General features: G+C 44.3%; 5 protein-coding genes and 1 long non-coding RNA gene across 17 annotated transcripts; 3 read left to right on the top strand and 3 right to left on the bottom strand.

Annotated features, from left to right (window-relative positions):
• The first annotated feature begins 32,737 nt into the window (after window positions 1-32,737).
• On the top strand, window positions 32,738-36,893 carry LOC119023013 (transmembrane and death domain protein 1-like). Of its 4 annotated transcripts, none has more exons than XM_037104593.1 (5): window positions 32,738-32,884; window positions 33,199-33,390; window positions 34,923-35,042; window positions 35,900-36,043; window positions 36,580-36,893. In XM_037104593.1, the coding sequence occupies exons 1-5, from the start codon at window positions 32,824-32,826 to the stop codon at window positions 36,714-36,716; spliced, it is 654 nt and encodes a 217-aa protein (XP_036960488.1). In that variant the 5' UTR covers window positions 32,738-32,823; the 3' UTR covers window positions 36,717-36,893. The 4 variants fall into 4 exon arrangements, with proteins under 4 accessions (XP_036960488.1, XP_036960487.1, XP_036960490.1 ...); XM_037104592.1 differs by having other exon boundaries at window positions 36,541-36,893; XM_037104595.1 differs by lacking the exon at window positions 36,580-36,893 and adding an exon at window positions 35,166-35,259 and having other exon boundaries at window positions 35,900-36,038.
• Window positions 36,894-46,796: 9,903 nt separating this feature from the next.
• LOC119023383 (solute carrier family 26 member 9-like) lies at window positions 46,797-56,693 on the bottom strand. Of its 5 annotated transcripts, none has more exons than XM_037105271.1 (22): window positions 56,539-56,693; window positions 55,946-56,085; window positions 54,576-54,702; window positions 54,190-54,329; window positions 53,911-54,021; window positions 53,567-53,742; window positions 53,320-53,484; window positions 53,078-53,230; window positions 52,907-52,989; window positions 52,676-52,823; window positions 52,478-52,591; window positions 52,045-52,122; window positions 51,860-51,955; window positions 51,661-51,767; window positions 51,477-51,546; window positions 51,305-51,397; window positions 51,084-51,224; window positions 50,713-50,964; window positions 49,758-49,812; window positions 48,671-48,807; window positions 47,105-47,158; window positions 46,797-46,989 (listed from the first exon to the last, which is right to left on the bottom strand). In XM_037105271.1, the coding sequence occupies exons 3-22, from the start codon at window positions 54,698-54,700 to the stop codon at window positions 46,978-46,980; spliced, it is 2,310 nt and encodes a 769-aa protein (XP_036961166.1). In that variant the 5' UTR covers window positions 54,701-54,702; window positions 55,946-56,085; window positions 56,539-56,693; the 3' UTR covers window positions 46,797-46,977. The 5 variants fall into 5 exon arrangements, with proteins under 5 accessions (XP_036961166.1, XP_036961169.1, XP_036961168.1 ...); XM_037105274.1 differs by having other exon boundaries at window positions 54,576-54,665; XM_037105273.1 differs by lacking the exon at window positions 56,539-56,693 and adding an exon at window positions 56,471-56,485.
• Window positions 56,694-56,789: 96 nt separating this feature from the next.
• Window positions 56,790-60,375, bottom strand: slc48a1a (solute carrier family 48 member 1a). The gene is made up of 3 exons (XM_037105276.1): window positions 59,930-60,375; window positions 58,287-58,454; window positions 56,790-58,124 (listed from the first exon to the last, which is right to left on the bottom strand). Exons 1-3 carry the CDS (start codon window positions 60,057-60,059, stop codon window positions 57,988-57,990), a joined length of 435 nt encoding a protein of 144 aa, XP_036961171.1. The 5' UTR covers window positions 60,060-60,375; the 3' UTR covers window positions 56,790-57,987.
• Window positions 60,376-62,049: 1,674 nt separating this feature from the next.
• rapgef3 (Rap guanine nucleotide exchange factor (GEF) 3) lies at window positions 62,050-87,175 on the top strand. 3 transcript variants are annotated; one of them, XM_037103703.1, is made up of 29 exons: window positions 62,084-62,179; window positions 62,656-62,696; window positions 65,816-65,900; window positions 72,539-72,583; window positions 77,698-77,804; window positions 77,897-78,018; window positions 78,879-79,056; window positions 79,171-79,255; window positions 79,676-79,736; window positions 80,145-80,221; window positions 80,312-80,458; window positions 80,542-80,648; window positions 81,899-81,987; window positions 82,083-82,161; window positions 82,403-82,553; window positions 82,640-82,719; window positions 82,805-82,835; window positions 82,945-83,020; window positions 83,676-83,813; window positions 83,927-84,024; window positions 84,115-84,240; window positions 84,603-84,784; window positions 85,209-85,299; window positions 85,396-85,446; window positions 85,545-85,632; window positions 85,715-85,779; window positions 85,883-85,937; window positions 86,039-86,110; window positions 86,995-87,175. In XM_037103703.1, the coding sequence occupies exons 3-29, from the start codon at window positions 65,838-65,840 to the stop codon at window positions 87,111-87,113; spliced, it is 2,583 nt and encodes an 860-aa protein (XP_036959598.1). In that variant the 5' UTR covers window positions 62,084-62,179; window positions 62,656-62,696; window positions 65,816-65,837; the 3' UTR covers window positions 87,114-87,175. The 3 variants fall into 3 exon arrangements, with proteins under 3 accessions (XP_036959597.1, XP_036959598.1, XP_036959596.1); XM_037103702.1 differs by lacking the exon at window positions 62,656-62,696 and having other exon boundaries at window positions 62,050-62,179; XM_037103701.1 differs by lacking the exons at window positions 62,084-62,179; window positions 62,656-62,696; window positions 65,816-65,900 and adding an exon at window positions 67,166-67,602.
• An 817-nt stretch (window positions 87,176-87,992) lies between these two features.
• Window positions 87,993-127,463, bottom strand: itga5 (integrin, alpha 5 (fibronectin receptor, alpha polypeptide)). Its single transcript, XM_037103700.1, has 30 exons — window positions 127,020-127,463; window positions 116,258-116,388; window positions 111,493-111,593; window positions 110,198-110,321; window positions 109,982-110,043; window positions 109,829-109,874; window positions 109,624-109,749; window positions 109,483-109,527; window positions 108,691-108,734; window positions 108,418-108,474; window positions 107,732-107,784; window positions 107,369-107,577; window positions 106,683-106,874; window positions 106,547-106,592; window positions 106,115-106,228; window positions 104,663-104,718; window positions 104,088-104,245; window positions 103,685-103,822; window positions 101,221-101,288; window positions 99,724-99,874; window positions 99,507-99,599; window positions 97,835-97,914; window positions 97,640-97,720; window positions 97,418-97,523; window positions 96,903-97,061; window positions 96,191-96,298; window positions 92,561-92,674; window positions 91,823-91,924; window positions 91,602-91,724; window positions 87,993-91,038 (listed from the first exon to the last, which is right to left on the bottom strand). Exons 1-30 carry the CDS (start codon window positions 127,226-127,228, stop codon window positions 90,955-90,957), a joined length of 3,180 nt encoding a protein of 1,059 aa, XP_036959595.1. The 5' UTR covers window positions 127,229-127,463; the 3' UTR covers window positions 87,993-90,954.
• On the top strand, window positions 101,695-129,926 carry LOC119022622. 3 transcript variants are annotated; one of them, XR_005076025.1, is made up of 4 exons: window positions 101,695-101,994; window positions 106,705-106,973; window positions 107,341-107,567; window positions 129,328-129,926. It is a non-coding gene; the product is annotated as an uncharacterized LOC119022622 (long non-coding RNA). The 3 variants fall into 3 exon arrangements; XR_005076024.1 differs by having other exon boundaries at window positions 106,668-106,973; XR_005076023.1 differs by having other exon boundaries at window positions 101,934-101,994; window positions 106,671-106,973.
• Window positions 129,927-142,856: the final 12,930 nt, after the last annotated feature.

The following is a 142,856-nucleotide window of genomic DNA, read 5'->3' as shown; positions in this document are numbered from 1 at the left end:
CAGATGGTCTAATAACCTGTTTTGGTCCCCACAGAGCTGAACTGTGGTGCCCTGATTAATCACAGTGAAGTTATGGAAATCTATTCAACAAATAAATATGTCTGAGTTTGTATAATGACCTTATCACTGTTGTAAATTATAATGTTTTTGCACTGATGCTGATGACTCCTGAGGTGATTCTTGATAAACTGAACGTCAGCAGTGACGTTATGTGAGAGCAGCGTCGGTTCGATTCTGAACGAGCGACTGTGAGGGAATATTTGTTCAGGTAAAAATATTAGGTACATCATAATTTAACTCCTTCCACACATTATCCTCAAGTTAGCGCTTGCATCTGTAGATTTAGTTGCACTGTTGGAATAATAATGTTTGAATCACTTTTAATGTCTGTGGAAGAACAAATGTTAACACAGAACTGAGTATAAATATTAACAAACATACAGACTCCAATCCCAGGAGGGTTTGTTTTTTTTGTTGTTTTTTTTTCCTTCAGCTGCCTTCAGAGGTTTTAGTGTTATTACAGCGTTTAAATTCTCAGACATTTGCTTTAAGCTTCAACAGAACAACCATCGGACCGGATTCACGCGTGCAGGAGGATGAATTTCTGAACACAGCAAAATTTCCATGAGATGATTTTATTTGTTATCCAATAAAACTCATTTGATAAGTGATAATTGAAAATGTTGTTTGTCTGCTGAAGGATCAGATGAGATTGAGATATCATCCGTTTCTGGTTAGTTAGTAAAATCTTTGCTTTAATGTATTGTTTACGCTGCAGCCAGGCCCGAGGACCGCTCCTCCACTCAAGCACAATATCTTTTATGAGTAGCGAGACAGAAGCACATCCCTCACTGTGATCTTAATTAACTTCTACTCTCCTGTGAGGACACCAGCTGAATAAATCTCAAGGACAATAGACGGGATTAATTCATTTATTTACCAAGCAAGTGCAGCTCATCAAACTCTGATACGGGCACGTCTCCTTCATGCAAATGGGCTCTTTACTGGAACGCCGCCTCTCTGCGCGACGTGACGCCATGATCCCTCTTTGACCTTATGTTTGTTTAAAAAAGAAAAAAGGACTAATCAACCTGAGTGAGTGAGTGTGGAGGGGATTGTTTGACGCCTGATGCTAAAACTAAATTAGCAACGCAGATATGGAGGGAAAAAAAAAAAATATTATATTCATGTGAATGCACTTAAAAACATCTTTTCTTTAATATTAAGTATTATCTGCACTGAAAGGGTGTTATATTTTATACATAGACCATGCTTTTCTCGTTTTTCCAAGGCCAGAATATTAACAAAAGTAAAAGAAAAAATGTCTTCACTTTCCTTCTGCTGCCTCCGCAGCCTTGCCGCTACCCCCAGCATACAGTATATGTATATACTACTGTGTTGTAATCAAACAACCATTTAAAAATGCTTATCAAGGACAACCACAAAGTTTTATGTCAACAAATAGCTCAGGATATATGAATATGCTAATAAGCCAATCCAAGGATTTGCTGTGGCTATGATTACATACCCCAGGGGTGTAAACCAAATAAAGAGTTTAGAAAAAAAGAAAAAAAAAAATGTCAGCCTCCTCAGTAATTTAATACTCCCCCAATCTGTTCTACCCTCGCTGTAAGCTCCAGCAGAAGTAGAGTCGCTGCTGCTCTGTGTGGAGCAAACATCAGAGAGATGTGTTATTTTCCTCTACATAGGAAATAGACATGGGCATGATGGAAATTGCCTCCTTCACAGACCCCTGTGAAGAGCATTTTCATATTTCCATGCCTTCATCGCTGCCTTTGAAAGCCGTGAAGGGAGGGGTACGGATCCTGCGTGGCACGCAGCGTTTGATGCGTTCGCCACTGTGTGTTAAAATGGATCAATGGAACAAGACAAGAAAGCTGTTGGCAGAGCCGCGACGTACCCCAGGGTGAGGTGACAGTTGGGTAGGCCAATGGGACAGGAGGTGGGTGGGGGTTAACAGCAAGAGCGAGTCTGTGGTGGTGGTCCTTTCTTTATCTCCTCCCTCTCTCCCCACCCCCACGTCCTCTTTGATATCTGTTAACCGAAATGGACTTGGGGACGTTTGCTCATTGATGGGTCCTTTTTTTTTTTTTTTTTTTTATTTCCACTTTGCTCTAAAGAAAGATACGAGAAGTTGCCCCACAGCAATGGATTAGCTTTGATTGTGTGACAGAAGTTATCAGTGCCCACAGCTGTCTCAGGGCCGTCCTATAGGGCCCAGACTGTATATATACATACATACAGGAACTGAAGATGCATTACATGGAATACTAATGTTATCAGCACTGTAGTCGCTGTTTGTGCATGAGAATAAAAAAAAATAAAATAAAAAAAAATCACACAAGACGGATAAACCGAGGTGTGAAATTTTTGCTGCGGTGTGATATTTGCCTTTTTTGGTTGTTTTTTTTTTTAAAGGGTTAATGCAAATAATCGTCTGCACGAAATGACTGTGAAACAGCACTGAATGCCAAAACAACAAACAACAGTAGGTGACAAAATCATCAGACGACAACAAAAAAAAAAAGCACTCGTTACTGGCCAGCTGACCGTGCTGTCTCAGTCCGGAGACAGAGGAGGAGGTGGGTGGATGGGTGGGTGGAGGTAGGCGGAGGAGGGGTCGGGGCGTATGGACAGCGACACGGAGCCCAGAATAAGTCTCAGAGGGTGCGAATGTGATTTAGAGATGGTGTGCACTGTTTACACGGCCTGCCTGGAGGGATGGCGCTTGTGTTTGGCGGGAGAACATTGTTAGCATGGGAGGCACGTCGCTCCGACCCGCTTCCCCTCTTCTGTGTTTCACTCTCCCTCTTCCTCCAGCTGCTCAGGGGCATGCGATGGTCTGGGCAAGATTAATGCATCTTCAACGGCATGCCGTGAAATCAAATTAGTGTACTCTGATCCAGAGACGTGGAGGGCTTAGGCCAGGGCTGCGGCGGGGACAATTCCTAAATAACCTACAGCCTTTTTTTTTTTCTTTTCGTTGCCCTGTGAACGCTACGGTCTTATTCAAATAGGTGATGTGCATTTTTTGTTTTCGACTTTAGTTGTTTTTTTTTTAAATGTCAGGGTGTGTTGTTCATTTACAGATTCATCCACAGAATTATCACAACCTGTTGTGGCTTCTGTGTGTGTGTGTGTGTGTGTGTTTTGTTTTTGTTTTTCTTAACCAAGCAGATCTTCTAACAACAGCAACGGGTCATTAAATAACATCAGGAGAGAAATGTGGGAAAACAAAGCCACTCAAGGCAATGTCACTTTGCATTATCTCAGGCCAGGCCCACATGTTATTGCAGGTTTCCATCAAATCCAGTCAAGGATGAACACCTGTCCGGACACAACACGCTGTTAAAATTGGATTTGCTGGGGGAAATAAGGGGATTATTACCACTCCACTGTTCTGTTGCTGTACGCTGCTTTTTGTCACTCTCGTATTTGATCATGTAATCAGGCGAGGAAAGATGGAGTCATTCACAGAGCTCACAGAGTAATAACCTGAAGATGTTACCTGTGGAAGTCCGTCCTTGGATATGGAAATTCCCAATTATCCCGTGCGAGCTGCCGAACCGAGCAAGGTCAAGTTGTCTGACCTTTGACCTGTTTCGCTCTGCTCGCACTGGCTCATCTGTATTGATCATCGCCGTGCTGCGTAGCTCCTGCTTACAGATGTATCCAACATTATTAGCCTTGTGATTAGTATTGCGTGACCTGTACTCTCCCGCTGAGAAAGAGGTGAAGTGATGAGATCATTTAGCACGTTAAGATTTATTCACGTGGCGCTCGGTGGAAATTTAATCATCCCCTGCTCCTCTTAGGGAGGAGAAGAAACGTATGAGGGAGATGCGTTTGTAAGACGGTTGACGGTGTACAGTGAATCATCGTACAGTATGAACTTCTGACCCGCAGAACGAGATCGGATTATGCCTAATTGATTTTACAGCTAGGAGGATAATCAAGACAAGATAAGCAATAATGACTATTGACATCCTGATAAAGTTAACAACTAGTCAATATGGAGGAGCTTTATGTTTAAACAATGAGCAGCAGCTGATGTATGATTCATTCAGATGTAATCGTATAATTCAATGAAGAGATATCCAAGCCTGAGACGTATGACTGTCGCTGCGTGACAACTTCTCGCCGTGTTATGATTAATTCAAAAACTGTGTTGAAAGTCTTCTTGGTTTCAAATCCTCGAGGATAAACTAAGACAGTTTTTCTGCAGCTCTTCTGGTATTTTAAAAGATTTTCACCCAACTGTAAAACAGCAGGGATTACAGGGAGAGATTTAGAAATGTTTCACACTGATTAGTGGTGGGAAAGAAATTCTCACGGCTCTAAATTACTCTATTACAAACCTGCATTGAGATTTAAATATGCAAAAACAGATTTTGTCCACTTCAGATACAAGTACAGGTACAAAACAGACATAATTTGACCTTTTATGTTGTTGTGGCACACTTGTTAGCAAAAACTTGAGCCCAGCCTCACGCCAAAGTGTGCAGTGGACCAGCTGATCCACCAGAGGACAGCATGCCAGGGAGACAGTTTGGCACAGAAACTACATGCAGGTGCATGTATGAAGGTGAAGTAGCAGCAGGTGGCAATTAAGATGAAAACAATGCACGGCCAGGGGTGTGCATGTTTGGGGCCATTTTTTTTTTTTAAACAAAGAGGATACCTTGATTTTTTTTTTTCTTAGTTCAGTGTGATACCTGGTTTAACAGTTGCCTGTTTGTTTATTTTACAGACACAGAACAAGCCTTCATGGAGTCGTGTTTTCGTCCACCTGATCGATTTCTGCTCTGTTTTTGGTTTCCACCCACTATTGGGAAACATACGTTCCATCACTGTTGCTCCATCCTTCAGGAGGAACATTTGAAGGCCAATTATGTCACAACGCCGCGCAAAGGCTGTCCCAATTTGAAGGCTCCTCCAGATGCAGCCCACAAATGCGTCTTTCTTTTCTCTCTTTTTGGAGGATGCACCGCTACGATCCTCCATGGCCTCACATATCCCAAGATTCTTTGCGCGCCCGATAAAGAAGAAAGAAAGAGAGGAAATGGCGACATCACGTGGCGTAGATTGTCACTTTCACGGGCCTGGGCGGCAGAAATCGTGACGTAAGGGTAAAACATCTGGTGACGCAACCAGGAAATGCTCCAAAGGCTCGACCGTCACATTTAACAACAGCTGATGAGGTTAACAAGGTCTCTGAAGACTGCTAAGGCTGAGTCCTTCAGAGGATGCAGACCCTGAACTGAGACACAGCAACTGTCATGACTCACCGGGAAGAACTGAGCCATCATTATTATCAACACCTGTGCAGTTGAAGGTTCGTACATGTGTGTCAAAAAGCACTGTCTCAAGGACAGAACTAAACGTTTACATGTGAATTAGTCAAATTAAGTGATTCATCTACAGTTCCTGAGTTAACGTGCTTTCTCAACAACCTGTGTATTTAACACATTTTGTCTGCAAACAACCCAAATTTGCTTTATTGTTTCAATTTCATCCAATTTTGCGAAGGTGGGGGATGTCACCATACACAGGGGGGGACAGACTTAAAGTGCCACTTGGTGACAATTACAAAGTGCATGTGAATTGTTTTATTAGCTGCAGCTGCACAGGCTGGTGGAGATGGCGGTGATCAGTCTTAACCAAGGCAGGTGCGATAGGCCGCGCAGCATGCCTAACAAAGACAGATTGGGACCTGCAGGGCACATCGCTATAACCAGCAGATCCTCTCACACACACACACACACACACACACACACACACTCCAGCTTAAAGCTCTGAAATGTGACTGTGCATGGATCACCGCCGACAGGACAGAGATACCACACACATAAAACACGAGTCCAAACGCGAGGCAATAGATATCTGCAAATGTTTCAGAGGGATCGCACGGGACAGACACAAGGTTGAATACAGAAAGTTACTCTGACGGTGAAGTGAATTATCAACTAGTTTAACTGTTAGCAGAAACTTATTTCTTAACTCTCAGTATTTCTTTACATTCTCAGATTACATGTGTTTGTCCTAGAAGCTGCGCTGGCACCTTTAAAGTCTAGAAATTTAGGGAGCTCGGATCGAATGGCGAAAAGGAATCAAAGCCGAGCCTTATTTACAAAACATTTGTCAATCCCTCCTTCAATACCCTTCACTCGAGGTGAGCTCCAGTTTAACATTCGGAGCATGTGCGCTCGGACCAGCCTTTGGACAACTGCACACATCCCTCGCATGAGCTTCTCTTTACCCTATTGACTGAGGATGAGCCTGTCACTGGATCCGGATTAAAGTCTTAAGACTATCTATAAAAAGGGGGTCGGGCAATGAGGGGGGACTTGTCAAAGATTTGTTTGCTGTCAGGGGCTTGTTAGTGCCAGGAGAAGGTACGGCTGCAGAATAGCAAAAGCCTCGATTTTTTTCTTCCCGCTCCAAAGTCACTTCAAGATCAAACCTCTCTCTTGCCACAGTAATAATGAAAATCAGGCTCTTAATTAATCATTAGCATCCTGTCATTATATTAACAAGTCAGGAACCTGGTGCCACCAGAGACTCTGTATCAAATCTATAAAACCCATGAGCTCTAATTTAGCCGTCCCCCAGATGCTCGGCAGCCTGCTCTTATGCAATGCGCGATTTTTCAACAGAGAACATTTCAGAAATCATGAACCCGAGTCTGAATGCACAAACGTTGTTGTGTGTACCTCCTGCTGATAAGATGGACTCCCTGTTTGTCTCATAACTCAAGCTTGTTTGGGGTTTAGTGAGCTGAGCTACGTGAGGCAACTATTATGAAAGTCTGGTCAGACCCAAGGATGCCCAGAAGTCATAGCATCTATTTGCCAGTCATTCCCCTCTTTATATAAAGGTCTAATCTCCTTTAAAAGCAATTAGAAATTACATCTCTTCTGTTTGCACTGATAAGAGATCAAACGTTACCTGCGTCTCTGTGTAAACAAAATGCTAATGGAAGGGCCACCCGAATGGATGCGCGGCAGGCTAAGCACGCCTCTGGAACCCACATGCAGATTTACCTGCCCGTCGACCTGTTCCCTAATTATTATTCATGTTTACAAACTTTCATCTCTTGGGATGGGCTGCAGAACCAGCTGCATACGAGATGAGCAAACAGAGGCTGCAGCGGCACACAGGAGTGGACATGAATTTATTCATGGTGAAAAGAGCCCATCCTGCCCAGCGTCTCCCCTCTGCCTCCCCAGAGAGCAGACATTTATGAAGACATTCCCTCAAAATCATTATAACGGCATTACCATTCCAAGCAGCCTCTACCTGCGTCATCGTTGCATTTGTTGCGCTGCCAACCCTCCACCCGGCCAACCGCGCCGCACGCCTCACCGCCACCGCCCCGATCTCCTATATATCCTACGGATGTAACCAAGCAAGGTGAGGGAGAGTGCAGCGTCTGCATTTCCTCTGGGACGTGTGGAGAGGCGCTTAGCGGAAGCACGTTTTACACCTGCTCTTCACAGTCAGAGTGCCTCCATCCACCACCCGGCATCGGGGGAGCAGACGGCTGACTTGCAGCTCTGGCACAGCAATCTGTAGGGGGGAAAGGATGAATTGTTAAAAAGGAAGAGGGGAAAAGAACTGTACAGTCCCAGTAGACCGTGCTCTCTGTCTCACACACACACACACACACACACACACACACACACACACACACACATCAGGTACACAGTGAGAGGTGCAAAGATAAATGATGCATAGACACACATTCACAGAAACTGTAGAAAAGTATGAGGCTTCTTTAAAAGTGTAATTTGTATGAAATGGCTTCCTGGATTTCGAAAGTTGCTCCCAAACTATACTGAACTTGCTACTTAGTGTTGAAGTTTCTGTGTTTGGCTGCAGCCACCAGCTGCTAATGCTGTTAGCCAGTGAGCTAAGTAGCAACAGACCATATTCACATGATGAGAGACTGCTCGTTGACCTGGGGTGTTTAGGAGGCGGCAGACTGGCACTGACAGGTGACAGTTTGAGGACAGGGGATAAAGTATGGAGGTGATTTACAGCAGTTGTGATCAGGACTATAACTTTAAGGACAAGAAGACGGAGAGAGTCGAGTGTGAATGAAATGTGTTCTTCGATGAGTTAACGAGGCAATAAAGCTCATCTTAACAGAGAAAACTTAATTTAGACAGTGCACAATTGTATTTTTCTTCTTAGTTAAGAAAATTAGTGTAAAAATAGTCATTTGTTGCCATTTTGTGATGGCAAACTTTATTCTACATCACCTGACTTCCTCCTTTGCTCCCCTCATGATTAAAATTGCCACCAGACTTCGCAAACTTTCAATAAATATAAACATCTGTCATAATCACCTTCGTATACAAACAACCTACACAGCCGAAATCTGCTTTGGCATCTCCTGGCTGACACAAAGGAGGTTATCGGACTACTGAGTGGTGATACAAGACGGGACGGGCCGGGGCTAGCTGGTTAGCAGGCTGATTTATCTGTAACACAGCGATGTCTTTGACACAAAGTCAACACTGCTGATAATGTGACGTTCCAAAGCCTGGTCCCATCTCTCAAATTGCCCCTTTAACCACTTTCTTGTTGACATTAAAAATCAAACATTTGAGGTTTTCTGAAGTTTTTGTACACCACATTTTTTTGCTCCGATTGTTTTCATGTTGCTTTAACGCATCTTTAAAGATGCCTATTCTCCTCTGCTTTTGTTTGGTACACTTCAGGTGTCCCTGAATCAGTTCAGCCCCATGAACATGTAGACAATGTCGGTGGCTTCATAACTGATGACAGCCGTATGTGCTGTCAGCTTTGTGTCAGTCAGCTCTATCAAAACAAGGAGCTCGGTCCGCAATTACGGCTCGCTGTCACCGTTTGATGAGGCATTAAGACAACAGAGCGAGTTGTCAGATTCGAGCTCACGCTGCTCGGATATTGTCTACATGACATGAAATACATGACGCCCGCTTTTGCTCTCCTCCATAAAGCGCCACACATCTTGCTATAAACAAATGATAAAAAGGCGAGGACATTTTGTGCTGCAAATTAATCAACAACTGTGTCGCAGCATATTAAACAGAGGCTGTTGCTATACTGTGTGATCCTGCTATTCAGATGTTGTGAGGTGGTCTCCCACACCAAGGCAAATGGCTTTTGTTTGTATTAGCTATTAAAAGAGAGTAATTCCCATTAGCTAAATGGGTGATTAATGCACTAATGAATCATTAGAGGAGATCATTCCGGGTTAGAGAATGCCATCTCATGAAGTAATTGAGCTCAATTAAGCCAATCTCTGTAGGGCTCGCCTTGTTCTGCCTGCGTCTGACCGCTGTCTGCGCTCTGACCTCCAGACAGCAGCTGAAGTTGTCCGGTCCGGGCAGCACCAGAGGGCCAGCGTGAGCAGATAAAAACCTCCAAAGAAAGACGGAGAGAGAGGAGGGTAAAGAAGGGAAGGAAGGGGGGAGTGAACATCTCCAAAATAATCCGATGCTCCCAAAACAAATTGGCACTCGTCTCCAGTCTAAGTGCTGCGAGGATGTACCGCGGGGGAAAAGAATCAATTCCACCTGACCTTCCAACTTAATCACCGCTCGCTCCTCCACTGCTCTGTTTAGACCTCCAGCACTGTGAGCTGATGCGGAGGGCGAGGCCCGCGGTGGGCCACGAGTCACCGGAGAGAGCTACAGTAAGCACTTGATGTTCACATTTCCACTCAATTTTAAAACTTTTAATTAGTAACTGAAAAAAAACATGTCGATTGGTACAATATTTTAATAATGGACGGCTTTAATAAAGTATATTTTGCATTTCCCAAAGTGCATTCATTTATTATAAACTGATTTTATTCGAATTAAGCTGCTTTGTTTGTATGCATGTAAACATTTGAACAAATATTACTTGTCTCCTTTATTTTATGAGGTAATTTTTAATCATTAATGCATGCACCATTATAAAAACATGTACATTTTAAGGACATTTCTGGAACCTCGCAGCGCACCAGTGTTGCAGTATCCTCCCGAACAACTGGAGTAGAGAACAAAAACATAATATGGCTCCATACAGCTCATCGGTCCAAGTCTCCAGAAACCTAAGATCCAAATATTGATTTGGAGAGATGGAAAGTTAAAAACATTAGCCTGAAGTGGGCGCACAAACTTGCGCAACCTCTTGATGGTGTAAATAACATTTTTGATTTCATGTCTATTCCTATTAAAACCCAAACCCAAGCAATAATTTCTGTGGACTATATTTATATATTGCACTGCTAATTGTTCCTGAAAACATAATGCAAATCAAAAAATAAATAATATCGCAGAAACCAAATATGACTGTGTGCTCGATCCCATTTAAAGATGGTGCCACGACCCAAACTGTTTCTCACTGCTGCTAGATTTGTGACCCACAAGAAGAAACGCCTCAAGGATTCGATGACCTTCAGGTGCATCCCCAAAACCCCCCCAAACCCATACTGAAACTGAAACAACCACAGAATCAAGATCAGGACACAACATAGAGTTTTTTCTAATTATGGACCCTGATGCTCTCCCTGCTGACTCTGCCAATGCTTTTCCTCTCTCTGACAAAACTCACATTTTCATTTAAATACTCATAAGAAGTGATGTACTTCAACCTAGACCAAAACAAATCATTCTAAAGTGTATAATAAGTTTCCGTTTTGCATTTTGCATATTCATTTATTGTAATTTCTCCTCTCCGTCTGTAGTCTGGTCGCCACGTGTACTTATAGAGCTAATTCTACCTGTGCCGAAGCCTCTCCAGGTGCCCTTCATTGAAGGATAGGAGGGAAAATAGCTTCTCTCTTCCGCTTGCTGATAAGCACACCCAGGCGCAGGCAGGCCTCCAGAGACCACACTGCTTTTCCCCACAACACACGAGCGGCAGCCTGCCCTGCAGAAGGTCAACGAGAGAGAAATCTGCCTCCGCCTGCCTGGGGACCGGGATGTAGAGGAGACTCAATGACCTGACACTGCAGACCAGTGGGCTGCGCGAGTCCATCGAGGCACAGGGGTAAATTATGTATGATCTGGTTTGCAGACAGCAAATTTATCTTTGTTTAGCTTCCTACACCGGAGAACACACGCTGTATGATGGAAGGAATGTGGACTTGTTAAGTCAAACATATGGCAAAAGAAATTGAAGAAGTGCCGCAGATTGCCTCAGGAGTTCGCGGGGACTATGGCTCCCCACTACATTTCACAGGTCAATATTTGCTAGATGTATTGGCTTCAGTAAATACGGCAGTCCACACACACACACACACATTCCAGCAGAGTCTGGGAATATAGTTCTCAAACCAGCTGTACAGTATGAAATTTGTTGTGTCCCAGTAATGACACAACACAAAGCCAGGCAGGTGGTAATAAAAGATTCTCCTTCAGCGGAGAGACCTCATCCCCTCACTCTCCCTCACCCTTAATTTATTCCCCGAGGTGCTATGAGTGATTTTGTCTTTTCTCTCCCTTATATTAAACATCGCACACTATTAGCTCTCAATAATCATTTGCTGCAGCACCAGGACACAATGATTTCCCATGACACATAAAACTGCAATAACGTCAACTCGGTTTCAGAAATAATATCGCCGGCGTTCTTTTTTGTGTGCGTGTGTGTCTCCCTCGGCTGGAGAAAATACCTCCGCATGGCTCGCCCCGCGCTCATATGGAGAAAAGAGATTGCGGAAACCATTTGTAACTTTCAGAAGTTACAAAAAAAAATATCTAGTTTCTGCACATTTCCACTGAACATTCATATCAGAGCTCCAGAAGCAAAAGAAACATTCAGGAGGGGAAACAGACTCGGCGCTGAAAGAGAGCGATAGTGAAATAGTCTCATCTACTGCTTATGAAGAAAGACAGAACATGAACATACCAGAGGATTCATACTTTTCTCTAATCCTAAATAATTACTACAAACATCCTCTGATTCTATACAGGAACCTTCTGAACTGTAGTGCAGAGTGCAATAAAATCTATAACAGATTATATTTCATACTGTGATACTGACTGTGTTTGTGTTTATTCGAGACATTTTCCTCTGAATTGAAAGACAAAAAGGTTTCCTTTCTCCTCTGTTTGATGAAAATAATGAGATTCCTCCATTAAATCTTTGGTTGTGAAATCACAGGCTGGATCCTGCCGCACTCAGTGTTCGTGTCAAGTGTGTATTAGAGGGAGCTAAAGAGCAAAATTAAATTAGATGTCAGAAAAAAGGAAGAAATAGTTGGAACCTTTTAAAAAAAAAAAAAAAAAAGCAGGGTGGGCTGCTCACTTCACATCTCTCCAGGCGCACAGTGTGAACGCACCGTGAATTTCTATGGTAATCAGACGGAAGTTCAAGTGAGGCCTCAGACAGTCGAGGTAAGAAAAGGTCCGACAGAGTTTTACTCACATTAAATCAGAGTGGAAAGAGCAATTCACACAGAAGTTCAGGTTGACAACAAGCTGTTATCGCAGTGGCCCGTCCAGTGATGGAAAGTTACTCAAGGACTGCAGTTAAGGACAATAACTGAGGTACACACTTCTTACTGTCTACATCTGCTCCACTATGACATCTTTAGTTACCTGATATTTTTAAGATTTCATGACGAGACAGAGCCTCAAGAGCTCCAGCATCTCAGAGCAAAACACTTGTGCACATCTGCTCAGAGAACTCAGATCAAACTGTAATATTAACTGTTATTAGACATGTAACTGTAATATTAAGCATTGCTAATCAAATATGAATCATGATTCTGATTGCGAATGCGACTGCATTGTCTATTTCTTGCTTCAAAACCATATTTCAGTATACTGGAATATAGAGCTGTAATATAAGGGAGCTGTAAGTCTTTACAATGAGGTGCACAAATATGCATAGTTACTAAGGAAACAAGTGAGGAATGAATCAGTAATGACCTGATAATTAATGAGTAGTTAATGAGCAATTCATGAATAATTGTGATTCAAGGGCTTTATGGCAGATGAGTTGCTAGAAAACACACTAGTGTATGAATTATTAGGTAATTATTAGTTCATAAATATCTGTGAATCGACATTTTGAGTCATAAAGCAATGATGACTCGTTAATTACTAATTAATCATTAGTTACTCTTCCCTCCTCGCTTCTCTTTCTGTTCTGGTTGGAGCCCGTTTGTTTTGTTCTTTAGTTTCTTGACAACAGCCTTCATTTCTCAAAACAAAGAATACACTAATGAGTTTCAGGGGAAAGTTCTTCTCTGGGACAATTATCAAACCCACAAAAGCTGATGCTCCAAAATTTAAAAAATGTAAAAGAAAAACTCAGCTAGCCCAAGTGAGGCCAATTTACAACAGTTTTTTCAGCTGTGTTGACATAATTGCACAAGGATTTTTCTCAGGATCAATAAGCTTTTTAACTTGATAAATTTGGATTAGCCAACACAGTTTGCCTCTGGACCACAGGAGGGATGTTTTGCTGAAACTCCTATGTAGATATTTTTTCAACATTTACAACATTAAAACTGTCTAGACTGTTTTCTGATTAACAATTTTGCTTTTTCAGACATGAGGACATTTTTTTTCTGAGTGCTACAAACACAGGCAGGGAATCTGAAAGCACACTGACCATTTTGTGTATTTAAGCTTTTGCCCCCCCTCACACTTCCCTCTCTGCTTCAGTAGATGGCGCACAAGTGCATTTTCAGTCTCTGAGTTGGTCAGGCAAACCTGACATTTGATGATTTGTGTAGGTCTGCTGCTGGGATTGTTTTTGTCCTTTTGTCGCTCACTTTGTCTGACTTTCCAGTGGAAAACATCGGCTAACTCCAGGATGACTCTTGACTGAGTATTTTTCCTATTAAAGGACACTGCGGTCATGTTTGCCTAATTCAGAAATCTCTATCAGCATCGAGGCAGATAATGGTCAAGCGTTGCCGGTGTTAAAGCTTAACTACCCCGGCAAAATGAGGTTTCAAATTGTACATCATTATCAGGGGCTCGGATCCCATTACCTCCGCCGAGATGTGTTGCACTGATGCATTTTGATGGTACTCCCACATAATAGAGAGAGTCAAGAAGCCTCAAAACTGTTATCTACGCTCGAGGCAGGCAAACTGTATTACCTTTCCATTTCAAAGAAAATCTCACAACTGGATCAGGTTTCAGAGGCAGGCAGGTCCAGTGACTTAACCAGAGCTGATCACAGAGGACGAGGAGCTTTACAAAGCTGCGGGTCACGTTGCCCTGTGTCAGCATCGCTGAAAAAAATAAAAAAAATAAAAGGCATCCTCCACTCTGTCACATTCCTGCAGTAACCTCAGTAGGATACTTCAGCGTGTGAGGAATGAAGCTGGAGGAGGACGTGAAAGCAAAACAGTCAGTTGTGAGTCAGCCTGAAGCTTTGCTTTGAGCTTCTTTTTTTTTTTTTTTGGATAAAAACCCACCGCCTGAAAACTTATTTTTTCCTCCTTCACAGCCGCGTGAAGTAAATCTGTCACTTTAGCTCAGAAATACAGAAATCAGAGACTTGAAGGAACCAATCAGCAAGACAGCAGATGATGTCATGTGGTGAAGTTTCAGAGGAAATTATGAGAATTTCTCATCTTAATCTGTATTTATGCACATGGATCTACTATCACCACTACAATCCCTGATCCGTCAGTGTTTGTGCTAATATACAACAATCAGAACTCCTTTATTAGTCCTGCAAACGGGGACATTTGTGCATCACAGCAGCCAAAGGACAGTTATATTAAAAAAACAAATAAATAAACATCATAATAAAAAGTTAAGACATAGAAATAGACTCCTATAAACATAATGTGTATTCACTGAGTAGAAAGTCAACTTTTTTTTTTTTTTTTTTTTAATGTCTTGTGTGTTTTTGTGTCCGAGCATGCACAGACACTTGAGACATGCTGCGTATATTCTGCAGATAGTCACGAAGCGGAGACATGCTCCATCCTGTCAGCATTCCACAGTCCTGCAGAAACACTCCTGGAAAATTCCTGCCGGGGAGATGACAGAAGACGACGGAGGTGGGGTGTAGATGGAGAATTTAAAAGCACAGCAGAGAAGGATAAAATGTATCCTTGACATGTTTCACTAAGTGTAGGATAAATATTTCATGGTGGGTCCGACTAGCTCTGGCTTTATTCTACGAAATCTGTGAAGTGTTGATCCGCCGCAGGTCACAGTAAGGTTCAGAAACCTCGAGTCTGAAGGCGTCTCCACACAGCAGATGTCCAAATGTCAAGAATCTCAAGCGCATCTCTGAGTTGACCACATAAATTCCCATTAATTCTGTGCACCGCAACAATTGAATACTAAAAGGCCACGGGATGAATATTTATCACAGATTAGATAGCAGCGCTTTCAATCAAAGCCCGAACCCAAACACTATTCTTATCCACATGTAAAGTAGGTAAGTATTTATTCTGTCTCGGCGTTCTTCAGCAGGATAAATAGGCGCTTGCGGAGCCATACATCTGCCAGCCGTGTTGCCCTCTCCTCATCCAGAGAGCTTGGCCTATGAAGAAGAATCAGCATTCGATGTTGATACATAATTTAGTTTCCCCCGGCCGCGTTATCCAACCTTTGCTACCAAATAAATATGTAAAGCCGACGTCTCTGGCTCCTATTTTCCAAAAGTCAGAAAATCATTCTGATCCTCATGTTCTATTCAGATAAGCAGAGGCTGGGAAATAACCAGTGCCAGATTACAAACTCTAGATTTAGTGCCAGTGTCTTTCTTGAGATAGAGTCATGCAGGAATCGTCTCTGGGCGAAATATCCACCTGTGTTTCTCCTTCAGGACAGGTGTCGATGATGCAAACATCGACTATATGTTTTGGATGATTTGATATCCTGACAGAAGTCTTTCTGATAAATTTCCAAATTGTATTTCCAGCGGTTTTCTTTCAGAGTTGGATGATATCCACATCATATCCATAAAAAAACAAACAATCACAGAATTTAAATCACTTGCACGCTCGTAGCAAATGTTAACGTCAACGTTAGAATAAATGTCTGCAACGTACATTCCTGCAAACCACAGATAAGTTGAAACTTTTCATTTGTTTACATTCCAACTTTGTTAATGCTCAAATAATATTATATAAAATATGTTGTTACAACACTGTGATTTTGTTAATATTGAAACGCAGTCAGTCCACCATCATCTCCTCCACCTTCTCATGTGAAATGTGTAATGTGAACGTAATATCTCCCCTCTTACTACACCAAACATTCCCAGTATGAACATCATGAATGAAAACCTTCCGTCACACGTCCACAACAATTCACACCTCCTCCCCCGATGGGAACCAAACATTACACCTGTTGGTCGAGGGAACCGAACACATTATTATCACCCGATCGGTTCTCATAAGATTGGATCTATAAATAAAGCTTCTCCAGCCCGCGAGTCAATCTGTGGTAGTACAACATTCAATAAGTGACAGAGTGTCAAAGAGGTGTTTGGTCACATGTCAGCTGAGATGAGGAGGAGAAACTTGGGGAAGTGTCGGGAGAAGAAAACACCTGGAATGGTCCATTGATCATTTATCACAGCAGGCACTTTGAGGTAAAAGCACCGGTGTTACTAATTATATTATCGATGGCTCTGTTCAGTTCAGGTGCCTCAGAAACCAAAGCAGCTTAAAAGCCGTCATTTATATCATTATTTACACTTGTGCTCCTCCTGCTGTGAAAAAAGCCTATTGATCGGCAGCTTGAGGGCATTCACGACCCTATTGGCTGAAGATGATATGGAAAACACGGCTTATTCAGACATCAGGCAAACACGTGGCAACATTAGCATCAATCTGGAGTCAAACTGGTGACTGTAATTGTATATTTATTCAAATTTTAGATCTGTTTTGGGAGCCTAATATGTCAGCCTCCTTTTTGAAGCTGTAAACAACCACGGTATGACATGAGCAGTAAGAGTGAACCAAAACACTGAAGCCCAAGGAGCTAAAACGCTCAAAAACAAAATTTCAATATGATGCATAAAGTGAAAATCCTTTGTGGGTTTGTCACGATATAAAAGGTATTTGATATAAAAAAAAACATTGACTATAGCAGCAGTAGTGGGCAAACATGTAAATGGACGCTAGCCTTGGCTTGGTGTGTTGTTTTGTGAGATCATCGTGGCCCATAATGCCTTTCTGCCGTGTGGTGGGAGAAATAAACCCGGTCTCAACTGAGGGAGGCTCCTCGTGAAGAAGATCTTGTACAGAGATGACAGCAGCTTCCCACACACACACCATCCTCAGCTCTGCCTCTGCCGCAGCTCCGCTCGTCATGAAAAAAAAAAAAAAAAAGATGGCAGCTCAGCACCCGAAGAACTGTGAAATCAACATCAAGTGCCACAAATACAACAAGTTCATTCGAAAGTGCACGCCAAGACTATCAGACACTGCAGCGCAAACACAAACTCACACACTCGAAGCAATGTGACTTAATTAGGCTCCAGAGTCAAGAAGTTAGATCTGAATTATTTTTGTGTTTACCATCATGACGATTGGAGAGATTCAATGATGGGTTGTTTTAATTATATATAATGATAATGCGCGTATCAAAAGACTTTTAATAGACTGGAAACATACATGTGATTAACCAGAAATGTAAAATTCTTCACCCCATACAAGTATTTGGTATTAACATTAAAAGAAGTATAGGCATTGTTCTAAATTACTTCACATCTAAAGTTGTCTAATTTCAACAAATTGAGGTGAAAATCAAATAAAACTGAATAGAGAGCAGAGACGAAAACTTACAAACGCTCTTAAGAAACAAAACGTTCCAACTCGTCCGAGGTATTTACGGAGCACAACAGCCGACGTCCGCGGGGCATCAGTGTGTTTTCCTCTGAGGATCATCTCCTCTTAACTGGCTCGCCGCTAAACACTTGTTGTCGCCACTAATGTGCTCTCTCTGGCTCAGCTTGGATAATCCTTTAACTCTATATAGAACTGAAATGTGGAGACTTTGAGGGAAAAACGGCTCCATAAGAGCTCCTTTTTCCCTGACAGTCGCCTTGACATCCTTAAAAGCTTTGCAGGTCCGCCAACAATCCCTTCAGAGATCATGAGCTTCAGAGTGATGCTTGATGCGTCGTTACAAGTTTGAAGCTGCTGCTGACCTTTCGCCCGAGCATCTCTCTCTCTCTCTCTCTCTCTCTCGGGTTGTTATCAGTGTTTTTTTGTTGTTTTTTTTTCCCCTGGACTATGTGAAGTCACTTTCACTGTGACTGACCACTCACCAAATCTCGCCACCCTGAACAGCGATTGTCAAGTAATAGCAATTATAACGAGGCGCAGCCGGCCTGTCAAAGCTTTGGGTTTCTCCACATGCCACACTGTGAGTGCAACGGAGAGTCTTTTTCTCAGACATCAGAAAACCAAAAGAAGAGTGAAAGAGTGAGAAACGGATCAAACTTCACATTTATCTCAGTAGTAACCTTGCAGTTCTTCCCCACTCAGTCTGGAACATATTGTGCTGTGGAGCAAAAGACGCTAGTGTTTGAAAGTCTAAACACTCTGTCCTGCTCTTTATTCCATTTACACTTAATCTTTTCTCATCCAAGTGTTTAAATGATTATATTAGCTCTCTAACACAAGAGTCGAGCTGCAGTACACTGTATTTCTGTGTCGTCAACTGCTGTCTTTTTTTTCTTGGGACACGTAGCCTCAGTCTTTAAGGATTATATCAGCGTTGCCATCAAAACCCTTAGTGTTCATAAGATAAATAGCCGGAAAGGTTGTTTGACTTGTGCATTTTTGTTTGCTTGTTTGTTTTAAAATGTATCCTCTTGGAAACAGTTTAATTCTAGTCCAGCTAAAGCTTCTAAAATCAATTGTCCGTTGACCTTAAAAAAAATCCAAAAAATTAGAAGCTTATCGTCTTTTGAGTGGTACATCTGCAATTATTGTCATTTTTAAACTCCAGTGAGCATATTCACACGGCAGCCATGTCGCACTCAGGGTGGTAAGATCAAATGTTGTATCAACACTCGCTGTTTTTCCCAATTTGCAAGTCGTTGGAAAAGCAGAGAACGTGACAAATTGTTATCGTTTCACCACTTCCTGATTGATTTACAGCCGAGAAGACGATGAATAGCGACAATACAGACACATCGAGCCATTAAAACAGCATGTTTTATCACTTCCAGAAGCAAACAGTTAGCACTCAATAGCTTCCCAGTAAAAAGAATTATTATTGTTTGATTGTGTTACATGATTACCAGTCCTCCTCAGGATTGAAAAGAAAGAAATGCCAGTGATCTGTCAGACTCTCGACTTTGAAAACCACCATTCGAGCTTCTTGACCACCTGATCAGCTCAGGTAGGCTAACTTAAGACACCAACAAAAGGCACAAATTACCCTCAGTCAAGTCATAATCGTTCACCATTCACTCATCTAATTGGCTTTTATTTATCATATTTTTAAGAAAAGTATGGGTTTAAATCAAAACATTTTGAACGCACACTGTTGTTGATGTGGATCATTACAAATCCAGCTCATTATTATTCTCCTCGCAGTACTACAAGACTCATTAAGCTATATTTTTTCTTTCCCTTTTTCACACCTTTGCCTATATAATGACAAAAAACACTTTCTCACAAGATATTTTTCCCGCTGCTTTATGAGGAAGCTTTAAATACCCTCAGGTGAGATCGTGCTGTGTGCTTGAGAACAGTCTGGCATTATTTACCGTCTCCGCTTCTGTTCTGTCGAGGCAACTTAAAACAAAAAAAAGAAGAAGAAGAATTGTTGTTTTCTGCGGCTTCACAGTCACACCTCCTACACATTTCACAGAATCTGTGCGCTTTGATTCAATTAAGAAATGAATGGCTACCATCAACAGTACAGCATCATTATTTCTCATGAACACACGCGAGTACTGAAGTAATTCTCCACATCAAAACCTGGCAGCATGTTGAGAGGAGCTGACATTTCATCAGCGTTGTAGAAATAGTTTTGATCACAGACGGGTGATTGCCAGCTAGTGTGGCGTAGAAATAAGCTTCCCCACTGACTGGACGCGCACGACAGAAACTGTTTATTTTTACCTTTTACAGTCAGGATGCTTGGCGTTACGTAGAGTTCACACTACAGACCTGTAGCTCTGATTTTCCCCCCACGCGCGGGAGACAAGAAACACCAGAACGGAAGCAAATCAGCTTTTGCTCGGTGCTCGATCGCCGCGTGTGAACTGTTCAAAGATGCGGTCTGAGAGCTCCCTTGAGTTCCCTGATGCCTTGCAGATACCAAAAAGAATATCAAAAACGGCTAAATATTTGGTTATGTCGGGGGGGGAACACGCCGCGCTACAGCCGGGTAAAGCTGACACCGGGTTTGGGAAGGGGAGGAGTTCTGTGGCGGTTCTGGCAGGAAAGTGCCGACAAACCAGCCCCCATGAAATCACACAGGAATATAAAGTAAAGTTTATATATTTATGCGGAATGTCAACAGTCTCTGATACTTATTTAACCACCTCCCCAAAAAAAGTCCCCAATGAAATGAAATAGGGAAAGAACTGATGTAATAAATGAAAACTGAGGTGTGTAGAGGGGATTGGATATGAAGGGGTTCAGTTATATTGAAAGGTAAGAAATGTGTTTGCACAAATAGGAAGAGCTCTGATGCAGGTGGGAGAGTTAAATGGTGAGTTTTGATGCTCACAGTTGTCCTTAATTAAAAAGAAAAGGGGCGGTAAGGAAGTTTCTGCCTGACAGTCTTTGTGGATGAGGTTTGCAGCGTGTCAGAGACAGAATCAGAACCAGCTCAGACTGACCCGGGTGTCGTTCCCCACCTCTTCTTAAGCCTTCTCAGGATTTGGCTGGACAAGTTGCTCTCGCTCATTAATTAGGAGCCGGCCTCCACACAGGTGATCTGTATCCACTGCGATCAGTCCAGAGGGATCTGGACATTCAGCTGAAATAAAAAAAAAAAGAAATCTAGCAACACCACACAATGGGACTGCTACACTCCTGTAGGGGAGACAGAAGTGCAGAGAAAGAAAAGTTCTGCAGAATTCGCCCACAACTCACTGTTTTTGAGACCAAACCATTAAATGTAACAAAAACTATGTCTGTACTGTATGACTGAGGTCCGGCACAAATGTTGCTGGTACGATGCAGCGGTCATGTTGTTTTGTGAACAGTTATATGTCATTTGAAGATCTACTGGCCATCCACCGAAGTCTCTTTTGCATACATTTTTTGTGCTTTAGAGGACATACAGCCTCTCGGTGAAAGGTCTTGTGCTGTTGCTGATCGGATGACGATGACTTCAAGATTCCTGATTACAACACAGAAAGTTGTGTAGTGTGAAGAGCGCAGCGGTCTGAAGACTTAAAAAGTTATACAGCGTGACTGAAGCGGTCATTAGTGAGGACTGGCCGGGGGATTTTGCTGCCTCTGGACACATTCAGGCTTGTGTTTTTGACTTCTTCCTCCTGTCAGCAAGCATTATTATATAGCTCATTTACAGCTGGTGCTTTGCTGAGAGACCAGTTTTTTCTATCTTTTTTGAGATGGATCCTCACTGAGAACAGACCACCGACTTATTCTTCGGTGTAGTTTGTTGCCTTCCCTGCAGAATGTGACCCAGCGACCTTTACAACAGGGACAATACAGTGCAGTGTGTGCCCGGTCACACCTCGCTCACTTTGTCTTCTGCCTGTTTTTTTGTCTTTTGGATTAACTTTTGACTGCAGAGGCTACAGAATCTAAATTGGCTCTCTGTGACCCCTTTCAGTCCCCTCGGACAGCGTATTGACTTTTTTTTTTTTACGTCAAGGTAACTAAACCCTGTGCTCTGAGGGTTAGCAGGAAAACAGTGGGGGGAAAAAAAATCAATTCATCTGTGAATCTGTGTATTTGAAAAACAAGGAGTCAAGGAAATGCACCTCGGATAACCTTTGCTTTATTATATGACTTGGGAATTCAGATCTGGAGTCGCATCTGAATAGAGGCGCGGAGCTGCACATGAATGTCAGATATAAGTTATTTCCGTATCCTTCAGCCATCACAGTTCAGCTCCATAGACAAGGTAATCACACAAACACACAGACAGGAGGCTGAATCCTCCCCTTCCCGATCAAGATTAGACCTTTTTAAAGAAACAACATGAAATCTGACCCAGGCACTCTGTGTCTGTTCTGTTGTGTGGCCAGGTTAACTAATGGACTGGCTAATCAAAGGGTGTCGGTCACGTCTGTCTCACCTTTGTCAATAGACGAGCGTTGACCTCTCGACTACGCCAACACGGACCCAGAAGCCCCCCATACGCTCTCTTTCAAAACAAACCAGGAACTAATCAGCACCTGCAGCCAGCTGGAATGTCCCCAGTTTCAATAGAAGTGAAGGCTTAGTGAAAAAGCAGACAGGTATTCCTGAACGGAAGACAAGCCCAGACTCATTCACTGACGAGGCTGAGGTGCACCATTATAAAAACACGGGGAGTGTTTTTGTATTTGTTGCCTCGCTGAGAGAGCAGAGCGCCTGGCAGAGGAAAAAAAACGCTGCAAATCCTGCAAAATGTGACGACTAATGCGGCCAAACACGACGAAACAATGCCCCTGATTATGACTTCATGTGTTTACTCTCCATGGCAACAGAGGTGATGTGTTTTTCTCTCGACGGTTTCGGACGTAAGAAAAGAACTAATCCGGTTTCTCTGCGGCGGCGTCGTCAAGAGACTGGTGGGCCGACGAGCCGTTCACGCACCAGTGATATTCAGATAAGGCGCGATGTTGCAGCAAAATGGAGCGTTTTCAGTGATTCCCGCTGCGCTGCCGTCCCCTCCACTGTTATTACCGCACGTTCCATTACACCATGTCAGCGAGAGAAGTACATAAACACAGGGTACTGCCGGACCCCCTGTCTCACACATGAATGGGAGAATTATCCAGTTCCCTCCTGCTGCAGTACGTTCATTTTGGGGAAGCAGCTTTTGACAAGAAACCATTTTTTCAAATCATTTTGAGGTGTTTTATTTATTTATCTATTTATTTATTTATTTTTTGACGTGCAAGTCACTCAAAGAGAGCACCTGGCCTTCATCTTAAAATTGTGTTTAAGGAAAAGAAGTTTAACCCGACTGTCAGATCAATGTGTGAACATGTTTGGTGGTGACAAGAGGACAAACTGAGACATCGCCAATGTGTTTCTGCGATCTCTAGTCTTGTTTGTGAAGGCCAAAACCTGGTATATGTAGCCAAAACAAGATGTTTTCCTAACACTAACCAAGAGTTGTGTGTGTGTCTTAACCTAACCGAGGCATAAGCACAGCGTCATTATATCTGTGTTTGGCAGAAACATACATTTATTCTGGTGATTGGGTTGCACCAAATGAATCCTTATGTTGCTCCATATGTGCTGGATGTCTAATTAAGCAACTGTTTGCTCGCTCACTATAACTCTACCTCTTACAAGATGATGTTGTATTAAATCAGCCTCCAAGTGTCCAAAAAAAAAAATCTATACTACAAAAGTATTCTAGTAGTAATTTACGATGACTGAAGCGTTAGCATTTTAATGTTTCATGCGGTTGATGTGAAGCTAATCATTTTGGTTGGTATCTAAAATGTTGATCTTCAAAGTGATTTTAATAGAGTCAAGTTGGCGTAAAATCGCCCAGAGTAGTAGTTTCTACTGTAGTGACTGAAGGAGAACCGGCTGTGGACGGTCGAGCGCTGATGTCGTAAAGACTTGTGGGTCGGATATGTTTCGTTTTGTTGCTTTCTGTACATGTCCTGAGTGTTGTTGTTGTGTCCCGTTGTGTTCTGAGGATGTGTGATGGTGAATTGGCATAGACACAGATTTTGCAGTGTGCCACCATGATCAAGTATGACAGGGCAGGTGGTGACGTTCATCAAATGTTTGTGTCTAAGGGGAGATAATAAAACTGTGGTTCTGAAACATTGCTGTGTCAGTAACACAGGATCTGTGCTGACGTTAAAGATTTGTCTAGTGAGACTTTCTTCCCAACAAGCTAGCAACAATACTTACTTTTCACTACCTTTCTTCTCTAGTATAGCTCGGAAATAGTTCTATCTCCATATGTAAAATACAATCTACTACAGTTAGAGAGTCAATCAGTGATGGATCTGACCAGATGCATGTTGAAATCACGCCTTCATTTACAGGAACGACGTTACTGAGGGACAAACTGAAAACAAACAACTTTTCAAGAATTCTCTGAGTTCACTGAAACTACCTGAAACTGTTAACTTCCAAATCTCCATCCAGTGACGTTTCATCAGTTCTAATAAACATTTTAAAAGCGATTTAAGAAAAACAAACTGTTGGACATTCAAAAATTGCAAAATTGGCTGCTGCCAATACTTCTACAAATTGCTGAATTTGATTACGATTAACACACTTTCTTTATTATTTTGCTGTTTTTACAGAGACGGTGATTCTCAATAAGACCTAATCGCATTCCACCATATTTGTCCGGAGCGCACACAAATCACATTCGCGCAGGGGGGGCCGCCGTTATTTTCCACGGTGGGAGAGACGGCCCATTTGTATTCTGGGGCGTGACGGCTTCAAATCTGCATCCAAATGGGGAATGAAATATTTATGCTGCAAAATGATGGCGCTCTTCATTGTCAAATTGCTCGAACATAAAAGTGCATTAGAAAGGTAGGCGCATTCCTGCCTGGGCAAGTCTGAACATAATCAGCCAATGAGGCGTCGGCGAGAGAGAGAGAGAGAGAAGGAGGGAGGGAGGGAGAAAGAGATGTGGGGAGTATCAAGGCAGGGAGACAACCTCTGGGCGGCCTCGGGCTAAATCGCCTGCAGACGAGGCCGACACCCAGGAATCTCTCACAGAATCATTCAAATTGCAGTAAACGTCAAAAGCCTCTGAAGCAAACACCCTCATTTAAACATGAAAAGAGCTTTTGTTTAATTATTTAAAAAAAAAAAGAGGGGGGATTATTATAAACACTTATTCTTGTACTGAAGCGCGGGAGCAGAAGACGGAGAACATAAATGTGAAGCGAACGACGGCAACGAAACGATGAAGTGTGCTCATCGCGCCGCACGTTTTCATGCCACACACATGAATAAAGAATAAGCCTCCGTGTCACAGCTGCGGTGTGTTGATTTAACGTTAACGTGCGTCATTAGCCAACAAATTTCTGAATTAGCGTTGTCGCCCAACATGCCGCAATTTGCATCTTAATGCAGGATGCAAATTCGATGGTACACTCCCACATCAGACAGCAGCTCTGCCATTCATCTTGAAGACGACAAGTTGATTAGAATTATGAGTTTAATTTGTAAAAGTTATACAATAGACGGCCCAGGTGAGAGCTTAAGATTGCGATCCAAAACCTAATTTATTTCAGATATTATAATCATTAACGAACTTAACAATTTTCAGGGTGGGAACCACAGAAAAATATGAATTAGATTACTTTTATTTAATCTTGATAATGTGATAATGCATGTCCATGTGCATAATTAAGGACTAGTATAACATTCTTATTTTAAATTTGTTATCCTGTTTGTGACGCTCTTTTTATCTGTAATCTAATTACAGATAAACGTTCTTTAATGATACCAGAATACAGTTTCCTCTATTTGTATCCTGATCATATAATCTCCTTTACATGTATTCTGTTACTCCCCAGGCAGACAGACAGCTAGTCAGGTCATTTCATAGATCCAGTAAAGAAAGTATCGAGCACTAACATCAGTCACAGAAGAATATTTCACAACACCGACTGGATAACAGGAAAAAAACACAAAAAAAACAATCTTGAATTAATGGAGGGAAAGTAAACAAATGGGATTGTGAGTCTCTGCAGCTCATAAATGCACAAATGCAACAAGTGTGTGAGTCTAACTTATTAAAATACTAAATATGTATTGAGAACTTTTTCCATCTGTTGTCTTCAGGACGTTGCAGCTTAGAAGGGTGACCATAGTGTGTTATACTTAAAGGGATACCCCGGCGTAAATTTAATCCATGGTCTAACACACCGACTGACATCGAGTAAGACCCCCCACCTCAAGTTGTCCGACCGCTAGCTTATGTAGTTTTAGCAACCTCAGAAAAGAACGCATGATAACAACACACTGCAGTCGACGCCTCCAACCAAGAAACCGCCATCAAAAAGCCACAAATAATGCTCAGAACAGCACCAAAGTTCAGCAACAGTACAAACAGGGTCCCAGCATATAGTTCGAGGCATCAAACATCTGCTAGCTTTGCCAGATTTCTACTGAGAAGTGAACACAACTCACCACTCTCCTGCAGCAGCTAGCTCGCTGTGGGGAAGCCCTGACGAGTCGATTACCGAGTGCAGTAGAGTTCCACAGCTCAAGGATGAAAATGTATGTTTATTACTCCATGGAAATGCAATCAAAGCTCATATGTGTCTTGCCTTCCAGTTTATAACAATTATCGAGAGCTGACAGGGAAAAGAACGGAATTGAGCATTTCTAACTGGTAATCGACTCGTCAGGGCTTCCCCACAGCGAGCTAGCTGCTGCAGGAGAGTGGTGAGCTGTGTTGTGTTGTGTTGTGTGTAGCTAGCAGATGTTTGATGCCTCGAACTATGAGCTGGGACCCTGTTTGTACTGTTGCTGAAGTTTGGTGCTGTTCTGAGCATTATTTGTGGCTTTTTGATGGCGGTTTCTTGCTGGAGTCATAGACTGCAGTGTGTTGTTATCATGCGGACTTTTCTGAGGTTGCTAACACTACGTAAGCTAGCAGTCGGACAACTTGATCTCTCGAGGGGGGGTCTTACTCGGTGTCACAGTGTGTTAGACCATGGATTAAACTTACACTGGAATATCCCTTTAACTCAGTGGTCTCTAACTGATCCAGTAAAAAGCCGCTGTGGCTGCAGGTTTTCACTCCAACCGAGCAAAAACACACCTGATCCAACAAATCAACTGTGTAAAGACAATGCCGTTGATTGAATAAGTCGAGTCAGGTGTGTTCTTGCTTGCTTGAAGCGGCTCTTCACTGGTTCAGTTTGAGGCCACTGCTTTAAGTAGACAGTCTGAACTCATGTCTGCAGTGCATCGGCCCTGTGGCGCACTCTCCATTTACAAAAAGAATAAACAACTTTTTGGCAGCAGCGTGGCTTCTTTTTAATGATGTTTACATGCAGGCAGTATTGATAAAACACCTTTTATTAATAAAAAAGTATGTGTTATAACTCAAGACTGACTTGTGCCACATCTTAAATTCTCTTCAGTAACACTCTCCCTTTATTAGACGAGTATTTCCAACAAACGCTGCCCGTCTTTAACTCCATCCTCCACGTAACCCCAAATTAATTTGTTGCACGTTTATTTCGACATCTTGTTCACCACAGTTATAAATATTATCACAGTGTCAGCTGTAAGGAGGATTAAACTAATGACACGTTGCCACACTGACATGCGTGTGCCCTGACGGAGGCTTTCTACGAATGCGAGCTGTGTGTTGAAGTTCACATTCCTCGCAGTGACGTGTTGCAACAGAGCCTTCGCTCGGCGTGCCGCTTGCCTTCAGGCGCTGGAGAGCTGAAATCCAGCACCTCCTCATTCAGCAAACCTCTCCGTCTGAGGGGTCAGCGCTCTGCCCAAAGCATCTCCGAGTGACTGAGCTTCCTAACTGGCAACCTTGCTCGTTCATTCCAGCAACAGATGAAGGTGGTCAACACGTTAATATCCAGGTTTGTCTCCCTCTGGGACGGGGACAGCAAGTTTTAGTCTGAACCCTGTGAGCAGCCCACGCTTTTAAACTGTTGGAGTCCCAGAAACCCTGATGGAATATTAAACGCACAAAACACATTAAACAGAAACGAGGTGGGACGAGATGTGTTGTGAAGCACAGTCATGAACCAGCAGCACTGAAATCCACTCAGCAGAGCTTGTTAAAGAGGCAAACACACTTTGTGGACTGCTTGTTGTCACCCGCTGTTTGCTTGATGCTTACGTTTTTTGGGTTTTGTTTTTTTTTGCAATATTGTTTTAGCAATATCAATGAAAAAGATATTGTAAACAAGGTGCCTTTTTGTGGATAGCGGTTGCTGTTTATCACTCGGCCGTTTCATCTCATCTGAGGCAGCTTCCCCCCCCCAAAAAAAAAAACATCACACAACCTTTTTGTCAGAGACTTCAAGGAGATGTCAGTGGATGTTTGATGCAGACTGATACGTGCTGCCAGCATGGTAATAATCTCAGCTGTGAAATAAGCCTTATTACGTGGTTATTTGCATACACGTTTAAAACAAAGCGGCGCTGTGGGTCCAGACAGTTCGCAGTGCGAGGCGACATGGCCAGTGGAGCTAAGACAAATCCTCCTGCAGAGTCCCTTTTTTTTCCGTGTGGTTAGTAAGCCGGACGCGGAGCTGCCTTCGAGTGTCTTTAGAGGCTCGTTTTTCAGCCTGTCACCTTCCAGAGGTCCAAAAGATTACCCCGAAACAAGTCACACTGTCCACAGCTATCTGGCCCACACAGAAACACAGAAGTAAAGCAGCGTCTGTCTCTGGAGAACAACAGCTCATAACTCATAGATATTGGTGTCCTTGTCAATAAAATCACATATAAAGAAGATTGGGGCTCAAATGAATGTGCTCTCGGGAGAAATATCTTGTCAGGTGAGGGCTGGTGCAGCTCTCTACCTCTGGAATGTGTCTGCGCTGTCCCTCCTCACTACACCCACCCCCCAACCCTGCCATTGTGAGGGGGAAGGAATGCTTTTCAAAAAGTCGCTCCTTTCACGGGTGAAGGATGTCGGGTGTCGCCCCATTTTTCATCTCAGGCTGAAAGGAGGAGACTTGCAGCGAGAGAGAGAGAGAGAGAGAGAGCAGAGCTGCAAACTTTCTTGCTAAGAAAAATGCATGGATGTGTTTGGGATTTTTCCTTTCAGCATAAATCAAGGTACAGAATCCGGTTGAACAGACGGCAGCTCAATCAACTGCACTGTTACCGTGAGTTACTTTGATAATGTCACACAACGTCCATTGTAGTGATTTGAGATGCTTAAGAGGCAGAATGTGCTATTAAACAATCCACAATATGCACAGTCGTCCTTGTCACAGTTAGCAAATTATCATCGGAATATTTTTTTTCCTTATGAAAATGTCTTTGAAAGGGCTTCAGAGAAGCTCTGGCCCCGATGAAGAATGTGCTTTTTACCCCAGAGACCAAAAAAAAAAATGAGCAAATTACAGCAAAGACTCATCAAATAATGAACAGGAGGCCCTTATTAAGATGAATATTACATGAAACTCTCTTATTATTTCATTTGTGAGTTTATGGCTTCCTCAGAGTGTTTCGAACGGCTTTGAAGAGAAGAAGAAGATGTTGTGTCTGTTAATAAGAGACTAAAGACACTGGCTGGTTTTTACTAAAGCTGTTGTGGGTTCGCGGCAGTTCGGGGAATACTACCTTTACTTTGATTCCAGTTTATTATTTCTTTCTCTTAGTTCTTGGCAGTAAAAAGAAAGAAAAAAAAGAGACACTGACGCCACATGGCAGGGTGTGGCCCGCTTTTTTGCGGGGGGGGAAAGGGGGCTGAAAAATGGGGTGGTCCTCCTTCAGGGCCAGCTCGCATCTCATTGGATGACAAGGTGCTCTAAAAAAACACTATTACCTGAATCAGGTAGAGAAAAAAGTCAGAGGGAAGACAGATAGCAGGCTGTCAGCTGTCCCCTCAGCGCCTTCTGAAGACTGCTTTGAGCGTTTTTTTTGCAGTTTTGATTTGCGCCGAGTCACCGGCGGGGAACTAGAGGGAGGAAATAAGGTGAGTAACACATTTTTAAGCGAGGTAAGGCGTTCATTTCTGCACAGAAAGTCTTCTTCAGAGAATAACATTCATCCAGAGCTACGACTGTGACTAATATTTGCGTTATAAATGTACTTGTAACCAATTTATGAAGAGGGTAAGATCAGCAGGAGGAGCGTTTGTACTGAGATTTCAGCAGGACCAACTGAGATGTGTGGGCGTAGGAGGGCGGCAGCTGTTTGGGAAAACTGTGGTCTGAGTGCATATAAGTTGGGAAAAGCACGATTATCAAAGAGCTTCAGGTGTGGGGAGCGAGCTGGTGTGTTGTGTCGCCCCCCCCCCCCAGGAGCGTGACTCTGAGGCGGACAGATAACGGCAGGCTGGCTGCGTCTGTCTGGTGGCAGCGGCGGACCGAGCAGGGCTGTGGTGGAGTTGCATCACTGATGACTAAACAGCCATTCAGCTCAGGCCTGTGATAACGTGCCAGAGCCCAGGATTTCAACAGCAGCGCCTGAAAGCCCGGAGCCACAGAGCAGGGGCAGGCCCGGTCTCGCTCAGGCTCGGGCTCAAACTTAAACTCAAGGAAAAAAAAAAAGAAAAGGGAGAGGCCAACATTCATCGCCTCCCCCTCAACCTCGAAGGCTTTCTCATAAATCACAGAGTCCCAATCGCCTGCTCCGCACCAGGTGCCGGGGGTTGGCCTCCATCCTGAAGCTTAACATTGAAAGTAGAGCTTAAACGCTCAGAGTTAGGGACTCAGTGTTCCTGCAATAAACACACTTATTGCAGTGCATCATTTATTTTTTTTTTAGGTGGAGGAAAAACTGCAGTCGTTCCCATTTTGTGTCTTACATTTCAGACTCTTTTCCTGCAAGAATATTCCATGTGTTCTATCCTTCATTCCACCGGAGTCTGTACGTGTATTTAACCAGATTTCAGTGGTGTGAAGTGTAAGAGACATGGGGATACGGCTTCCACACACAGTCAGAAAGCCAGGAGGCGAAAAAAGTGAAAAGCAGTGACTCAGTTCGTTGCCTTGATACATACGATACTTTCTGTATTTTTTCCATGCAATATAAAGAACTAAATATGTTATGTACTTTCATCAGTAACAAACTGTACTGAGCAGCTCAGCGCTATGAATAAATAATCTGACCTTGTGCCTGGTGTTTCTGTTTTGTTTTTTTTTTGTTTTTTTTTCTCTCTCTCTCCAAGTGCAGCGTCTCAAATCATTACAGGGCCATTATACCACCCACACCTAACTTTCTGTGGTTCTCAGCCCCAGAGCAGGTTTTTTTTTTTTTTTTTTTTTTTTAATTAGCCAACGCCGAGAATTTGAAAGTCAGCCCACACAAACAACCTTTACTGTTTGGCAAATGAAGCTTATTAACAATTTAAAACATGCCCTCGCTGAAGCCCACACAATAATGTCATTAAACATGTTTCTCCCTGCTGCAGAGATGCATCTCAACTACTCCCCGCACATTCCTCTCCAGTCGTGCACATCAAAGGCAAACATAATATCTGTTGCTGTTTCACTTCTCCATACATCAGTATCATTTTTTACACCCCCAGCACACACACACGGTGCGTTGCCCTCTTTGTAAAGCCAGCGATGCAGATTCAACATGTAGGATCGGCTTTGCGGTGTTTGTAAAAAAAAAAAGCTAACTGCAGGGTGTTTCAGTCAGACCTGGTCTGGGTGAAGCTTTAAACTTCAATGGAATTTTAAATAAGTGTTTGCACCTGGAGGTTTGTGAGCTTCACTGCTGGGGTCTGTTGTGTTTGTGTCTCCTGACAATCAGTCTCCTCTGGAGACCGTTTGAAATGTGAAATAATAACAACAATGATGATATTACCGCGGAGAAAAGCAACACATTTCTGGCCCGTGGTTATGCATGTGGCTACGCTCATACAAATATAAATTCACCCTGTGAGTCTCAAAGGCGTGAGTTCCCCTCCAGTGGTAGCTGAGTGTGTTTGAGTTACCCAACAGTGTCGGGCTGTTAAGTGTCTGTTTGTCTCTCTGACAACACAACAGTCAGCAGAGGCATCAGATAGGAGACGACGTGACGGCTGAAGATGCTGAATGACTGTTGTGTTGTCTGGTTAACCACAGATGGAAGGTAACGTAAGTACTGCAGTTAGGTACAAGTATGAGGTACTTGTGCTTTACCAGAGTATTTCCATTTTCTGCTACTTGACCCTTCCATTCCATTACATTCTGTAGGCAAATATTGTACATTTACTCCACTACTTCCATCTGATTACTTTAAGTTTCCAGACTACAAGCTGCATCAGAGCCAAAGTAGCACAATTAAAAAAATTCATTTATTTTATCTGCAATGCTGGAAAAGCTGCAGTACATCCAGAGTATAAAGTATATGTATACATGTAAATAAATAAAAATACTATAAATAAATAAATAAGTTAATTTATTGCCAAAAAAAAAATACTTTTGCTGAAACACATTTCAGATAAAAGACTTTTACTCAAGTACAAATCATACTGTTAATATCTTAACATGATATTTTTACTTTTTTTTAGGCACTTTTTACAACAATACCTGCATCATAAGTGTTTTCCCTAAAACAACCACCACACACATTGATTTAATAATATATAATATATATAAACATGCAACACTTTTCACATCACTACATTATTAATTCTTCATAATGTGATGCCAAGTTTGTGTTGTTTAAGCCATTTGCCAAATAAAAATTCCAGATGTGTTGCTGTTGTTTCTCCCGTACAATAAAACAATGTATACAGATTAAATGAGCAGATTGAATATTGAAGGTCCGGAACAGGAAATTTAATTTTGGTGTTACGTTCCGACATGTATTCAGATGCTTTTTCTATCTCTTACAAAATGTTTAATGCATCCGTAAGCACACTGTCAGTGGCACGAATATGTTGTTGCCTGGTGATTGGCTGTTCCAAAAGAAAATACAAAGAATGCTACGTAGCGTTTACGCTTGAAACAAATTCTGGAGCGTTTGTCAGTTTTTGAAAACACATTTCAAAGCTTGCTAGCAGCATTCTTTGAGTCTGCACTACTTCAGCCAACATGATATTCTGTCCCGTCTTCGTCTTTCTGCTTCTGAGTTCAGCACTCGGGGAGGACACAGGTGAGAGCGAATGTTCCCACAGTTACATCAGCAGCCAGCATGTCGTGAGAAAAAAAAAAAAAAAACTCTCAGTGAGACCAAATCTGCTGATTGTTCTGTTCTCTGTTGTGAAATGTTGATTATTCAGTTTCTATTCTCTGCAGCTGAGGAGGTTAATGTGACAGTTTGACACCACGCAAGCAGTTCTTGCTAATTGAGAGCACAGGCGTGCTGCTGTCTGCGTGTCAGCATCGTGCTTCGTTAACTAGAATTTACAGTGTACCGTCTGGTCATGCCTTCATCACTTATCGGATGGTGCGTGTTCTGGCTATTAGTGGCAGAAGACATCGGTGCCCATCAGCTGGAGCGTTTAGTGGAGCTGCTGACGTCAAAGGAGTGCAGAGACCTTCTGTTCGCCCTCTCTCACCCAGAGGACAACATCTTCCAACACCTCCAGCGCCTCTCGCCGGAGAGAAATCGACTGGATCTCAAACCTCGAGCCAGGAGAGACACGTCTCCTGCTGCAGGTCAGGACTCGTCATCATCTGAGACACGTCTCGCCTGACACCTGAGGCGCTTCAGGCCACAGAGATCATACAGGTGTATAACAATATATGCATATGGAGATGATTCTATATTAGGCACATTCCCTTACTGACACTAGAAGTTGTTGTGGTGTACTTTGAGTTGAGAATTTACATTTTATGCAACTTTATACTTCTTCTAAACTGCATCTCAGAGGTAAACAGTGAACCTTTTAATCCATTACACTCACCTGACAGCTTGAGTTACCTGTCAAATTCCAGATTACAATTTTTCATTGCCTTCCTGTCCAGTGTATAATCACCTGAAAACAACAATCACTGTCTTTTCATTAGCTTACAGTCAGAGGGAGCAGGTCCTCTTCCATGCAGTCCGCCATGTTGCTACAGTAGCCCAGAATGGACAAACCTAACACTGGCTCTGATAATTGCCTTTTCATATCTTTAGACAGTAACATGTTGATGATGGCCCTGCAGGGATTCATTCTTCAATGTCCAATTTCTAGTTGATCGTTGTGTCTCATTTCCAACTCTTTCCAAAAAAAACGACGCTTTGGGTTATAGGACGGGCCGTCCGCTGAGTGTTCGATGAGGTGGGAATGAGACTCAGCAATCAACTGTCTTACAAATTGGACCTTTAAAGCAATCAGCAAACAGGCCTCATTCTGAGCCAAAATGCATACTAATGTTCAGCCGAGGCCTCAGTCTGTTAAACAAATGAAGTTCAGAAAGTTACAAACTTTCCTCTTTGTGCTAATCTGGCTTCAGTGCAGCTCAGCAAGTAAAAAACTTCTCACCACAGAAGATGGACTCATATTCTGCAGCCGAGCTCTTCTGCACAGGAAAAGGATCCTATCACCACCAACTGGGGAAGTTTCATTGTGATATAAGTTAGATTTTACAACATATATATATATATATATGTATATATTGTATCTTTAAAGGCAGCCTTCTCAAAAGGTTTTGCATCAAACTCTCAGTAAGCAGCACTTACACACACACACACACCAGACCTTCCACTTTTATTTGTATCTGTATTAAGGTTTTACAGACGGGCTTATTTAGATGTCATCCATCTTAAAAAACATGGTGAAACTGTTGACAGTATTTTCTGATTTATGGAGTGATAAAAAAAAAAGAGATATCCAAAATTCCCCCTATAGAAACCTCTGATGTGTCAACAAAATAAAACAAGAATTTTTAAAGATGTTTTTACCCAACGTTCAGGTTTCTGTTCTGGATGTCTACATGTAAATGAACGTTGTTTTTTTTTTTTTAACCTAATTTCAAGCATAGTTATACGTACAATTTCATGGTGATATCTTCTAGTTCAGTTGTCAGTGGACCTTTCCTCTCAGAGTTGGAGGCTCCAAGCCGCAATAAGGCAGAAATGAAGAGGAGTCCAACCTGCGACCTGTCTGTTTCTCACACGTCCAGCTCGGCTCGGGGAGTTTCTGGCAGCGGGCTGACTGTCAGAGACCTGTGTGTCTGAGGGCCATATGTTTTGTGTTTACTAGATGGCGAGGCTCAGTGCCGGGCGGCCCTGACAGACTGGCTGCTGAGGTACGGCGAGCAGACGTACTACGACAGGCTCTCTCGCGCCTTGCAGCACATCGGCAGGACGGACATCGCCATCGGTGAGACGCGAACTGAGACGCCGAGAACACATGAGCCCTGTGAAAGTACTGAATCTAGAATTGTGAGAGGTGCTACTGAGGTAATGGGGTTCGAATTAAAATGGTTCACTTTTCTATGTACAGTGTTGTTGACAGCGGCAAATGTCACGAGCAGACATCTCAGCATGTCCCTCGACAAAAGGAAAACTGGAACAAAGCCTCATTCGGGTACACGGCGGTGAGTTCTCAAAAATTGGTTTATTTCGGTCAAGAAGACCTCCTCGAGACTTTAACAACAGCGCGTAATTGCTTCATTACTCTGAGATTCGTTTTAATTGGAACCTCAGAAGTGGCATATTTTGCACACTGCCAGTCTTTGGCATGTGTTGCAGTCCAGCGTACGCACACGCGCGACTCCACAGCCGAGTGGCGTTGGATGGAAGGAAGGAGGTGTAAATGATCTGACAGAGGACTCAGTGGAGCTGACACCAGCCACAGAACAAACCATCTGCTCCTTTCATCAGCAGCTTTGGAGTAAAAAAAGAAAAAGAAATAAAAAAAAAGACAAGGAGAGGATGGGAAGAGATGAGTTATAAGACGTGTCGGGGGGGGGGGCTTTGATGAAATACTGCGCGGATGCAGAACGCGGCAATTATCGCACACTTGATTGCAGTTCTGAAGAGATGAGTAAAAACTTGAGTATCTCATTTTGTTTTATTCTGAAGGACAACAGTTGCTCTGCTGCCAGAACTAATTATGTTCAGGCCAAAAAGACAACAATTAAATTCAGACTGACAGTCTAATACACATACATGTTTAGCGCTCACGGTGGCAGCGAAACTACTTTTAAAAGGCTCCTGTGCTCGTGTTTTTTACAGAAGTGGGGAAGAACATCAACCAGGACAAAATACTGAGCCTGAGGCGCTACGTTCAAGGCTATCACGAACACGTCAAGTCTTTAAACTCCCCACCGGACTCCAAGAGCCAGCAGCATGAAGGCAAGACGAGCGGAAAGAGAAGAGGTAATTTCTCCCAAAGATCGAAAGAGTCACGTTAATTTGGTTCACCGGGGATGGATAACATGTGTGGCCACGTCTGAGCCACCAAATATCTTCGGCTATTGATGTCAAGAGGAGATTTTTTTTTTTGGGTTGTCCCTCTGGAGACCGTCTGAATGACAAATGATATAATGTTTCTCCGAAAACCCCCTGAATCTATTAAGTGTTTAGATGAGATGCCGGATTAGATTTGGTGGCCGTGGGCATGCTTCCAACTCATTACTCCTCAACATCAACACTCTCTCTGCATGAGGAGTATTTCCCACGATGCCTCGAAATTCAAAAATGTAATTATCACCTGTCCACTTTCTTTTTTTTTTTTTTTTTTTCCTTTTAATCCTCCGCGGTGTCTCATTCAAGTTAAAACTTGACAAAAGTGCTCCCGCCGTCCTCTGAGATGGCAAGTGTGTCTGTCCTGTTTGTCCTGTGTGTGTGTGTGTGTGTGTGTGTGTGTGTGTTAGCGAGGGATTTGTCTTGGCGTGACCTGGATCTGATTGTAGAGCGGGCTCCGGTCCCTCGGTACCAGAAGGGGCCTCTGGACGTCGCCCTGCCGCTGCTGTACGGCATCCTGCTGGGTTTCGGCGGCACCTTGCTCGCAGGCGTCGCTGTGCTTCTCGTCTTCATCCACGTCTCCTGAAGAAAACCGGCACAGATGTTGCCTCCAGATGTTGGCCAGCAGGTTAAACTCATGGTCGGCAGCTTCTCGGGGCGGTCAGAGGCCGAACAATAGACGGCTTTAAAATGCTAAATACGTCTTCTTCATGGTGTCCTGCGTTCATTACATACACAACTGGCATAAAATGGATCGTTTTGTCTTCTTTGTTTCGTGTTTTTCCAGATAAGCCTATATTTTCTGAAATGCCAAAACCAGAGCCAACACAGACACTCGCTATCGATTTCCACCACACCATGACTAATTATGACAAATATGACAAGAATAATTCCGTTTCAGATAAAGTAATTATCCATGCTGTGTGTTGCTAGACCGGTAAGCGTTATTGTCTTGCCAGTGGGTAGATGACTGGTGGTGTGACAGATGCGCTGGATCCCAGCCCTCACACCAAAGGTTGTTCCGGTGTTACTGTGATAGTGATGCCACTTTCCATTTCCCCTCCAAGTGACGGCAACGTGCCCGTCTGGCATCGAAGAACAACTAATTATCCAGCCTGGCGCCCGCTTCCCCCCGGAGCCTGCCGATACCTCCACAGGCAATCCAAAAGACTAATAACAATGACAATGCTAGCAGACAATGGAGCACTCTTGGTTGTGATGGCAGCTTCTCTGATGGCGACAGAAGCCAAATAGAAAAACACAGAGCTACGTGTGAAGTAGCGAGAATCGCTCGCAAGCTGAAATAACTTGATACGTGAGATGCCGCAGCGAAGTGACATCTGAGACCAAACAGAGCGAAAACGTCCATATTAGAGGATTCAAATTAACTTTGTTGACACGTGCAAGCTTTAATTAAGGACATCGTTTGCTCACAGTGAGGATATTTTCATACTCTCTGCCGTGTGTGTTTCATAATGGCAGGAAAACAGAAAAAAACGCGCTCACGCCACGGGATTACTTTCTAGCTTCTTGTTCCCAGTTTTCTCGCGCTATCCCGACTTTCTCCTTTTCGTAATTGAAGTAATTACTTCATTATACAAATCTGGCCTAATGTGCTTCAGGAGGCAGACAGCTTGGATTAACAGTGGCACTAAGCAGCAATTACAGACAATTAGTTCATAAATCAACATTTAAACAAATTATGGTGCCGAGCAGAACTGTATGAGCGACGCTCGACGAGGCCGAAAGGGCGTTTGAGTTTTGACTCATTACCGAAATAATGACCTAAATAATAACACATGTTGCATATTGTTATTGATATTATACTAAACCCTCTTTCAAGATTAGAACTGTTTTCATAATCTGCAACATAAACCGAAGGACAGTTGTTTCATATCTCGACAGCAGTTGGACAACATTGTGTTTCACCTTCATCGCTGTAACTTCCCAGGTGGCGCCGCAGAACTCCTCACAACAAAACTTCCTCTGTCCTTCAGTTTTCCCCTGCTGGCTGTTAGGATCCTGCAGGTGCTGACTATGACAGGTTCACCTGCTGTGGGCTCACCTGTATTTCTGTAACCAGTGGAGAGGAAAGCCAGAGTACTGTATGCCTGAGTGACTCGCAGAAACAGCGTGCCACATGGGGCCTGCATCATGGTTTGTGACACTCCTTAGCACAGCCAAGGTCCCACCAGCAAGCTGCTCTTAGCGGGTAGAGGAAGCTCTCAACGCGTCGAGCCCGCATACGTTTAGAAAATATACAGTACGGCGAGCAATTTCTTATCCAACAAAGCAGCACCTGATCACGTGATTGTCTGGCGGTTCTTTTTTCTTGAGATGCATTTCATTTACGGAGCGCCAGCGAAGGGGCACCAGAATGGGCCACCGTTCATTTCGAGCCATTCTCATGCAAAGGGATGAAGCAATCATCGACGTCATGGATGAATAGAGAGGGGATCTGACATGAAATTGACATTTACAGCCAAGGCGAAGCCAACGTGTGAGGGTACGGTTTCCAGGCATAACCATTCTCATGTAAAGTAGGGCTTTCTCTCTCTCTTTTTTTTTTTTTTACCCCAGTGGTTTCTTTGGGTTATTTAATAGTTTTGCGGCGCGGCAGCTTATCAAACTGGATTCTCTGAGGAGGGCACATCTGTCTCTTGTCATTGGCTCGGCGCTGCAGAGGGAGTCAAGTGTTTGTCTGGATGAAAATGTAGACGGACGGGATGTGATGCGTGCCATGGAGGGGGCGGCGGGCGCTCAGACACAGGGAGCCGCGTCCTTGATGTGCTGAGGCTGAAGCGTTCTGCACCAGGGCCTCCGGGGTGTGCTTAGTGTCACTGAAGGCTTTAACTTCCCCCCCCCTCCCTCCATTTGCATCTTCATTCATCTGCAGGGCCACTGAGGTGCAGCAGTCCCCACTCAACCATCACTCTCCCTTTGCTCAATATATATGGATCACAGGAAACAAGATCACAACACCAGCTCTTTTACAGTCATACTTTTTTTTTTAATCGCCTCGGCTCCAGCCTTCACAACTTTGTCTTTCATGGCTTCCTCGGGGGGGAATCTGAGACTTCTTCAAAGTTTTATTCCTGCTGATCAGACAAGACGAGGCCCTGTGGGTTTACAGATAAAGCCACAGTGCCATCCTGTGGCCACGGCGGGTAATTGCAGCAAGCATGATTACTGAAATTACAGTTGAGGATTGTAGTTTTTAATAACTCTACTTATGAGCCGGTTTTAGAAGGCTGTAATAAATCCGCCGCTTGCTGCATGAGTGGAAAATAATGTGAGCTGTTATATATTGTTTTATTGCAGTGATACACAGACGGAGAGCAGTAAAAGTCATTCTGCGTTCTGGTTCTCTGGTACATTATGAAAGACGCGGGATCATTTCTGCAGTAATTACCAAAGTAGCAAGCAACAGCTGAACTTTGTGCTTTACCTCAGAGAGCAGCTGTGGAGACGCAGTTACACCGTTAGGATCTGTAGCCGTTACAGGCGAGTGAGGAGGTGAGCAGTCATAATGTGGCACTCAGACAGCAGCTGCTTAAAGGCAGTGCCACTGTCACAGTAAAGGAAAATGTGTCCTGGGCACATCTGTGCAAATCTCCCTCTTACAGAATTTGGTTTTGTTAAAACTTCTGAAGAGTGAAAAAGATGTTTCTGCTGCATGGCATGAAGCATATTATGTGGAAGTTTAGAGCAATTACAGATACAGTATGTAAGAATTCTGCATCAAAGATTAAACACACTGAGCGTGTTTTTGAATTCAGGTCAACTCTCACTAAACTCAGCACTCACCAAAAAGGACGATCACTGCCGACCCTTCACATGTCCTCTACTCTCTATATGAGTCGCTCCCATATAGATGATGTTATAGGGTCCCAGTTGAATATAAGTCAATATACCTAAACAGATATTAAAAAATCATTAATTCCTGTATCAGTGAGTCTCCTAAACTCAGGCCATAAGGTGGAGGTATGATGATGGAAGGATAATTTATCTGACAGCCAAATCCCTCAAAATCCCTCAAAATCCCTCAGGGGACAAATAAAGTAATATTGAATCTTGACTCTCTTCTGTTCATGTAGTGCGTTTCCCCTCCAGAACACAGTGAAGGTAGAAATCTCTGAGCTCTCCTCCCGTCAGTAAACAGCTCCAGATGTTTCTTCCTCCAGAAGGTCTGGCTCCGGCTTTCCCCTCTGCAACACTCTGCATGTGTCTTTTGTTTTGTTTTGACACAAAGGGATGCCTGGATGTTAATACAATTGCATAAATAGCATTTAAAAACAACAGTACGTGATTAAATCTATAAAGCTGATGACTCCAAATAAAAACAGGTGTATAACAGCTGCTGTCCTCTCACACAAAGTCCAGACAAGTTGCTTCCTGTCAGTCTTCATGCGCCCAGTGTATGAATCTAATTGAGCTCTAAATTTAAAAGAGTTAATAAATCACCACCGCGGTTAAAATCTCCTGATGACAGGCGAGTCACGGAAGGATGGTAAACAAAAGCAGCGAAGGGCTTTGGATAATGGCTGCCTGGCTTGTCTGTTTATTGAGATAAAAGCTGGAGATTTCTCCTCTGAGCTTCAGACAGGTGTGTTTCCTCTGCACCAGAGACAGCTGGATACCCCTGGGACGCCAGACAACAAGAGAGAGAAAACCAGAGCGAGCTGAACAACAAATTCAGAGGAGACAAAAAAAAAAGGTCTTTTTTTTTATTTCCCTGTCTCGTCTCATTCCTTTATTTTTCAGTTTGTAAGCTTTGTGTTTGGAGGTTAATGAGTTTTATACGGAGAAGTGTACAGAGCGCTTTCATGTAGAGCTCGCTGGAAAGCTAATTTGCAAAATGTCTGTGTTAATGATTCTGATATATTATGCTGCTGAGGCAGGGGGCAATTTCACTAATGCTTGTGTGGTTAATGCTGTCAGCCTGATCTGCCTGACAGACATCTGACGACGCTCGCACGCAGTGTGTGACTGGAGTGTCAGCTGAGCCGCAGCTCAGTTCTCCGGGCCTGATGTTAACACGGTATGTCAACGTGTGAAGATGCGACCGAAGTGAAACTGATGCACTGTGGATGCAACAAAAACATGTTTTTCGTGCAGGATTGCTGTGGCGGCTATAACCACGTTTCACACCTACTGTATGTCGACATCCTGTCAGCGGTTATGTAACTCTGACCCATGACGAGGGGGTTAAAGGCTTGTGAATTCACGCAACATGACATGACAATCCGCTGTGGAACGATGATTCAACACACAACTGAAGTCACTTTGAAAAGGTCCACTGTGCAGGATTTAGTTGCATCTAGTGGTGAAGTTGCGCATCGCGACCAGCTGTAAATCCCTCGTCCCTCCCCTCACCTTGAGTCTGATTGTTTGATTTACAAACCCTCGATAGACCGATCCCAAGAGTGTTTTTTATAAACAGCTCATGTCAGTGGCCTTAGCTCTGACGTTGTAGTTCCTCCCCCCCTCATCACTTCTTGAAACACCCTCTAGGTGTTGTGGTCGAACGAGCTAGAAAAGAGTTGGAGTGTCGCCGGGGTCGTGCAGCTGGACACGGATTTGTGTCCCATTAGTAGCCAAGAAGTCGGATATTTCTGTAAACCCAACCAACTAGTTTTGTTGCCTAAACAGTTTGACAACATAACAGTACAAAGTAATGATATGTGACCTGTTTTCCAGCTAGTTTTATTTTGGAGCATCTACAGTATTATTGCTAAGCTGATCACGGAGCCCTTAGTGTCCAAACCTGACTGTAAAGGGGAAAGTCGACCAAATATGACGAGCTGGGATGTGAGAACGTGTTTTTGAAAGTGCCCATCCTGTTTTAAAAAGTTCCAAATGGTTCTCTGAAACCAAACATTTTGAGAAACAAACCATCCGTCAGGTTAACCCTCAACGCAAAAATGTTACGACATGGTGGAATCCTTGGAAGACGACCCGCTATCTCTGTAGATATAAAAAGGTAACCAAAACGATTCCCATTTCCAGGTAATTATCACACTATTGAAAACATAACTTTGAATATCATACTCTAGTTCTGCCGGTGATATATTCAACAACGCTGCCCCTCAAATCCTCCTAAATCACACACACGGGCCGTTTAAACTTCAGCAGATCACACCAGCCTGCGAGTTTATCACACAACATCGTCAAAATTAATGAAGTAATTGTGCACAAGCTATCAAATTATGATTGTGTAATAACACTCACAACACCCCTGATGACATGTTGCAAAGCATCACGCGGCTTCCTCCCATGCTGTAGTGTTCTAATGAGTTCCCTTAGCGTTGCACCACACTGCGTTGTTTTGCATTGTCTTGTCTAATTTCCCCGCTGATACTGAACGGCTCAGTAAGGAGCTGGTATCTGCAGTCATCACGCTGCGGTTTTTATCTAATAAGAAGACAGGAGAGCAAACAGTACCTGCCGCTCTGTTTAATGAGTTGATGGGATGATAAAACACCTCGCTGATGACACGCATTTGCATATCTGTCCAACATGATAGCTGCAAATCAATCTTTGTCTGGATGGCACTCTCAGACGGAAGGTCAAATTCGTTTATCTCTCCGAAGCTCTATCTTCTTGTTCCGAGCTTTCCTTTACGATACTGTTTACGAAATCCAAATGAGTTCCTTCCTTCCGTCTCCACAAGAAATCGTGGGTTGTTTTGTTTTTTTTTGTTTTTTTTTTCCCGGCATCTATTTCAAAGTCTGCTCGTTGTTTTTAATCACTTCATAAAAGGTCAGCGGCTTTTGGAATAATTAACATATAATAATGGCACCGTGAAATGAAAGAACTCATTACATCCACAAGTTGCTAGAAGAGAAAAAAAAAAGAAAAGCAAAAAAAAAAAATGGCGCGCAGGTTGAGCAGTGTTTTCCATCAGACGTGGGGTTGTGGCTTAATTTAACAATAAATAATTAATCATCCAGTTAGAGACGCAGACTCAATAATTTCACGCGTTAATTAATTAACCAGACAACGTTCAATTTTTTTGGGTGCGTTTGATTGCTGGCGAAACTGCTGGAATGAGACAATGAGCTGCATTAATTAACGGCAGCTATCAGTGGTCAGATTCGCCTTCAGAAACTTTGTAAACAAACCCGGTCCAAAGACAATTTGCTGACATTTCACAATCAAGATTTATGATTCCCTGGCTGCAAACCGGTTTGCTAATGAAGCAGAACAGATCCCCCCCCCACCCACAAAAATGCATATGCAAAGCACCAACTGCCGTCACTTCATCAATGTCAAACAGGCATTATTTAAATTTCCAGAGGTGGTTCTTGCTGCCCTGTCACCCTCATTCCATCAGATGGCTCTTCAAAAGCCCACAGCGTATTTGAGCAATGTTCTTTTCAAACAATTTTGCTTCTCGACTCTTTATTAAAGCGCTCCCCAATTTGAATATTGATTCTGAAAGGTCAGAGCTGAATATTCTCCACGGGAAGGCAGCGCTTCATAAAGGCAGGCGCAGTGCTAAATGACAGGGTCCCATGACTCAGCGAGGAGAGACCCTCTGACACCGCGCAATTAGTCTCCATGGTATGAAACCACTGGGCGTGTAAACAAATTTAATACATAAATCTCTTCGTCTCAAATTCCTAAAAAGGGACCTTGTTAATTAAACCATCATGGTCAATGAATGTGCACGGGGTGTAAAATTAATTTTTATGTGAACTTGCAATTACAGGGATTGAGAAGCCAGTCCATTATAACAGTATCTCATTTGAAAAAGGATTTAGCTAGAAGCATTTCATAATGAAATGTAATCATCATTTGACCTCCAGAAGGGATCGGAGGGTTTTTTTTTTTTCCTACCTATAGCTTTACAGATAAGAGGTAATTATAAGGAACAATAACAAGAAGGTAAAATTGAATAGCAAAATAGGCTAAAGCCTATAGTAAATTTAGATAAAAGAAAATAAAGTGTGAAAAGTACGACGTAACTTTAAATGTAATGAGGGCAGAGAGACTGAGCAGTAACAAAGCGTTGCCTGGCACTCTTCGGTGGGTGCATTTCAGACGTGAGCTGGCAACTAAAGGGCTTTACTGGTGTTAAATCAATCTCTGAAAAGCGCCACTGAGCAAGGCACTGCAAGCTTTTAACTGCAAAGGGGCTTTACCTTAATTTACCCTGCACTGTGGTCCCTGAGAGAATGGACATGGACAGTAGCGCGTGTCCCTATTCCATAAGATATACCCGTGGTGGGACAACATATTGATTCAGCGACATATCGCATTACTTCCTCTTATGATCGTGATCAATACTCTGGTGCCAGATAGATGTGTTTATTTAAACATGCTGGAGCTGAACTGCATGTTGAAGTGTCCTTGCGCAAGATACTGAACACCAACTTTCTCCTGATGTGCAGTTGGCACCTTGCATGACATCCTCTGCATGGAGTACCCTGCCCTCGCCCAGAGACAGCTGGGATTGGCTCCAGCAAAAACCCCTGTGACCCTGATAAAGACGTTAGACAATGGATGGATGGATGGTTGGATGACTCCTCGTGGTTGCTAATATCAAAAGGAATGAGGAGGTAAACTGGCAGTAGACATTTTTTTGGCTTTAAAGAGGTCATATTTTGCAAATTTTCAGGTTCAGACTTCTATTTGGGGGTTCACATACTATAAATTTTCATTTTCATATGGTGCATTGCTGCAGAATCCCTCTTCACACTGTGTCTTGAACGCTCTGTTTTAGCTACAGAGTGAGACATCTCACCTCTGTTCAATCTTTGGTGAAAGTTGCACATGTGCATTACTTAACAGACAGAAGCAGAGTAGGGCGGGTCATACCGAGCAAGGTAGTGTGATCTAAAATAACGCTGCTGCAGCTGTTTGTGTGAGGTGAATATATATTATAAATGTATAAAAATACATATTTATATAACGCCTGCGACATAGTGACGCACATTAGTCGGGGAAGTAAAGGCTCGATTCCAAACCAGTCGTTTCAGGCAATGCAGGAGCAGGAACTTTCACTTTGCAGAACTTTTACATGCACAAAAACTATGAATAACATAATAAAGGAAAGACAAAAACCCCAGAAGGATAATATAACCTCCTTAACTTATTATTCTCAAGTAAATACTGATTGCACTCGCTTTCACTCTGCTGGTCGGTCTGCCACGAGCTCTATTTTTCCCAGAAAAAAAAGGACATCTTATGGCACAAAAGGAAGAACATCTGCCATTGTGCAACCAACCAGGAAGAGGAATAAACTGAATAACCGTGGAAACCTGCTGATGGAGGAGGGAAAGAAGGTGAAGAGGGAGAGTGTTAGAAAAACAAGTGTGAACAAAGAGGCATTCGCTCGATGGAGAGCGCTGGTACTTACCAGGCAGCCCAAACCAACATTGTTTCTACTGCATCAGTAAGTAACACCTGAGTGTTTTAATCTGCCTTTTCATGGCACTTAAGTTCAGATTTTAAAGGTCTAATTGGGATTCTTAAAATTGTTTGTCGCTTTAGATGTTAACCAGGCTTTTAGCTGTGGCCGTGTCGCGAACACTGTCAGTTGTCGTGTGGTGAAGACGAAGGAACGCACAGTATAAAACTCTAAAAAAAACACATAAAATACTCACCACCTGCTCAGAATTAGTGTGTTGTAGTCTGCACATGGCTTATGTTTATAATTAGGGCGCAATATGTGAAAAGGCGGTCGATAAGGAAGGCGGGACAGAGGGGCACGACGGCTCGTAAACCATGTGACAAACGATGGTCAGGCTCATTCTTTCTGATCTGAATATTTTCCTAATTCAGAATAATTAAATCAGGCCCAAACACAGGGCTTCTACAGATGGTCTGCAAACAATGGAGGGAGAGAAGAAAAGAGGGAGGAGGAGGGGATGAGCTGCAGGTGATGAAATTGAACACACACACACACACACACACACACACACCATTAAGTGATGAGAGACTTTCCCAGAGCTCCAAATTAAAGCTGATGGCCATAGAAACCTTGTAATCACTTGTGGTGCCAATTTGCTGCAGAGATGAAGGAGAGCAGAGGAGCAGATGTGTGCCAGAATACCTTAGGATGATTTCTTAATAGCTTCATAAATCCATTCATGCATCACACGCATACCAACACCGCTGTCAGCCTGCTGCTAGGCGAGACACCGCAGGCACTACGAGCACCTGCTACCCAAACACAAGTTAGTTGGCCTACATATTTGTCTTTGTTACAGCCACTCTGCTGGTGCAACCTGCCTCAATTTAAAAAAAAAAAAAAAAAAAGTGTTATTCTGGTTGTTGAATCTTCAAAAAATGTTGCGAAACAACGATATCACGAAACTGCTGATGAATGCCGTGTATCTCCTTCCATTTTGGGTCGAGCCCCTCTCAGCGTCTTGCCTCCGTTGGGGGCTCAGCCAGACTGCTCAGCTGGCTTTACCTCGCAGCTGTGGCCCGTGCACTGCTCGCAGTTAATTACAAGACCACTTCTGTACGACTGCGCAGTCAGCAGGTTCACTCCACGGTTGCTGAGGGGTTGCCGAGGCAAAAAAAACCCAAAAAAAAACTGAGCCTCAGACTTCCTCCTCATTATCTGCTCGCTTGTTATTGGGCGTCTCTCTCGTGCTGGTATGTACCAACCCTTCTGTCAGCGGAGTCGGGTACTGATTACTGTGCCCGGTCGTAGAGTAAAACATTTTTATTTAGATAATTGACAGTCAGGGAAAAAAAAAAAAAGACACAAGATCAAGTACATGATATGATTTGGCAGCAACACATTTCCATAAATTACAGCGACTTTGAAGAGTGTTGTCAGGATCTTCGATGTGTTTCCTTCGGCTCATCTTCACCGCAGCAATCAGCCCTCAGAACATCTCCTGTGAAAGCAAAACTGCTCTTAGATACGGAATGATGTGCTAAAATGTTACCAAAAGAAGTAGTAAGAAGTAATTGTCATTCTGTCTCAGTTGGTGTTGGCGAACCGGTGCATACCTGCTCCAGATCCTCATTAATGTTAAAGGCGAGCTCCTGTCTTGCTTTCTCTGCCTGCAGCCAACAAAGTGAATGCACATATTTAAACAGGCGAACGCTAACAGGACTTCTCTCCCTCTGCAATAAAGACGGCGGTAGCAGAATAAAGAAATGTGGATGATAGAGGCAAGATTCAGCTGAAGTAATTTATCACAAAGGAGAGAAGCAAATATAAACAAAAGGATGTATAGGGGAATGCCGACGGGCACTAATACTTCAAATACAGAGCGGCCTGGATATCACGGTGTTCAGTTAAGACGGCCAACATAAGAAAACCAGGCGCCAGGCTGCTGAAATACTCAAAACTCTTGACACAAAAGCTCGGCCCTGACGCAGGCGGGATGGTTGAAGGTTGACTTTTGATGGTCACTGAACTGGGCTGCATAATGCACGCAACATCCAGAACAAGGGCAGCAAAGAAATTACAGCCGGGCCTGAACAGAGCTGAGGTTCGTGTGAAGGACAGAATCAGACTGGACTGGGTGTTTTTCCTCCTCGCCTCTCTTAAGACTTCACAAAAGGGTGTTGTCGCACTCTGATTGGCTAAGAGGGAGAACGCCTCAAGATGCTCTCACACATTAATTAGGAGTCAGTCGCCACAACCCTGCGCACAGGTGATCTGAATCCACTGCAATCAGTCCAGAAGGATGTGGACAATCAAATAAAATACCGCACAATGCGACTGCTACGTCATTATTTACAACCGAGCTCTTCAAATCCACATTCTGAGCATCCACCAGTTTGAAAACAGCAGCTTTATTTTAGTTGTCAGGATGAGATGTCACCAGTGACGTTCGTGTGTTTCTCAGGCTCCGTACCCTATTGATATTTCTACAAGACCTGTCGTATCACGTTCTCATTACGTCTGCGTGACCTGACTGTCATATCATGAGGCAGACGGGATGATGGTGGAGTTCAAGGCGAGAAGCCAGGCACCGCAGTTCAAGACTGCGTTTCAACTTTGTAAAACACGGGTGGATATTTCAAAAGAAGCCTCCGGACATTCTCCAATCATGGAATTTTTGACAGGTTGGGTCATCTCCAGTGGCATTTGTGGCGACCCAAAAAGGTCATTTGAGACTGATGATGAATTGAGGATTAAAGATGGTCAACAATTTTTTGTCCACATTAAACCTGCAGAAGACGATATCTGTCCTGTCAGGTGCTCAAAAAGTTGCTTATGCTTTTTCAGGGAAGACAAAATCAGGCACATGGTAAGAACACCCAGCGTGACCTTGGTGTAACTCACAACTGTGTTTGTTGTGCCATTTAATGTGTCACACAAACCTTTGTGATATTTCTGTTTGCCCTTGTTGAACCAGATAAGGTGACAAAAGCTGCGCTCAATGAGGAATTTGTTACCGAGAGCATAAATCTCACTTTTCTTCCCCTCTTAATCCCTCCCTGTGTCCCTGACCTGAGAACCTTTGAACAGCAGGAGTTTGTGTGTGATGTTATGAGATGGATTTGTATGATAAGGTTATTTTATACCCCCGGTGGTGTGGGGGGGGTTAGGGTTAGGCCTACCTTTAGAGAGACTCGCCTCTCCGCGGTGGTCTGCTGAGCAAACAGAATGGCATCGTGGACGGAGAGGAAGAGATTACAGCGGTCAATGTTGCCTTCATCAAAAGCTCCTCCGGCCTCCAGCTCCTCGTACACCTGGGCTGCAGGAAGACAAATATCACACGAGGACCTGAACGCTGTGACGCCAGAGATCCATGTTCATGTGGCATTTCAAGAGAAATAAAATTGCTGTACTATCTGCTGAGGAGAGAACTCTTCACAACGAGTCGAGACACCACAAGTGAAACTTTCCCAGTTGATTAATTACATTGAGACGACTGTTTTCTCCAGACACGCCCCGGGAGAAGACCCAGTGTGGTTAGAAACCGGCCAGCAGTTTCCCCCTTCGGGATTCTTTTAGTCTGATGCGCCCTTTAAAAAAAAGCCTTTTTAACAACATCCTTGGCTCTGTGCAAGTGTGCCTGAAGTAAGCCGGTGTTCCCATTCCTTGTTTCTGTTTTTGTAGGATTGTGTTCTAGAAAGTCTACAAATAATAGGCAATAGGTATACATTTCCAGAACAGAAACACTGGATATACATTTTTGTTCAAATGCTTTACGGAGGGAATTTTGAAAAGCTCTTGTGTTTCATGTTTTCAGGAATAATATGTTATGTAAATCAGGCTATGAGTGGTTAAGTTTAGTGGACGATTATCTTTGGTATCAAAAGCTTTTATAAAAATGCTAATCATGCATTATCTAATTAGATATTTGCAACAAAACTTCCACTGAAGTCTGAAAGACACATTCATGGAAGCAAAACAGGCCAAAATTTCAAAACGGACCACAGCATTAAAAATGATTTCTGCCTGTAGTTTCTGGTTTTTAATTATCCCTGTGGATCATCTCTTCACCTCACTGTTTCGCTTCTTCACTCTCAAGTGTTTAGACGTCTAATCGTTGGCTTGTGGTTTCTACTCCGTCTCTCACAGGTGTCCTTCACAGACATTTACGGACGTAATGTTGAATGGATGACCGGGCTCCTGTTGCCATGCCGACTGTTCGGTCTAGCCAGCGAGTGTGAAATGCACTTAAGTCATTTAGGACGTTACCTTGAACGTTAGCCAGATATAGTTTGATGCCCAGCGTCGCGTAGCTTGAGTTCATCTGTGTGGGGAGATAAAGAGAAGACGACTGTTGACAGACATGTAGGAATGACCAGGAGTTTACACCAACACACCCACAATATTGCATTTTCTCTCATATTGAGGTTCAGTAAGGACATTTTGTCACAAAAAGGCTCAAAATAACATCTGTGCAGGAGACATCAGGGGTTCTTTGACTGTGGAGAGGCCGTCTGTGCTGGCTGCTTAACTTATTAACTTAAGACGTTTCTCCTGCACTTAAACCGTCTGTTTCTGTGAACATTTTAATATAATACAAATTGAAATGTTGAACTATCCACTGTTTATGCTTGTGTCAGTAATCTTGGACATGAGTTACGGCTAACTGTTAGCTGGTTAACTGACATGTGAAATACAAAAGTTTCATGTAATCTTAAAGCAAGTATAGTTACGTATAACAGCCCCACAAGAGTTTTTATAATGAGATGTTTAATTTAAGGAAGTATAGCCGGGCTGGTATAATGCCTGTGATGCCGCATTACAACATTAAATGTGTATCATTACATAAGTTCTCCCAAAATTGAAAATTCAGTCATATATCCTCGCTGATGGAAGGTTTTATAGTCCATAAGATCCCAAACTGATTTGAAAAGACGTTATTTATGGCCCAAGGTCGAGCCTGTGCACCCAACGAGGTGCAAGTGACTGAACACTCATTTTTGGGTGAACTTATCCTTTAAAGTTATAACATGATTCCCCTAATACTCAAAATAATCAGGTTATTATAGCCTCAAAATGTTGTTTATCATCATCATCTTTATTGTTGTTATTGTATTTGGTGGTGTTTTATTCAATTAATTCACATTCTGTGATCGGAACCTTATTTTTAAACACGCACAAAAATATGAGACTTTTCAGGTGGTAGTGTAAACAAGCTTGTAACCTTTGTCAACACTTTGATGCCCATCAGGTCTACGAAGCAGACTCCTGCCAGGTCGAGGATGAGGGTGTGGAAGGGCACGGGCTGGGACTCCAGCGTGACGGCGGTGGGACTGGGTGGCTCTCGGTCAGGCGCCTGCTCGCCCGGCTCAATGTCACTACAGTGGAAGTTGACATAGCTGGTGGGAGGCTCGGGTTTGCTGGCGCTGCCGTCGTTCATGTCAAAGTCATTCTGCAGTTCAAGCTGAGATATGGTCTAGATTCAGAGGGAATATGTAGAGAAAGGTCACGGGTTTTATTTTCAGATAACTGAGTGGGAAATATTCATGGCACTCAGTAAAACATGTGCGTCATGCGTCAAATATCTGATCCCACCTGCGACTTCATGGTCACCAGAGAGCTTGGTTTCCTCCTTCTCGTCTCTTTGTCCTTCCTCTCCTCTTTCGCCTTTTCCTTCTGTTCCTTTTCTAAGAACTTCCGCCTGGCCAGGATAAGCTTGCCCGGGTCCAGACCGGTCTAGACACAAACACGTAACTATATAAACACCCATACGTCACACAAACACACACGCCAAGAGGTCATTCTTGTCACTGTACCTTTCTGATGACCCTCTGCCGAAAGATTTCAGCATTTGCAAAATAGAGCGGCGAGCAGTAGTTCACTATCTTCACACCTGTTATTGACGTGACCTGTGGAGGTATTAGAAAAAGAAATACCCTTATATGATGTGTGACGACAAAAATGCACACAAATATGTACTTTTCATACCTTACTGTACACCTTCGGGTTCTTGTAGATATCTGTATCCATAATCTGAACCACAGACGAACCATTACGACTGCGAAAAAAAAAAAAACCACACACACACACAGTTAACACTCTGATGTGTCGTCTTATGGCAAAAAAAAAAAAAAAAAATGAGAGAGCGTATTGCAGAGCGGACTGTGCTCACAACTGCGTCTTGAATATCACCACCAGGATGGATGAGCCCACTCCAATAGCAACTCCATAAGGCAAGCTGAGAAAGAAGGTGGCCAAGAACGACACAACCCACACACACTGGAGGAGAGAGAACGACGGAATAAGATAAAAATATGGGAGGGGAAAAAAAAAAGACAGCACAATATTGCATGCCAGGCTTTTCAACTCACGCAGTCCAATTTGCTCTTTTTCCACAAGTAATAAGGGTCGGAGAGCTGCAGGAGCGTGTTCTTCAGGTTCACCGCGATCAAGGCTCCGAGCACCGACTGAGGAGAAACCAAGATTAGATCTGTCTTACCTGCGTTTAAATGTTTTGTCTATTTTTTTTAAGTATCACACTCTTCTGTCTGCCTACTTTTGGAAGTGGCTTCAGGTAGGCTCCCAGGGCAAGCATGGTGACCATCACGACCAGCATCACACACAAACTGGCGAACTACGAGAAGGCAGCGACAGAAGTTAGCAAGTCTGGGATATTTGCTGTGTCTCAATTCAGGGTCTGCATCCTTCGAAGGACCCGGCCTTTGCAGTCTTCGAAGCAGAGTCCTTCAGAGAGACCTTGTTAACCTTGAATCTTGGGATGTGTGAGGCCACAAAGGATAGTAGCGGTGCATCCTCCAAAATGAAGAAGCGTTTGTGGGCTACATTTAGAGGAGCCTTCGAATTGCCTTTGTGCTGCATTGTGAGGTAATTGGCCTTCAAATGTGGCCTCTGAAGGACGCAGACCCTGAATTGAGACACAGCAACTGTTTTCCTAGTAGTCCTGTACTTGATTACAGTTCTCTCCCCACCTGTGAAGTTCCACCAGCGCTGTCGACAGCCAGCGTCACAGACAGGGCGCAGCAGATCACGTGGATCTTAAAGAAGGAGCCGAGGAAGTTGCTGCAGCCGAGAGCCAACATTTCCTGAACGAGAACGTGCATTTGGTTTTAATACAACCAAATTAAATACAAATCTTCTAAGTAACGGAAGATATGCAGTTCCTCTACCTGGTTTGGATCCACGTCGTAGCCGTGCTTGGCGGCCAGCGTCCTGCCCATAGCCAGGTTGATGACATATCCAACGATCGCCAGGGAGAAAGCGGTGCTCAGCATGTCCTCCCACTGACTCACTGTGGGCAGGATCGGTGTGGGGAATCTGGAGAAGATTGCCAAGAAATAAAACTAAACTGGAGAGTAAAAGAATAAGATGCACAAGTAGTTTTGATGCTTTTCTTTTACCCCAAAGGAATTTCTCCCACTATGTCCATGTGATAGATCTCAGGAAGGTGCAGAGGGCCTGAGATGGCCGTGGCCACCACCACCTGCAGAGAGGACAGGAACGGGCACCAATCATCACTTTCAACCTCCAAAATCCAGGCAAAGAGTGAACTTTTGTGCTGAATTACTTACAATAATGATCTCCATTGGCACAGGGAAGGGCAGCTTGTGGCGGTAGCGTGCACCCAGCTCCTTCACCACGATCAGGACTAAACTGCTGACTAGAGCGAATACTAATGACGCTACGTTGGTGTCGGGGAGGCCTCGTATGATATCTACCAGAGTCTGTGACAAAAACAATACGATTTTATTGGCAGATCAGACCATCAAAGTGTTTCGATGTTCCTCGATTTTGATACGAAAGAGCGACTTACATATATAACAGCCAGCGGACCGCTGTAAGGCGGCACACTGATGCCGAAGATGTACTTGAGCACCGAGATGAGGATCTGCAGGCCTGCAGCAGTCATGAAGCCTCTGACGAAGGATTCGGACAGATAGATGGCAACGAACCCGAACTGCATGAAGCCGAGGCCGATCTACGCAGGAGTATGTTACATTTAGATGAAACTGTACGTCACTTTTCTGTCAAAGACACTGATCCTGCTGCACCAGGAGTACCTGTATGATGGCGGTGAGACAGGCCAGGGTTCCAGATATTCCCAGGCGGACGTTATTCATCTGGTCCGTGTCCACGACTGTAGCATTTAGAGTTTGATTGAAGTGACTGAAGTCCGACTCTGGGGCGAGCCTCAGACACACAATTCCCACCATGATGCTGAGGACAGCAAACGTACCTGGACATTTAAAAAAAAAAAAAAATTTAAAAAAAGCATCTATTTTCAATGCAATTCTGCAAACAGGGCAGAGTCGGAGGCTGAGCGCAGCTGATCTGCACCGTGCAGCTCTGGCAACTTATCACTGTCGTCACATGAAATCGCTGCAGATAAATCACTCTGATTTACCCGGGACCATCTGGTGAGCAGTGCCCATGAAGAAATACGGGATGAGGGGGAAGAATGAGGAATAGAGACCGTTGACAGGAGGGAGGCTCGCCAGGAGGGCAAATGCCATGCCTGGGAAAGAACAGACACCTTTTTTTAAACTTGTCACATAAATCATGTAACATATAGGAAAAAAAATAAAATAAGTTGTGCACTGGAGCCAACACTGCAGTAACCACCACGAGTCAGAGTGTGTTATGAAGAGGCATCAGAGCAGAGAGAGGAGGAGCGGTGACCGACCCTGAGGGACCTGGATGGTACCGGCGCTGACCCCGCTGATGACATCACACAGCAGGTTCTCTTTCGCTTTATACTTGGGGAGCCAGCCGAGCGCAGGCAGATGTCTGAACAACAGGGCCCTCAGTCTCGTCGCGGAGCATCTGACGGAAACAAACAAGAGAAACTCCTTTTGAAGAGCTCAGGTTTTTCTGGTTGTTGCTCTGAAAAAAGTCCACAATACATATTCCAAAACCTCATATGAAGCCGTAGCTACAGAGCTCTCCTCCGTTTGATCGCAGCACGAGGGCTTGTAAGAGGCGGAGTGTGTGTGTGTGTGTGTGTGTGTGTGTGATGGGGAAGACATGTGGGTTCATATTGACTGAGCGGAAGAGATTGCAGTTCTGTACCTGAAGAGTTTCTTCACCTTCTCTCCAACGGGGAATTGTCGACTCTTCTTGTCAAACTCTTTGTCGAAGTCTGGGAGGTTGTAAGCCGGCCTGTCAATCACATAACGCGGGCGGTCTGGTTGCATGGCTACAGCATATTGACACATAACACATTTTTAACACCATGACCTCAAGGTGCATCTAATGGACATGAACAACATATCGAAGCAGTTTAAGTTAAAAAAAAATCAATATCACTTTATTTAATCAGAATAGAAATGTGAAAGAAGCGGAATGAGTCGTGTTCAGATGTAACAATACTCTGTTACAAGTAAAGGCTCTGCATTTAAAACGTTGATTAACATTAAGTATCATCACAAAAATTAAGTACTTGAGGGTGAACAAATACATGAGTTGGCTGTTATTATCCACCAATCCTGGACTCTCACAGGTGTATTGGAATCATCGTATACGTCGTCCCATCATATGATGCAGAAAAAGATTGTTGGAGTAAATAATAATGATTGAATTCACAGTGAATTTTACTGTTTCGCTTTAGGCAATAAAATGTGTTTTGTATTCCTGTTTGATAAGTGTGTTAGTGTTTGATAACAACATTTCTGGATCATTTCACAGAAATGTGCCCGTCGGCCAATTCATGTCTGTATCTTAATTTTTCAAGCATCAGCGGCCCAAAACATCAGGTATCAGTCAAGCTCTAACAGAAAAGTATCCCTGTAGCATAACTGTAACTATTAATCATATACTGACATATCTTTGAGATTATTATCACTAACACATTAATGTAAATGCACAATTTTTTTTATTATTTTGAATTATATTTTGAATCTTTCTGTCAATTATTCAACTGGTCCTTATTCTTGAAATAATTCATAAACGTAATTAGTTTTTGGGGGGTAATCAAGAGAACAAACCTTGAAATTATCCAACATTTACTGCAATCATTCAGTTATTAATATCATTATTATCGTTAAATAATTTAAATGAAATGCTGCAAATCCAGCTGTGAAGTTGGAACCATCCAATTGACTCTTCCTCCAGATGTATTATCTAGTTTTTGACAAAACAATGTAGTTTATAACCTTTTGATATGTTTTGTATCCAAAATTAAGCTGTTAAATAATAACAGCTGTCAGCTAATTGTACAATATATACTAAAGTAGAGTATCTGAGTAAATGTGATGGAACGACATCAGCACTGACTTTGTTTGCACGTATTCGACATCAGATAGATCTGAGAGTTAAAACCTGGTCCCACTGGTGTGAGCTTCATGTGACATACATGGTTCAGTTCATCTTCAGGATCACGCTGCTGTCGTCTTACTTTTACCGGTACGTGACCCATTTGGAGTGCAGGGTCCTAATCTAACCTTGAAGGGTGAAGAATCAGCCAACAGGTTGCAGGACTGCTGAAATATTTGCTCAACACCAGGTAAATATGAGCACACGCTCAAGTTCACTCTGTGGGTCGTACAGTCCTCCCGCTGCAGACGAGACTTCTCAAGTCCATCTTTTATAAGAAAGTTAATGTATTACAGATACAATATTTGCAGCGAGGACATTTTACTATTAAGGGCAAACAAATGATCAAACTAGGGTTTCGATGAAATGTCTGGGAACGACTAGCTTTGAAGTGTAATTCACGAGAGGTAAAATGTTTGAGACTTTAATCAGGAGGATAAAAGATCAAGAATTACTTAATTTAAAGATGGAGTAGCAAAGAGATTCAGCACCATTTAAAAAAGATTCAAGGTAAGAATAATTATTTTCATCACTCTGTAAACAATGTGCATTTAGCAAACTTTCTCTGATTCATGTCTGAAACACTTTCTTACAGATTTGTCCTCTAATGTCACTGATGAACGAATCAAAATAGCAGCAAGTGATTAACTGACCTTGAGATCAAGCTCATTCTGTACAGTTTCATGTAAAAAGTCTGAAAGAAAAAAACACAGCACTGTACCTTTACTGTTGACGCACAACGTCTGCAGGCATTTGGCTCAGATGTGTGTATGACCACTTGTTTGATTACTTATCAAGTTATGCCGCTAAAGACTCCCGCACACTTCCTGGGTGGAGCTTGGAATCAAAAAAAAAAAAAAAAAAAAAGCTTGAAACATTTTGAGAACCTGCAGCCTTGAAAGAAATAATCCCTTATATTGTTAATGCATGAATCTGTGTCTGTGCAGGACAGAGCGAGAGAACAACGTGACATAATTAACAATAAATGTAACTTTAATGGGTTCAGTTTCTATATACATGTAGCATCCTCATATTCATTCTCTCCTCGACAGAAAATACATGTGAAGTTTCATGATAAAAAGGTACACACAAGCAAACAGCCTAGTTTAAACCCGACTTACACAAATCATACTACCTGTAAAAGAAGTGATACATATAAATAGTGTATTTCAACATTAAAAAGGGTGAGACAGAGATGACAATGTGTAAAACGTGATTTTGTTTTCTTGTTTCCCCCCCCCATTGTATCAGGATCTGTGTGCAAAACAATGGCATCAATATCGAAGACTAAAGTGCAATTATTTATTAAATCCATTTGTTGTTCTCACTTAACAGGAATGTCAGAATTTTTTCAAATGGACTCTTGACAGGAAAAAAACAAAACAAAAAAAAAAAGCAAGTCGCCCCCTGGTGGACACAAGATGAAAAGCACAAAATCCACAGGAATGCCTTTTCTTTAGTTCTTGTGAAAAAGAAAAAAAAGGACTAAAGCGTGTGAATTTAAAAGTAATAATAATAGTAATAATAATAATTAATAAAAATATTTCTCTAATTCATTCACTGACACTGAAGGGAACTAAGGGTTTGACTGAGTGGACACTAAGAAAGCAACTGTTCAGAGATGCAACTATGGAAAAGCTCATTGGTACAAACATTCAAGCGCTCCGACAAACACCGTCAGCCTCACATGAGCAGAGCGACCTCGGCGTTTTAGGTTTGGCAGGTTTAGGGAGTATTTTCACTTTCATTTTAAACAACTTAAAAGCCTGTTATGTCGGGGGTTTCCTTCTCCCTTGTTAGTTGTTTTAAGATTAAAACACTCCCATGATTCAAATCCGTATGTAAAACCACCTGCGTGCGTCTCTTAATAAATAGCCCAGATCAATTCATTCAGAAGCAGTTCCAGTCCTCAGAGGTTTAGACTTATGACTACTTACAGAGGAGTATAATGTGTGGGTTTAAAAGTAGGAGAGCAGGTTACAATACAAATACAGAGCTTGTTAAACAAGTGCAACAAGTGCAACTCCATGTGGTTAAAAAGTCAGATGACTTTTTAATCTCGCCATGTCTGCTTTTTCCTTCTCTTTGTTACAAACGCTCTTTGACCAGCTCCGGCTGGCAGCCTAAAACCCCTCAAAGTCCACGGCAGTCTTTGAAAACGCAGACTGACTTAGAAGTCGCTGAGGATGCTGATGTCGGCGAACTCCTGGCGGTATCTGTACGAGTATAAGGCCAGAAGAAAAGACCATTTGAGAGTCAGGAAGCTCCACACACAGGAGAGGTAGAGGCTCCTCGGGTCAGTGGGAGCTGTGGGACAGAAAAGAGCAGGGTGATGAATACATGCATCAGGAAATCAATCATCTGAGTCAAAAAAAGGATATGAGCTTTTAATAATACATGCTTGAGTCTTATTCTCTATTATACTGAAAATGAATCCTGATTAACTATGAACAGCAGAGAGATGATTACACTGCTTCTGTGTGATGGCGAGAGTCAGGAAGGTGATGAAGGCGACGACGGCCAACACCGAGAAGAACACGCCGACCGAGATGAAGAACTTGAGGCCTTTGAGCCAGGTGCGCCAGAAGTCCTGCAGGTACATGATGTGTGTGACAAGAGCCCAGAGCGCCAACACTCCTGTCAGAGACAAACACACACATTTTCATCCAGTGTATCACAGAGGCTTTATCCAAATAACTGGAGCATCATATCCCCGGCACAGTTTCCTAACGCCTGAGGAGATTTCTTCAAATAGTTTGTTTCACATGAACAACTCCACAAAACCTCAAAGTATTTAGATGGTTATCAAAATGTTTGCCAACCATGAACCGATTACAAAAGCTGTTGCTGATTATTTCACCGTTAATCGACTAGATGTTTTTATTTCTCAGCTTTAACTCTACAAGTTACAGCGACACCAATAAACGTATCTGTAATAAGAAATTATTACAGATACGTCAGTAATGTAGGGCTGCCAGTGACAAAAAGCTTGATTGTGTTGATCATTTTCTCAATTAAACGATTATATATGTCCATAAAATGTTGCTAACTTTTATCCAAAAGCCTGAAATGATGTCCTCAAATGTTATGTTTTGTCTGAAGACAAAAAGATAAAACATTCACCTTTAAAAAGGCTTAAAACCAAGGATTAGAATGTTTTCCTTTCCTTGTGATGATTGATTATAGTTGTAAATAAATTCAAAAGTTTACCACTAAATCAACTAATTACTGAAGCTCTGTGGTGCTGGTGGATATGTCAACCAATGCAGTACAGAAATGGCAAACTACATCTACCTAGAGAAGTGAGTTTGCAGTTATTTAGTGTCTTCATTAGGGCCTGACTGATATATTGATCGGCCAATATTATCCATCAATACTGACCAATCAATCACTGAGAGGAAAACCTATTTATGTAGAATAAGAAGCTGGGATCTAATTCTGACTGAAGTTTGTTGTTTCTGTGCACTCATGTCATTTATAATGTAAAACTTTATCGTCAAACTACTCTGTCACAGATACATATCTGTGTCACAGGTGTTTGATGACCACATTTGAGCGTGTGTGTGCATTCTGATAAAACAATATATCAACGTTTCACTCCATAATATCAGTATTGATTACAGGAATCAGGTATCGATCGGGTTATGGTGTTTATTAGATGAATGGTCAACCTCAGAGCACTGACAAGCTGATTCTTGAACTGTATAAAGTTCAGATAGTATGAAATAAATCAATAAAATGTCCAAAATGACTGAAATTCTTTTTAAAAAATTGACTTTGTGTCAGAGTACATTACATTCACGTGAGGGTGAGGGAGGGGATGAGCTTCAAATCTGGTCATGTGCACAAATGTGACCTACATTAGAGACCGAATACAAACAAATACTGACAGTAAACAAAAGTGTTGAATAGATTTCAGCGTCGAAAGTGAAAGTGGATCCGAACAAACACCTTGTGATGGCCATGATTGTTTTGTGCTGTTTGACTTTTCAGGCCTCGTACAGGGATTAGCCTCATTAAATCACCCCCCAAAATCACGTGATGGGAGACAAATCTACCCACCACAGGTACATTTATCATGACAGTTAAAAGCTAAAGGTGTGTTGACATACCTGACAGGCCTCCCATGGCCGCCGTCCATGGCTGTTTGTATGCAATATTCCAGACGAGGAAAGCCGACAGTCCAACCAGGGTGCCAAAGGTAGCATACCCTATGCTAATGTAGACTCGGTTGTTTCCCATCGCTGATTTAAAAAAAAACAACAACAACAACAACAACTCCTGCCGACCAAATGTTTGTCACAGACGAACGAGATAACAGGTAAAAACAGGCTGGAGTTAAGCTAGCAGCAGCTTACCGCCACATTATGTAACTAATATCCGCGATACTAACGTCTGGAAAACGTCAAGATGAATCCCCCCCCCACCCTCCTTCAGTCTGGACGACCTGTGGGAACTGTTAGCCTGAGAAATAGATGAATATCGGCCGGTGTTGGTGCCTAAAACGACACACAAACTCCGAGATTTCAAGCTAACTGGCAGCTACGAAATACCGACTGTTTATCTGATGTCCGCCGCAAAGATGGTGTGTGGTTGAGGAGGGCGATAACTCTCCCACCGCTGATCTTTGTCTTCAGCGGAGGCCACGACATATCCGTTAAAAACTACATGTCTTCACTTTTATCAGTCTTTACATGTATCTCACTGGAAAACAAAACTATAAATACACATTTTTTTGTTGTAACTGTGTAGAAAAATAATGAATCTCTCGGGTGGATTTTCAGCGATTTGTCCTGAAGTCAATTATCATCTGCACATAAAATATCTTTGTACTGAGGAAACCCCCGACTGGCCAGCGCAGCGCCCCCAGTGGCGCAGAGCGGAACTGCAGGTTCAGATTTAAATGCCCAAAATGTCATAATTTGATGACTTCAGGCACATTTTTTCTGGGTTATATAAGGGGTACATTAAGGGGTTGATTCTAAAGGCATTTGTGCTTTTAATTTAGTTTGATGCATTACAAGTAAGTCATTAGAAACCCTGGTGCAAAAAGTTCACAAGGTCAAGCTGAAGAAACGGGTGCAAAAAGTAATCATGCTAGAATTTTAAAAGATTACTGTGCAAAAAAGTGGTTGTCCTGTGGTCTGAATACAACCCTTCAACAACCTCATTCACCTTAAACATTTTATTAGTAAGCATATTAGCCCATTCATTACTTTTTTACTTTTTTTTATCAAGAAACCTTAATCCAGGCTGTTTAAGCACAAACAATATGTGAGAGGATGCAAAAGAGTTGGAAATAAAGTTGTTGAATGGGCCTGATGGTAATAAATAGGCTCTTTAGTGTCAATAGTACCAGAGAGAGTATTTCATACGTAGTTTTACAAGCAATTTGTATATACTGAACACTTCATCCATTTATCTGCTGAGCTGATCCAATAGTCAGCTTTTTTAAAAAATTCCACTGATGGTAATATACATTTAAAACATGCTACTTTTGCATTGATGCAGCATGCAATCTGCAAAATAACTATAAATTATGTTTTAAAATAAATGTAGCGTGGAAAAATGTACAGCACATGCCTCCAAAATGTGAGACGGAAGCATGAGGTACAGTAATTGAGCAAATGTACTTTTCATCACTGCAAAGAATAAAAGCATTGCGTAAACACAAACAAGATGGACTGAAATAAGGACAGCAAAAGGTAACAAGCATTAAAGAGGATGCATGAGTTGCCAAATATTTAAATAAAGTTGCATCTCCAGAAATTTTCACAACAACATCATGACCCAGCATTGGGCGTGGGGCAGGAAGTGACTCTCTCTCTCTGCAGGAAACATTAAATCATCACAATATCCTTTATTCTGAGTAATGTTTTTTGTAGTTTGGCCATAAATTTGAGCAAAAAATCATCATGCAGAGACGGCTGAAATCTGCGCTCCGACACTGAGCCCCGAGGTTTTCCTGTGGTTGTCAGCAGCTCTGTAGACGTCGAAGTTGCAGACTAAAAACCACGAAAAAGACTGCGAAGTGAAAGCAAACTAAACCAAAGACACTGCAGTAAACTCTGATGCTGTCCTCACGTACACTCTCTCTCTCTCTCTCTCACACACACACACACACACACACACACACACACTATCATGTCTCAGTGCTGTACTTAGCCCATGCCCAGAGGCGCTCTCTTCATGACCAATCAGATAGATACAGGAAGCAGTGTCCAGCAGCACACCCCACAACTCGCATAATCTGCACTGCCTCAGGAATCATCCTCTGACATGTGAACGGAGCTGTGAGGAGAAAGAAGACAACAACAAAAGTGTGAACACCAACAAGCTGAAGAGTCTTACAGGAGCCGGCGGTAAGTTACGGTCACTTATCAGGATAAATGAACAGAATGACAGAGCGTTTAGTTTGTGATGTTGTTTTACAGCAATTATAATGTAGTTCATCACATTGAAAAATGAAGTCATTCTTGGTATGACATCCCATGTGGTGAATGTAAGATTGTCAATATGTCTGACAAGATTTGATGAGCAGTTTTTAATATATACAGATTTTTATATATATATATCACAAGTGTTTTAAATTTCAAGATGAAACAAGTCATTCATTTTTTCAAAATCATCTCTTGAAGTCATTTGTTGCTTCTGGGTGTTTGTAACTGAATTCACTGGGATGGAAATCAAACAAGTATCGCCATGTGACTGCGCAGCATGCGGTGGTCGTGTCAGAGCGATGCTGACAGACTGGAGGGTTTTTTGTTTTTTTTTAAAGTTTGAAGTTATTGTCGCCGTCTGTTTTTACGACTTCTCTCGTCTCTGCTTCACTTTTTAGTCTTCAGTCCTCATTTGACCGAGGGGTCAAAGTGATAAAAGGTATGTCCCTCGCTGTCACCGGCTAACTGGATAGGAGAGAGAGGAAGGAAAGTGTGTGTGTGTGTGTGTGTGTGTGTGTGTGTGTGTGTGTGTGTGTGTGTGTGTGTGTGTGTGCACCACCACCACACAGTCACAACAAAGACAGTTGGCAAAGTACACATTCCATGGGCGTAGATGTGTCGCAGGAAATCCCACTCCCTTTCCCAGAGGACCTAAATAGAAACACTAGACACACAAATAAATATGGAAAGAGAAGAAAGAAACACCAGACATAAACAATACAGACAAACATTATTAGCTTAAAAAGACTTACAGTTCTTATAGTTTTAGATTTGACTCATTTAGAGTTTAACTTTATTCAAAAACAGAATCAGCTGATAAATAATTCCCTTGATGACTCAAACTAATATCTTTGCATGTTCTTGGGTTTTTTTTTTCTCTTTACTGTCAGTGCATCTTATAATATAACAGACGAGGACCACAGGAATGCAAGAAATACTGATGCATAGAAAATAAATTCATAAATTAATGACAATAAATACATTTATAAAACTTTGAAGAGGTCATTTCATGCTTTTTAGGTTTTTTCTTTTCTTTTATGATAAATATATAAAGATATATTTATACAACACCTGTTACATAGTGGCACACATACTATAACTTTCCTTTTATGTTACAAAAATGCTGCATAACACAGTAATGTTATGCAGCATTTTTGTAACATAAAAGGTAAGTTATAGTATGTGTGCCACTATGTAACAGGCGTTGTATAAATATATCTTTATATATTTATCATAAAAGATATTCACTCCTGTCAGCTAGCAGACAAACAGTTGCAACTGCTGTATCGTCGTTATTTTAGATCACACTACCTTCCCTTCTCTGCCTCTGATTGGCTACATCCTGCCCGTTACGTAATGCGTACGTGCGACTCTCAACAAAGATGGAACAAGTCACTCTGTTGCTAAAACGGAGCGTTCAAGACACAGTGTGTAGAGGGACGTTGCAGCGATGCACCACACAAGAAAAATTATGTTGTTTTTTTATTTAAATGTAGGACCCCTGAATAAAATTATGAACATGGAAATTAGCATATTATTACCTCTTTAAAGATATTAAGTACATTCATTGTTTTGCAAGGAAGAAATTGTTAATTGGTTTTCTAAAGCTCATGAGGTCATAAACAATGTTATGTGTTGAAAACTTGTTCCTTGGAGTAAACATGTATGTGATGCTGTGATCCTACTTTTCACCTTGTTATAAGACAGCGTACCATCACAAGGATTTTGAAGCTGTTATTTTAAGGTAAAAGAAAAAGTTACATAATGTTGTTTTAATGTGCATTTATTGGCACAAGTATTGGGACACACACCACAGTATCTGTATCCTGAAAGCTGATCTGCAATGCCCGTCTCTAGAAAGACCTTTTAAAGTACATAAAACATAAAACTCAACAACAAATACACAAGAGACGACACAAACACACTCAACAATATGACACAGACAATAAAACATGACATTTCTTGTTCCATTTCCATCATAAATACAAAATAATTTAAGTTTTTTTGACTGCAAATTCACCTATACGAGACAATAAATCTTTGCCAACAATGCAATCACAGCAACTGAACATAACATTTCTAGAGTAAAAAGCTAAATCTGAGAGAAGGTTTGAAGACCTGCTCTTCCTCTGCACTTGATGCTGGTTGCAGAGCATCAGTGTCGTCAATAGAGGGCAGCATTCATTTCCAGAACAGCCGACATACAGGTGAAGTGAAGCTTTGAGCAACACAAAGCCACCTGACAGTCAGCGAGGAGTTCAAAGTGTCAGCAGCCCAGATTCAGTCTCTCACTGATGCTCACAGCTGTACAGCAGCGAACCTGGAACAAGGTCAGCGGTGTTAATGAGCTTTCTTTACAATCCCGGCAGCACAAAGCAATTAACCATTGTTGGGTTTTCTGCCTTTGCTTTTCAGGATTATCCCCGTGCAGTGTAGAGTCTATAAAGCTCCTTCAGTCTTTTGTGTTTGGTACAAAACTCCAGTCATCTGTTTGATACAATCAAACAGTCTTGTCACTCTGTGTTCATCCTTATCAGCAGAACTATCACGTTACCTTCCCCTCGAGAGGCCATAAGTAGCTAAACTGGATTTCCTCTGTTGTGAACATTCTTAATAAGGCATCCTGAAGTCCCCTGTGAGGCATTCAGGAAGACGCAGAGAGTCACACAAGTTTAGCCGGATCACAGAAAACTCAGCCGTGCCTGCAAACAGTGTAATAATCTGTCGGGTCCGACTGCTCCCCTGCTAAAAATACTGGCTTTTTTTTTTTTTTTTTTCGGATGGATCCTCATGACTCCACAGTGGTCTAAAATTGGTAAGATGCCACTGTTTTATTTTCTGAGAGATTGTATTAGATATGCTTCACAGTAGCGTCTAAGTTTGGGGGAATGTAATGCGTCTTCTGTTCTGAGATGGAGAAGTTGGGGGGTCGGGGGATTTTGTGATTCAAAACAAACTCTCTGTCGCTCTGTGATCCATCATTCACTCAGCTAATGGAGTGGGTGTCTATGATGTCTAAAGCAGAGGTGACACACAGGAGCAACAGGTGCTGGACTTTGTATTAACAATAATAATCCATCCATCCATCCATCATCTGTACACATTATGTGTACGCCGCTTAATCCTCTGCAGGGTCGCGGGTAACAATAATAATAATAATAATAATACCCAGAAGAGGCTGTTCCAACACATCCATCCCAGCTGGAGGAAGAACAGAATCAAAGCATGGGAAGCAGGACAGAATTCATGTTCTTGGCTTTGTGTGTCTTGTGGAAAAACCAGGGTGAACTCACTCACGCACTGAGGTCAGCACAGGAAGGGCAGCCCTGCGCTGGAACAATGGCTGGGATTTAAACAAGTCTTATGTAACGTGTCTCCAAGCCTGCAGGACACAGTTGACCACGATCCAGTTATAACTGGAGGTGCACTGGAAAGTCAAGTCAAACAGAGGGTCCCCTTGTTGACAGTCTGCAGATTCACATCTCTTTGCTTTGACAATGCCTTCCCATGTTTCTTTAAATTGATTATTATCGGCCTGTTTGTCCATGTTTCTCACAGATCCATCAAAGCCATCCTCGCAATGGAGGACTTAGTCGAGTCCCTCGGTTTTCCACCAAGACGCTGCACGCCAGAGATCGGAGAAGTAAGTCGTCTGCTATGACACAGAACAAACAAAGAGACCGTAAAATCACATTTTAACCTCAAACATTATGTTTGAACCACAGAGCGATGGAAAGATAAGGCTGCACATTACACCTGTTTGTACACTATAGGTTTTATGAATCCATAAACCGGTGCTGCTCACGTAACAGCCCAGAACTGAACACAGCTAACCGACGACAGACATCGAGTGACGTTAGCCGCTTTCTGCCCTTGAAGCAGGTTATCTGAACGTCCACCCGGTCGAGCCAGACAGCTGGACAACCTGATAAGTGTGTGTGTGTGTGTGTGTGTGAGTGTGTGTGTGTGTGTGCCAGTGTTGTGCAGCTCGTGTGGGCTGCGCTGAACTCCTGCACTGAACAAACTAGACCATAAAGTGCCTGCATGGTACATTAAGAGCCTCCTTTAATAACCTTGAGGCGGGTCTGGTAATCCCGCGGTGTCAGGTGGACGACAGGTAGTTTTGTTGAAGTGGTTTCATGGAGATTTCCAACACTGGGCTGTTCCTCAGGCTGAGGATGTAAATACATAACATATGATGAGGTATTCTGAAGAAAAAGTGGAGGATTAGCTCTTTAATCACGTGTCTATTTGGGGGATTTTATGTCCACCACCTTTCAGTTACAGGTCCAGGTTTTGTCACCTTTAAAGATGCACTGTCTAGTTTAATGAGACATTAAAACGCAGGATTTTAATCTTTATGATATAAATGAGGTTATAACAGACATATAACAGACATGTGTGTTGTTTCCATGAGTGAATAATAAACAAGCCCAGGAAACTGTACTGAAGGGAAAGGTGGAAATAAAGTGTCTCAGCAGTTTACTACCCAATTCAAAATGCTGAAATTGTAAACACAATTTTAAGTCCCATTTATTCCGTGTCTGAATGAGGTATTTCTCTTTTTTTTCCTGTGTTTCATGCTCCCCTCTAACCAAAAACCAGCCCCAACCTGTGCAGGGTCCGCCACCTATAAAACAAAGTCAGACAGGATGAAAATTGTGCCCATTAAGATCTTTCTCTTCTGATTCAAATGTCTTCCCCAAAAAACTGCGTAGTGCACCTTTAAACATTGCATCTGTTATGAGTCTGTGATGAAGAGCACCTGCCGGCGCGCACACGGAGCGCATCCATGTCAAGTCTAATAAATCAGACGTCATTAATTGGGTAGTAAAGCTGCCGGGGGGGGGAGTCCGGGGGGGGGCTGTCTCTTCTGATGACTCCGCGGTAGTTCCTTGTGCGCACACACACACTCGCTCACACACACACTCAGCAGTGCGCCTGTGCTGCGAGGGGATGGCCGAGCTGAGGTAGACGCGTCCTGCCTGGCGAGATAAACCTCCGTGTGCGTTTGGTTGTTTTGGATGCAGGGAGCACACGAACACACAGCCCAGCCCAGGTTTTTTGAGGGGACAACATGCGGAGTCCTGAGCGGACAGTGTCGCTGCGTTGTGCCGTCGCTGTGCAGCAGTAAACGAGGAGGTGCCGGCGCGGTCCGCTGCTGCGCCCTGGATAATGTCTGGACTCGCAGAGCCCGAGTGCGCAGATCTGCTGACTGGGAAAGTTGTCCTCCGCTCGTCTTTTGGGATCTGAGACAAAAGATGCATCTGTTTCGGAGTCATAATTATCAAGTGTTCCCGGACCGACACTCAGGGGAGACGCCGACCATACGAGGCATCAGCTGGGTACGATGCTTTCCATGTTTACTCCCGAGCAGAAGTAACTGAGGAGCAGTTAGGAGGCTCGTAAACTGAAGGCTGGCACACAGATACGGTCAGATCAGGATGAGAGAGATGATGATACTCACATTGTTGTGATCCGTGGTGGAAGAACAGATCTTAGAAGTAGTTGTACTAGTAGAAGTATCAGTACAATACAGTAAAAATACTCAGTTACAAGTAAAAGTATATATAAAGTCAATACAAATATACAGGATTGTGTGTTTAAAGCCCATTATGATCAGTGATGAAATGTAACTAAGTACATTTACTGAAGTATTTCACTGAAGCACAATGTTGAGGGACTTTCCTGCTACTTTATACTTTACTCCTCTACATGTACTTGATTACTTCAGTTACAAGTTACTTTATTAGCAATTGAATTAAAAAAACACTTCAAATTTAAAGTAAATATGTATTATTTACTACTTTTTATACATTACATGTATTGCACAAGATACCTTTGATACTCAGAGACTTTAATATCAGATGCTTTTACTCAAATACCATTTTTATGGGTAACTTTTTTACCAAAGTAATCTTTTAACATGATATCTAAGTGTGATTTTTGTGCACTTTTAGTAAATTACCAAAAGTAAAAGTACTCGTTATGATGAATGTCTCATTTTCGAGTAATCGATTACTGTATCATACTTCACGATGTGTTAATGTATCTGTAATGCTGCGACAGGTAGAGTCGAGGCTAATGTCATTTACTTTATAGTCGGTTGTCTTAATCAGTGATGATACACAATATTTAATTAGTTGTTATAAGTAACTAGGAGCCTAACTAACAAGTAACTAGTAACTAATGTTGTCACGTGTGTGTGGTGGAGTAAGTTAAGTACTGACTTACAAAATGTGGTGTAGCAGAGGTATGAAGTTACAGAAAATGGAAATATTCACAGTACAGTCGAGTAAATGTGGTCAGTTACATTCAACCACTAATTCTCATCATCATCATCATCATCATCATCATTGCCACCATTGTCTTGCATTGTCTTGTAATATGAGAGAAGATCTTGTGTTATCACGACGTTGCAAATCTCAAATTTTAAACATCTCGAAGCTGAACGCTCCTGAAAAAGTAACTTCAGTCGTGACTCGTTTAGAGAAATTTGGCACCTGGTGAACGTTTGACACACGATGGCTTAATGACCTTAAAAGCCTTTTTGTTGAAGTGCGAGTCGCCCTCCAGCGCACGAGAAACACTGCATCTAAAACACTTATACTGCTGCCAACGGAGAGTCAGTAGGAGGATCAGGAACGCTGTTTGTCACGGAGCAGGCGACATGTTTATGAAACAGTAGGTTGGAGTTAACTTCACACTCCACCTCACCTCCACTGTGACACAGTTCAGGCCCCCCAAAAACATGTTTTAAAGGAGCAGGATTCCATCTATTGTTTTTAGGAGCGTCGGGCGTGGGGACACAAGACGGCAACAATGCACAAGCTTTTTTGATCAAACTCAGGTTTAAAAATAGCGTATTGTTTATTGTTCACCTTCGCCCGTTTCACCCCCCACGCTCGGTTTACAGAAGAGTTTGTGGAAGAATGTGAAGGGGAGGTTTCTGTTCCGCGGCCACAGGAAGACACAGAGCAGCGGTGAGGCTCTCGGGTTCTAAATTTACTTGACTTTTAAGCATCAGGGAGGTCAAAGACAACCGTAAATCTCCAGAGGCTGCACTCTCAACTTCCTGCAGCTACCAGCCAAAATATCAACATCATATTTCACATGAAGCACCTCAAAAGGTTAAACTACAAGGAACAGTTCGCTGACAGATAACGCTTTGGATCCAGCCCAGTTTGACACCAGACAACCTGAGCTTAAGAACGTGACACATATTCTCTCAAATGGAAAAAGGAGTTAAACTTGTCGACGCTGCTAGAAGTGAGTTTATTCAGGTTATCTTACGCATGATGGATTATATAAGAGCACCTCCACAGAGATGTCCTAACCGGGCCAATAACAAGATTTACACAAAAGTGTAAAGTTCAAGTTGACAGCGTACTGAAAGCACTCAAATCATAAAATATCAAAATACATGGACCTGATGTTACAAGTATCAGAGTGCAGGAGTGCACCAGCACCAAACCAGTGTGATCTCCCTGACTGTATGACTCGATATTAATCACAGAGTCACCTGTCCTTTCTATAATATCACCTAGGAACACTTTCTGTGAACTCCCAGTCTGGACAGAGTCAGCTAATAGGAGCACTAGCTGTGTGGCTAACATCACATTAGCTGACAGCTAATGGCTACACTGTCTCCTATTCATTTGAAAGCAAATTCTTACATTTGGCATCTTTAAAGAGATATTCCAGGTCCCAGCACATAGTTTCAGGCATCAAACATCTGCTAGCTTTGCCAGATTTCTGTTGAAAAGTGAACACAACTCACCACTCTCCTGCAGCAGCTAGCACGCTGTTGGGAAGCCCTGACGAGTCGATTACCGAGTGCAGTAGAGTTCCGCAGCTTAAGGATGAAAAAGTTCATATGTGTCTTACCTGCCAGTTTATAACAACTATTATCGAGAGCTGACAGGGAAAAGAACGGAATTGAGCATTTCTTACTGCACTCGGTAATCGACTCGTCAGGTCTTCCCCACAGCGAGCTAGCTGCTGCAGGAGAGTGGTGAGCTGTGTTCTCTTCTCAGTAGAAATCTGGCAAAGCTAGCAGATGTTTGATGCCTCGAACTATGTGCTGGGACCCTGTTTGTACTGTTGCTGAAGTTTGGTGTTGTTCTGAGCATTATTTGTGGCTTTTTGATGGCGGTTTCTTGGTGGAGTCATAGACTGCAGTGTATTGTTATTGTGTGGTTACTAAAACTACATAAGCTAACGGTCAGAAAACTTGATCTCTCGAGGGGGGTCTTACTTGATGTCACGTGTGCTAGACTATGGATTAAACTTACGCCCAGTTTCCAGTATCTCATGTCAACAGTTTACATCACTGCAAACCACAGCGACATCAGTACGAACGTTGGCATATCAGCTTCACATTATATGCTTATTACCCACCTTTAACATCAGCAGGTGGAGGGGATGGAAGTGAAGCTATTACAGGCCAACAGACTCACAGTGTGAGTCACACTACTGGATATTTTAAGGACACCTGAGGGTATTTCCAGCTGGTTATCTGTTGATAAAAGTTGGTGCTTTTTAAGGAGACCTGCAGGCGTTTCCATCCGAGATTGTGGCTATCAAAAGATGTATTTTAAGCTAAGCACAGTGAACATAAAAAGTTTCAACACAAAGAAAAGTTTTGACTGATTTCTGTGGTTTTGCAGAAACGTACTTGGCTGACATTTACTCTGGCGACTGGGTTCAATGGCGTGTCTGTTCACTGAGGGGTGATATCTGCAATTAGCACAGTTTCACTGGCACTGAGGCATTTAGTAATTCCTTCGCTGAGCTCGTGCGGGCGGAGACCTCTAACAGGGTCAAAACTGTCCTCATTCTGCTGTCATCATTAGAAGATGCCAGGCCATCGTCTCCCTGTCCTTGTCGCTCTGGCATTCCAGCGCTGAGACACGGACTCGACGCAAAACAAAATGCCACACATTCACAAAAGGTTCCTAAACATGTCTGCCCGCCGGCCTGCAGACTTGGGGAGGACTCCACACGATGTGTTTGCTCACAGGGCACATGTGTCATTTTGGTCGGCTCATAAATGATAAAACTAAATATATGGTTTTATGGAGTCGTATACAGTCAGAAATACTTTGAGAACGAGCTTCACGACGAGTGAAAACTGTATCATGTTTTTCCAAGCTCTTCGCCCACAGAAGCAGACTTTGCAGTGGGAACTAGTTGTGTTGTTTTATGAGCGAAGTAAAACAACTTGCAGTGTGTCGCTCAGGCTATAATCATGTGACGTAGCTGGCTGCACAGCAGACCAAACAAAACATGCCACAGAGTCTGTCTGCAGGAGGACTGGAGACGTTTCAGAGATGTGTATCAGAGATGTGATGAGCTGATCACAGCTTCCTGATCAATACAGACAGCTCGGTGTGTGTGCGTGTGTGTGTGTGTGGATGGCAGCTATGCCATGTGATCATATCTTAAATTCTTTGCAAGCTGCTCATACAGTGCATCGACGCAGCGCTATGTAAAGGAACCTGTATCTCTTTTTAGCGACCAGTTTTTCCTCTCAACGTGAGCAAAACAATGCTGAGACACAGTGAAATACGGTGCCTGTAAAACAGTTTTCCTAATGCTTCCAGATCTGGAGAGAAAACAATCGCCCTGGGAATAAAGTTGGACAACGGTAGCTGCGAGGGGATCATAAAAACATCAAAACCACGCCAGAAAGAGGAAACGCAACTTAGGCCAAAGTACAGACGTGGGAATGTTGAATGTTTGTCCATGACAGCAGGTTTGACTTCGGCCTGATCTGACGTGTGTGAGCCTGGAGAGCGAAGGGAGTCTCCAGAAATACGATTAAACCTCACCAGCGGCGTCAAGCTGCAGTGCGTTTGTGAAGAAATTCAAAAAGCCTGTTCATACGAGAGGACAGTCTGTGGTTAAAAGCGCCCTTTTTCACATAACAAAATGTGCGTGGCGGCAGGTTATGTACTCTCCCTTTGCTGATGTCTTTCACTCCCACTTCATTACACCCACCCACATCACACCAGCGACAATGGCAGCGCAGCGCAGGTTGAGGTAATGTGTTTGTGTTGACCTTCATCCCGATGAAAAGAAAAATAATCACTCCTTCTATCTGGACGGTCCAGCTTGGTTATAAGTGTTTTATTTGAAACTGGAGCGAGATTATCATCGGCGACTGGTCCGGCTAGTTCCTCTGGAATGTCGTGTTCCAGAGCGAGTTATCTGCTTTATTTCAGAGGCTTTAGAGATGCAGAAATGTCTGACGTGTCTCTCTGCTTCTGTTCCTCTCAGACTCCGCTGCCTGAGGCCTTAAATTCAAAGGACACGATGAAGCAGGTGAGTAGATCAGATAATGATGACGAGGGGAATCAAGCGGTCTTACAGGTGTTTTAGGGCGAATCTCAATGCCAGGAGCAATCAAACCAGTATGGATAGATTTACATGACTGAACAGGGTGTCTGCAGGTCCTTAAAATACATGAGATAGTCTTGAATTTGAATTTGTGAGGTTTTAATTGCTGCAAACACTTTTAATCTAAAACATTTCTGATGTTACCAATCATTGAACTTACTACTGAAGTCTGTTTAATTGTATTATCATGTCATTATATACATTTACAGTCTTAAATGGGGTTACAATTATCTTCAAAAGGTCTTTAAAAGTGTTAAATGTAAGTGTCTGATACCTTTAACGGACATTTAAATGAAATATGACTGTAAAAAAAACTTGGATTCTTTATAGCTTCAGTCATTGGGGTTAATTATTACTTAGCGTCTCGTGCTAAGTCATGTCATATCCTTTATCCTCCAGAACAATTTCATAATCAGGTTCTTCATCACACATCAGGCTTCTGTCACTCTGCTAATTCGCTGACCATAATATCTGACGCCGGCTGGCAAAGCCCTCCTCGACTGTTAGTCTTCAAACGATCACAGTCCAGCTGGCCGAGAGCCGAACTGACCTCCGCCTCGTCCAGAGTTGCAGCGCTTGCATCCTCTCAGACTGCTGAACTTGTTCTTTTTGTTGTTACAATATCCTGCATTACTACTCAAGCGAGTCTTTAAGAAAAACACATTCCTAGCAGGGGCAGGCAGTCACAAGGAGTCTAAAGGGCACTTCAGGGTCCACAGTTAATTGACCCTCCCCACCCTGGCAGGCCCCTCGCGCTGCTTTATCTCAGCTTCTTCGACAGCATGTCAAGGAGAGAGCCTTTAAAACACTGATAACAAGGACGTGGCATGGAGAGTGAATCTAGTTCGGTCTCCCCCATGACAGAGGAAGTAGGTTTCAGGAGAACGAGAGCATCTCTCAACCCTAAAAGAATCAGTGCCTCGTCCATTGAGTTTTGTCCTGAGAGTGATCGCGTCTGCAGGAGGCAGGTGCTGCGATCCTCTCGCAGGTTTGTTTGGTTGCTAAGCGAGCGTTGGCTCCGGATTCTGAAGGACCCTAATGAGCACCGTACGCTGTGATGGCGCTGCAACAAGATGGATTGTTTTTAATAACCTGCGTTTGATTGGATTCCAGCGTTCATACGCAGAGAGAGAGAGAGAGATGGAGTTTTCCTCCGGAGACGTGAACTCCCAAAAGTGAAAAAATCAGTCATTATCTACTCAGACACAAGGTGATGGAAAAGTCAGGGAAAGTTTTGTAGTCAAAGAAATGCATTCACGGGGCGTCACAGCAAAACAGCGTGGCACCAATCTCCTGCACAGCTTGGACTGGTTTTATAATGTATGAAACAACCGGAGTAAAAAGAACTTTACAGCTCGTCAAGTGCAATCCAAGTCTCTGGTTTGAAAATATGTTATTTAAAGCCTTTTTTTAAGCCCAAATCTGCTAAACTACAAGTGTTAACCCACACCCCGTTTTATGTTGGTGCAAGAGCTCAACCACATTAAAAAATGACATCTTCTCACTTCAATTTGGAATCTCGGGGCTTCCGTAGATTTAGATTATGCCAGACGAGCAGCTCGTCTCGTCCCCAGCTACATCAGTTTTTTTTAGGAGACATAGTTTTGCTGTAAAGCTCCGGAAGTACTTTCTTGAATACTACTTCAGCTGACCTTCCATCAGTATGAGTAGATAATGAGAAGATTTAATGACTGAATTTGAATTTTTCGATGAACTTATCCGTTATTAGCCCTTGATTATTGTTCATGTTTAAAAGACACAACAGGCTCAACTTGGGTGCTTAATCTTTAAAATAATAGTCAAAAAAAAGGCGCCATATTGAATACACTTCTTAACTTCCTTTGCTCAATATGGGATGAATTGCTTTATTATTTTGTGTATCTTGATGCCAGAATACCCGCTGAAGAAGAACATCCATGTGTTTATATTAATGAGTCACTTTAAAAATTACTTTTTTACATTTGGGTAATAACAGCTTCATGTGGTGAGGACCAAAGGATTGAATCCAACCAGATCCGTCATGTATCGCAGGATGGAGACGTCGCTGTCGTCTGCGTGGGTCTCGTATTTTTCTCACGTAGACGGAGGGGAGAAGTCAGATATCTGCAGTCCGCAGAGCCGCATTAATCTCCTCGTCGACTCGCGCAGCGTTCATCTGTAGCTGCTTCTCGCACAACACAGCAGCCCACCGAGGTCACATACAGAGAGCGAGGAGCATAAAAATGTCTCGCCCACAGAAGGAGACACACGGCGGATGACTCCGCTCGTCATCGTTCCACCCGACGAGACAAAAACGCTGGAAAAACAGAAGCCGCACGCACTTCAGAAAGCTTGTGACTGAACTCTCTGAGCCAGACTGAAGTTAAAGAAACATCAAACACAGAAGAGATGATGTGATTATGCTGTGTCAAGAGACAATTACAACCTGCTGCCAAGCAAATGACTGTGCACTTCTGTCTGAGAGTGAGCATCTGCCTCCCTGTCGAGACTGTGAGCGAACTGCAGCCAGTTCTGCATAAACACGAGTGCAGTAACTCAGACTCATATGTAAAGAACATGTAAGTCTGACAGTTTAGGTGCAAACCAGTTTAATTTTTTTATTATTATACTTCAGCGCATCACATCAGCAGGTCTGAAAGCGCTTTCTGAACGCAGCCTCTTGATTGTAAAGTGACCTCAGCGGTGCGACAGACCCCGGTTATAAAACAGTTTACGACTGCCTGTCCAAACTTTACAGACGGCCTCATACATCAGCGTTTGGTCGCTGTACACCGGCCAAGCGTGTATTGTGCTCAGGAAGGCTGTTTGCTTTGTAACTCAACTCAGTTGGAACAATAATCTGCGTCCAAGATAACGTGATTAGGCGGCCTACATGCAGACAGTAAACAGCATCACCACAGCACAGCAGCAGCTCCAGACTGAACTGCAGGGAAAAGTTCTCTGCAGGTTTACATGCTGGTGGCGAAGGCCAGGTCCACTTAGTTGGAAAAAAAAAAAAAAAAAGGCTTTTGATTTTGTTTTCATAAAGGCCGGGGGTTGGGTAATGGAAAACTGTCTCATCAGGAAAATAAATGTCTGAGCTGACATGCCTGAGAATGTGAGTGTGGGAGCTCCCAGAGGAAAACAGGCCCCTGGGAATACTGCTGACCTCCAGACAGCACAGCTCCAGCAGGGGCACAGCAGACGCCTCGTGGCCTGTTTGCTCTGGAGATGTCTGGGAACGAGCCCGATGTGGGAACGACAGGTTGAAGTGTGTGCTGCACTGCGCTACCAGCAGCTGTCCGTTACAGTGGCACATTATAATTAGCAGTTCTGTGTGAACGTAGAGATTTAACACGCATGTGTCGTGACCCCAAGGTGGTGTTGTTGTCATGGTGGTGTGGCGTCAGCAGGCGTCTTTTTTAAATCCTGAATGAGTTACTGGTAGTTTCTTGGCGCTGGCTATCAGCACTCTATTTAGAAAGGGACAGTTCACCCCAAAGTAAGATGTACATATTTGTCCGGAGCTGCCTGGTTTTGGAGATATCGGCTGCAGAGACGTCTGCCTTCTCTTTAAACGTAACGGAACTAGATGGCTTGTTTCTTTCCAGAAATCATGACCCAGTTGGTCAAGACTGCAAGCAGTTTTATGCAGGAACTGTTTTCTTTCTACCGGGAAGTGAAGCTTGGATCTGCTAATGGCCATCACAGCTCATGAAACTCTCTGGAGGTCTGCAGAAAGTCTCCTCTAGTCCCTGTGTGGACGGCCGTTAGCCCTCGCAGTCACCAGAAGCACGTCTGGTTGCAGCCTACGACCTCGTCCTTCTGCGTGGAGGCACAGCTGATGGGTGCAGCTGGAGTCTGGACTTGGATTTCAGTTTTTGTCGTTCTGTCTACCTGCATCTGCATTTGGGCCCTCGCCATTTTCCCACTGTGATATCCAGGCAGAACGAGGCGGATCCTAAAACTCTGGAACTCACAACGCCAGAATAATCTAGACGGATAAACAGCACTACAGATAAGAGGAAGACATATTTTTTGCATTTTGGGGTGAGCTGTCCTTTTAAGGAGGAAGAAACTGATGTAGGAAGTGTTCATTGTTATGTTTCTGTGTGCATCTCAAGACCACCACCTTGGGCAAACAGCGAGAAAAAAAAAAAAAAAAAAATCAAAGAACAAACAGTCACTCGTGAAATCACAAGACTGGGTGCAGGAGATGTGAGGAAGGGAGGAGGGGGAGACCGGCAGGGAGGGGCAAAACAAGAAATGTCTACAATCATGAGGAAAACATATATTGTTGGATGGCAACAGAGTAAATCTTGAAGTGGCGCATTACAGAAGCAGACAAAGCAACTTTGGTGTTACATAAGCCTTGTTTCTGCATCAGCGGCTGCCAAGTTTCTGCACCCTCGTCCGCGGGCTTTTTGGGGTCGAACCGAGTGTAGTTGCGTGCATGTGTGTGTGTGCGCGTGTGTGTGTGTGTGTGTGTGTGTCCGGGGTTCAAAGGAAGTACAGTGAGGGTGGTCGGAAAGTGAAAGTTTTGCTGTCGCTGCGTGCCGGGCCGGAGAGAGTGAGAGTTGTAGAGGCTGGGAACTCAGCGAGGTGTGGGAGGGTTTTTTTTTTTTTTTTTTTTACATTTTTAACACATTCTCACCTCCCTGCAGCCCCCACACACACACACACACACACACACACACACACACACACACCCTACAACACACTCCAACACCCACAGAAATCTCCACTCACGCTGCTGACGTTTGTGCCATCACACCTATCTCCACGCTGAGGGGGAATAAAACTTCTCTCTCTGTCTCTCTGTCTTTTGCACAAACACATGCCCACTTGTTTCTTTTGCTAACTTCTGTCTGCCGCCAACACACAAGTGAACCGTTTCAGTAAACAAGAACGCCTGTGTTACACATCCTCCTCTCTCATGTACTCAGCCCTCTCTCAGCCTGTTTCATCACATCATCAGGAAGGGAACACAGCTCAGATTTGTATCTATATAAAGAAAGATGACTTAGCAGCTCAATCTTTTCTTTCTTCTCTTTATCAAGTTTCTGTCAGATCGTGTCGTGAAGGCGGCGAGATCCCTGTACAGCATCATGATCGAGAGGAACCCCGGTCTGATCCGAGACAGGAAGTATCACCTCAAAACATACAGGTACCCACACTGGGCCGAGGCGGTGTCACCTGTGTGACTCTGACCTCTGGGAATCACAGTGTTGAATTTACCATGTTGAACTTCTCTCACAGACAATGCTGCACTGGAAAGGAGCTTGTCGACTGGCTGATGAAACAAAATGACTGCCTGCAGTCCAGAAGCCAGGCAGTCGGGATGTGGCAGGTGTTGGTGGATGAAGGAATCCTTGTTCATGGTAAGAAACTAAACACCTGGAACAATCATTACAACCATGAAAGCTTCTGGATATGTTACCGCTCCAGTCATTTGGAACAAACCATTCACGAGACGACGTGACATCAGGCGATGAACTAGTCCAGCGGTACTGTGTCTCGGGTCGTTCAGCACCAGGCCGCATTATTTATCTCTCCGGAAATGGAAAATACTTTATTCAACGAAAAAAATGTGTTTCTGTATATTCTGTGTGTTCCCAAAAGTAAAACTTGGAGATGTAACTTGTAAAGTTCTTCTCAGTTTTAATTAAAGCCTCTGGCCGCCTGTCAGAACTAAAGACACATTTACATAATGTTTCTCGTGTTTTTCTGGCGAGCTTGGCGTGCTCTGTAGAAGTATGTGGAAGTAATTCCACTTGAAATCCTGTCATATTCTGGTATTTTTTAATATATTCTGATAATAATATCTCAGGCAGCACTCGAGAATGTCCCAGAAGTGCTTGAGCGGTCTGGAATCTGTTGACGGCGCCTGCCAGGGCATGTGTTTTACATTTTGTTTCTCTCAAGTGTTCATGAAGCGCTTACGCTCTTTGTTTTGGAGGCTCTGTCTTCCTCGAGGAGAACACTCCAATCAGGGAGTAAATGCTTCATCATCATCATCATCATCAGAAGAAGAAGAAGAAGGGGATCACTCAGAATAGATTTGCACTTATCTTCATCTATCTTTGTCATTCTGGAGTTTTGTAAAGTTTAATTCTCCTGAAGGTCAACATTTACCTTTTATTCCCTTTTTTTCCCCCCCCCAGTCTCTAAAGGTCTGGTTCCAATCAGCTGTCATTAATATCTTCCCTTCTGTGTTTTTTTTTTTTCTGCCTCGATCAAGTCAAACATGAGTTGAACTTCCTGGACAAGGACACCCAGTTCTACCGCTTCCAGGACGCAGAGTGCGGCCTGAACCACACGACGAACGAGAGGGAGTCGGACGACGAGCTGCAGGAGAGCCTGTCGCTGCTGTCTCAGCTCGGTCCGGACGCCCTGCTCACTATGATCCTACGCAAATGGTCAGCGCGTTAAACCTTTATACCAATACTGTGCATGAAAACAACAACTACTAAGTGTTAAAGTGCATCTGTGGCTGATTAAACCTGCTGTCTTTCTCTTTCTGTCGTGTTCAGTCCGAGTCAGAGGAGCGCTGAGGACCTGGAGGTCATCTACGAGGAGCTGCTTCACGTCAAGGCTGCGGCTCATCTCTCCACCTCAGTCAGTCACTAAAGCCACCTTATGTAGATTTCCTTATGTGATTATAAATTACTTTTAAGGCAGATTTCGTTATGTGTAGAAAAGTGAGGCAGTTTGTTTCAGGCAGATTGTGTGTGCACGTTGAATTCAGTTTGACACAAGAGCTCCATCTGAACCTGTTTTCAAGGCCAGTGCTCTTGGCATTGTATGAAAAATGTAAAAAAAAAAAAAAAAAGTGTTTTTGAAGAAAATCTGTGACATTTTAAAAACGACTGCCTCGTAATGTTTCTACCGTTTCCGTTCATTTGTGATAGTCAACCAGATCTTTGCACCCAGTTTCCTCTGATTCTTTGACCAAAGCACCAATAGTTTAACAATCAAACAATGAAAACAGGACTTAAGAGAGTTTCGGTCTCATTTCTTGCCCGTTTGTTCCTGCAGGTGCGTAAGGAGCTGGCGGCGGTGCTGGTCTTTGAATCACATGCCAAGGCCGGAACAGTCTGTGAGTGCGACAGCTCTGCTGATGTTTGAGCAGTCGAGCTACACACACACACACACACACACACACACACACACACACAGTTTCATTGTGAGGTTGAAACGCACTGCATATTTAATGAAACACACTCTTATCTCTGGTCAGGTATATTACCTCTACCAAACCGAGTATAACGTAAGGAATATTAAAACATCCTCCAGCCGTGATTGATTCATTACCTCAGTGGAGGTAATCAGGTCAACATCACTCTGCCCATCAGGCCTTGAATATGGAAGTCACAGCCCAGATACATGATAAAGCCTATTGTATAAACATGTCCTGTAAATGTCATCTTAGTGATTATTCACACATAGACGTGTGTAAACGATCGCTGTTGATGCTGACGCTCTTTTCATTGTTGTTGTGATGTAGTGTTCAGTCAGGGGGACAAAGGCACTTCCTGGTACATCATCTGGAAAGGTTCTGTCAATGTGATCACACACGGGAAGGTAAATATATTTAGAGGAATTGTCACCTGTCGACTGCTCTGTTGTTTGTTTGGAAGTGGATGTGATGCTGACGGAGCTGTGTGCACGCAGGGCCTGGTGACCACGCTGCACGAGGGCGAGGACTTTGGGCAGCTAGCGCTGCTGAACGACGCGCCTCGCGCCGCCACCATCATCTTGAGAGAAGACAACTGCCATTTCCTCCGCGTTGATAAGCAGGACTTCATCCGCATCCTCAAGGTGAGTCTGACCGGCCCGTTACTGAACGTGCACTGTATAAACGCCGCGGGTCCGATTCCACAACCTTTCGTCTCGTCCTTTAGGATGTTGAGGCGAACACAGTGCGACTTGAGGAGCACGGGAAGACTGTGCTGGTGCTGGAGAAGAGCTCCGACTGGGCCGAGCAGGGAGGAGCGGGAAACAACAGCAAGTGAGAAACTCCTGACGCACACACACACGCACACACACACACACACACACACACACCTCCAAGACAATACAGGTCACTTCACAAGCAGGTCCATAATCATAAAGACACTTCACCTGGGTGAGGTCAAATACTGTGTCACACCAATAACACAAACACTGCCGCTGGTCACCACAGCACAGGTGGTGTAGAGTGTACACATCTTTTTTGTCGAGCGTGGCTAAGATCATATTAAATGGCTGTTATCTGACAGCAGGGGGAAGGAATGGACTTCAACCCTGCCTCGTTTAGAGACTCGTTATCGGTCTTGAAGTGTTTGAGCAAACATGAGGTGAATTAACATGACGTTGACCTCAAACTTGACCTGATTTTACCTTGTTTCTTTTCTTCGCTCGCTCACCCTGCACAATACAACTTGCAGCAATTTGCAGATGTTTGCGTGTTAGCACACCACGCTAAGATGTGTTAGCTCAAAGCACCTCTGCGCTGACAGAACTGTGGATTTCATCGTTTGATGTCGAGATTCAGTTCCCGTTGGTCAGTTCGGCAGGAAGAATCGTTCATATTGTTCGTTCGTTCAGTCGTGTTTCTGGTACAACGTCGTTTAGCGGTGAATCATGGGTGACTGAAGGAGAACGATGAGCTGCAAACGAAATGAAATGTGTTTTTTTCATGGAAACGGTTGCTATGCTTTCCTGTTTCTCATTGGCTAAAACTCGACGACAGCGACCTAGACTCCACATACGATTGGCCGGTTCTCAGTCCTCTTCACCACTCTGATAACTAAAACAGTGAACAACACAGCGACTCGTCTGTGAGAAGTGAAACGTGGAATCAGGTCAGTTCGTTCGCGTTACAGAGTCGTTCCTTCGAACTGATTTGTTCGCAAACGAGCGATCTTTACTGGCTGCAGCCACTGCATCGTTCATCTGTAGTCACCTGAAATAGTAAATCTGGAGTCAAGCACATAAGCATCCATTACAATAATTATTATAATTATAGGCCAATTATTTGTAGTCTGGATTCATGTTTGTCATTACTTTCACAACTAATCAATTACTCATTTAATGACTGCGATGTAGTTGATTATGAAAATTGCTGCTGATCGATTAATCGAATAACAGGTGCGATTATTACGTTAATTTTAGAAAAAAACACAAATAAAGAAGCAGAGTGGACACACACAGAGCAACACAGTGGATTTCCTTTAATCCAAAACTGATCTGTTTCTTTTGTCTTCCTCTCTTGTTCAGGTACACAGTCATGTCAGGGACACCTGAGAAAATCCTGGAGCACCTGTTGGAAACAGTCAAGCTGGACTCTAATGGAAATGACGCCATAGGTGGGAGTCACAAGCATCTGAGTGCTCCATGACGATCAGACAGTCGGCTGGTTGGTTAACTGTGTTGTGTTGTTGTGATGTTTGTCTCGCTGCAGATCCCTGCGTGAGCGACTTTCTGCTCACCCACAAAGTCTTCATGCCCTCCAGCCTGCTGTGTCCCGCACTGCAGCACCAATATCCTGGAACAGTCGATGACGATGATGACGATGATGATAATAATAATAATAATAATAATAATAACGTGTGCCGCTACTGTTCGAAAAAAAAACAAGCAGAACATTTAACTGCCATACGTAAATGATATTCTGTTGACCCACAAAGTCGTTATTATCTCAGATTCTCAGTGCACAAAGCTTTTCTGTTTTGTTTTGTTGGGGGTTTTTTTTGCTGTTATGCCCTTTAACCATCGCTGCACGTACAAGGCAGAGCTCTCAGAGGGCTCCGAGCAGGAGAAGGCGTCCTACATTCTCACCACAAAGCAGAAGGTAGTGAAGCTGATCGGCCAGTGGGTGGCGCTGTACGGCCCCCTGCTGAAAGAGGACCCCATTGCTATGGACTTCCTGGAGGTGAGCTTGCAGCACTGTGTGTTGTGCTGGAAGATTATATTTGTTAAGAGGAGAATCAATAATTGTGCTCCATGTTGCTGAGACAGAGGCTGAAGAAGGAGGTGGCCGCTGATTTCCGTCTGAGCAGCGTGCTGAAGGAATTTCGGGAGAGAAGGAGAACAAAGATGTAAATAATCTCACAACATCTGCTGTCTCAGCCAAATGTCTCGAATCATGAACACATTTAATCTCTTGCTTTTATATCTCTACAGATTGGAGAATGGATACCAGTCACTGAGCAGGGTGAGCATCCTCTGACAGCTGGCTGCAGAATATTGATATCAGAGTTTCATCTGCTGTCATTTTTCCTCCTGGTTTAATGTCACTGAGTCACTCTGATGTTTGTCGACAGAACCAGCAGTTTGATTGGTTTTCAAACTGCGAGGAGCCGGTGGGGAGGCTGCAGCCAATCAGAGCGCACGATAAAGGTGAGCGAGGCACCAAAACAAATACATCAAACAAATCAGTGATTCTGTTTATGTACATGTGCATCAATTATCTTGTTTTTATGTTGCCGAAAATTACGTTAGCGTGCACTTTGGCGGGTCGATGAACATTTTAGAATATATCGTGTGATCCAAATCTTATTTTATTCTGGATGTCCGACACTTTCTGATGCATCTAATGGATCTTGATGAAATCTGGCATATGTAGGTGGCTGGTATCTACGAGTGAGTACAAAAAAGGGACGGAGTGCCACTCTAGTTATTTAGAAAATGTCAAAAATCATTCACCACATGAACCTTTGTCATCATTGTTCCTTCATATATTCATGCAAATGTGAGAGCACAACCTTTAGAATAAAGAAATACAGAGCAAACTGAAGCACACAAAATCTGTTTAACAGTAACAGACATTAACACGAGACAAATCTGTCAGGCGACCTGAAATTATCACCAGCGTGACAGGTGGCAGGAGCTAATTTCATCCCCTGGTTGCAGCATGGATGAGTTTACATGCGCTCATGTGTCTGTGGGTGTTTGTTTATGAATGACACACATCACCGCACGTCACTTCTCACGTCATCAGTCCTCAAATTTCAGCGTGTGCTGACATTTCGGCTCCTGTCTCGTCTCGGTGCAGTTCTGTATGAGATCTACCGGCCGGACAACAAACCTCTCACCCTGATGCTCCCCGTGAACACGTCTGTGCAGGACGTGATGTCGGCAATCGTCAAACCTGGAGGAGATCACGTCCTGGTCAAAATGAACTCCACGGGAGGTGGGGAAACAGAGAAAACACATCTTGTGCTTAAAGATATTGTGTGTTACTGTAAATGTGTGAAAAACAACCGAGCCTTCGTCATCAGTTCGTTCGTCTTTTGATCCTCACAGAAAGAGCTCAGCTGAAGCTGGATGCCACTGCGGTCTACACAGCGCTGGGACTCAACGAGAGACTGTTCATCTGCACGAGCAGCCAAGTGGATCAGCTGGTGAGGACTGCGGTGCCCTCCAGGTCAGACGTATCTTAACTATCATTGAAGCAGTTTTCACAGTTTTTCTTCCTCTGTTTCTCCCCCCAGACGCCTCTGAAGGAGCAGCAGGGTCCAGAGCGAGGAACGACCGACGTCCTGGAACAGATGAGCTCTAAAGACATCGCCACTGAACTCACCAATTACGACTGGGAACTGTTCACCGCCATGCACGAGGTAACACAGTTTACACGACTGATACCAAAACAAAAAGAGGAAGCTGCTTATTTACACTGGCGACGCTTCGTCACGGTGAAACTCGAGCGGTTTATCATGCGAGCGAAGCCAAAGCTGAAACCGGTATTCAGACATTTCCTCCTTTCTGGAGAAAAAAGATTGGCTATCTCTTCGACTGACACGTTTTCCTATGACACACTCCTTGTCACCTGTTATGTAACAGCGTGGAGATCACCTGGTCCTCCAGACTTCCTGCATTCTTCACATGACTCTGAGGCGAATCACATGAATAAAGTCACCTGTGAAAACTGTTAAGTAAGAAGTCTGCGGTCGTGACTCACCGTCTCTCCGTCTCTCTACAGGTGGAGCTCGTCTACTACGTGTTCGGCCGGCACAAGTTCCCCGGCGCCATCACGGCTAACCTGGAGCGCTTCGTGCGGCGCTTCAATGAGGTGCAGCACTGGGTGGTGACAGAGCTGTGCCTCTGTGAAGACCTGGTGAAACGAGCCGTTCTGCTCAAGAAGTTCATAAAGATCGCAGCAGTGTAAGAGTCAGATTTGTCCCTGAGCTCTATCAACATCTGTTGGATGTTTTCCCATAAGATTCTGGTCAAAACCTTAATGGTTCCAGGGTGAATCCTCCTACTGACTGTGGCCACCGTCAGGTTCACATTTTGGGTTTTGAGTCTTTAACAACTGGTTGTATGTCCCTGTAGTTAAGCTCCCTTTGTTGTCACTTTTGGGATCCCGTTACTTGTCATGCGGTGCCACCATCTGGTCAAAGATCGAGCTTGTTGAACAGTTTAGTTCGTGAAGAACCTCGAAAATTAACGTCAGTACCATCAGCCTCAGGTGTACTTTGTGTTTTGTTCTAATGAGCAAATCACAGCATGCTAACAAGCATCAGCACTCACAGTACATTAGTTCTCCTACAATGTCTTTTAAACCTGGTGCTCCTCCCTGTCGCAGATTAAAGGAGCAGAAGAATCTCAACTCGTTCTTCGCGGTGATGTTCGGCCTGAGCAACAGCGCAGTGCACAGGCTTTACAAGACCTGGGAGGTGAGAACTGCAACGTTCGTGATGATATTTAAATGTGACTTGAAACACAACTTCGGTGATGAAACATGAAACGCTTTGCTCGGTCGTCTGTTACAGAGAATCCCCAGCAAGACAAAAAGAGTTTACTGTGCATTTGAGAGACTGATGGTAAGTGTGTTGTTGTCGACACGTTCCAGCTCAAACTTTCTCCTGTTGATTTTAACAAAGCGTCAGAATGTTGTTTCTATATTTTCCGCTCCTGTCAGGATCCCTCACGGAACCACCGGGCCTACAGACTGGCTGTGGCCAAACTCAGTCCGCCCTACATCCCCTTCATGCCTCTGCTGCTCAAAGGTAACTGGCAGCGTCGCCTGTGAAGCATTAGACGAGAATGTCCTGTTCATTAAATCACTAAACACTTTTTTCTCACACCCAGACATGACATTCATCAACGAGGGAAATCCAAACTACGTGGAAAAACTGGTCAATTTTGAGAAACTGGTAAGACAAAAAAAAAAGTTCTTTAAATGTTGCTCAGCTTGATTTTTCTCCCCACTATGAGATAAATCTGAAATGTTTCCCTTTTTTCCTCTCATCCTCACAGCGCATGATCGCCAAGACGGTGAAAATAGTTCGAGGATGCAGAAGCCAGCCGTACGGTGAGTGATCCGGCCGACAGACTCACGCGCCTGGCTATGAATAACACACGAGGGATACCTCAGGTGAACAACAGGTGTCTGTTTTTTTTTCCATTCTGCAGTGCCGTCGTCTCCACAGAGGGGGCTGGCAGACCGGATGTTTCTGGAAGGGCCTGCGACGCGTATATCTACATGTGAGCTGCTTATATCTTCACATTAACAGTTTTGATATTAGTGCAGAGGGTTTCTTTCAGTCTCATTGTATTTTCTAGGCTCTGTTTCCCTCCACACCTGCCCTGCATCAGCCTCATTAGTTCCCAGTTGTTTCTCCAACATCATCTGCTCCCTCCCTGCTCTCGTTTCCTCCACTCTCCCCCCCCTCGCCTCGGTTTCTCCGCCTCTCTCCACCTGCACCTCATCACTATTCAAAAGCAGATCCCAAAGAAAATTAGCCTGTAACTGTGAGTGACAGGGTGAAAGAGATAGCTCAGAGTTACAGTTGTTTGGGAGAAATTTACTTTTTTTTTAACTGTTAACCCAGAGTCAGAAACGTATAAACGCCGGAGGACTAACAGCCTCGATTCCAAATAAGTTGTGACTGAATGCATCTGCAAGCAAACTTTGTTCACTGATGACAGTTTTGAGAAAGCAATCCTGATTTTTATTATACAATCACATGTTTGACAAAGCAGTGAACCTCGCCCCATCCCTGCACGTGAACGACTGAGCGTTTGGAGGATTCCCCTTTTATACCCAATCATGATACCACCACCTGTCGCCAACTGGCCTGTTTACCTTGTGGGATGTTCCCAACAGGTGTTTATGGAGCGGTCCTTAAAGTTCCCAGTCTTTTGTGGCTCTTGTGCCAACTTGTTTGCGACATGCTGGCTTCAGAATGCGCATATATATATATATATATATACAAAAATCAGCAGACTTGATGAGGTACAACAGTAAAAATGTTGTGTAAGGTCAAATTTCAAACACCAGACTTATGATCCTGTAGGCATTTAAGAAGGAAGAATACACTATGACCCAAAAATGATTTCTTCTTCTTCCTCTTCTTCTTCTTATCCAGACTCGAACCACGCCCTCCCTCTGCAGAGCCCCACCAACATCCGGCACTACATTCAGAACCTGAAGGTGATCGACAGCCAGCGCAAACTCACACAGCTGTCGAGAACGATAGAGTGCTAGGACTTCATCCCGCCAGTGCGCCACGACTCTGTAAAACTGTAGCACGAATCTGAAAAAAAAAACGAAGAACGGACTGTAGCTGGACGAACAAAAACTTCCACACCTGCCTAAATGAGAAGGATCTCTGCAGCGACTCTGACTCAAAGAGCTTGGACATTCATGCAGAATCTGTCTGCACAGGCCCGGTTCTGTGCTCGTGAGCCTTACATCACACCGGTGTATACATTCTCTCTCGTGTGTGTGCCACAGTTGGAACTGATCCCCCTCACAACAGGAAACGTTACAAACGTGCCGAGTGACGTCAAAATACATCGATGTGACATTTTTGTTCACTGCTGTCTGTGGAAGAGCCGTAAGAACACACACTGCAGATATTAGCCATAGCTTCTCACCTTAGGTCAGTTTTCTGTGCACTAGTATTTTTCACATTAAAGCTAATATATTGTATCCGATCCTTTTTATTTTTTTTTGGCGACCAGGTCATGAACTGACATGCATATAATTTCATACAATGTTGTTGTTTTTTCTAAATAAATTATTTTTCTCACGTGTGTGTGTGTGTGTTCTCAATGAAAGCACGAGGATATGTAAAAAGGGAAATAATTTTTTTTTTTTTTATTTAAAGTACAAACAATAACAGGTACAAATTGATCCTCAAAGCCCCGCCCTCCTCCCTCCCCTCACCTCGTCATCCTCCTGCTTCTCCCCCCCCGACAAAAATGTTCTCCCCAATATGGGGTGAGAAAAATTCACAACAAATCAGTTATCCTTTGTTTTCAAAAACTCTTCTCCGCGTCATAAATATGTACAACTTCTTTTTTTTAATGGAAGTTCCCGGAGAATTAAAATGGGTTAAGACGTATAAAAAAAAATTTTAAAAAAAAAAGAAAAAGAAACCCAGTGCCTTCTTCTCCGGATGTAACTGTGGAGGAAGTAGTAAAATGATCCCGTGCCGTTATAAATAATGGGTCAACGTGTTCAGTAAAGAATTTTTTTCATACAAACCAAACGGGGATTTTTTTTGCGGACTTGTTTGACGAATAGTAAATCTCTGTCCGATAAGAGTAGAAGAGAGTGTGAAGAGGCGAACAGACGTGAAACACACAGTTGTGTAATGTTGGTGTTTGGACAGGTGCGACAACAGAGCACATAAATTATCAAACGGTGTCGACATACCCAAGTTCAACTCCGATATGTTCTGCCGGTTTGTGTTTCTGTGGTATAAAAACACACACACAATAAAAAAAAAAAGTGGTCCAGCAATGAAGTGGCGAGCAAATCTGAAGTGGAACAAGCCTTTTTTTTTTTTTTTCTTTTTTATCTTTTAAAGTTTCACACTTTAGTGAAGAATTTAAAAGCAGGTGAAAAAGTGAAAAGCCAGAAACTCACAAAGGATTTGGACTTTGTGCTTCTCACACATACACTGAAAAAAAGTTCTGATTCATCACAACGCAGTCACAAATAAAAACATGAAAACAAAAAGAAAAGCACTGTAAAAATAAAAACAACAAAAATAAAAGAGTGAATATAAATATTGCACTTCCAAACGACATGTAGTTCCCAGTGCCTAGTTGTTATCCCTTTTGTTAGAGGTACAAAACATCCTGTTGGATGCAAAATCTGGACGGCAGCCTTAGTCACTTTATTTATTTATCTATTTTTGTTGCATATATCCACTGAGGTTTTAAGTATTTTAATCACTGCCTTGCATGTGAAGGTCCAGTGTGTAGGATCGTCTGGCTGTGAGGTCTCACCCTCCTCCACAGGCATTTAAATTGTTGATAAATATGTATTTGTAATCAGTTTGTATGTCGTGAAATTAATGTATGTAGAGAAGGAAATACTCCTGATGTCCCTGCAAGAAAGCAGTCGAGTGATTTCCAGCTCGGGCAAGCTTGTTCATAGTCATTTGGTGGATTATCTACAAGTAACTGACGACTTTATGGGACAACTAAGCTCATTTTAAGATAACATAAACAAAAAGATTTTCAGTTTCAGGTGATGACACACTGATAAAAGCATCATTATGAATATTGTCTTCAATTTCTAGCAATGGATCCTCGTTAATCCTACACACTGCACCTTAAAAACAATCCTGAATACCGACTGAATCGATGCCATCACGACTACTAGTCGTGCAGAACGGCTTAACCTCGATGATCTCGAGCTACAGAGGTGACGGGGATGAACGTGACTAAGCAGTGGGAAAGGTAATAACCGATTCATACACAGAACAAGCATTCATAAATATTCCATTCACACAAATGCATGTACGCATGAAACCACACATATATACACGCAAGCCCTCACTCAAACCCACAGACATTACGTATTTACATTTAAGGCACGTTAAAAACAAAAAAATCTATGTACACGACAAACTAAAAGAAACCAACACAACGTTCAGTCCCTGTAGTCTTTTTTTCGGTAGTGGGATGACTTCAGCCACTTCTCTTTTTCTGCACGTGTGCAGCTTCGACTCAAAAGACAATCAAAAAAAATACAGTATCTCACAGTAACACGCACGCTGTGAGCTGAGAAACATGGATTCAAACTCTCCGTCAAGGCTACAACATTGCTGATCGTCCCGTCTTTGGTTCGTTACGACTTTAACTCTTTGGCGTTATCTGCTTGGAAATCGTCTCCTCGATGTATGAACCCAGGAGCGAAGAGTGATAACTCTTTAGGAGTAACGCCACTTTTCTCTTTTTGCGACAGAAGCACCACGCCGCTTCAAACCTGATGTGAGGGGTTTGGTTTTTTGTTTGTTTTTTTCACAGGTCTGCGGTGGTTCCAGTCCCAATCCCAGTCGACTACACAACAACGACGACGCCGGCGAACTCTGAACATGAAACTAAACAGGATTCAAACAAAAAGTGATCAGTAGGAGTCAAAAAAAATCAGAACTCAAAGGAAGGTCAGTCAGTCAGTCTGTAGGTGTCTTTGGAATTAGAATCAGTAGATTTCCTTTGAGTGCAAAAAAAAAAAAAAAAAAAAAAAAACACAACTCAACTCAACCCAGCGCTGTCCACCAACCTGAGGCAGAGAGAGATCTTTTTTTTTTTTCCATGAACAGTTGAGAAACATCCATCCATGCTTTTTTTTTTTCCTTCTACGCCCACTAATGCTGAGTTTAGCCTATCCCAGCATGCATCAGGAGAAAAAAAGAATAATTGGGGAACACCTCTGACAGACCAGGTTTAGATTGTGTTGCAATTTTGTGATAAAAGCTGAGTCTATTAAATAGATTTCAACATCTAGCAGGTATTATTGTCTTCGCTGTAGCCACTGATCTTTGGAAAAAAACAAAAAAACAAATGTGTTCAGGAGATTCTAGAAGAATACTTTGAGGCTGCAGCATAATTCACAGCTCCTGGCTGTCGCACGCTACATGTGGACATCAACACATCGTGAAAAATCATCATTAGCACCAGAATAAAGCAGTTAGGGGTGAGACAGAAGCCTCCATCACGAGAATCCACGAGAGGAAAACTCAACAGGCATCTCACTGCATCGAAAAGACTAACGGCAGCCTTCTGCAGTCACTTTCTTGCCAGTCTCTCTTTTTTTTTTTCTGGTAATAGTCCCAACCTGCCAACAAACACGACATAAATTAAAAAAAAAACAAAAAAACAACAACATTCATTTGGCGTGGAGATCTTTGGATTTTTTTTTTGTCTTCATCTAGTGCAGCACAGTGGAGTTCCAGTGGTCTCTGCTCTTTTTCTGATCCGCTCTACATGATCCATCCGCATTTCTCCTTTCTTTTTTTTTTTTCTTTTTTTTTGCAATCATACGGCCGTGTATGTAACTGGGTGTTCTGGCGGCTCCGGAGGTTCGTCTAGGCTTCAGACGCGGCCTGCGGTTTGAGCTGTGCTTTCTCCATGGCGGTGCCGTACGGTAGAGATCGCTTGAAGAAGCCGAACTACAAAAGAGAAGCAGAAATTAGAAGCGAGCACAGACCCTGATTAGTTTAGTTGCAAACTGCGTAAACAGATCCTGGAGTACGCTCTGTGACTGCGGAGACAGAGGAAGGAATTTTTCACATGGAGTGGAAACATTTCAGGGAGATTTTGTGCTCAGTGGCAAAAGTAAAGTAGGAACGGGACCAATCTAAATGCATACGATGTCAGTATTCTGCACTGCATTGTGCAATAAATATTTATCCCATAATGATAAGTTGAAGCAAAAGAAACATGAGAACTGGCATCAAATATATAAGTACCTCTTGTGCTAAATGGACCTTTTCAGAAAATTACACATTATAATACTGGACCTTGATGATATCATATCATCAGAATGTATTTGTTGATTATATTTTGCATTATTAATCTGAATCTGCAAGTAAATAGTAGCAAAAAATGATCAAATAAATGTAGAGAGGAGTTAAAAGTCAAATATTTCTCCTTGAAATCTTTGTAAAGTTGAAGTAAAATGGAAACAGGTACAGTGCTTCACTTCTGTAAAACAGAACATATGAATTCTCACCTTGTATAAGACGTAGATGAGCAGAGCCAGAAGCAGTAAACCAGCCAGGATGGCCAGAATGATGATCCACAGAGGAACCGAGTTTTCGATATCGGGCTTGTTCCACACCACTGGCGTCACCACCTGAGGACAGAAAGCACAGCTCATTTTGAGTTTGACTGGACCATGAGAGGAAATTGAGACGGGACCTCTGGTGCGGATGAAAAATGATCCCTAAATACCTTTTTGTGTCCGCTGGGAGAGTGTCTGGGGAGGATGGCGTAAGGCATCTTCTCCACAATGTACGCGGCCAGGCACTCCAGCACGTACTGCTTGTAGGATCTCTGAAGGAAGAAACAAAGCAAGTTGTAAAAAAAAAAAAAAAGAAGAAGAAAGAAAGAAAGAAAAAGAAAATGCAAGCAATTCAGTGATCGTGCACTAGGAGGCGACAGAGACCGTCTGCCTCTTCAGAAGACGATCCCTCCAGCATTCCTTTCCTATGAGGAGCTGTGATGCTGGATAATGAATTTTCAATGCATTCACACATGTGCCTTGTGTTACAGAGGGTGGTAAATACTGTTCAGCTCAGACGTGGCAGGCTGACAACGTAGTAAACTGGTAAGAAATCTACAACGCAATCTCATTTAGCAACTGTCGCTCCATTTGTCGAGGCAAATATGTGAGACTGCACAGAACTGATCCAAGACCAGTCGACACAAACGAATGTGTGAGACCTACTGACTTCTGCAGCTATGCGTCTCTGCCAGCTGCACATTTTTAAACCTTGGTGTTTTATTCTTTAATGAAAAATTGCTTCTCTTGCTTCCTGCCAAAGATGAGACATGAGAAAATACAACAGGCACCGGTGGGAAAAGACTGATCTGCCGTTTCCTCTGCCGTGCTTCTGTCGTCTGGTCGTAACACGTGTTCATCTGCGGTGCGTGTCTTAGTTTCTAAGGCGAGGGGCGTCTCCAACAAACCTCGATGAAGGTCTCGGCCCAGACTCTGGAGCGAACTTTAAGGACGGCGGTGGTTCCCTTCTCCAGCAGACCCACGTTGCAGTCGATCGTCCAGCACTCGGAATTGGAACAGGACTACAGGAACAGAGAGAAATGGAGCGAGGACAGTGTTAATTAAATGCTGAATGAGTTTCCTCTGAGTCGTTCTTGTGCAAAGATTAGTCCCATAAAACTTTAAGCAGCTATTCTGGTATGAGCACCGCCGCCTCTTGTCGTAAAGATTAAGATCTGGTGAGCATGTGCGTTCATAAATCTAATGTCCCAGTTGTTATAAAGAAAGATTAAAAACATATTTTAATGCTATTTTTCTTTTTAAAAAAATCCCAGCGATGTTTAAGACGATTGTTAAACTAACTTTGTTTTAGTGATATTCCCCTTTCACACACTCACATTTCATGTAATCCTCCAGCTAACAGATTAGTTTGCTCAGTAATGGTAGTTTTGTTGAGAAAGATTAAAGATGCTATTTGTAAGAAAAGTTGATTTTTGAGTCTCGGTCCCATCTGGTCAAAAAACTGACGGGCAGCCGACACGTCAAACAACCCTAAAGCCTCGTTATTTGACGAGTTGGGAATGAGACTCAAAAGCAAACTAGACAAACTAACTCTCTTCACAAATACACAACACAGTTTCACACTGTTTTACTTTGTTTGAATGTGGCGGACCCTGCCACCTTCCTAACTTCAAACAGTTGTCTGGAGACCTTATTTTCCTCTGAGAGCAGCTTGTTCATTCAGAGAACAAAGTTTGTATTATCACCCCATTAACATTGTAAATATTAAAAATCTGAGTTTATTATTTCCTCTCCAACTCTACCTGGTGCTCCTTTAAAGTTTCTACGAGGAACTTTAATTTTCTTTTGTTTATTCTGGGGACACTGTGAACAAAGCAAAACAAAGTCATCTTTGTTTTCAGTGCTCTACCACCAGACTACAGAGCAGAGACCCTCCATTCATCGTCACCACTCCCCCGGTAAGTCCATGACTTTTCAAAAAGTGGACTGAGTTACAGGCATGACAATAATAACAACTAATAACTATTTAGAAGTAGTCTGCTGGTCTCCGCTGCTTATGTAGGTCATGCCGAGGGATCAGCATTAAACTGAGATCGTGTTGAGTTCGTTTTCTTTGGTGGGTTTTACTGACAAGATCACATGACTGCACGCAGGTGAAGGACATGCAACAGTGAAAACTGGCAAGAGAAGGACAAACAAGAGCCGCAGGTCAAATAAATATAACAAAGAGCCCAATGTTATGATCTGTATTCCACGCCTGCTTCAAATTAGATCGGAGGAATGTCATGAGACTGTAGAAATGCAGCACGCACCACTCTCCACATTATTGCCCGACCACTAAAACCAGCCCATTTTTCTCAAGACTGTACAACACACAAGTCCTAATTAGATCCCCATAATGCAGCTCAGTATGTTTAATGTTTGAGAACATGCACACACTGTGTTGCAGAGCGGGCGCTGCAGCGAGGCCGCCGACCAGACCGAGAGGTTTCGGCGGGTTTCCTGCGGCAGCGCATTAGTTTACTTATTAAACCGAGCAGGGCAAAACAGAGAGGAGGAGAGCGGGCCTGCCTGGTTCCTGTGGGCTCAGTATCAGACAGACTTAATGAGGGTATTCAGACAGACAGGGAGCATATCAGTCCACTTCCTCCTGGTAGACCTCCCTAATGCCCGAGGCCACCGGGGCCACGGTGGGTTGTGGAAATGACACGAACATGGACCGGCGCCAACGATGCCTCAGACCCAAGTCCCTCATATTCACCCCTGGGGGATTATGCGGTCAGGATCTGGATCCGGGGGAGGACGGGGAGGCTGTTCCCACAGCTTCATAAAACATCAGTCCAAACTCACGACACAGCTGCAGACCAGCAACAGGTCCACACTGTGAGAAGTCAATTATTCATCGAGTCGGTCGAGATTCTATCGACGCGTCAACCGAGCACCTGCCGGTCCGAGCCTCTCGAGTCTGAGCACTGCTCAGCTACATGTCGATATAAATATAATCCCTCTGGGTTCTGCAGTATTGGCCAGACTGGATATTAACAAAGGTTTTATCAATGATTAGTACATACGTATGATTCTAATGTCTCATGGATCAGATACAATCCGTTGGATAGATCATCTTGAAGAGCATCTTTCGATCTGTCAGACTGTTCGTCTGGTGTTAAAAGTTGTTATTTTAATCATCATTAATATAAACTTAGACTTTGGAACACTTCCCATAATAAACCATCGAGTCAGCAGTTAAAGAAGTTATCAATAAAAGGACGTAACTGTCCATCAGAGGACAGATTCAAAAAGCTCAAAAGAGAAGTGATGAACACCTGCCAGGGAAACATATCACACATGTATGTAAATTTAATCTCACATATTGCCTCCAGTGATGTCAGCTAGTGAGTTGCATCATGGGTAATGTAGGCAGAAGGTTTTGAAAAGCAGTCGACTGGTCTTGCATCACGACAGATTTCAAACAAGATCCGCCTAACAACACCAGGAGATATCGTCTGTTTTATGCCACACGTTTTTCTTCAAACTGGTGCCTACATTACCCACAATGCAACTCAGCCACTGACTGACATCCCTTGAGACAATTCATGCAGCTTCCTCTGGAGCCATAAAAGACCTGTTAACACACGTATGTTACCCTGTAAGTACTAAACACACAATGAAAGTGCTTTAAAAAAAGTTAAATGACAAAATGCTGTTTGATAATAAGTGTAATTAAAGTCGGTCCTTTGTTCTCTGCGCATCGCGCCGCTCTTCAAAGACTCATTTTGAACTCTCACACTTTGACCTCGGCTGACAGCTTCGTTCAAGCATTGCTAAACACTGACACGCTCGGATCAAGAGACACTTTGAACAGAGATGTCTGTCCTGCGGAGAAACGGGAGAATGGGGTCCTTCATGCTAACGTGTCGTAGGACGCGCTTGATAAACGAGCGCGCTCAGGAGCGACGGGCGCTCAGACAAAGACCCCTTTTGGCTGAGGCAGGTACGCACAGACGTACAAGCTACCTGCAGCTGGGTGGATCAATAGGGCCAGTGTGTGTGTGTGTGTGTGTGTGTGTGTGGGGGCCTCCAGGGGCCCCTCACAACACCCAGAGCCCTAAAATTAAAGAGCCGTCTGTGAAGTAACCAGTGCATCACTGACAAAAAGGCCTCCCATGTCCTCTCAGCCTCTCCACCACCACTAAAGGCTCTTTAATGTTAATCACCACAACGGGGACAAGCCTGCGCCCTTTGACCCCTCCCTTTTAACGACATCATAACCTAATTATCCAATCCCAGGAGCCTCATATAAGACCCGGGCCGGTGTCACCAAAATAGATCCAGACGTAAACACTTAACTTAAAGGCGATGCAGCAAAACATATTGTTTAGAGCTCTTTGTTCCGAGCAGAGTCCTGCTGTTTAACTGCGTAACCTCATTTACCCCTAACTGTAAACTCAAGCTCCTCATTCTCTCACTTTCAAGTCACCTATTACATTAGACTTCACCTTTTGGCCTGACGATGTTCCCTCATGCAGACACCATCTTGTATTCATTGAACCCTGACGGTTCCCCTTCAAGCATCTTACCAGGTTAGTCAAGTGGGCGAGCTGATTCCTGTGGACGTCCCTCCTCTCGACGTGGTGCTCGTTGGCCTTCAGCGCCAGGATGGGTGGTTCCGTGGACGTCCGCTGGAGCTATGGGAGGAGAGAAAATGCACAACACCGCCCATTAGGACAACACAGACGCTGACCTCGCCGGGCAGACGAGCACACCACCCTCTCTGTCAGTACGAGGCCTTAATGCTAGCGTGACCCCGAGGCTTTCTGTCATTAATCAGGAGCATGTGAGCGCTGCTCCTCGTGGATTCCCGTGGCAAACACGCCGTACTTAGCAATTCACGAGGGGAAAAGAAAAACATTCGATCATGGCTAAGTATGATGACCACCCTGCTCAACATCTGTCAGGCTTCAAAATGTAAACACAAACGCAAAAAAAGCTACGACTACTTTGTATAAGGAAGGGGGGGGCGCGCCGCTGGATGTGGAAGATTAGTGAGTGTATCGCTGGGTGAGGTGGTTCATCAAGCTGTGCGGGACGTAGGGAAGAGCTGGAGCTTCAAAGTGGTGGTGGGGGAAGTGTCCTGGGTGGGGCTGAAAAAGCTGGGAGGAGGTGGGTGTGGGCCAACCAGTGGGACGATCCAGCTGTTAATCATACATCTGACTGGGAATCGGTGGGAGATGCTCGCTGTCTGATGTAGCCTCACTTGACCCCTCGGAGGTGCGCCTGCGAGCCACTTACTTTGAGCCGATGGTGGTTCATGTGTTTGTCCGAGGTGCAGTTAATGGGGCCCTCCGTGGAAAACTCCAGGGGGTAGAGGAGGGTTTGACCCTGGACGCTGAGGGGGCAGCGCAGCTCGAGCCGGGTGTGGCTGATCCGACTGGGCCCGTTGTTCACCAGCTGGAAACAAAATAGGAAACTTTAGCATGTGAAGCATCGGAAAAACTACACAAGCAGCTTGATCACGGTCGGGAGGTCGCAACAGATCCGTCTTTCCCATGCTGCAACTTTCACATTTGACATATTGTCTTAATCTACAAATAGGTCACCTGAAGTAGAGCACTGTTTAAGCTCAGCCAAGCGAAAGTGGATCAGGAAAAGCCTGAGAATAAATCACGCCGCGTAATCTGGAGAGTGTTTCTCTCCGCCGCAGCCCAGAGAAGTCAGCTCACTTTATAAACAGTACGATCTGCTTTCCAACCCAATCTGCTCAGCGCCACGATGAGTCTGCACAGCTCCGAACGCGGCCTGATTACCTCATAGATGTGTTCCACCGCAGGCCCGACGTCCTGCTCCACCTCGTAGTTTTTGGTCACCTTCCAGTTGGCCGGCGGGAAGAAGACCTTATCTGGTCGAGACACGCTTTTAAAAAAAAAAAAAAAAAAAAGAAAAGAAAAGAAAAAGAGCAGGATGTCAGAAGATGTGTCGGGAGGCAGTGGAGAGTTAATGAAATTCCAAAAGGGTCCAAGTGAACTCACCCCTGCAGGATGACATCAGCCTGAACAACCACCTCCAGCTTGTAGGGAACGACCTCGCTGTGGGAATTGTTCTCATTTTTACTGTGGAAACACAGAGAAAGAAGAAAATAAAAAAAAGATTCTGATTAGCTGACAACACACGTGAGTCTGTTGTGAGTCCAGTGTGTCTGTCGCATGATGACACTGAGTTTTTACCTGCGGATCTGCAGCTCAAACTGAACCGTCTTGTGCGTGTCCTTCAGCCGCGGCACCGTGAAGCGAAGACCCGCCCACAGCTGCAAAGAGGACGATACAGTTAGCAACGTTAGCTAGTGCGACAAACTGGCAACCACTTGAGGAGGCAGATGACTCGAACAACAGTGGCGCTGGGACGTGAATGCAAACGAAGAGGGGAGGTGTGATGTGACTTTTAGAGCGGAACAAGCTACTGCTAACGAGAGTTGTTCAAAAACTTTCTTTTTATTAAACTCTGTGTGCACAAACAATGCTGGTGTTCATGTGTAGAGACTCTGGTGATGCTACCAGCACAGTTTCATGTTGTGTCGAGACTTCTTACTGTTTTAAAAACAGAGTTTGAGCTGAAAATGAAAATACGGTAAATCTTAAAAGCGCCGCTTTCATCGTAATTATGCTTTTACACGAAGGTTTGACTCGGCGAGAGTTTTGCTTTAAGTCTGCAATTATCGACAGTCAACTCTGCTTTTTGCAGCTGCCCCACCTGGAACAAGCACCTCGTGTTGTCAAGGTTGATAAAATGTCAAATAAAAACTACATATAAACTGACTGACTGCCTTTCAGTAGAGCTAACTCAGACTCGCAGCCATTCCTCCCGCGTCCACTTCCCTCTTCCCATCCTCTGATAGATATGTGAAGATCTCGGGCGTGTCTGTCTGTGAGCTTCTCGTCTGTCCAGCAGGCGGATTGATTACGAGCGGGCACGTCCGAAATGTATCTGAGAGTTCCTGCTCTGCCCTTTTTCTCTCTATTAATAACAACAGATCCATCTCCTTCCCACGCAACTCATCAGTCACTTCAGATCAATAACGCTGCAGTCTGAGACCTTCCTACAGAACAAGTGAGCTGTTGTTAAAATAGAGTCGTCGTCCAGTTAACATGTCGCTGACGGTTTTTCCTCTGCAGGCCAATTAAAAACATGCCAGCTTGTGACTCCATCATTAAAAAAGGGAACTCTGCCCAGCAGGAGGTCGAGGAGGGAACAGATGGAGCCCGTGTTTCCTGTCACAACATTTCCTAACGTGCAACAACTTTTCCTGTGCTGCTCACACCTTCACAACTTCTTTTTTTTTTTTTTCTCTTTTACTAAGAACAGGAAATCATGATGTTGTGTCAAGTGTTTATCTCTGTTAGACGGAGTGTTGTTAAGTGTTGCTGGAATGAGTCATTAAAACCTAGAAATAAGATTGCATTTTTGCACTTTTGGTTCCCTTTTCTCAAGATCAATCGGGGTTTATGAGTTCCTTTTGTTGCAGTGTGTCTGAAATAAAGTCTGCGGTCAACACGAGCTTGAGAGATTTATCACATATTGTCCTATGACATAAAATACATCAGTAAATACCTGACTTTGTCTTCAAAACTGTGGTTGCTAACAAGTGGCTACAGGAGATCAAAGAGGTTGACTCGGACATAAAAGAAAAAGTTATTAAATTAACTTTTGTTTGCCACAGAGCTTATTTTCCTCGATCATAAAGAAAAAGCAAAGGCTTCTTTTGTCCAGGGAGCCGGGGCGATGCTAACTTCCAGGGTGGCCTAAAGGAATTCATCATCCCTGCACGACTCTGTTTCCTTTAACCTCTTAAGCTCAAAAGACACAGAGCCAAAAAAACAGCCAAAAGAAAAGTTTCCTCACATTGGTACCAGACTTCATTGGGTTGCCCAAGTCACAGCTGAGGTATCGGGTCTGGTTCTCGGACTCGTAGCTGCAGGTCAGCTGGGTCAGGCTCTGAAATCGAGAGGACAGATTGGTCAAACCACAGCAAAGGACAAGCGTAGAGAAACAGTTTAATCATGTCCAGAGAGGCGTATTAGTCGCTGGTTGTGGGGGGTTTTGTTGCATTTCTAGTCACCTCATTATTGCGGTAAATACCGCTGTAGTCAGCTTCAGGGGGGAGCACCACGTACAGCTCCGCCTCGTACGCCCCTCCCTCACCCTCGTTCCTGGCGTTGAAAGTCAAGGTTAGCGAGTTGTCATCGCCCAGGTAAACTTCCTTCCTGTTCCTGCGGAGCCAAACAAGAGAAGGAAAATGATTACCAAGAGGGTCAACGGTCAGGAGACACGGTGTCACGACTCCTTGGACACATAAATAAAACGCGATTAAGAGTAAACAACGTCATTCTGTGTTTGTGTTGTTGGGAGGAGAGTCTTAAACAAACTGGAGTCGCGTTAATGAAACTCAGACATTTTCTGTGGGGCTGCAGAGGACATCAGTCAGATTCCTCTCACAAAGTCCCCCTCCTCTATTAGCTGAGAACTTTTCCGACATGGTAATAAACTCATACATGCTGTATATGTGTACAGGGCGGTACTTCCTCGCTCCCTGCACCTCGCCCCACAGCTCGGAACAATGAGAAATTCCATATGGAGGGCCACACAGACGCTTTTAATTACAGCCTGCTCTCATAAAGCGGCGCAGGAGAGCAGGAGATATCTGCAGCCGATCCTCGAGTCGGCCGCGCTCTTGATTCCAACAGGCATCGCGCTCTTCAAACCAAACAAAGGCTCAAAATTAGAAAAAAAAAACAAAACCCTAAAGCTTCCCTGAGGGACCGTTTGGGCGAACAGGTTATGTGTTTTGGCAGCGCGATAAAAGAAACAACACGGCAGGAATGATGGACACTTTCTTTTTTTTTTCTGACATTCCACTACATCCCGGCCTTCCCGTCAACCCCTTCAAACTAATCTAGACAAAAAAACACATCAAGCTATTATTCTAATTGCGCTAATCTCACTTTTTTTTTTCTCGATTTTCTTGGACGGAGCGCAGCAGGTTGTTCCATATGCGATGGATCAGCCATACGTTGAAAACCAAAAAAAAAACACCAAAAAAAATGGAGGCAGATGGCAGATAAATATAGGAATGTGACATCAAAATGACAGAGCGGAGAAAGGGAGTATCAGGGAGGCTGTTATTTTTGTTGTTTTTCTTTGAGGAAAATGCTAACAGATTTTCTGGAGTCAAAGTGTGGCTCTGACAACTTCAGAAGCCGGCGAGGTCGGGACTCTGGCACACAGCTCCCATAATTCCTTTCATCTCCCCTTAACGGTTTGTCGTCGCACCTGTAGAGCCGAGCCACTTCCTGTTTTCAGAAGACGGTGTTCTACTCTTCTTCTCCTGCGGCACTGTGGCTATTAACAGTCCCGCTCTGGTATGCTAAGCCAAACAAAGCAGCGGGGAAACAACAAAAACAGCTGTATTTATGCTGTAGCGCTCAAATCCAGGGAGGAGGTGAAGAGTTCAAGGTCTGTGACCCCGTTCACAGTTTACCACGGTTACGCCATTCTAATATATTCCCCCGGAATCCATACGGATTATATCGAAATATATAAGGAAATGAACACTCACCCGTGGACTGCCAGCTTCAGGTCGGGGACACAGATGTTGTCCTCGCCACAGTCCAACAGAATCTGAGCCTGGAAGACACACAGTGAAGGTGACGAAGCTTTAATACAGGCTGCAGATCATCACGATCACACAGGCGGTTCTGACTGCAAACACACGTCTTTTAACACACGAGGACAATTAGGAGCACGTGAGATAAATCAAGTATCTGTTGAAGGGAGACAACAGGATGAGTGTAGCAAGATGTGACATGTGGCATGACTAATACATTCCACCCCCACCTCCATGAACACCACCCGGCACACACCTGCACTGCAGTCCCCATTATCTACTAGACAACATCAGACAGTAAAAAAAAAAAAACAGTGTTGTTGCTCAGAAGGACAGTGACTGACTGACTGAGCAGGTGAGGTCATGACAGGCGCAGACACACTCTGAACCAGCTGTCCGAGCACAAACACACACACACACACACACTTTTAGTTTGTAAGAGAAGGAAATGATGAGCGGAGTTCAAGCCCGGAGGAGATACTCCTGTGGAGCTAGAACACAAAGCCGGCTGCTCTCGGCGTCCCACATCACAGGCCCGTTGCGGCGAACCGCACGCTACACCGCCCAGCCAACCACAGCGGCGTCTGATCATATGGAGAGGGAGGAGCCTAGAGGAACCGACTGAGACACAGGATATCTCTGTCGACCTGGAGAGCAGAAGCGAGGGGGGGGGGTCGAAGATTACAGTGCAGGGGAGAGACAACAAAGCAACAGAAACACTGCTGGGTAAGTGGACGACCGCTGAACGTGTGGCAGGGCCGCGGCAGGGAAAGCCCTGCGGACCGCTAAATTGCATCCCACTGCGACTCTGACAGTGTGATGATACTCGTGACGATGAGGATAATAAATAGAAATGGAGGAGGAGATTAGAGAGAGCCGAGCGACCCCCCCTTGTCATTACGCCATCCAGGGGCTCTAATTATGGACACCATGGTAACCACCATGCTAACAGGGCCACATGTGCACCCGCAAGGAAAACGACGTCTGCAGGCCCCGTCAGCGTCGTTCAACAACAACAAAGCTGACCTCAGCGTGTGACATAATGAGGGCGAGCATCACACGGCGACTTCAAAACGCTAGCTCGGCAGAATGAGCCGAGCCCATTAATAATCAGAGTCACGCAAATTAGGTCAGATGTTATTATTTAAAGAACAATGAGGGCATTGATGCACAACTTTTCTATAAATAAAAAAAAAAAATTAAAAAAAAAGGTGAGGACAGCTGGGATCCTCGCACGTTTTCCTCACAAATCCAGGCTTTTTGTACGAGACCTGAGAGATTGTGGCAAATTAAAAGATCCTCGTCGAAACATGTGGAATTTATTAAGAGCTCAGACTTCAACCGTCTCTCGTTCTCACTCAGGCTCAGACAGAGCGAGAGCTTGGCAGAGTCGATGAAATGTTACATGGCCTGCCACATTGTCTCAAAGCATATGTGCAAATCAATAAGGCATCATGTGTCTGATGAAGGCCAAGGCGGCGGTATAATAGTCACCCTTTTTACTTTTTACTGTTACATCCACACAGTCTAAAGCAAGATTAATGAAATATGTTGGCAGGCTCTCACTCCCTCTTTTTCACACATACACACAGATTAGCTCGCCCCCCCGGTTTTTTTGGGCGTTTGGCAAAAAAGTGTCTTTTTCAGGTTTAAGGTTGACATCCAGCTCCGGCTTGTCTCAAGGTTTTGGTTCAGCAAAAAAAAAAAAGACCACATCTGTTGGAGGCCCGACAGCTCTGATATCGTGGCACGACTTCAATGACAGGGGTTCAGTCCCGCTCCAACAGGAATATAAGAGCGGGGGAGATAAAACTACGCTGATTGCCGTTCCCTTAATGCCCCAACCCTGTGAACTCCCACATGGTGGATGCTGCTCCACAGCTGAGAGGATGCCCACATGTCGAGCCAACTCTGCTCGCTGCCAGAGGGGAAAAAACTGGCAAACTGCCGAGAGATTTCGACCAGATGGGCAAATCTCCTGCCCTGAAATATCTAGCGGTCTTCTGTGCACGCAGCTCTGGAACGAGTCACCTCCCTGACGCTGTGCAGACAAGCAGGCTGAGAACAATTCCTACCGGGACGGCAGGGAAACACTGCGCTGTACATATGCCTCACATTTTCCCTTTTTTTGAATAACAGCTTTCCAGACACCTTGGACGTCTTCCCAGCAGAGCAGTTCAGGATTTACATTTTTTAAAAAAACAAAAAAAAAACGACTCTTTCATGAGGGACAGGAGAAAGTCAGTGGTTACAGGGAGTGATTACTCTTATCATCAGTTCAGGCAGAATGAGTCTAAGAACCATATGTGCATTATTAGGGAACACACTGCTCCACCATACATCGACGCACTCCACAGTTAGTTCGCTGTGTTTGATAGAAGATGTGGGAAGTGCAGCGCACGTCAAACTACAGTACCTTCTGCTCGATCACGCTGGTGGTCTGATAGTTGAGGATAGGCCGCAGCCCGTGGGAGTCAGCTGCAGCTTCTGGATCCAAGCTGAAGTTCAAGGCCACATAAATGGAGGAGAGTTTATCCCTGAACTCTTTCTCATCCTGCAGACAAAAGAAACAGAGGAACAGAGTTTGTGTCGGCAGTGCTTTAGTGCAAAAAAAAACAAAAAAAAACCTGAGAATCTGTTGGTCAGATCAGCTTTTTCATTTCAACTGTGATCTGTATCTTTTGATCCCAGCAGAGGCCGAGGTTTGCTGGTTGCCTCAGAGCATGCTAACTTCTGCATGCTAACACGCTGCACCTTCAAAGTCACATGAAGAATAATAATCACAGTCATTTTTCTGGTTGGCATGAAAGAAGACGTACTCGTAGGTAGATCTTTGTGTTCCTGCACACACGGTCGCCATGCCGCACCATCACACTCATCTGGAGCAAAGGCTGCTGGGAATCCAAGAACAAAGCCCTCTTCACGGCACCTTTCTGCTTGTGCTTGTGACTGTCGAGCTGCACCTCCACCTGGAAATCTGGGAAACGCGTCACACACACACACACACACACACACAAATGAGCTTTCATGGCATGATGAATGTTCCCGAGTCGGGTAATGACAGGTTTAAAAAAGACCCTCCATAAATATTCCGAGTCGCACACGCGCACAATGTAGTAACTATAAACTTAATGGCAGTTGTTTATAAAGGAAGGAGCAATTAGAGATAATAACTCGGGGCTGATAGGGAGCGGCACCGAGCACAGATGACGTTTGATCACAGAAGGTATTTCGCACACAGCACTTCCTTTTTTTGTCATAACAAAAAATCCGAAAAAAGCTGCCAAAACCCTCCTAACCTACAGACTGTTATGGGTTTAAAACATTACCACTTGGTGGCCTTTTGAAAGTTTCCTAACTTGTAATAAAGTGCAGATGTGGAAAATTGGCTCACCTAGGACGTCTGGGAGGTGCTTCCCATCGGCAGATATGCAGAAACTCAGGTTGACGCTGTTTTTTTGGACAGACATGGGGGGACAAAGACATGATGAGAGAAGCATTGCTCGTTTATGGCAGAAGCTCAGTACAAATATTCTGTACGCACAAGACACCTCGCTTGCCCTCGCTTGTTCTCCCCAAATTCCCTCTTTAACGGCCCCCGCTTCTCTTGTGTCAGCTCCTTACATGGTTCACATTACAAGGCACGAGACGTAATGGGAATACAATGAATAATATGAAAGAAATGCCAACTGCTCTGAGACGTGCTGGCATCTGACCGCTCTCACCAGCCAGGCTGATAAATCGCTGGGTCTACGTTTTCACTGACAGCACCCACACACACACACACACACACCAACGCATAGCAGAGTTAAGAAGGGTGAAATTGGGCAACGACTCAGGTTTCAAGGCTGACCAGTGGATGGCTGTCTATATAAGCCCGTAGCTCTTCTCCCATGACCTCAGCCGCACAACACGCTGCTGCTATCCAAAAAGTCTGCAACCCCAAAAAACCCCCAATCCTTTTTTTTTTTTTTTTTTTTCACTAGTAAACCCACACAAGAGGAACAGAGCAAAAAAAACTGGAAGAAGAGAAGGAGAGAGAGAGAGAGGAGTGTGTGTTGGAAAAGAAACACAGGAAAAGGAAAGAAGAGAGGTGAAAAAACTGAGACGGAGAGACACATCGAGGAGTAGTAATAACTTTCTCTGCTCCTTGTTCCTGCACAACCGTGTGCGCACGCTCACGGGAGTCGACGTGTCCTGATGTTTCCCAGCTGTGTTCCACCACCAAACAATATCTCATTCAAAGCAACGGCAAAAAAAAAAAAAAAGCCCCTCCCCTGCCTCCCTCCCTCCCTCACATTATCCCTTGTGCTCTCCTTTCACCCCCACCAAAAAACTCCTCATCACCAGGCAACGTAGTGTAATCAAGACACATGTGTATACAAGAGTTTCCTTTATGGATCAGGATCTGGAAAAGGAGGATGGGGGGCGGAGGGGGGGGGGGAAGCAGACACGTGAGCGCAGTGTCAACCATGTCGAGCAACAAGCAACCGTCGTCTGTTTCCTCTCCCCTTTCCTGGACCCGAATACTCTGCAGACGAGGCCAAAAACGGCCAACAATGCTGCTATTCAGCACGTTGTTTCTCTGCTCCGCGGCAGACGCAGAGCGACGTGAAGACATTTGAAAAATAGGTCAGATAAGAGCAGCCCTCGGTTCATATTAATACCGTGACTGCTGATGGAAAGGATATTCCTTATCAGAGCTTCCTGCCAGGATGGCGAGTGTTTATGCATGCGGAGGAAATGGGGAAGCCCATCTTCTGGCAGCAAGGGGTCAAACAGAGCAGCACTGAAGCCTGAGTCAGAGGACGCTGAGTGACGGTGCTGGACAGGCTGGAAAACTCACCAGGAAACAGGAATGGTCGTGTTTCCGCTGGTGACCACGCAGTTCTTCTCTTCGGGGTTGATCATGGTCGGGGAAACTGTCAGATGGCCCCTGGCGTTGACAATCGGGCGCGATCTGTTGGTAACGAACCAAATGTAGACGGGAGATTCAATCATGGGACGTTTAATTTCCACTTTTAAAGGTGTTGAGTGTGTTTAATGATGAGTTAATGAGGCAGTTAGACTCTTTATTAGATCAGTAAAAGAGAGAAACATGAATTCCGACTGAGCACACTTCGGTTGTGTCTTAGTAAGGAAAACAGCTTTTCCCTTGGTTAGTGATACAGTCTTTCTTCCAAGCTAGGCTAACTTTCTTCTAGCTTTAGCTTCCTAGTTACCGTAAACATGACTATTTAATTTGACTGTTTGTTACAGATATAATTAAACAACTTACCTATAGAGAACAGCCTTATCAACACCGAAGGCACCGACTATGAGATCTGAGAAAATAAAACCTCAGAATTAGAAAATCATGATAAAAAGATAAAACACTTACGTTTGTTGCATTCTTCCAGCAGCGCCTCACTCACCTGGGTATCCATTCCTGTCCAGATCCTTAGCACCTCGGAGGGCAAATCCAAAGCTGGCAGGAATCGTACCGGCAGCCCACTGGCCGGTGATCACCTGAGATGGTTTTTCCCTGAGTCCTTCTGAGTGCCCGTTGAAGATGTAGACCAGTCCCTGCTGATCCTCCCCTCCAAACGGACAGCTGATAGCCACGTCTGCCAAAGAGCAACGATCAACAACATCACAATCTTAGACTGCAGCCACCAAGAGGTCAGATAATACAACAAGGCATTTCCAGGTGCTTAAAGTTGCAGGTACGTTGGGTCGAAAGGCCTTCAGAGTCTACAGCCAGCAGCTGTGCTTTGTGCTAAATGCTAAAGTTAATGCAAATTGGCAGTAAACACAAATAAGAGCTGATCCAATTTGCGTAAAAATTTCATGGTAATACAGCCAATATCCTGGACCGAGCCAGCCTCCCAACATGAGCACGTTACGAGGGAAGCGACAGGTTGCTGGTTACCAAACCAAACCTTTAATCATCCAATGAAAACGCTTTGTCTTTAGATTTTTACCAGATTTCATTATTTACCTTTGCTGCAACAGTTTTACTTAAACACAAGGACATTATTTCTACCTACTACCTCCCTTTGTATATAATTTTATTTTCTTCTTTTCCACGAGTCCCCCGACGACAATCCCCCATTCTTACCATTGAACCCGTCCTGGTTCAGATCTCCCAGTGGTGCAATGGTGCTGCCAAATCTCCCAAACACCTGGGTGCCTGTCAGGTGAGGTGGGCGGAGCTCCAGGTTCAGGGGGCCTCGCTGTAGGTAAACGTAGACGCGGCCCATCTCTTCCAGGCGGCCATCGGAGCCTCGGACCATGAACATGGGAGCTCCCACCAGCAGGTCGGTCATCCTGTAGACAAGAAAACAGATTTATTCAATTGAGGCGCAGACACATCGACGCCTGTAATAAGTTGTTGGTGGCATCAAATGTAGATCCTGCAGCTAATTATCGAGAATGACGAGTGAAAGAGACAGAAAGAGACAGACACGAGGCTTCTACTCACCCGTCACTGTTGATGTCTGTCGTCGCCACTGCGTAGCCGAAATAAGATCCCATCTGTCAACAACAGTTTCCGTGACATTAGCCCGTGAAAGTCTCATCATAAAAAGACATTATCATCATCAGGTTTTGTTCTCAGACGATATGAAACAGCGGTGCTGCTGTAAACTTCAGACTTTCTTTCTGCTTAACTAGTAAAAAAGGAAAAGGGCCCGAAAGGAAACATGAAGAATTGATGCGTTTTACAGGTTCGGCCCAGTTTGCCGCCGCTTCTGTTCCAGGTCAGCTTCATTTTCTGAATTTCCTGTCATGAACCTCAGTCCAACGAAACACAGGCAGCGTAGGAGCGGTCTGAATTACCGGAGTGTAAGCAAATTCGCTTGTGATTTTTTTTTTTTTTTTTTTATTTATTCAGCTGAGTCAATCATCACTGTTTAAAACGAGCTCAGCGAGTTTCTATTCCCAGAACCATTTGCACAAATTGCCACTGCACTTTCCCCCCCCCCCCTCAATAATTGAGCTTTACAGCAAACCACGAAAAAAACAGACCCAGATCTAGTAAAGAGGAACGCTGCGAAGGAAATTATTTTTGCTTACACCGACTCAACAAATTAAGAGCTCTCATGAGGAGCCAGGCAATGAAAACACAGAGGAAGTGGAGCGTGGAGGAGCTTTCTGTAGACGACTCACCTGCTCGCCGGTGTAGTTAATCATGGTCTTCAGATCCGAACCGTTCAGAACGGACACCTGCAACACAGCAACCACATATGGTGAACGTCTTTTTTTATACGCTCTGATATAAGCACCGTCTCTGGTAAAGGAATGCACTGCGAAAATAATTCCCACTGTGACAATATCGCTACGGCTGTTTTCTTTTTTCTTCGACTTTCCTGCATCAGTGCCCAAGTCTAAAGCCCAGGCGGCTCGTTCTAAAAATGAAGAGTGATGATGAAGCTCCCTTACCGAACCGTAAAGCATGAGTCCTTTTGGAACGCCGGCCACAAAATCTGAAGGGGATGCACAGAGAGACGGAGCAAAGATTTAAGGAGGGAAAATATATATATACACAGGTCAAGCACGACAGGAGGGGGGGATGAGAGAATTCCATTATTGACGACGTTTTCCAGCTCAATAATCGTGTAAAATATCGTAGCTGACCTCAGTTTATTTGACTTGAACTTCTACGTGACTGCTCATATGTGATTCACTTCATCCGCCACCAGGGCACAAAACCTGTTCAGTTTTAGTCAGCTAATATCAAACAGGTTTAATTTTAACTGTTGTGATTGGAAAAAAAAACCACTTTATTCTACTTTCTGCTCCTTCCTCCCGTCATACAAAAGTGAGAATTCAGTCAGTATCTTCTCATCAGTCCCAAAGAAACATTTATGGAGCATCAGATCCAAACAGTGTTGCAGCAGTGTCCAAGCCTCCAGAGGCCCCTCGATGCTAAAGTGAAATAATTTACAACCCTGACCGTGTGGTCACGCTCGTCCTCAGCTGCTTCAGTTGTTTGGGGGAACGCTGCAACATACTTTTACTCTGACGCCCAAGAGATGTTTGATGGAGCTCTTCACCAAACTGTTTGTGATTAAGTGCAGTTTCACGCTTGTTGACTTCCTAAATAGATCCATACAATCCGAGATCTCTTCCCAACTCGTCCCTCTCTCACATTTTCATCTGATTATTTGTTGATAAAAGTGTCAATAGATCCCATCAAAATTATTCATCTTTTTTCACTTTTTATTGACTCACCCTCCACCTGATCACCACTGAATTCCCCAGCAGCGACAGAGTAGCCTGCAGGCATGAAGAACAGACATCAGCCTCAGAAAAAGCAAAATGAAGATGTATGTTAAATGTGTTATAAATAGGAAGCGCTAAGAAATCGCTCACCTTGATAGCTGTCGTCATGTACAGCCCGGACCTGTTTGGTCTGGATCTGACGCTCCACAGACTGCATGAAAAAGCCTGGGTAGTACGACTTGATGATGTCCTCCTTAGGTGCAGAGATCACCTGACCTGAAGTGAGATGAAAATAAACTCAGAAGGATATTTTGAGGCTTGTTTTTGAAGTGGGTGACTGGTATGCCCTACATACCCTGCCAGAAGTAGCTCCCCGGCCCTCCCAGCACCACTTTGCCATCCTGAAAGATAAAACCGATGAATCACTACAATGACAAAAAAAAAAGGGAGGAAGAGATGAGATTACCCAGGAAACCTCTGGTGGTTTAAACGGGAAGATGGTTATTACCGTTGTGAAGTCAGCGCTGAATCCTCCCTGACAGTAACCTTGTCCCACCGCATCACTGATCTCTGAAACACAGCGAAGTCGCCCCGTGAATTATCTGATGCAATAAGTGTTTAATAAAAAGCCGGAGCTCCTGGTTTCAAGGGGACTGAACCGCACGAGACAGTTTCCCTGACGGACAGCGAATAAACAAACAACATCAACGTGACTGACACTTACCTGTGCGGCAGGGAGCGTACTCGACAAACTTGGTAAAATTACGGGCTGAGAGGTAGCAGGTTCCTGTCGCGTCAGAACGGGGGATGTCCTTTTCGGTCCGCCAAGAGTAGAGCGGGGCGCAGGCCTGGAGAGGAGAGGAGGGGAGGGGAGGAGGTGGAGGGAGATGGGGATTGACAGGGAGGTAAAAGGGGAGATGCGGTGATGAATGGGGGTTGAGCTTCAAGGTAGGAGATGTTTTCCCAGTTGCAACAACACCCCCGGTGAACTCAGGACGAGACCCGGGTACCGAGGTCAGCGGTACATCTGGAGCGGGGTAACTCGACCCAGGTCACAACCTTCACTATCAGACCAAACAAGAGGCGGCTCTGCTTGGATGTCACGGAGGAGGTCGTGAAACATTTTTCTTTACAGTGCAGTAAGACTGGAGGTGAAAATTGAACTGGAATGACAACAACGTAATGGACGGTAACGTGGGAGACAAATATATAACTGAGAACACTGACGGCACAGTGAGACATCAGTAAAAACAGTAGACAAGACAATATGTTTAGTGTTTTACTACACATTATAAAGACGTTGGGACAGGAGCAACGAAAGCCTGGGAAGGTCAGTCAAATAAACAGACTTTGACGCTTTGTTCACACCTCTAGCGTCCGTTTTACACATGAATGGCTCCACACAAGTTAGCAATAATACGTTATACGCAACATCTGGTTAGACTTTCAAACTGAATCTTTCTGATCTCACATCTTATGACTTATTAGGGCTTTTGGACTGATACTAATGTGATGAAAAACAGCCGGTCTTGGAAAAGATACGTCACAATACGAAATATAGACTAAAATAAATAAATCTTGATGATGAGACACAACTGGTGGGTAAAGTTCTGTGTACGACCCAAACAAACACCAAAACTTCCCAACAAATTGGAGTGTTTTGCCTCTTTAGACTTCTCGTGAGTGTTCACTCCGGGAAAAGATGCTAGAGGGGAAACTAAAGCATCTAACTTGAAGAAGTGAAGTGGCCACTGACAGGATTATTTGAGGGAGTGAGAACAGGCTGGAGGGAATCACAGTCAGGTTTAAAAAGGGGCTTCCTCAAAATTCACAATAAAAGGACGGGACAACGGACACCACCGAAGGTTCTCGCAGCCTTGAGGCCAGAGCAGGCTTCTCTCAAAGCCCCAATCACAACACAGGAGCGCAGCAGTTGTGAGGCGTAAACCTGAAACTCCAGCGCTTCTTCTAACTCCCCCCCCCTCCCCTCCCCCGCCCAAAAAAATAGGGTCACCTTACCAGAATTGTGTCACCGTGTGAACGCACAGTGGCGCCGAACCACTGGTGGGACTTGAAATCGATCTGATGGTCTGTTTCGTTCAGCAAGACGGTTCGATCCCCTGAGAAAAGCACAAGAGAAACGACAGTGAGTTATAGCAGTATGACAAAACACGTATTGCTTCAGCTGGACTCTGAGTGAGTACCCTCGCTCTGTCTTCCCCTTCCCAGGCCCTTGTGAACATCTGGACATTTGGCAGAAAGCAGGCTTTAAGGCTCCAGCTAGACTATTTTCCAGGACAATCAGGGCGAGAATTTATCGGCTGCTCGGCCACTGTTCAGGACCTGAAAGCTCTCTCAGCTTAGCCGGGTTTGGACTGGGCTCGCCTCGCTTAACCTCGCTGACCCCTGCGGTCTGTTTGACCACCTGTCCACTAACACTGATCTCCCACATCGACGCTCCGACGGCAGCAGGTGTCGTGACAGATGGTGCCGGGAGTCGAGGTTTTAAACTCAACTTTAACTGGAAGGCAGATGCGCTGCGATTGAGAGTGAAACGCAAACAGATCGATAAATCGAAGGAGCCACATCACTTCCAGTCGGCCGTCACTTGAGAGCGTGAGGTGACACCTATCAGGGCCAGAGCAACCTCAGCAGGAAGATCTCCACCCTGTAGACTCATTTCCCCCCACAAACTGTCAAACCACAGTCGTGTTGCAACACAAGCAGAGCATCATCTCTCAGGGACGGACGACTGACACATACTGCAAGAGGTCGAGACCTCCGTGAATGTGAAGAAATGCAGGCTGTGCGTCAGGCCTCTCCGTCCAACGCCTCCCCGCCCCTTCGTCTTCCTCCGGCCAACGAGGCAGCTTGGAGTCGCTCCGTGTCTTTGTGGAAACAGCTCAGGGGGGCCAAGCAAAACACACACACACTCCGGCCCGGCTTCCTCATAGCAACCTCTCAGTCATCTCTGTTTAAGCACCACACTTTCTGTCTCCCCCTTCTCCGTTTTCATTTTCAATATTATCCTCATCTTCCCGATTCATTTTTCTTTCACTATCTCGCGTCCGTCTCTCGTTTGCTTTCAGGGAGTCCTGCTTCCCCTCACCCAAGACGGTAAGCGGAGCGATTATAGTTTTTTAATAACCCAAACTATTTCTGCTTAATCTCTGGGCTTTTTCCTGCTAATGTTATTCATCATGGGCCCACAGCAGCAACCCAACCCCCCCCCCTTTGCCGCCGCTTTGTTAAGTGGTCAGAAAGTGTGAAAAGAAGTGCTTTAGCCATACAGGCAATAACACGACCAGCACTTCAAACGGCTTCTTACGAGCTTGTTACTATAACTAATCTGCCTTAGCTGCGCGGCACCCTCACTTAAAGCGTACACCTTCTTAATATTTTCATAACTCAGGGGGTCTTTGTTTGGATAAGGCCAATGCAAAGCCACCAGAGAAGGGGCAGGAGCTGAGGAGGGACCGGGTTGGTTTTGAGTCATGTTACCGAGGAAAGCGGCCTCTTAAATCCATACAGCGTAACTGTGATCACTTATCGGGGGCCGTGTAAAGGCGAGGGAGCGCCGCGAAGTGCAGCGCTCACATGGTCGCATTCGTCACAGCGCTTCGTTCTGTGTCGGTGTCACGGCCCATGAGAAGTTCTGTTTGTTCTCTGCCAGCTCTGGAGTCACGTGAAGCGCTTTCAGTGAAAATGGAGGAGATCCGGAGCGGCGATAGAGGGTTGTAGACCCAGAGACGGGTCACAACAACGACATGCCATCTGACCAGAACCCCCCCCCCCCGCCCCGCCCTCACCCCTCCTCAGGGAGGCCACTGATGTGACAGTGCCCAATACGGTCTCTCTCCCCTGGGGACCAGCAGAGGAGCGTGGGGGTCTGGAGCACATCCATATAGAATCACTCTCGCCTTTGAACTGAGTGTGAGGGGGGGACGGCCATTAGTGGAGTTAGAGCCCCTCATTGTGTTTGTGTGTGTGTGTGTGTGTGTATTTTCGTGAAGACAAATGGCCAAATTCACTCATCACATCAGCTCGCCTCCCCCCCTGTGGGACAGCAGGGGGGACAGAGCTCTGGTTTCTCCCTCTTTCCTCCCTCCCCTTCACTCCCTCTGGCCTTCTCGCCCTCCCTCCCCCTTCCTCCCATCCTGTATAAGCCACCCGTCCCCCCAAACACACCCTCCCTACCGCCCTGCTCTCCATTCAGATCCATTGAAAGACTCTTATCTCGATGGAGGAGGAAGTGGAGAGGGGGAGGCGGGGGAGAGAGAGGGAGCTCTCAGGCCACTTTGACCCAATTAGTTAGGCTAATTAAGAGGGTCTGTGGCCTGTGGGTCAGAGCTCAAACACACCAAGAGACAGCGAGACCTATGACACCACTTCGCTGGAGGAATATACTTCTAAGTAGCAATAATGTGGAGGAAGATAGAGCGACATCGATTAGAGAATTAACCGCCGGCCATTTGGATTAATCAACGAGAACCGGACTCACTCCCAGCAGTCCCCTTTAATTCAGTCAAGCCTCGTCCGATATCAGACTTGACAGCTCTGCATCGCTTTAAATCTCAAACCACCCATAACTTAAGCTCACCAGATTAGAGTTTCACACATTATTCCCCTTTCTTGCAACACACGTCCTCCATCCATGTCTCGGGGGAAATATGTACAGTATATTTTATGCAATCCTGCAGACAAACCAACCAACAAAACCACTTTGGCTGAGTTGGAAGAAAGACTGTCAAACACCTGCTTGTTGCTGCTTTTTAAATGTAAAGATTTGCTTATTTTCTTTGTCATTTATGATATTTAATCTTAAAAGGTAAACTATGGCCGACTACAGATGAAAACTAGCCTCTCGGTTGATCTGGCATGTTTACAGTTATGTATATCGATATGCACTGTCAAGTAAAATAATTTTCTTTCTTTATATTCTCAACCCAACAAAACTCTAAATACACACCTGTTTTGTTCTTCTAGTTGCAAAAGGGGAAGTAAATATGTTGACATTTTCCACACCAACCCAAAGACCAAACGTAATGCAGCAGCGCTCTTTTACTCGAGCCGTCATAGTGGAGAAAGAGAAATGGCAGCATCATCACCGAGTGTCTTATTTATTGCTCGAGCTGTTACTATCCGGCTTGGCAAAGAGAAAAAGTCACAGCTACAGTAAATGAACTGCAGCAGTAAATGTCATCCATGTAACAGCTGTTTGGCAGAGTCGCATTTGCATGCAGATGTCCATGTATTGAGCTTTCCTCCTCCATGATCCAGATGTCGGAACCGAGCTCTGGCTCTCAAATCAGCTCCCCTTCAAAGCCCCCTTGAAGAAAAAAAAAAATATATATATATATATATATGAAGGGCGTTCTCCGACGACCCTGAGGGACCAACCTTCACTGCGAGAAGGCCTCGCCGCTCGCACATGACATCACTGGCTGTGGGCCTCCAGCCAGCGCCCGCTGGATGTGCAACACATTGTATGTTGCAAGAAAAAAAAAAAAAAAAAAACACTGCAAAAAAATGGAGTGGAGCAAAGGGTACCAAGCAGCGGCGTCCAATAAAAGAACGTTGTTAAACCAGGCTTGTGAAACACTCAGTGGAATATTTCTCCCCATTGTGCAGTATGGACAGTAAATTTAAGTTGGCCGACGACGTTAAGCGTTTGATTTCTCAGGAAGGAAGCCAAGAGTGCTGCGGTACGTGTTTCTCTATGTTCAGTCTAGTGCCTACAGATTGTCCCTATCCTCACCTCACCAGGGCTTCACTGAGCCAAACAGGCTGAGAGGTTCTCTGTCAACAGACTGAAACACGAATCCATTCATTAGACAACCTCACAGACTTCCTCACGCTCTCCCAAAACCACTTTACTTAATTCAGACTCGACCGGAGTCCCCTTTTGTCAGGACCGCTGCTGTCGGCTTCGTCTGTCGCACAAACAGGACATTTCTTTGTCCGACCATTATTTGTTTATTGGTTGCTTATCTCTCCAAATAGCTCCCGGGGCAAGACAACACAAACAGGACTGAGGAGGAAGGGAGGAGTATCCTTCAGAAACCTCTTCAGCACCCCATTATCCTTTTTATCCCCCCCTCCGCAAAGAAGAGGACACAAACAGGAAAAAAAGAAAAAGGGATCATCCAGGAACCAACGGAGCCAACAACGGTTCAGCCTGATCCAGACTGACTGCTGACAACAGGAGCAGAGAGGACAAGAAGCAGCAAACCTGAGTTTAGACGCCGTCACAATCTTCACAACATCACCAAAAACCCGGTGGTCACAGATATGTGCTTAGATTTTGAACTCAAAGTTAGCAGCGTGTGTTCATACGAAGAGCTTCAGTAAAAAGAGTCTTAAAAAAGCATTTGTTGGATATTTGTCTTCCAACCAAATATCAGGAAAATATAAATGAGGGGTTGACAGACTTTTGTTTAAAGTTCAAGAGCTGTTCAAGAAATTCGAGTGACAACCTGGCGTGTTGTTAAAGAGATAAGTCCAAATGTTCTCTGGTAGCTGAAGAGCAGGTACACAAGTTGACTAGCTTCCTGCGATGTGTCAAATGTCAGAGGGTGGGATGGTTAACGTCATGAAGCTTTACACCAGACGCAAAGCAAAGTGGAACTGAAAAACACTCCACACATGTCAGTCACGTTCGCATCTGGTGTCAGAAGTCAGGAGACGTTGATCAGGACGGTTTGTTTAGTCTTAAAATACTAAAATAGTCAAACTGAAGCATATTCTTAACGAAAATGAGGATCTTAAACATCAGAACGCTTACCTTCGACATCAAACTCAATGTCGTGACAGTCCGTTTGGCTGAGGCTCCACGGACAGTAGAAGACGGATCCTCCCTCCGTAACGTTGACCTGCCTCGTGTTGGCTTTGGGAGCTCCGATCACCACACTCACACTGCAAACCAGAGACGGACAGAGAGATAACCGTTTAATTGTGTGTGTTTAATCAGTGTTAGCATTATGTTAGACCTTCTGGGATCTTGGAAAGTTAATTAGTATCTCTAACTGCTGAGCATGTTTGTCGACAAACTGGTGAAACTGTACGTGAATTTGTCCTGAAGATCTGTGTGCGTGCTCCCATTTCACCTTATTATCCACGTTAGAAAACAGAGACAAGTTTACCAAACCAGAGGATCCTTACAAACCTGAGACTCTCTACCGAGCTGTTGCTAAAGGTTTGCAGCTCTTAGCCTGGCCTTAATTAAAAATTGCATTCCAGACCTCCCACTTGTCGGCTTTCAACACGGTGCAGTACGCACGCTTTACTGCCGTATTCTGACTCAGAAGCAAAACATTTTAACAGGTTGCAGCTCTGGTTTACATAATCCCCGTTCAACCAGAGGGGAGGTGGAGGGGGGAAACTGCTGCTATGACATGTGCACATGTGATGCTCGGAGACATGTTCAAGTCCACTTGTGCAGTCGGACACACAAAGAGAAGCACTCACGCGGTCACACATGAATCCCTGCGGGGCGGATTCGACAGGAAAACAAGAAAGCAGACAGGCTAAGTGGAGTCGCACTCTTTGTTTCTTCAGCTGTGGCACTAAACTTCCACGTCCTTGGAGCTACAGTGTTCGACCACAGGAAGAGCCGCCGACCGCTTTAACCGACGTGGAGAGAATCCGTCAGGTTACAGGTGAGCACGAGGATAATCACATGCAGGACGGCCCTCAGAGATGAAAGAGAGATGACGGGCAGAGAGCGATGACACGATAATGGAGGAAACCAGGATTTTGGGCTTGGTGAAGTTGGAAAAAAAAAAAAAGTCTCCCAGTAGTTAATGCGTCTTAAGTGGATGACTTAGGCATTACATCATCCTAGAACCCACTTGACCCTGACAAGCATCACAGACACAGTTTCTCGCATTGATGTGGGCAAAGGAGTCAAGGACCACTGGGACCAGACGGTGTCCTGGGGGCTCCGGTGGAGGAAGAACACACCCTTTCCTGACCGAGATCTTCCAGTAGTCCATGAACGTTTACATTTTGGCTAAACTTAGCATCCTGCCCCCCCCCCCAAGGGTAACTACTCAGCAGGGTCCAGAGGAAGCTGGGGAGCCAGCCATGACTCAAAAAGCAGTTAAACCGAGCAAAATCCCAAAGCCTTCTGATCCACGGTAATTAATCCCACTGAACCTATCTATTACCACAGATGACAAAATGCAGAAAGTTATGGGATGGATTGTGGAAAAAAAAGTGGGCTGGGTCGTGTTGGTGGTCAGCACAAAGCTTTCAAATCATTTCAGCATCTCCGGGGTTTTGAAAACACACAACTGTGGGAGAACAAAGGGAACGGCACACAGAGGAGAAGTTACGAGTTTAATATCACACCGTTACCGCGGCCTTAATACCTCAGAAGAGATACAGAGCAATGCCAAGTCCAAATGTGGAGCAGAAAAACTTAAGCTGGTTTGTGTTGGAAGAGAGAAACAGAAACAAACCGGTCTTGACTTGGAGAGCCAAGAAACAGCTCCCGACCGCATGTGCAGACGCAGGAATATCCCCACACAGCAGCGCAGCTCCACCTGTGCAGTAATCTAAATCACAGAGAGGCTTCCTGGTCGGGGAATCTCACGATGAGACAGCCGAGGATCTCCCTCTCTCGCTGCGTCCAAAACTCACAGATATGCGAGCAGTCAGTAAATATTTAACACGAGCAGACTCGCACTCTGTTAATGTGTTTTGAACGAGAACTACAAAGCAACACCTGCAGGACCTTGAACTTTAAAGAAGATTAACTGTACTCGAATCGTTACGTGTGTTGCACAAAAAGGCTTTAAAAGTTTTTTGCAGCAGAGAGAAGAACAGGGATCAACTGAGTTTAGTATAAAATAAGATGCATGCGCATGTATGCAGCGAACTCTTAACGAGGCCAAAGAAACTGGAGGCTGCTGCATCTTTTCTTTTTTCTGTTGAATCAGACCTGAACAGAGTCCAGCTGTAGTTGGCCGTGGCAGCTTTTCAAAGGGGGGGAAAAAAACTACAGGAAATAACAAAACAAGCAGATCACGCTTTAATCAGCAAGCTGGCAGTTGAAGCCAGTTTTCACGACCTTGCACAGATGCATGCAGATGTGCAGACAGTCACACACGAACACGGGGCTGATAGCGATCTTAAAAGTGCTGCAAATTAGCATTTAATGGGTCCTTATCTGGCGAGGATCAGTCTGGTTTCTTAACTGGCATTTCTCCACCCTTCACCTTATCTGCCGGCCGTGAGCTCAGACGGTGGAGCTTTTGTTTCGCTTGCATCTAATGAAGCTCTGACTGCAGTCGGCTGAGTGCTGCATTGCAAATTCCTTTGTAAGGAGTCAGTGGAGTGTATGGATGGCTCTTGGGATGGGTATGCAAATATATGTAATTGGCAGTGTGGGGTGGGTGGGGGGGGGTGGTGGGTGAGCAATCCTCAGCTGTTCAGTTGAAAGACAAACTCATCGGGTTGCGTCTGAGCCACAGTGGCTAAAAGTGAGTCTAGACAAAAAGCAGCGTTCACAGAAGGGACTGAAAGCAGCAGCGTCACAGCAGGGAGAGATCAGAACAACATCTGTGAAGCCACGAACGGTCGTGAGTGATGCTCCCTGAAATGTTTTGGCTGCCGGAGAGTTAAACAAGTCCTTCCCATGTTGCTATGGACAAAACAGAGTTTCACAAGAGGGTGGACTTGAGCAATGTCCTGGTCAGGGGTGGAGGCTGGATGAGAAGCATTAGCGGCTTCACCATGTCTAGCATAGCCCCAAACCCCACCAGCTGCCATACAGCAGCCACTAATGGCCTCCACCAACCAGCTGACAATTAAGCATTAATTAAACTACTGTGAGGGATTTGGGCTGCGAGCGAGGAATGCGTAAACAAGAGCTCCACTGTAAGAGAGGACTGAGGGTTCGTCTCATCAGAGGACACAACTCTACAAAAAAAAAAAAAAATCTCCCACCACACCATAATTGCCAGACTGCGACCACTTTTTTATGTGGGGTTGAGAAATTAAGGGTGATGCAGAGTGCTGGAACTTGCTGATGTGACACTGTGGTGCCGAGACATCGCTAATAAAGGTTAATGATGAGGTTACAGAGGAAGTTGTCACGGGGCAAATTCCTCTGTTACCCCCTCCTGCACCCTTCAGCCCAGACATTTCCTCCATTCCACATCTAATTGTCTTCCATCCCAGCTGTGGAGCTGATGTCACTCGAACTCTATTATAACCAGTTTAAGCAAGAAAGAGCAAAAAAATTACAATCACGTTTGTTCGGCGCCTGCAGAGTCGGCTGCAGTCGCCATCTGCGGTCATAAACACGACTCAACGAGCGCTCCGGCACAGATGCAAAAAGGGATGGAGGTGGTGGTGGAGGGGAAAATATGGAGAAGTGGCCTTCACATCTCAGCAACACCTCAGTAAAAAAAAAAAAAAAAAAAAAAAGTACAGTGACCCACGGAGTTCATGCTGAGCTATCAACACATGCTTAAACACTGGAGCGGTTCCATATCAGTAAAAGGAGTCAGACGCAGCGATCTGATTCGAGCCACAGGCAGCACTTGACCTTCACTGCTCTCATTCCAGCGGCAGAGAACCGGAGCATGCCAAAATAAAGGGCTGCACCCATCGGTTATTTTCCCTGTTGATTAATCTGTTTGTTTTCTCAGCTAACTGGTTTGTTGTTTGGTCTAGAAAATGTCTAAAAATGGTAAAAATTTCCTCCCAAAGCCGGAGAGGACGTGCTCAAAACGTCTGGTTCTGCCCACAACCCAAAGATATTCAGTTTACCGTCATAAAAACATAAAATATTCACATTTTCTTACATAGATGTCACTAACCAACTTATCTATTATGACAATAATGGCTGATTAATCAAAAAGAAGACAGTTTAATTGATTAAAGGGCAACTTCACCGGTTTTAACCATTAAGTTGTTTTTACAGGTCTTAAGGAGAAAAAAAAAGTAGAATAAAGGATTTTGTGGCTCTAGAGGAAGCTGTATAAAATCTAATAAATTACCTCCAGTGATGTCACTCTGTGGTTAATTAAGTTGCATTGTGGGTAATGTAGGCATCAGGCTTTGAAAAGAGGGAAGAATGTGAGCATTAAAACAGGTGATATTTCTGGTTCTGCCGTATTGATTTTGATCCTTTGTTGAGCCAACCAGCATTAGAGGAGTGTAACCACTTTTCAAAATCTTGCACCTACATTACCTACAATGCAATATGGTACGTTGACCTGCAAACATACTTGGTGTAGTTACCCTTTAATTTTTGCTTCTCTAACCAAAAGCACCACCATCTCTGCCCCCTCCGACTCTGGAGAATCACTTCGCCGACATAATCAAATGACACCTGGATCAATGAGAGTGGAAATATGGAGCTAACGCGCTCAAACGAATTAATGAGTAGTCAATACCGCGAGGCAGTATGATGTCATCCAGCTGCAATATTGACTCTTCAAAAGCACGCGTGGCGGCTGAGGAGTGACATCAGCCGAACGACAGACGTGAGAAGCGTGCGATGACTTATTTCTAGACCACATGGAGCCACACGAACCGTCTCGCGTCCTCCTCCTCCTCCTCTCAGAGCCAAGGCCAGACAGAAGCTGTTTGAGTCCTTTGCGTCTGCCATATGGACGGCCGTCTCCTCCTCGCACACCACATACGCACATGTTCTCCGAGCTGCTGTCCAGGAGCCGCGAGATGATGAGAGTAGCAGTGCCTGCTGCGATGGCGTGTGCTGCTGACTACAGAAAGTCTAACTGCGCTGTGCCGAAGCCTCATTCCTTCAGATTGTCCTGTAAAAGCCGCGGGAGCAGATAAAGGATCTGTATGTTGCTCTACGGGGGCTCGCAGCAAGTCGGGACCTTTTATACCAGCTAAACCATCCAAGAGTGAAGTTGAAAGGGAGACTGGAGCCCTACACCAATCAGCGTTGATCAGATAAACAGTCCAATATGTCGAGGTTCTGATCCCACGATCGCCATAAAATCACTTCCTCGTTATCCTCAACAGGATTACCGTGTCTGGCAACAGGTGGCCTGAGAATCACAAAGTGCTGCCGGCCAAGAAGGCAAAACAATGTTTTTTTGTCATCCAGACGTCGTCCAAAGGCAATTCACAACGATTGTTTATACGTGATGATTTTACGCTACTCTGCAGCTGGGTAGGAGTAACACAGTCTGCTAACCGGATCAGTAAGCGGACACCAAGCTGATTTAGCGATTATTGTATTTAACCTTTTTCTTTGTTGATATTAAAATTTTCTTTATTGAAAGGACAGGCGAAGAGTGGCAGGAAGCAAGAGGAGGGAGGGGGAGAGAGCGGATGGTGTGCAGCAAACGGCCACAGGTCGGATTTGAACCCTGGACAAGGCCTTCCTTTCACCTTTTATTTTCCCGGGAAGACCCATTGAGATGAGATCAAGGCTTCTTTTACAAGAGGGACCTGGACATCGTAGCAGCCGTGCACGATCACGAAATATAAAAGCTGCTCAAACACAGTGGCCTCTAGAGATCGACAACCACATGCCTCCTTCACTACATTCCCGATGATGCCTGGAAATAGTAAAAATGTGTCTTTGTTATTCCATGACAAGCGTTCGTGCTTCGACTTTGCAGCAGGCGGCAATCATCGAGCGACTGTATTTTACCCTCCTTATGGGCGCGTTTACGGTTAATGTGTGCAAACCGGCAGCTGTTCTGTCAAAACCACCAAACACGCACAAAGCAATTTGCAAGCGGCAACTGAGAAATTCGAAACATCCCTCTGCTTTACAAAGAAACCATCAAAATGACATGTGCTCAAGCATTTTCTCATACCAAACTGTTGCTCCCCACCACCATCCACCCCAAAAACTACAAGCCCTCCCTCCCCTCCCACAATCCCACTGCCCTAAAATCCTCCTGCAGGGAGCTTTACTGCCGCCGGTTCACACCTCTCCACAATGCCCACGTCAGGGGGTCCAGTCGTCTCACCTCAGGATAGAGAGGCTGTTGTATTAAACGTGCTGATTGGAGGTGGTGGGGGGGGGGGGGAGGTGAAGCAGCTGTTGAAACACTTCAGTGTGTTCACCCCCAACTCCACCCGCACCCACACATGCATGCATACAATCGCACACACACATCCAGAGACAGTAATGCCCCGAGGTTACATCTCATTTCCATGTAAAATATGAGTTCTCATGCTAATCTGACTTTCAGGCAGTGAACAGGCTTGACGATGACGTCGTTTGCTTATTGCTATATAAAGCACAGCTTTTATCAAGTTACCATGGATGTGAGTCATAGAGTGACCCGGGGGGGGGTTAAAGCAAACCAGACCTGCTGGTAGTCACAGATTAAATCTAGCAAAGTATGAGTCAGGACGACCCTGACCAACGGCTAACTCCACTCCGAGTGAGACATGACGTCCTCGGGGCATTCCCAGCGCAGCAGACGTGACAGCGGGGTCCGTTACACGCATCACCACCTTCCACACCGACGTCTTTTCCCCGTGAAACGCACACAGGCTCATTATTTAAAGCCCCCTTTTTTTTTTTACCAGCAGAGCAGTAAAAGCTAGACAGGCACTTTAAGTTAGAGACAGAGTGCAGCCACGCTAAGTTTATCCCGACTGACCTTTACAGCAACAGACGCTAATGTTCCCCCACCTACCGGCCTGATTACCTTTCGGCGCGCGCAGCGTACGAAAAACAGAAAATTAAAGCAAAACGGCCAATAAATTAAGAAGAGAAATGAGTCACAGTTAAAAACCAGCTCAGATGGAAAACAGTAAACAATTTCTGCCGTCAGACAAAGGGCCCCATTGTCTGCACGCAACGCCAAGAACCTGGACGGAGGAAAAAAAAAAGAAAAGTTTGGCAGCACAAATATACGAGCTGCGCACAGTCGAACACTTAACGGGTTTGATTTAGAGGCGGGTCGGTAGAAAAGGACACCAATGAAAACAATAACAGAAACAAGAGTGATCATATATGGAGAGGGACTTTCGGTGTAGACAGAGAAAACATCGCAGCTTTTAGTGGCCGAAGGAGACCCCGTGCCAATGTCAATATTAGTTCAACTCTAACCGTGTTTGCAGCGGTGACCTCGTCATGGTCGAACCATCCGTGAGCTAATGCGCATCGCCCGACATGTCACAGAGACACGTGTGTGGACTGGAACATATTACTTCATCAGAGCGTCCTCCATCATTAGACATAGCTTTTAAATGACATTATAATCCCACTCGGGGGGGGAAAGTGCTGTGAAAAGTATCAAAGACGTCTGGAGTAAAAGTGAAGATGTTGAGCTTAAATATTACTTTGTTAAACTGAAAGTCACCCATTCAATACTCTGAGATGGTCTGGAAACAAGAAGTGTGGTGTTTTTTTTTTTTTTTTATTCAATTGCCGGTAAAATCAATTAATTCCTCAGCTTGATGACACAAAAACTACTGAAAAGATTTGCACCAAACTGGGATGAAGGATGATTCTCAGCCCAGCAGAGAACCTCAGTGTGGATCCTGAGAAAGAGACGGATTCAGGATTTCTCTCCTCACTTTGCACTCGCAATTAAGTTTAATGACAACAACGTTTCACTCCTTAGACCTTCGCCGGGTTATTTTACAAGACAATGGGGGGAGGCTGTCTTAAGCAGGGCTGTAGACTCGCAGACAAAATCCCACCAAACACACCTGGACCAACAAATCTGCCGCGGAGGTTATGTTTTTGTCTAAATCACTTTGTAGGTTTGTCAGCAGGATTACAGAAAACCTGCTGAACGTTTTGAGGTTTTAAAAACACTTTTCATTAGTTTCTCAGGGAATGATGGAGGATTTTTTCATCAGGCGTATTTCAGTAGCTGGTATCTTTGACTGAGCACAAAGGGGGGAATGTTGGACCTCAGCGGAGGTAAGAAATTAGTAACTAAAGTTAAGAAATAAACGCAGTCGAGTGAATGTTTTTACTGTAATCTACGTTATTTTACAAGCCCAACATTCACGTGTGGAGAGGCACCAGGAGCCGCCTCGTCCCTTCATACACTCCAGGACGGGTCTGTTATTATTTACAGCCCGTGACCTCTGACTTCCTTCTATCTCGGTATGATCCACTCCCTCATCTGTGCCTGGCACCGGAGACAGTCGCGGAGGAGTTACGGGTGTTTGATTATGCGGCGTTTGAGGAGAGAGCGAGCCCTCAGAAGTCCTTCCCGTGATGCGGGGGACTGGCGTTACACGTGAGGAGTCGACCCCTGGCTCAACATTAAAATAACACACGGACACTACGGGAGAACATTTATCCTCCTGCCCTTCCTGTGTTCATCTGACAAGAGGCGAAGTCAGTTCACAGACTCTGTCCTCGGGCGTTCTTCCATGGTGGGCTGTCTTTCTCGCCAGTGTCCAAACTTAATTGTGTTAGTCCGGGCCGAAGGGCACGACAGACCCGCGTATATAAACTCGTTGTCAAGATTGAGTGTCAAAGTGGGAGAAAGTCGGCCTTTGTGTTTGCAAGGCCTGACCGGGACATTTATGGATGGGAGAGCTATCATCCTCCCTCATATCTGCATCCGCCATCGGTCTCTTTTCACTACCATCCCACCAGCGATGAAGGGTTTTTTTTCTCATGTGCTGGGAGCCTGAGCTGACAGCAGCTCATCCGGACGAGAAGAAACTCTCTGTGCAACCCTCAGCTGACCTCACCCCAGCTACTCCCCCCTTCCTCCTCCTCCTCCTCCTCTCCCCCATGTCTCCAAAGTGTGGGGCGATGATGATGTGACGGCAAAAAGATAAAAAAAAAAAAAACGAGAGATAACAGAAACTCCTTCCATGACTCCACTGATATTGTTTCGTCGAGTGGACTTCTAAAGAAGCTGTGAATGAAAAGCAGCAGATACATGTGGTTTACAGATAAAGCAATGACTCACGGCCTTAAATCTGCTCTCTCCTACTTTGTTTTCTTTGACATTTGACTTCTGAATACATATCATCCGCAGGAAAATTACAGGGCGCCGGGGCTGTAGGGAAGCTGCACTTAAACATTATTCCTGCTCGGCACACATACAAACCATTGTCTCACCTCCTCCTCCTCCTCCTCCTCCTCCTCCTCCTCCTCCATAGGCACGGTCGTCTCGACTGCAGAAAAGTTCATATTAAGTCATCAGTAAGATGACGTCTGCTCCGCCTTGCACTTAATGAGACGGGGAGAGATGATGGGGAGGGAGGCGAGACAGTGTGGGGGGAAGGTCTACTTTACAGGATGGATAAATTAAAAAAAAGCCCAGCAGAATGACATCAGCATAGGAGGAAGTAAAGGAGGAGGGGGGGGGGGGATGCTGAAGAGAGAAGTCGGGTTCAAGCATTCAAGCCTCACGTCCTAAATCAAACGTCTCTCATGGAGCTCCTGCTTCCCAGACAGAGAGGTGAAGACCAATGGCAGCAGCAGGCTTTTAAAGAGACAGCTAAGGCCAGGAGAGAGAGAGAGAGAGAGGGGGGAAATCTCCCCATGTCTGAGTGTCTGCCGTCCAGGGAAGTGGGGAGGAGGAACAGGGAAACTAGAGCTGCTGCTGCTGGCGGCCCACTCGGCACAAAGCCCTTTTTCTCAAATCCCAGCATGCTGGCTGGTTGGACAGTGGGGCCGAGACGCCGCTGGTGCTCAGCAGACACAGACTCAGCCAGGAAGTCTGATTGCGTCTGAGCGAAACCTTGACTGCGGCTGCATAACCTTTTGTTAATGATTGTTGGGATTACAGGGCCTGAGGCTCACCAAAATGTCCAGAACGTGTGCTGCAACACGCTGTGCTGATCTGTCAGCAGCTGGATTAACCTGCTGGATTAAGAGGCTCCACACTGCTGCTTTCTCCCCCATAAGACTGAGGCATCAGACCCCGACCACAGGCTTGTATGTGTGCGTTCAAAACCCTCAACATGACTGATGCCCAGATCTCTTAAAGAAGAATGCGGAGACAGCCACAACATGCTGGGGTGTCACAGGGATCAGACCCAGCTGAGCCAGGAAGCATCGCGACCAAAAGACCAATGAGATTACTGGAGGGTGAAAGTTTAACAGCTTTAACAGATTAAATGTCATTTGGCAGCGCAACAAGATTAAGATTTCAGGGCGATTCCAAAAGGTTTTGCGTGGGTTCACTCTCTTATTCTATAATGAAACGGCCACTCTTTTACATTACCGTTATTGCATTTAATGTCGGAGCACAAATGCAATTTCCTGAATCTATCTAATTACACTGGGCTGTGCGTGTGCGCACTGAGGGCGTGTGCGCCGTGCGTAAAGCATGTGCCCAGAGATCCCAGTATGTACACAACACCCAGAATCTAATATCAGAGCCGCAACAACCACACCGATGAGTTCAGCATTTCCAAAACAACAAAAGGAAACTCGAGCTGTGACTTTAACAGGCGGCGTTTTTGTAAAATGTTCTGAAAGTTTGGCACAAAGGAAAAACCTGCGATATCAGCCAGCGGAAAGTTTGCACGCAGCATATTTGTGCCCAAACTGTGAACACATGTTTCAGGGTTTTTTTTTTTCAAAAATAAAAACATCGATCACTGCTCACCTGGAGGAATCAGCCAAATAAAAGTCAACAGCATATCCGAAGTAGCTCCCTGCGGGTCCGCTGTAAACAGCTGGGTTCTCCACGTCCAAGTTGAACGCCTCGCAGACAGGCGGAGAAACAGTGAGTAACAGCCCCGTTATACAAAGCAGAGAGCGGGCGAGGAGGGCTGCCATCCCCGGCGTCTTTACGCGAAATCGTTCCAAGCGCATTTTCTTCTTCTTCTTCTTCTTCTTCTTCTTCTTCTTCTTCTTCTTGAGAATAAATTAATCCACTAAAAGTTTGTACTCAAAAAAATGTTTAAAAAAAAGGGTGAATTTGTCTCCAGTTTGTGGTGCGTTCAAGTCCTTAGATCAAGCCTGAGAAGAGCGGGTTGGGAAATATGGGTTAAAACTGCATCCCTGTAACTCTAACCGGCCAGTGTCTCATTAATGCGCCGTCAGCTCCTCTCCGCGTCCTCTCTCTCTCTCTCTCTCTTCTCTCTCTCTCTCTCTCTCTCTTCTCTCTCTCTCTCTCTCTCTCTCTCTCCCTCTCTCTTCTCTCTCTCTCTCTCTCTCTCTCTCTCTTCAGACCTCCACGCCTCCTCCGCTCACCTACTCCTCATACATGGAGCAGCAGGGAGTTCCCACACCCGTGACAAAGTTTGGGAGAGGAGGAGCTTGTGATTCCCTTAACAAAAAAAAAAAAAAAACTGGGAGAGGGGGGGATCTTCTCATCCACTTTCTGTGAGGAGATGTGGTTTGAAACGTGGTCACTTTCTTATCAGTGACTGTTAAAAGAACCAAAAGAACAATGAGCCCCCCAAAAAAAAGTTATCTCGAGATTTTTAAGATTGAAGTTGCCCTCAGAAGTTGGCGATAAGAAGGTGAATGAAACTTTATTTATATTTCCACCTCATATGAGAAGTGTTACTTGGACGCCCCTGCTGTCCATGAGGCGATAAGATAAGACTCATATTGATACAGGAAATCAGGTTTTTCTTTTTGTTCCTTTATCTCTTTCACTCATATGTCAGGAATTTAAATCATTATGACACACTGTCTCCCCAGTGAGCAGTAAAGGAACAGTTCACCCAAAAGGACAATCCAGCCGTTATCTGCTCAGCGCTCCACGCGGACGGAAAGTCTGGTGAAGTTTTAGTCATCGACAAAACATTTCTGGAGCTTCGCAGCAAAACAGTGTTGCCGCGTTCTCCTAAACAAACTGCAGCAGATGGAGACTAAGTTTAAAACATTTAAAAAGAAAAAAAATGTTATTTACACCCTTGATAGCTGGTCCACTTCAGATGCTAACACTTAGCTTAGCAGTGACGATATTTGGCATAATTTCTGGATGTTCCTGACGTCCGTACAGCTCGTCTGGTGTAAGACAAGTCTCCGTAAGATCCGATATCTCAAACGGACACCAAGATTAAAGCTTCACTGTAGCTTCAGAGCTAACGGTATTAGCGCAAGTGGGTACGTGAGCTCGACTGGACGCATGTTGGTTCGAATAACTTCTTTTCAAATCAGTTTGGGATCTCCAGGCTTCAGGAGACTATTTTAGCTTTTGTGTCTTAAACCAAGTCCCCAGAAATGTTTTGTGTGTAGATAATGACTTGAATTCTCAGTTTTTGGTTGAACTGTTCCTTTAACCGTCTCCTGACATCCTCCACCAGCTTTTTTTTTCCCCCTTTTTTTTTATTTTTTTATTTTTCTCCTCCTCGTTACAACCCGGGAACACGAACTGCGACTGTAAATAAACCTCCCCGGCTCTCAGAATAAACACTTATCGCACAACTCCACACTAATTATACCTTCGTCGCACAACCTTGCGACTCCAATGTGTGATCCATATGTATTTCTACCTAATTACAGCGTTGATCCGGTTTTAGACGCACGATGTCCTCTGATGCTCTCGAAAGACGAGGTGGAGGGGGGTGTGGGAAGATTTCCTATTCCAGCCTGTGAGTCACACGAGACCGAGGAAAGTGGTTAGGCTGTGAAAAGCAACTACTCACTGAAACGAGACCTTTAATAAACCGATCCTGGCCGGCTGGAATTAGTGACTGTTGGTTTAGCTGATTCACTTGAAGCCTCTGGGACTGAACACGGGGGCCAAATTTGGCCGTGCAGCAGCAGCAGAGACGTGAACTCTCCGTCGAGTGCGTCTCGTATTTATAACTAATCTGAAGACCGACTGTAGACTGATGGGTGTAATCCAGAGTGTCTGATGGAGGGGGAGGGGGTTCACTTCACAGCTGTTGGGGGCACTTGATGGTTCAAAGCTCTAATCCTGGAGTGGGGGTCTCATTCTGTCACTCTGTTTTTAGGTCCACGGGATGAGATTGCAGATGAAGGATGAGGATTGGCTGAAGTTCAAGGTGTGGCTGACAGAAAGACTCGGGAAAACTTGGTTATACACGGCAGTCGAAAATTATTTCCCCCCTCTGAACTCCTGAACTGTTTGGTTTTTCAGAAAACCCCCGATGACACGATGTCTGTGCTTCTGCCACATGAAGGTGCGTCGACGCTTCAATTTGCGTTTGTGAATATTCCCAGAAGTCTGAAGCTGTCGGAGGTCGACCTCATCAGTGCCCGCGTTCTTTAATCTGAGGTAGAAGTGCAGATTCTTATGTCAGAGAAGAAGTGGGTTCAACTTCTGACGTTTCTGTGCAAAGCTAACTGAAGCTCACGTCAGATTTATATTATTCAGAGTCTGTTAAACTTAAATGTAGATTCAGGCTCCTGCTCCTGAACGCACCACGAAGATATCTGATTGTTGAGTCTCACTCCCAGGACGTCAAATAACCACATTTTGCAGAAACGAGACACTAACACACCTCGTCTCCCTCTCTGTCCGTCCTCTTACGTCTTTTCATGATGAGAACCGATAGCTTAAAAATAAAAATAATCTTTAATTTCCCTCAAATGCATCAAAACTAGAAGTCACGATCCTACTTTGAAAATGTAAGAAGCAGAACGTGCAGATGTTCGTGTTCAAATGTTGGGAGGAAAAGTCAAAATAAATCCTCCACTAAAGAACAGATCCCTGACAAGTATCAGTACTCGGTTACTTCCCATATCTGGACCTCATGTATGAGGTTAATCAGAGTCGGGCAGGCAGAGACTTTGGAAGCAGATAACAGCGGAATCAGCTCCTCCTCATCGTCCTCTGTAGCGTCTCGCTGATTGAAGCTCTTAAGTTATCTACAATTATCTATTTGACATCTTAAAGGATCAGGATCTTTGCCGGGAGATACAGGAAATATGTCTTTCTAGTGTTCCTGCTACATCTCTCTCTCTCTCTCTCTCTACGTGTGTGTCATCCAGTAGCAGCTTAAACTACAAGCCAGCGTATACAAGTGTGTTCCGTTCTGCATATTTTGTGCGTGAAGCCAGAGTCCGCTCTGCTCTCGGTGATGCATAATTGAAGGGGGCCTGGCTAACTGAACAGTTTTTTCCATCTCGCTTCCAACTGTGATTTCCGTTGAAACGGGGGGGGGGTTTGTTTTTTTTTTATTCCAATGCCTCTGCTTTGACATCATCACTTGGCCTCTATGGCAACAGATCTGAAGTGCAGCAAAACACTTTAAGTTTCGCAGGACTGCACACAGCTGGCCAAGAAATGTTAAATATAGACTTCACACATTGGCACTTCTGCGAGGCCGGGCTCTATGTATGCATGAGCGTGCAGTGCGCACACATCCATCGTCTGCCCTTCCTTCCCGCTGACAGAGCACGCTGAATGTCTTCCGATATATAAAGAGACAAATTATTAATAGAAAAAAAAAAAAAAAAGCAGAAGGCCACTCAGTGTCTTTGTCTTCACACGGATATATGAAGACATGAAGCGTCAGCTCTGTTAAACACACAGATTTATATGAGGCGGGTCAACAGATTTGGCTTCACATCACAGGAAGCTTCACTGTCGTTCATCAACATTAGGATGGAAGTTAAAGGAAGAGTTCAACATTTTTTGGAAATATCCTTCTTGCTGAGTTAGATGAGAGGAACAGTATCACTCTCACATTTGTCCGTTAACTATTAAGCTGAGGCAGGTAGATATTAGCTAGCATATATAGCTAACTATAACCTTAACCATCTAGTGGAGAAAAAAACAAGTTATGGGGGGTTAAATATTCCTTAATTGACAAGCTTTAAATATCAGATTTTCTTACATAAGCTAGCTTTTCCACCCTGCTTCAGTCTTTAAGCTAAGCTAATTACGTCTTAGCCTCACCTTAATATCTAACGACCAGATATCTTCTTCTTCTTCTTTAACTTTTAATAACCGCAAAAAAAAAAAAAAGGTGTGAACATTAGCGAGCTTTAGCGTCGACAGATTTGTTCCTGTTTCCGTTCTTTGGTAGTTTCATAGTTGCTGTTAAGTGGAATCAGTGATCTAATCAAGGGCAGTCAGCATGTCAGCAAAGCAGAAGTTTACAGTCTGCACAGGATGCATTCAGGGTCCGTGTCGGGTGTAGGTCATCTACATATTGGTAGAACTCAGAGCTCTAACCATGATCGCTAAAGTTGGATATGTAAAAGTGTAAGAGATTAGAACTGAAGCCAAAAAACATACGTTAGCTTCAGATTCATGCGCCGGATTGATACGCAGGTCCTTGCAGCCGGTGTAGACTCCTTTAAAATTCACGTCAAATATACTACAAGGAGATTACTTTTCTTGAAGATTCTGGCTCTCGACGTGGACAAAAGATGAGGATACTTTATTATCTTACTATTTTAGATCCACACCAGGCCTCCAGCTTCCTCCCTCAGGTTGTGTGACTCATATCTTCTGACTGACGGTCTCATTTTCTTATGTAGGTTGTATAGAGGCATCGATATTAAATTGAAACTGATCCATAACCAGGTAAAAGTTTTTATTGCGGTGTATTTCAGGTGTTCTCTAACACTTCCCCGGCCTCCACCCGGCCCTCATCTCGGGGGTCTGACGCTGATCGCTGCCATCAGGCAACTGTCAGCATTTAAAGTCACAGAATAAACACAGTTTTTTACCACACAAACAGCAAATAAAGGCCCACAACAGGCAACCTGATCTGAAGTCAACAGGAGGATTTCACTTCTGTTTGTTCCTTTGCCAGCTTCTCTTTCGGATGCATTGGATCCGCGATGTGGATTTTTTTTTAAAAAAACAAGGTCTGGTTGTGAACAAGCAAACTGAAGGTAATGATGGAAAATGAGGTTTGTGAACAGAGAGCTATACTGTTGCGAAGGTCAGCGCTCAGTCCGTGAGAAGAACGAAGAACGGGCTCCTGTGGTTCAGATTAAAACCTGCTCTCGATCTAAACATCAAGACCTGAAACCTGTCTTGAAAACGTCTTTTCAAACTTCCCTCCTCCTCCTCCTCCTCCTCTTCCTCTCTGTCCGTTAGGTAGAGCGATACACATCTTACAGCCAGGAAATTCCTCCAATGTAAAAGTCTGCCCGGGCTTCCTGTTTCAAACAGGCTCCTGCTCTTTCACGTCTCCGTTACACTCAAACACAAACACGCACTATACATGCGCACGCACACACTCGGCTCCTATCTGCTCTGCTTCCCCGTCCGCTCCATGACATTCCCCATGTGCAGGAGGAAGAGGGGGAGGTGGTGAGGTGAGGTGTTGCTGATTGCTGCAGCCAGTCCGAGGCATCGCACGCTGGATGACAGATTTGTCATGAAGGGGTGGAAGTCCTGAGCTGGCCGGTGTTACTGAGCGGACCGTCCATTGTTTTCAACACAAGCTCTTAGCAACGTAGTGGCCGAGTGAATCATATGATTGTTTTAGAAGGAGAAATCATCCCCGAGGCTCCTTACAAGGCAAAGTTCACCCGCCCTTCTGCAATATGGTTTCCTCCTGTGAGCTTTTACTGTCAGTCCAGACAAATTGGGACAACGTGTGTGGGTGAGAGAGAGAGATGATCCCAAACAGTGTCCATTGTTTAGCTGCCTCGTTAAAACGGCAACAAAAACGCCCGAAAATGAGCAGTTGTGGTTTTATGTACATCTGCTAAACGGTCTGAGGAAGCAGAGCTGTAAAGCAGCAGCAGCAGCAGCGTGCAGGGCTGCTGGGGGGGGAACGACCTCGTCTCTACACACCATAACACACACAAGTGTCCTCAAACAACAACTCTCACCGCCTGTGTACATCTACAGCCAGCGCTGCGCTCCACTGCGTGTTTAGTCTCCGTCCAGGCTCGCAGGACTTGTTTACTTGAAAACAAAAACCTTTTAAGAGGCGGCGTAACATGCTTGACATCCTCTAATGGGAGGTCACTGCGGTAGATAAACCGAGACAAGCTGCAAGAACCTGTGCGCAGAAATTGGCACAAGGGTAGAAAACACCAGAGTCGAGCAGCTATTTTGCCCGAACAAAGGCGACAGTACTGTGTGATTTTTGGATAGCGTGCCATCATTCTGGCACCAAAAGAGACATGACGCATGAGGATCAAATTACAGGAGTATCAGTCGGAGGATAAATCTGGTTCCTGGAGCTCCGTCCACCTCCTCCACTGGCAGAGGTCATCGGGTCATGTGAGCTGTGTACCGACCCGGTGTTAAACCTGCCAAACTGCTCACAGCCTTTAACTGATACGATGTTGGCAGGCAACAGTAAACAGCCATCGCACTACTTTTGACAGATACTAAAACTGGTGGTTGAATCTAAACTGTTTCTAGAGGTTGAGGAGAGTCCAGAACTTGTCTCACAGACATTTTCAGACACTGAGTTAGCTGCTAACTGCTGCTAGCTGCTCCTTACAGTGGTGATCAGCTGCTCTAAAGTTGCGAGACGGCCCTGTTGTTGTAAACATTTGTGTATTAGAATGCAATGAAAAATGAGCAGAGCTTTTTTGTGTGTTCCCTCTTGAGTAGTCTGCTCGTGCACTGATGTTTTGCCGAACAGTCCGCCAGAGTGATTTCTCTTCCACATGGATCTTGTAAAAGCACTTTTTTGAAACCTGGTCTCAGGGTGGAAACATTCGAAAACGCCGTCCTTACGTTCTCGCGTGGACAGCAAATCCGCGTACTCTGCGTATCGATGAGGCCATCGCCCCACCCCTCGACCCCGCGACGTCTCATGACAACAACAACAACAATGGTGGACTACATGCTGCAGAAGATATTGAGCCTTTCAGGGTTACTATGGCAAAATATCCTGCTCCTCTGTCACTACGCTGAGAGAAAAAGGATTATAGATTAGCGACTATCCATTTCCATCTTCTTCTTGTTGTGTTCGGTTTCTCCTATAGGCCTGGAATTTGAATTAAAGCGTGTTGAGTCGTTTTCAATGGATCCATTTGGACGCAAATATTCTTGAAACGATGCCGAGGAAGACGGCGGGAAAAAGATCGTTTTGGTACGTGTAGACATGACCTTAATCCGCTACCTGCTCAGAGGCAGAACAATAATCTTTCCTTTGTCTTCTTACCTTTTATACAGAACAACGAGGTGGAACAAAGGTGCGACGTTCCCACCTTGAGCCAGCTGCGTAAAAGAGCGCTAGTGAAACATAAAACTGGTCACACTCTGTGCTGCATCACAGCAGGTAATATTAATAACAAATAAAAACCACGGAGGGTACGATCCCAAAAAAAAAAAAAAAAAAAAAACAGGTCAAAATTCTTTCAATGTGAAAAACTCGCGATCAGGAATGTTTGAATCGAACAATGACACTGAATAAGACGTGCTCACAGCCAGCCGTCCAGTTATGCATTCATGGTCCCGTGTTTGGGGTGTCATGTTTTATTTGGATGGCCTATTTGTCTCTGGGAGTAATGGCGTGCCCCCCCTGACCCCCTCCTGTGTTTTGCTATTGGGGCAGGCGTGCTGCTGAGGCCGCCGCCAGGCCCTCGGAGTTTAGGAATGTAGGCTGTAAAATGTGTGTATCTGGGGGTACAGCAGGCGAGGGCAGTGAATCAGTGTGATCACTGGAGAGCCTCGGGGTATTGTTTTTCACACACACACACACACACACACACACACGTTTAACCATTCACACATTCCCACCAATTTGCTGCTGTTGCGTTCCCACACCCACTCCCCTCGGCACCGAACATGTCTGACACAATGCATATGGAAACAGACGCGCCCGGCTTCCCATGCCCCCTCCCCGAAAACAAACTGCTTTTACAGCGTTGGAAAATAGATCAGCACAGATAGCATTTCTTCTTATATCTTAGACACAAACATAAACATTCTCTTGCACGACAGAATAAACCGCTGCCGCTTTTAAACACACACGAACTCGTATTAGACGTGTGATTGAAGAGGGCACGCCAGGCTTTTAAAAACAAGGCCTTCGGAAAGCTCCACTTGTGTTGTGACTTGAGTGATCTCGTGATAATGAACGGTTGGTGGCACCGGTAGACACAACACCGTGGCACGGACTTTCAACATCTCATCAGATGTATGCCGACGTGTTCTTCCTCCGCAGGCGGAGACGTTTTTCTAGATGCGATTGATGGAAAAAACAATGGTGGCAGAAAACAAAAGGCCTCCCATAATGTCTCCTCTAACATGCTGTTGTGGACAATGGAGCAGTCTATAGATTTACTATCATCATGTGTCATCTACCCCGACATTATGGGTGTAACACATGCCTGTAGTTTCCTGAATGTTTCTTGGTTTAATATGTTCAAGTTGTCTCTTCCTTCCTGTGGTTCACATTTATCACTGCGGTTATTTTCCCTGTCGTGCAGCACGAGATCGCTCGACACAGCGCGCCAGATACTCGTTACTATATGATTTAACAAAACAGTAAAGGTATACAAGAGTCTGCAGCCACCAGCAGCTCTGTTAGGCTGTACTTAAAAGTTACGGCTTGGAGGCAAATGATCATGTCTGCATGCTGAAATGTGCACAATGATACACTTTACCATGCTGATGTTTGACAGGCATAATTTAACATGCTCACCATATATATATAATTTGGTTTTACTTGTATTTTGGACACTTATGACACATTAATTGCCAGAAAGTTACAAATTATATTTAAAGGGATATTCCTGCATAAATTTAATCCATGGTCTAACACACTGTGACACTGAGTAAGACCCCCCCATCAAGTTTTCCGACCGTTAGCTTGTGTAGTTTTAGCTACCACACGATAACAATACACTGCAGTCGACGCCCCCAACCAAGAAACCGCCATCAAAAAGCCACAAATAATGCTCAGAACAGCACCAAACTTCAGCACCAGTACAAACAGGGTCCCAGCACATAGTTCGAGGCATCAAACATCTGCCAGCTTTGCCAGATTACACTGAAAAGTGAACACAGCTCACCACTCTCCTGCAGCAGCTAGCTCGCTGTGGGGAAGCCCTGACGAGTCGATTACCGAGTGCAGTAGAGTTCTGCAGCTCAAGGATGAAAATGTGTGTTTATTACTCCATGGAAATGCAATCAAAGTTCATATGTGTCTTGCCAACCAGTTTATAACAGTTATTATCGAGAGCTGACAGGGAAAAGAACGGAATTGAACATTTCTAACTGCACTCGGTAATCGACTCATCAGGGCTTCCCCACAAGCTGCTGCTTCAATAGAAATCCAGCAAAGTTAGCAGATGTTTGATGCCTTGAACTATGTGCTGGGACTATGTGCTATGTGTGGCTATGAGTGGCTTTTTGATGGTGGTTTCTTGGTTGGAGGCACAGACTGCAGTGTATTGTTGTCTTGCAGGCTTTTCTGAGGTTACTAAAACTACTTAAGCTAGCAGTCTGAAAACTTGATCTCTCGAGGGAGGGTCTTACTCTTAGTCACGGTGTGTTAGACCATGGATTAAATTTATGCCGGAATATCCCTTTAAGAACAGTTAAAACCAGCCTTTTTTTTTTAACATTACTTCGCAAACTTACTGTTTAAAACACAATTTATTTCCTCTTACTCGAGTATGACATCTCGACATCTTGCGTCCTGGTGACCAGTGTTTCCCACTCTATCTCTCATCTGACCACTTCCTGCTGTATTGTGTGTTATGTCCTGTCCAGACTGTGTTGCTGATGAACAACACGGCGGGTCTTGAACTATGTGGAGGTCTCAGAAGAATGTAACCGTACTTCAGCTGTGTCACCTTCTGTAAACATTAAAAACAATGTTTGGGGATGGTGAGTCACAATGCCCAACCCTTCCCCATCCAGCTCCATTCAATCTGCCCCTGCTGCTCCTCCTTATAAGTCAATGTTGATGCTAATGCTGTCCAGACCACCGAGGTGTCATGCACACTTTGCACAGCCTTATATAGAAGCCATCAGAGGTTTATGATCGGTGCATTAGTGGTATCAGTCGGCCCTGATGCATCATGCAGGAGGGTATTCTGTCATCTTGCTAATGTACAAGTCATAACAAGGTCAGTACCCGGCGGTGGTCTGGTGGAGAAGCTCATGTGCGTTACCTTATATGAGAGAGGGTCTCTCCCACAGGATGAGGGGGATCCTGGGAAATGATCTGCAGGGTATCAGGGGGTCGAGATTAATGAAGGCGTTAGGGAAGAGCTGGCACGTAGCATGTTCACTGCCTGGATAGGATTACATCGCAAACAAACCGGAGCATGCACACACAAGCAAACATCGCACAGAGGAAGTGTCCTCTTTAATGAAAGGGTGTCGGGGTCAGCAGTGTTATGACGGTTCAACGGCGGGTTTGTCCTCCTCTTGAAATGTGACACAACACAGCTTCACGTGTTGAGTATCTCCACCTGCTCTCTGGATTCATCTGTTCGATGATGATATGAGCCAGCAGATAATCGGATGACGTGAACATGTCGTCCAAAATCAACATTTAGATTCAAACAAAACACAATGAGAGGGGAGGGAAAAAGAAATCCTGGCAGGTATTTTTATTGCCGCTGCCTCTCGCTCTGGGACATCTCCATGGAAAATCTCTTTTAGTGGGCCCTTTTTTTCGCTGGTGGGACACTCGTTAATACCGAATCGGCAACAGCTTGTACGACTTCTCTCCTGTCTGTAAGGAATCTATAATTCAAACAGCCTGCTGTGCAGACTAAAAATAGCTTTTCCATCCTGTCTGTTATTTTGCTCAGGCCAAACAAAAAAAGGCAGGTTTTAATCCAAACCCCACATCGCGAGCCCAAAGCAAGGGGCGCCATCTTACCCCTGCATAACCCTTTATTTGTGGTTATTGTGAGTAAGGTTCAGGAACTGGACCACAAAACTCCTCTGACCGACTTATCAACTCAGCCACCTCCACCGTCCTGAGCCCATCACCTGTGAAACCTGCACAGGTAAGCCAAACCATCTCTCTCCTGTTTGTCTCAAGTTCTTATAACCGTCCCCCCCCCAAAGACCCTCTCTTTCTCCACCATCCATCCGAAGGTACCGCAGAACAGGGACCCGGGTCATCCAGCACAGGAACCAAGCGGGTGGGGGGGGGATCAAGCCACGACCAAACCTGCAGCCCCTCTCAAAGCTCGGCCCTCATCCACCAACCTCGATCCCTCTTTAATATCTTTTCCAAATTTTCCCTGGGTATGGTCTTGTTAGTTAACACGTTGATTGGGTGATTCTTCGCATGCTTTGTCCGGGGGGGTTGCCACACTGCCACAGCCAAGATCTTCAAACAATCCCAGTCTTCCTGCGTTTGTGTTGAGGAATGTTGTGTTTTGGGTGTCTGCTGATGAATCGCCCGCTCCTCAAAGGAAAAGAGACTCGTTTAACGGCTTGTTCAACGTCACATTTCGTTGAGCGGAATGTGTTGACGTCTCCAGATTGTAATTGCTCCATGTGCGGCCAGAAGGAATGCTGCGTTATTTCTAATAAAATTTAAAAAAAAAAAACCCATCAGACTTTAATCCTCCTAATTACATTAAACACTGCACTGACAGAATGCATTTTCCTGACCACACAGAACCGGTAATGTAATATAACACAGCTCCGGGCTCAGAGATGGACCACCAACACGCTGCAGAAGCAAGTGGTGTCTTCCCTGCTGGGGGGAAAAAAAAAAAAGACAAAATATACATTTTTAACAGCAGCGCTTCACTTTCACTTCCTACTTCCACTAAAAAACACATTTTCCAATAATGGAACACCCAGGTGGGGAAAACAACAGGAAAACATTTCCTTGCCAGTAGCAAATATACTATTAAACTACCACGGGAGGCGGAAGGTTTGTTTCACACACGTAAAGTCAAAAATAAAAAAACACTCTGATGAGCCAAAGAATCATTAAGGCTCTTAATTATCTCAGCCAGGCGTCGACCTGGAGGGGATCATCATGTTTGGTCACGTATGAGTGAGCATCTGTGTATCCGTCGGCATCTTATTCAGCACAGTGCTGTTCTCAGACCAGTCGTTTCTGTGCAGTCGTATGCTAATGGACTCGTGGTCGCAGTGACTCACATTTTTGTTTTATTCATTGCTCTGTAATAAACAGTATCGCTAACGATTGCTGACCCCTCACTCCTCTAAAAACAAACCTTGAGATATTGCAGACGATCTCTCAGTCCTTCTGAGAATACCAACAGAACCACGAACGATCAATCAGTGCCAAGTTTTGGGAACTTCAGAGCAGATTGTGTTGTGAATTCTGATAAATGTGAACCGTAGACATTCATCTTTGCAGCAGTAGTCACCATTTTACTTAATATGTTAAGACATTTCATGCAGTTGGCCAAACTAAAGATAAAAGACTAGTTTGCTTCAGGCCAAATTTAGATTAATCTTCATGCCTAATAGATTATGATCCACTGATTTTAACACATTCAAAGCATGAATAAACCCTCTTGACTGTTAGCGCTGCAGAGGTCTTCACTCTTTCTGAATCTCTACCACAACATTTCTTCCTATGACACTTTCAAAAACACATGCATGAAATTTCCCACGGATGATTTATGAACAGAGGTGGCTGTGGCTGTGGCTCCGGCGGTAGAGCAGCGAGTCAACTTAGGTTTCGATGGTTTGATCCCCAGCTGCACGTCAAATTGTCCCCCGGTGAGATATTAATTGCTCCAGATGGCTGTTTCATCAGTGGCTGAGAGTAGACGTATTAGTTAGGAGGCGCTTAGTTAGTCGATGAAGAGCTCCACCTCGAGCTGAGAGTCAAAGAGAAAGAAGAGCAGCAGATATCAGATATGTCACGTTGTTGTCCTGCTGTCTCTGTACGTTGATATTACAACTGAAATATCAATTATAGCTGATTCAAAGTGAACTGAATGAAGGGTAACTCTGATCAAATCAAACTAAATCATGACTGCGTTTATCTAATATCAAAGAAAACCTTTGACTGCCTGATTCCCTCCAGACATAATTCATCTTCAAAGTAGGACTGTCTTTATGAAATAGACAGATAAATAGATAAATCATGTAGAAATTAGACTCTATTTTTCAGGTTCGGGTCAATGTAGAGAAAGAATGACAGCTAACGAGACGTCAGTGACAAGTTAAATTCATTAAACAAATCGTCACTGACCCCTTCAGTCAGATGTTGCGCTCGGCTGTATCCCCCCCCACCTCCATTTTTTTATTCAGAGCAGCGCTACATCACAAACTGTTCCCAGCTGAAGCACAATAAAATATTACCATTTAGTTTCCAGTTTCTGAGAGTCATTCAGGAAGTGACAGCCCTGTTCTAAAAGCTGAGTCATCCCCACCACCTGGAGACTAAATGTCTCACTCTGAGGAGGAACTGACCATTCATGGTAATATCTATCTCTCACACAACGACTGCTGAGCATAAACACCAACACCTTAATGTTTGTGCTCGAATGCTGATTCACTCCCCGCTAATGAATTCCCTTCAGGAGAGAGAGAGAGAGACACTGTGCTGCGGACGCCTTGTGACTCAAACCCTCTTCCAACTGTGATTCTAAATAAGGCAGTGTAGTTCTCGGTAGAGTTTTATCAGCTCGCTCCCCGATGACTGGTACTCACTGTCCCTGCTTATGACCTGACATGCAGGCAGAAAAAAACACTGAAGTGGAGCCTCTGTTCTTCACTCGCCGGATGTTCTCGCACATGACCGGCGTGGAGCTTCTCGGGGCAAAGAGAGGGAAGATGGTAAGAAAAAAAAATGTGATGCCAGGGTTAGATTTATATGGAGCGGGAGAAGGAGGCTGGCAAAACATCTGATTCACAAAATGATGATGATAATGATGATGATGAGTCATCTAATCTTAAGTCCCAGTGTCCCAAATTACACAAGTATTCCCACTCTTCCCCCTCTTTTCCCATTTCAGACATTGTTTGTTTAAGAAACACACTATTACGCCATATTCAACTTCTCAACCCTGTTCAGACCCGGTGTGAACATCTGCCCTGATGTGATCCCATCACAGACGTACACAACAACAAATAAACACACGTAGAGCTCGGACACAATGTTTTGTTGCACAAAGATGTATGAAACTTAATGTGTGACATTTGCCGAATTTACCAGAAGGCCCAGATGATTAAGAATTTTTCGTAGACTCCGTTACACAATGTGGATTAAGTTTCTTTCTTGGTCAGCAACTCAAAAAAATTGCTCAATTTTAAAAGGGAGTCTGGTCTCTTTCTCCACAGAGTAACCACAGTGATTTTGGTTACTTTATCTTAAAATTTGACATGTTTGATATGAATTAAATGATGCATTCTTTCTGAATGTTTTGTGAAAATTAGTTGAAACCGTGTCTTCAGACAGCTGCTAAAATGGCAGGTAGTTGGCAGGTAAGATGCACTTGAGCCGCAGCAGCAGACAGACTGGTAAAGTTATGCCATGAAAAACTGACACTTAACACAAGGAAAGAAACAATTCAGTGTATTTCATTTACTGCCGAATTTACAAGAAGAACACAAAAGATTTAGAATTTGTTGTCAACGTTTCACAATGTTTTTTTAAGTCTCTCCTTACTCAACAACTCTCAAAATCGTGCAATTTGTTAATGGAGTCTGGTGGTACTGCGACGACTAGTTCAGTGGTAAGATCAGGTGAAACAGACAGCATGTTCACATATGTCAGCTGCTAACTTTGCCGGGTTAAGATGTATTTTCGTAGCTTTTTGGTTGTTTCACGGAGGATGTCAGGTGAGTAGGTAGTCCTTCGATGTTCGATGCTAAAAGAATTTGACCACATGCGGCCTGGACCGGCTCCGATTGTGGTCTGCGTGATCAAATGCATCCTCAATGCACCTCTGGGGGCCTTCACACCTGTACTGTACCTGTACAGCTGCTTACTTGTGATCCGATCCATCAGGGCGGGCGTTAATATCAGGTTCGAAGCAGCCGTTTTCTCTCTCTTCATTTTTAATCTTCAACACTGCTGGCTGCGTGTCAGTACGCTGTCAGTGAGTTCGCAGTTCAGACTGGGTGGTTATCTGTGTGTGTGCATGTGGTTGTAGTTAGGTTCTTTAGAGTACTTTCTCACATATACAGCAGGCTCAGTTCTAAAGAATTATCTCAGTTAAGTGCTATGCCGACTTCCTGCTTATCGGTCGGGAGCGCTCATCTTGTGGGCTGAATGGAGAAATCTTAAATACAGAAAAAAAAGGGAGTCGACGCTCCCGTCCCTGGCTGGCTCCGAGGGCAAATAACGGTTAAAAGTTTGTTATCTGCCCAGTTCCTTCTTTCTTTCTTGCCTTTTTTTTTCACCTACTTGACTCCCCACCTCCTCTCCAGCAGTTCCCTCTGGAGCTGTGCAGTGAAAAAGCCCTCACTCCTCATGTGTCTGGTTTCTATTAGTGAGTTGGAACAGGCCTCTGCGTGCGTTCTGCTTAGGTACGGGAGCTGTTAAGGCAGAAATTTCCCTTTTTTACAACACAGCCCCCATCCCTCAGTCTGTCTCTCTCACTTTGACTCACACACATTAGCTCTAACAGGATATATATAATGTAAAATCCCCCGGCCGCCCCCCCACTGTCCCAAACC

The sequence above is a fragment of the Acanthopagrus latus genome, chromosome 7 (assembly GCF_904848185.1).
Source record: "Acanthopagrus latus isolate v.2019 chromosome 7, fAcaLat1.1, whole genome shotgun sequence".
Lineage (NCBI taxonomy): Eukaryota > Metazoa > Chordata > Actinopteri > Spariformes > Sparidae > Acanthopagrus > Acanthopagrus latus.
The sequence above is the reverse complement of the archived record's forward strand: the minus strand, read 5'-3'. Positions and strand labels throughout refer to the sequence as shown.

Coding starts and splice junctions, on each gene's coding strand:
- LOC119023383 (XM_037105271.1), bottom strand. CDS start 54,700: ATGCAACCAGACCGCCCGCGTTATGTGATTGACAGGCCGGCTTACAAC. Junction 51,956..52,044: donor ACCTGAAGCCACTTCCAAAA/GTAGGCAGACAG, acceptor GTTTCTCCTCAG/TCGGTGCTCGGAGCCTTGAT. Junction 50,965..51,083: donor TGGTGACCATGAAGTCGCAG/GTGGGATCAGAT, acceptor CTCTGAATCTAG/ACCATATCTCAGCTTGAACT.
- itga5 (XM_037103700.1), bottom strand. CDS start 127,228: ATGCGCTTGGAACGATTTCGCGTAAAGACGCCGGGGATGGCAGCCCTC. Junction 111,594..116,257: donor CATTGAGTTTGATGTCGAAG/GTAAGCGTTCTG, acceptor TGCTTTTCTCAG/GGGATCGAACCGTCTTGCTG. Junction 96,299..96,902: donor TGAACCACCATCGGCTCAAA/GTAAGTGGCTCG, acceptor CTCCTCCCATAG/CTCCAGCGGACGTCCACGGA.
- LOC119023013 (XM_037104592.1), top strand. CDS start 32,824: ATGATATTCTGTCCCGTCTTCGTCTTTCTGCTTCTGAGTTCAGCACTC. Junction 32,885..33,198: donor AGCACTCGGGGAGGACACAG/GTGAGAGCGAAT, acceptor TCTGGCTATTAG/TGGCAGAAGACATCGGTGCC. Junction 33,391..34,922: donor AGACACGTCTCCTGCTGCAG/GTCAGGACTCGT, acceptor TGTGTTTACTAG/ATGGCGAGGCTCAGTGCCGG.
- rapgef3 (XM_037103701.1), top strand. CDS start 67,282: ATGCAGGGAGCACACGAACACACAGCCCAGCCCAGGTTTTTTGAGGGG. Junction 77,805..77,896: donor TATCACCTCAAAACATACAG/GTACCCACACTG, acceptor CTTCTCTCACAG/ACAATGCTGCACTGGAAAGG. Junction 80,459..80,541: donor ACTTCATCCGCATCCTCAAG/GTGAGTCTGACC, acceptor CTCGTCCTTTAG/GATGTTGAGGCGAACACAGT.
- slc48a1a (XM_037105276.1), bottom strand. CDS start 60,059: ATGGGAAACAACCGAGTCTACATTAGCATAGGGTATGCTACCTTTGGC. Junction 58,455..59,929: donor GGCCATGGGAGGCCTGTCAG/GTATGTCAACAC, acceptor TGTCTCTGACAG/GAGTGTTGGCGCTCTGGGCT. Junction 58,125..58,286: donor CGCCATCACACAGAAGCAGT/GTAATCATCTCT, acceptor TCTGTCCCACAG/CTCCCACTGACCCGAGGAGC.